The sequence below is a fragment of the Chanodichthys erythropterus genome, chromosome 21, assembly GCF_024489055.1.
Source record: "Chanodichthys erythropterus isolate Z2021 chromosome 21, ASM2448905v1, whole genome shotgun sequence".
Lineage (NCBI taxonomy): Eukaryota > Metazoa > Chordata > Actinopteri > Cypriniformes > Xenocyprididae > Chanodichthys > Chanodichthys erythropterus.
Genome location: NC_090241.1, coordinates 3,490,977 through 3,612,872, shown reverse-complemented (window position 1 = coordinate 3,612,872; position 121,896 = coordinate 3,490,977). Strand labels below are relative to the sequence as shown.

Genomic DNA, 121,896 nt, shown 5'->3' with positions numbered 1-121,896 from the left:
TGATGACAAGAGTGCAATTCACATTTCTTCCACAAGATGGCAAATGTCTGATAAATAGGGCCCTATAATACACCCGGCGCAATGCGACGCAAGGCGCAGCGCAAGTGTGTTTGCTAGTTTGCGTCCGGCGCAGTTCGCGTATTCCCATTCAGCGCCATGTCCTTAAATTAGTAAATGCATTTGTGCCAGTTAGTGCGCCCATGGGCGTGCTGGTCTAAAAAAAGAGGTGTGTTCAATTGCTATTTTAAAGAGCTGAAAATAGACTGCGCCATAGACCAACTCAAACCTGGTCTAAAGTCTAAAGTCAGTGGCGCAATATTTTTTTGTTAGAGCGCGTTGGTAGAAACTGCGCCTCTGGGCGCATCCACAGTGCGCGTTGACTTTGCTTATTACTCACAGGGATGCACATCACACAAACATGCCAAATATTAAAAACAAAAGGATTTTTGTTTTTAATATCTAGTCTATTTTCAGCTCCTTAAAATAGCAATGTGCCGGCAATGCGTCTGAACACACCTCTTTTTTAGATCAGCACACCCATGGGCGCACTAACTGGCGCAAATGCATTTACTAATTTAAGGACGTGGCGCTGAACGGGAAAACGCGCTAGACGCAAACTAGCAAACACACTTGCGCTGCACCTTGCGTCGCATTGCGCCGGGTGTATTATAGGGCCCATAAAGTCAGAATTGCGTGATGTAAAGTCAGAAATGCGAGTTATAAAGTCAGATTTGTGAGATATAAAGTCAGAATAAAGTCAGAATTGCGTGATTTGAAAGTCACAATTGCAAGTTATAAAGTCAGAATTTTGAGATATAAAGTCAGAATTTTGAGATGTAAAGTCAGAATTGCTTGATATAAAGTCAGAATTGCTTGATATAAAGTCAGAATTGCATGATAAAAAGTCAGAATAAAGTCAGATTTGCGTGACATAAAGTCAAAATTGTGAGATATAAAGCCAGAATTGCAAGTTATAAGGTCAGAAATGTGAGTCATAAAGCCAGAATTGCATGATATAAAGTCAGAATTGTGTGATAAACTCTCAATTCTGAGAAAAAAGTCAGAATTACAACTTTATCCCCCAGTTTCACAGACAAGGCTTAAGCTAGTTCTAGACTAAAATGCATGTTTGAGCTGTTGTAACTGAAAGCAACTTGCACTGACATATCTTAAAATATGTCAGTGTCATTGTTTTGTCTCAAGATGCACACCAGCAATGTGTTTTTCTAATGGAAGTTTACTTAAATAAATGCCTTAAAAGGCCTAATCCTGGCTTAGGCTAAGCCTATATCTCGCAATTCTGACTTAATAATATGAAATTCTGACTTTATAACATGCAATTGCAAGTTTAAATCTCACAGATATGACAAAAAAGTTAGAATTGTGAGATAAAGAGGTCGCAATTACCTTTTTATTCTTTTCTTTAGTGACAGAAACGAAAAGATTACATAGAAAACAAAAAAATAGGAAATATATCATCTACCCTTCCAAGCTCCAAAAGGTAACAAAATATGCTTTATTTTATTCTTCTGTAATTGTTACTCTAATATCTGGAGAGATTTATATTATTGCGGCAGGAAGAGATCAATTCATGTTAGATATACTGTAGATCCGGGTCGCTAAAGACCCAAATATGTAATAATAGTTGGCGAAACATTCATGCAGTTAAGGGTTAAAACATCAACAACTATTGAGACACAAGTGAAGCCCATTGTGATTTAACAAAGCTGTGCAGTTTGCTAACACCTACATGCATTTTTCAAAGACATGAAAGTTTCACCTTTCAGATATAAGTCTGTTCTGAAATGTACTTGAAGTACAAAACGGACCATGAATGAGCTTAGTTTATTCTGGTCAATATAACGCAACAGCTTAATGACATCTTCCATACATATATCTTTATGCTTTGCACTCTTCCTCCTTCCAATCTGTCCCTCACTCCTTCTTTTTTTTATCTTAATAATAGGTCAAGACTAGAGCTGCATTTTTCTGAAAAATGATTTTAGGGTCTAACAGAGACATGTTTGAGTAGACGTTTTACAGTGACAGATATATTGTTGCTCAAGAGCGTTTGAAAACACAGCACTCCGTGTGCTTGATTTAGCATTTGTTTGATTTTTCTTGCTTCTGTAACCACTGTAGAACTAGTGGACCAGCACTATACGGTTTATTGTCTGGGTTTCACAACTGCTGTGATTGGTTTGGCTTCATAGGTGTTTGACGGAGATGAAGTGCTTGGGCTCGTGTTATGTAATGTCTGCTTTGTGTCTTTGAACCCAGTGTCAAAGCCATTACCAGAGAGGACGCTGGGAGTATCTGGGGGCTTGCAGACAGAATCTCTCCCTTAGAGGTTACAGATCTGGAAACAGTCTCTCTGTGCAAATGCTTTCCTCATCATGACCATAGACTGACTTCATGTCAGCAGGCAGATGACTCACTTAATAACTTACAATTTACAGCACAAGGTGCCTGCAGAAGTGCAGATGGGCTGCAAGTGGGCATAGATTGTCAGAAGATGTAAGAAGTTGCACCTGGGTGCCTGTTAGTGTGCAGGTGTGTGTCATTATGTTCTCTATTGCTTGTCTTGAGTCATGGTAGTGCTAAGAACAACTTTATTTGAGAAGCGAATCTATTTGTTATTCATGCCAATGCCACAGATATAGAGAAACTTATTTCCATTATTTGATATTTAGTTAGAGCAGAAAGTTACCTGATTAACTACACAAATGGATGTTTCAACAACAGACACTTTAAGGTTCCAGAGGTTGATTTTTATTAAAACTAACATCCAGTATTTTCCCACATTGTTTTTGTTATATGAATTTGTTTCATTTTGTTAAAATGAACTTTTTTACGAAGGTCATGTTAAAAAAAAATGTCTTCATTTAATTTTCAATACACTTTTCAAGGGCCTTTTATGTATATATTTTATTGTTTTACCCTTGACATTTAATTTTAAAAGATGAAAATCCAACATAAAAATGTTAATTATCACATTTTAAAACTATGTTTTAAACAAAGAGTAAAATAAGCGTGAAACATTTAAATATTTAAAGTGTGAAAATTATTTTTACACAAATCACGGCTGTCCTTCGGGCCTCATTTCCATCATGGCCACTAGTAGAGTTTTATCAGAAGTTAGTGTTGGCTATCAAGGACAAAAAGTGTTAGTACAGAGCATGCTTGAGATGAAATGTGCTGTCACACACAAAACAGTTTAAAATGTTGTGATAAAATGTTTATGACAGAGCTCTTCTGTATAGCGATGCAGACATTGTAACTGAGTAGACACAGTATTGGATTTGGATCGGTCCTGTCAGATCCAGAAAAAAATTGCAGTATCTGAGCCGATAATGATACTGAATATTGAATCGGTGCATCCCTAATTGTTTGAATAGAATGTGAGAATGTGAAAGTGTTATATGAAAAATGTATTTTCTAAAAGTCTACAAAAGTGGCCATAGTTGAAACAGCCAAATACATGCAAACACAATGAGGTAAAACCGCAGAAATACATTGTTCTGAAGGAAATATAGTGGTGACATTTCTCCAAAATGATATTATGTCGCTTCTTGCACGTTTTGCGATACTTTCAAAGCGAAATGTCTAGTGAGTCCTGCTAAAAGTGTGTTCAGTTTTATCTGAAACAGATGAACATGAATCTGGCAACATTTTGTGGCAGTGAAATAAAAGGGCTAGAAGGTTCATGCTTTATCACATTTGAAAACTAGATAAGCAAAGTTTGATGATAAACTTTGAAGTTGGCTAGAAAAAAGCCAGGCCTGAATGTTTGAAAAGGTTTGAAAAGCTTGAAGTTGAATGTTTCCAGTTTGAAGACGTCTGAAGTTTAAAGTAGTTTTAAAGTTTGAATGTGTTGAAGGCAATAAAGTCTATCAGGAAAACGGATAGCCCTTTTATCATGACTCGTGTTTTATGGGACTCGTACACGAGCGTAGCCTACCAGGTGAGCTATAGTTTACTACATTAGAAAATGGTGATGCAAACATCAAATGTGTTACTTTACAAAAATCATGCGTTATGTCAAAAGCGTTTTGAAGTCACAGAAATAAAAGTTGTTGATGTTTTACTACCTCAAGTGTTCACTTCAGTTGGAAATAGCAGTGAATTGTATGTATATGTTTTTGAAGGTGCAGGTTTTTTTTCTTTTTTCTTTTCATGTACAAGCACATATTTCCAATGAGCCTAGGTTGCAAATATTATTAATATATGGATTATTAACTTTTCAACAGTATATTTATCTTGTTCATGGTATTCCTGAGATAACCATATTTTTAAATTAATTTGATTTTATTCACTTAAGGCTATAAGTGAATAAAATCAAATATCTTAAAAGTGCAGATTATTATTATCAGATATTTCTGTACTATTAAAGGTACATTATAGAAAAGAAGCAAACGTTTTCTGCAAATGCACAGAACATAAATTATGCAGCAGACTGTGTATTGTTGTTATCTGTCTCAAAGGTCATTGCTTGAGTTAATTACATTTTATTTATTTGTTTTGCATCAACATGACACACACTGCTATTTTCTCAAAACGACTACATTCTCAACATTGTTAGATATGGGAGACAAACAATAAGATTGTTGAACAGATGATTTAAAATGATTTCTTGCATTATTAGGGTAGGCCAGAAATATTGCAGTTCAACAGACTAATGCAAAATATCATTTCATCATCAACTTCGTCCAGAGTCAAGTATCCTCTCTATGCCTGTTGTGTCCACACAAATTAAGTTTGGAGTGACTATGCGCAGGCTGAAAGAGGAGATAGACAGATATGGGTAGATAGATGGAGAGGGGAATACATTTTAACTGACAGAATACCCCAGGGAAAAGCTTCAGGCCAGCCCTGCACAGGCTTGTATAAATCAAAATGGTTCTGTGTGGCCAAATAATCGTACTCATCTTCTTCTGTAACCTAAAAGATGATGTGATGGTCCCCCCCAAGGTGCAGAAAGATGCAAGCTACAAAAAAAAAAAAACAGACCTATTTTGATGAGTGTGAGCAAACATTGCACAATATACCATGGCATGTTCAGTCAACTGTCCTCCTGCTTTCTCTCTATCAGGGAATTACTACTGTATTTTCAAATGAAAGCAGGCAGGAACATAAATTCTGGTTTTAACAATGCTAATAATCTCAATTACAGACTGAGAAATGATGATCATAAGATCATGAACAAGATGAACACTAATCACAATAGCTATTGTCATAGAATCACAAACTTCTCATCATATTCCAGAGCACCCTCTCACGCTGACAGGAAAAGGCTAGAAGTGTGTTTAGAGCTAAATTGTCCACAAAGATTCTCCTAGTTAATATATTCATGTGTTTTCGGCACCTCTTTATTTTTTCCTGCATTGCGAGCATCAATAATGGCATTCATCTTCTCATTTAGACATGGTGCCTGAGGCAGTCCGATAAACAGAAATCATTTGCATAAATATGAAACACCTCAGTTTTGGAGTGGCATGGGGTGATCTAATGAACCCTCTTTCTCCTGTGTGAGGAAAGAAGGAGATTGATTCCTAAATTAAACAGACAGGTTGTTTTCCATGGCTCTGACTGAGGCAGTCGTATAGAATGATTCTTAAGTGTGTGTAATATATTGTTGCATCTTTATCATTTATTTAATCTGGAAGCATTCCAAACCTGTGGTCAGACTAGAAAATGCCTTCGAAATCAAACATGCAATGCATTACCAAGTATACTTGAATGCACTTAAAACTTATACTTAAATACAAGCAAGTACATTCTTATCATTTGTGCTAAATAAAATTGCAAAAGTTACACACTATATAAATACACTAATTAAATTTATATTTCTACTTCAGTAGTACTTCAGTGCACATACTTAAATTGATTTTTAGAGCATTGAAATAAGGTATACTACAGCAATTTTTTTTTTAACAGTGTATTTCTTAAAAGTGTGCTTTGAATGCTTTAAAAATTACTTCAATCTTTTTTATAGTAATCCTAACTTTTAAAGGGGACCTATAATGCCCCTTTCACAAGATGTATCAGTAAGTCGCTGGTGTCCCCAGAATGTGTCTGTAAAGTTTCAGCTCAAAATCCCCCACATATCATTTTTTATAGCTTGTCAAATTCGTCCCTATTTGGGTGTGAGCAAAAACACACCGTTTTTGTGTGTGTCCCTTTAAATGCAAATGAGCTGCTGCTCCCGCCCCCTTTCCAGAAGAGGGCGGAGCTTTAACAGCTCAACAACAAAAAAAGCTAGAGAATCTCACACAGCTAAAATGAGGATTGTCAGTAACGGTGTTCAGCCTTACATTGTTCAAACCGGAGTCGACACTGATGGAGAGACTCAGGAAGAAGTTACAACTTTTAGAATGAAACGTCTCGGTTACGTATGTAACCCTCGTTCCCTGAAGGAGGGAACGGAGACGTACGTCAGTAGTGACCGACGAATTGGGATATCGCTTAGAGAGCCCTATCATCTTCGTGTAAACTAAAACAAGCCAATGGAATTGGCGTGCGATATTTGCATAATGCGCACCGCCCCCGACAGGTGTATATAAATAGGAAGCAGATGCAATCGCACTCTGTTTTTCGCTGAGGAGACAACTGGTGTCCGCACTACAGCGAGGGTACAGAAACTGTGGCGACGGAGGGAACGAGGGTTACATACGTAACCGAGACGTTCCCTTTCAGTCGGTCACGTTCGACGTACGTCAGTAGTGACCGACGAATTGGGATCCCAACTAAAGCGCCACAGTTACGAAACCCCTTCCAGTGCCCAGCGCAAGCTCAGCCGCCCATAGCACCGGCTGGCGGTGAAGGGGGCGAGCTTACACCGAGAGAGTCTACTGCTGTCTAACCACTACCCACTAAGTAAACTAGACACACTGGGGAAGCGAACCCGTAAGGGACGCTGCGGAAACCACTACCTACCCAATGGGGGAGGAGTTTACGTGGGAATGCACATATGGACTGGCCCGGAGGGGTAGTACGCATATGGAGTCCCTGGGATGGCTCCACCTGGTTAGGGGGAGACTCATCTGACAGGTGACAGCAGAGCTGGCTCTGCTAAGGGAAAGACACGGACTCGGCCCGTAGGGAGTTTTAAACCGTGGAAAATACACATATGGGACCGCTCACGTAGAGGGGTCACGACATATGGGCCCCAGCCAACAGACAGCGTCAGCGACGGATGTAGGCCTGGCATCAGACACTCCGCAATGTCCGAGCCGAAGGGGGAGGCGGAGGAACTCGACAGGGTTCGCCAAGCGGGGAACGCGACTGGAGTGAAAGTATGCACGTATCCGGCCAGAGGCGGGAATGGCATTGCAAGCCGACACTTAGAGTGGGTACAACACGTCTACCGACTAGTGGATGCGAGTACACGCGAGGATACCGGCTCTACACGTAGGCTATAAAACCTAGCGAACGTGTTAGGTGTCGCCCAGCCCGCAGCTCTACAGATATCTGTCAGCGAGGCGCCATGAGCCAGCGCCCAGGAAGAGGCCACCCCTCTGGTGGAGTGGGCTCTCAACCCGAGCGGGCAAGGCACGCCCTGGGATTCGTACGCCAAGGCGATGGCATCCACTATCCAGTGGGCCATCCTCTGCTTGGAGACAGCCTTTCCCTTCTGCTGGCCTCCGTAACAGATGAAGAGCTGATCTGAGGTCCTAAAGCTTCGCGTTCTGTCCACGTAAACGCGCAGAGCGCGGACGGGACAGAGCAAAGCTAGGGCTGGGTCTGCCTCCTCCGAGGGCAGCGCTTGCAGGTTCACTACCTGATCTCTGAAGGAGTGGTAGGAACCTTGGGCACGTATCCAGGCCGGGGTCTCAGGATGACGTGAGAAGCACCGGGCCCGAATTCTAGGCACGTTTCGTCGACCGAAAATGCATGCAGATCCCCTACCCTCTTTCAGGGAAGCCAATGCAAATCCAGAAGAACCGTCTTAAGAGACATTAGTTTCAGGTCGACTGATTGCAAAGGTTCGAAGGGATGACCCCGGAGAGCTGTGAGAACCAGGGTCAAATCCCAAGAGGGTACGGAGGAAGGGCGAGGAGGATTCAGTCTCCTGGCCCCCTCAGGAATCTGACGATCAGTTCGTGTTTCCCCAGGGACTTACCCTCAACTGCATGGTGATGTGCGGCAATGGCGGCAACATACACCTTGAGGGTGGAGGGAGACAGCCTTCGCTCCAACCCATCTTGCAGAAAGGAAAGCACGGATCCGACCGAACATGATCGGGGGTCCTCTCGGCGAGAGGCGCACCATTCGACGAACAGGTTCCACTTCAGCGCGTAGAGATTCCTAGTAGAAGGAGCTCTAGCGGAAGTGATGGTGTCTACGACCGCTTGCGGGAGATCACTCAGAACCTCCGCATCCCGTCCAGGGACCACACGTGGAGGTTCCACAGATCGGGAGGCGGGTGCCACAGGGTGCCCCCGTCTCTGAGTCAGGGTGTCCTTCCTCAGAGGAATCGGCCAGGAGGTGCTGTCACGAGGAGAATGAGGTCTGAGAATCAGGTCCGAGTGGGCCAGTACGGAGCCACTAACAGAACCTGCTCCCCGTCCTCCCTGACCTTGCACATGAATAGTGCGAGAAGGCTCACTGGGGGAAGCGCATGTTTGCGCAGACCCGGGGGCCAGCTGTGTGCCAGGGCATCTGTGCCGAGCGTGCCGCCGGTCAGGGAATAAAACCACTGGCGGAGGGCAGTTTCCGGGGAGGCAAACAGGACTACCTGGGCCTCGCCGAACCGCTGCCAAATCAGCTGGACCGCCTGGGGTGGAGCCGCCACTCGCCCGCAAGTAGATGCTGCCGTGACAGCTCGTCGGCTGCACGGTTGAGCACACCTGAGACACGAGTGGCCCGAAGGGACCTCAGATCCTTCTGACTCCACAACAAGAGATGGCGGGCGAAAGGTAACATGCGACGGAAGCGTAGACCACCTTGACGGTAGGTGTACGCAACGGCCGCAATGCTTAGTGAGCGGACTAGAACGTGCTTGCCTGACAACAGCTCCTTGAAGCGGGCCAGCGCAAGACGAACCGCTAGCAACTCGAGGCAATTGGTATGCCAATGCAGCTGAGGCCCCGTCCAAAGACCTGTCACTGCATGCCCGTTGTACGTGGCCCCCCATCCCGTGGCAGAGACATCTGTGGAGACCACAGCGTGCCTGGACACTCGTTTGAGGGGTACTCCGGCCCACAGAAACGAAGGGTCCAACCACCGGATAAGGGTGCGACGGCAGCTCGGTGTCACGGGGACACGGAGCGTGCCGCACTGCCACGCCCACCTCGGGACCCGGCCGCGGAGCCAGTGTTGAAGCGGTCTCATATGAAGCAATCCGAGCGGCGTTACCGCGGCTGCAGATGCCATATGCCCCAGGAGCCTCTGAAAATCTTTCAGTGGAGCCGCTGTCCTGCACTTGAGCGAGCTCAGGCAGTTCAACACCGACTGGACGCGCACCTCGGTGAGACGCGCAGTCCGTGCGACCGAGTCTAGCTCGAGACCGAAACAAGAGATCCTCTACCCGGGGGCGAGTTTGCTCTTGTCCCAGTTGACCTGAAGACCCAACCGGTTGGGAGCTACAACCATGTCGGGTAGGACTTTGTACTGACATGCCCGACCCTCGAACGCAGACCAACCTAGGAAGGGTCTGCGTCGAGGCAGAATCGAGACATGAAAGTATGCGTCCTTCAGGTCTATTGCTGCAAACCAATCCTGGGGACGGTCCAGGATTGGCCGTAGCCCACCGCCCTCTTATGGTACAATGAAGTAGGGGCTGTGAAACCCCGACTTCATATCGGCTGGAGGGACCGGCTTGATTGTACCCTTCGCCAGGAGGACAGCAATCTCCACCCGGAGAACAGGAGCACTGTCCAACGACACCGGAGTGAAGTGGACAGCCCTGAAGACCGGGGGACGCCGGGCGAACTGAATCGCATAGCCGAGTCTGATAGTACGAATGAGCCAACTGGACAGGCTGGGGAGCGTGCTCCACGCTTCCAGACACTGAGCCAGCAGGACCAAAGGCACCACAGACGCACCGGGGGTGGGGCAGCAAGGCAGAGAGGGGACCCGACCCGGACAGCTTGGGGGCGGCCCGGAGTGGGGTCAGACTCTGCGAGGCAGCAGTGTGCATGGGAGACGGCGCACGGGACGCGGTCTGCACCATCACACTGCCACCTGCTGGCGAATGGGGAGGGAGCTGACAGCAGCGAGGCGGAGCCTGGCACACTGGCAGACACCCCTGTTGTGACCTGGAGTTTGAGGAAACTGCTCCTTTTGTGGCAAAGTGGGTACCGCTGGACTCCGGAGAGCCAGCGGCGGTAGATGGACAGCCGCCACAAAATCCCCCGCGGCCCTCCTCCGGGGGTGGGAGAGCAGATGGAATACTCTCCCAAAGGGCAGGAACCTTCCGCTCCAGGTCGCCCGTCTCAGGGCCGAGTTTTCCCCGACCGCTTGCCACCTGGCTGGCAGAGACGGGCTGGGCACCACGTCCGCGCCCGGCACCCTGCTGTTTGGCTGGTGTAGGCTGCTGCTTTGCCAACTTAGCAGGGGCGGAGGAAGACGCAGGCGGGCGCCTCGGCGACGAGCGGGCTGAGGCTGAGCCACGGGCGGCTGGGTGGAGGCAGCAGCGGACCGCCGTGGCATGACATGTCTGATAGCCTCAGCCTGCTTCTGTGCAGCGGAGGACTGTTGGGCACAGCTCTCCACCGCGTCGCCGAAAAGGCCGACCGGAGACACGGGGGAATCCAGGAACCGATGTTTGTCGGTCTCCCTCATGTCTGCCAAGGTCAGCCAGAGGTGGCGTTGCTGGGCTACCAGAGTAGACATCGCCTGGCCAACAGAACGCGCTGTCACTTTCGTTGCCCGGAGGGCAAGGTCAGTGGCAGCGCGCAGCTCCCCAAGCAGCTGTTGGTCAGGACCTTCCTGGGGCATCTGCGACAGCGCTTTTGCCTGATAGACCTGCAAAAGGGCCACCGCGTGCAGGGCAGAGGCAGCCTGCCCACAGGCACTGTAAGCTTTCTCAGTCAGACCGGCTGAGAATTCACAGGCCTGGGACGGGAGACGCGGCTCACCGCACCAGCCAGCGGCCGTTGGACACAACTGCGTCGCAACAGACCGCTCGACTGGCGGGATCTTCGCGTACCCCCTGGCTAGCCCGCCGTCCAGGGAGGTGAAGGCGGACGAGGGACCAGGCCCTGTACGAGCCCCAAGCGGAGCTTGCCAAGACCTGGTCACCTCATCGTGTACTTCCGGGAAGAAAGGCATTGGGGGGGGACGCTGGATTTGACCAGCGTGACCCCCCGCCAAGTACCACCGTCCAACCGAGATGGGCCGGGACAGGGTGGAGGGTTCCACTCAAGCCCGACGCACAAGGCGGCCCGGGAGAGCACAGCCGTAAGCTCGGGATCCGACTCGGGCAACGCTACCGTCCCGGGCGGCAGCGCGTCCGAATCCTCCCCCGAGGACTCAGGCTCACCTTCCGATGCAGCGATCGACATCTGATCCGCCGCCGGCACACCAAAGGTAACGGCTGGACAGTCCGTAGAGGGCCCAGCGGAAACCAACGGTGGCACGATGGGTTGCGGTGCTGATGAGGCGGCAGGGGCCCGAGGAGCGTTTCCGCTCGGCGGGGAAGCCCTGACCGTAATCCTCCGGTCACCCTTCCTATACAGCGCCGTACCGTCATTCCGGTTCCCGGGGCCGGAAAAAACGGTCGTACGCGGCATAGGAGAGGGGGCCCCGGCTTCCTGAGACTTCAGGAAGGAGAGTCTCGATCTCAGCATCGCGATAGTCATGTTCCCGCAATGGGAACATGAACCATCCACAAAAGCTGCTTCAGCGTGCAGAATGCCCAAACACGAGATGCAACGATTGTGCCCATCAGCAGGGACCAGGGAACGACCGCACCCATTAACGCACAGACGAAATGACATACTGTCAGGGTTCGTCTGTAAAGCTCTTTTAGAAGGGGAAGTCAACTCACTCGTGCTGAAGCACCCAGGGAGCGACGCGATGTGTCAGGTACACCACTCCCTGACACACCGAGGAACCGGCCCAAATCGCTGCCTCACACACACTCTTTTTTGTGTTGCTGTGAAAACAGCAGTTTAGAGCTTATAGCTCGGCTCCTCAGACACTCGCGACCTCGCTGCACGTGCCCTCTTCACCAGCACCAAAGCTCGCTGCAGATCCTCTTCTGAGGCAGTGTTTTAGTAAGAAAAACACACGAAGAAAGGAGTCTTCTAAATAGGACACCAGTGAATGGCTCCGAAGCGAAAGACAGAGTGCGATTGCATCTGCTTCCTATTTATATACACCTGTCGGGGGCGGTGCGCATTATGCAAATATCGCACGCCAATTCCATTGGCTTGTTTTAGTTTACACGAAGATGATAGGGCTCTCTAAGCGATATCCCAATTCGTCGGTCACTACTGACGTACGTCGAACGTGACCGACTGAAAGGGAACTCAACGTTTCTGAATGGTTAGTGGATAAATTTATGTAGTTGCTGTGGAGTTGATTCAACTCATCCACTAGCATGTGCCGTCATGTTCATCTTATGTGCAAATCTAGTGTTAAATTGATCCTCGTTTGTGAAGCAGTCCGGCGTAAAATGACGGCATGACAACAACACTCTACTACAACAACTCTTCCTCTTCTCTAAAGCAGACCAACATGACCCCGCCCCCTTTGTTGTGTGTTCTCGGGGGCGGGGTTTATGTAAATTTTAGGGTTAGTGATGTCACTAACCGGGGAAGAAGCTCATTGTAGTCCCTACCAGCAGAGAATTCTTTAAAAGAAAATATCTCCCTTTGCGTTGAACTTTGAGCGTTGTTACTTTGCAGATGTTGTTTATGATCAAACAGCAACATTACACACTAACTAAAGTTAAAAAAGTGAAATCATAATAAACCACACCTTTAATTAAATTGATTTTATTAAAAATGTATTACTAATGTACTAGTTATAAGTACATTTTACCAACTGTAGTACTTAAGTACACTTAATATAAATGCACTAAATAGCACTAACTCTTAAATTGATTTTAAGTGTATTCAGAAAAAGTAAACCAAATATATAGAAGTGTTTTATAAGTGCATTATATTAAACTTTCACTTACCTAAAGATGAATGAACTCTTCTTGGTGAAGATAAATGTTTGTTAAGTGCTCATGTTGCACACCCTGTACTTCAGTTCCCTATTCTGGTATTCAGGGAGACCAACATGCACTAGACATCCTTCAGCTCACTGCATCTGATGTATTCGATCTCACACCTAGACACCTGGAAATGAGCAGTGAGCAGTTACAGATAACAGGTACATATAAATCCAGACTTTCAAAAGTATCTCTCACTATAGCTGCTTTGTAGTACGTCTCAGGTGTGATTGATAGTAACTGAAATTCTCTCCCAGGAGACATGAGAATCTTTTTAGTCTAGAATTGCACGTTCCCTGATCAAAGAATAGGCCAAAGCCTGATGCATTTATGTGAGCCATCTCAGTTGATCAAAGTGATTACAACGTTTCCAAAATACCCAGATGATGCCAAAAGGAAGTCAGGTTCTTTCATGGAGCAAAGACATCTGCATAACTGCACCGTATATTTATGTGTTTTGTTTAATATATAGGGCCACAATCCACTCAAGCACTCAGCAGGACACATCATTCTGCTTTTCCCAACACTCATTCATTCCTTTCATAATCCTTTCCTTTAGTTCCTCTGCCACTCATCTCTTTCCTGTTGCTACTTCCCTCTGAGTCATTTCGCTGTTCTTCATGACGGAAAAAGCAAAGAAAAAAAAGAGAGCAATGATTGAGATCACATGTCATCCAGATTATCGATAATGATAGGTTGTGGGCATGATGGTTTCAGATATGCACCTCTTTAGAAAATAGCTGGGAAAAGTGCTCTGAATTTCTATTTCATTTTGAATTTTATTTTTGGTTCAACACAAATTCATAAGTTTACAGTCCACAAATACATGAACGGTGTATGTGTAATCTAATGTACAAATAAATTCTGAGCCACTTCTATTCTTATTCAAGAGTGACTTTTCTTAACTTCTGACTTACACCTGTGCAATGACCAATTCGTCATTTGCTGGGGGTGTGGTTTAGCATGGCTGACAGCAAATGCTGAAAATATGGAAAATATAAAGGTATTCTGAATTTTTATTTCAGTGCATATTGAGACATTATTTAACTGTAGTTATTTTTACTATAGGCTGTTATAAGCATAGGCCCTATTATTTAGAGGCGACAGGAAACTAAGTGTAATGTGGTTATAGATTATAGTATGTGCATGTAGCCTAAGTGCATGAATTTCTCAACCCATCAATTTTCATGGAAAGCATGCTGTGAACAACAAATCCCCTGCCCAGTTTCAGTTAATGCCAACAAAATGATTCATGTAGTTTCAGCACAAATGGTTAAAATAAATCTTTTATTATTATTATTATTATTATTTTAAAATTATATAAATTATGAAGCTGATTACTCAACATGCAATGAAGTTGTGACAAAATGATCAAGAATATTGCTTATTTTAATAAAGTAATTTGAGAATTTTATTTGATGTAAACACCTTATTCAGAATAATCACCATTACTAAACATTCATTCATATTTGTGCATGTCCACACACCGAGATAACTCGTGATTTTAGATACAGACAGTTGTGAAAAGTAGTCTCATGACTACATTTTGCAATTCGCCACACTTTACTTTTGTGTGTTATTGTTAGACTTGATTTGAATGCGAATTAATCAGCTGTTTAAATTACTGCAATACTTATTTCATATAAAGATGTTATGTTAAACATGCAGCTCATGACCCAGAAAAATCAGAATTTTTCTATGTTTAAGTGTTCAAATCGGGTCTACCAACCCAGAAAACATGAAAAAGGACAACCCAGTAACTTTGTTTTGGTTAGCCTTTCTTTGCAAGCATGTGAAAAAATGAGCTGCTCAGATTTTGCTCCACTTGTGACATAGGAAGGGGATCTTATTATAATATTACCGCCCCCTGAATCTGTATGTTTCCACCCACAGTGCCACCATTTTGTTGTCGCAAGTCATTTATACCAGAATACTTTGCACACGAGGGTCAGTAAAACAAAAGATTTGCACAGAAGTTGATTCTCAAAGATGGATCGATACCATCTGTTCATGATCGAATTTTATATATATTTCGCTATGTTTACAAACCGTCTTTCTGAATGTGTTTTGTTAGCACGTTGCTAATGTACTGTTAAATGTGGCTAAAGTTACCATTGTTTCATACTGTATTCATGGAGACCAGAGCCATGTCTTTATTTTTATTTTTAAACCGAAAACACTTGCAGTCTGTATAATTCATAAACGCATCTTCATTTTTATCGAGTCTCTCCAACAGTGTGTAGCTTTAGCCACGTTAGCCGAATTATCAAAATAATTCAGAATCGAATGTTAGCAAACATCCACAAAATACATGCCACCTACGTGATCTGATATGCAGCTTCATGAAAAGTTTGTAATGATCCATTTTGAGAGTTATATTTGCTGTGTGAGCTTCTCCTGTATTGTTTATGCCTCAGTGTATTGGAATCCTAGCTTGAGGCGGGGAGCACGAGCTCATTTGCATTTAAAGGTACACACACCAATTTTTTCTCCCACCCAAAAATAGGCAGTTAAAACATGGTATAATAAAAAATCCATGGGGTATTTTGAGCTGAAACTTCACACACATTCTGGGGACACCTGAGACTTACATTACATCTTGTAAAAAGGGGCATAATAGGTCACCTTTAATTAGAAAATTATGTGCATGTCAAAAGAGGCCACTGTATATGTCAGTCGGTTGTTTCAACCCATGTTTGTGTCAAATATGGACAAACCCAACAGTTGGTTTCCATTTTTAAATAAAATTTTAAACCCAACGGTTGGGTTTGTCCTTATATGACCCAAACGTGGGTTGAAACATCCCAGCAGCATTCTTTAGTTTGGCACTTTGGCATCTTAACTAATTTCAAACAAATATAAATCAATAGAAAGAAAAGTTTTTGTTTTGTTGATGGGACAGGAAGTCCAGGTACAGTACAAGGGCAAAGCACACTCCAAAACTGATGTTCTCACTCCGTATTTACCAAATAGATTTGAGAAAAGCCGTTCAGGGAGAGTCATCGCAGAGTAAATCAAGTGTTAGAGGCATTAAAAACTTCTCCTCTGTCACTCTGAGTGGCTTAGAGTGGTTGATGCGTGGAAAGAAGCCAGAAGTGGGGCGCTATCAGAGCAGCTCGAAGAAGAAGTGAAGCAGCACTTACTTTCACCTTAAATCTTTCTCAAGCTGAGTGTGTGTATGATTGCGTGTTTGTTGGGGGAGAGGGTGTGGATCACTGTCAGTGATTCTACCTGGGGGGAAATTAATAATTCATGAGACGGTTGGTGAGACTCAAAGATTCGCCTGGTGTGTCAAGACTTTGTTACATGTCTTTGAATGTTTCAATGCTGCAGTGCAACACGTAACATTCCCCTCACAGCGAGGATAAATGATAGACCACTTCTCTTTTGCTCTCAGATGTCTTCATAAATATGAGATGGACTTTCTGTCTTCAGGTCTATCACCACTGAAGCTTTGGAACGTCTCAAGTGTTTTAGTGGTAGAGCAGACAGGCTGCTACTCAGTTTTTATTTTTTTTTAAATAAAACTTGACAAGAGTTGTTTTTTTTTATGTTCAAACGAAACAAAATTGGGACAAGGTCAAAATGTCCTCAGAAATTGACCTCCAAGACCCACCTCAATGTTTTTCTCTGAATGAAATTCTGTCAGACCAAATTACTTTATGATTCACAGGACTATTTCTGTTCAAAACTCATACCTGCTTTTGAAAGGCCGGTCATCAGAAAGCAGACCCCAGTGCCCTCTGATTTTATAATGCTTCCTCTATTGAGATTTGTTCAAAAGAAAAGTCAGGTAGGAACTGTAGTTAATACATATTAGACATTTTCCAAAGTATTTTCTTTTAGATGACAGACGATGAGTTTGAAAGCACTTTTCTAAGCAGTATCATATTGCACTACATACACAGAAAGCATCCTCAACTCGTTATTGCTCCTTTTTCTCTCTCACACATCATTTCTGTTTCTGTTAGGCATTTTTGACTTTAAGGGCATGTTCACACTTGGCAGGTTTGGTTAAGTTAAAACCAACTCTGGTGTGATTGCTCTGTTAGGGTGCTTTTGTTTCAATTGCCTGGTCCGAACCTGAGTATGATTGCTTCCCCCTCCCCCTCACATAATTTGTCAAAAATAAATCAGCTACAGTGCAGAACACACACAGAAATTATACATCCACGATGGAGAACAAATGCACACATGCACAAACACAGTATACACACATGTAACACAATGTTCAGGTTTGAGTGTAATAATGTCATTATTGCAAAAAATGATACTTTAGTACAAAAAAAGGTAAACTTTTTTGGTCATTTTTTATTGTTATAATAATTATTTTATAATGTCTAAACATAAATCTAAATAAAAAAAAAAATATAAAAAAAACTTGAAAAAGATGTATACCCATGAGGAAATGGCAGATGAGCCATTAAATAATGCTTTGAAGCCATCTACTGGTAGTAGTTGAAATTTCATGTTATTTTAATTTTAAAAGTGTTTGTTTTCCAGTTGATGGCAGCAATCAAAGGGTTAGTTCACCCAAAATTTAAAATTCTGTCATTTATTACTCACCCTCATGTCGTTCCACACCCGTAAGACCTTCGTTCATCTTTTGAACACAGTGAGGCATTGACAGCAAGATAATTAACACTTTCAAATATTGAAATTTTCAGTCACATGGTAAAGGAAGGGATAAAAGAAGATTGTTCTCTTTTATTCTCTGATTCTTGGCTTTTCTTGGGCACTCTCTGGCCCTCTCTCTCTCTATTTCTCTTTCTCTCTCAGGTAACTTTTTCACACATGCTGTGTATGATTAATGCTATATGATTATCATCTCATACATCTATTTTCTAATTATTTTAAGTGTAACCATAATCAGATATTGTCATTAAACCCTTTCAATCACAAATTATGTGCTAACTACTTTTGATTTAGTATTAACAATATTGTGCTCCCTATTGCAGTACAATATTGTCACACTATAGCAATGCTCTCCCACATTTTGTTATTATAACTGCGCTTATTTCCGTCATTGGTATAAGTTGCAGTGGGTGGTAATAGATAAGAAATGTACAGTTTTCTTATAGATCTTGCTGATAAAGTTTCTTTAGTCGCTCGGCAAACCTTTCAGCCTGAACCTAGGAGTTCCACCCTTACAGTATCAAACTGCCAAAAATATCTTAATTTGTGTTCCGAAGATGAACTTAAAAAAAAAAAAAAAAATTAAATAATCCTCCCAACAGTTCACAAATTGTAAAGTAAAAACATTGGTAAAGTAATTGATATTACATTTCTTTAAAAAACTACATTATTATATTACAAAATCACATTTTATGTAAACATCCTTTGTGTACATCCCAAATGAATAGCTTAGGACACAGACTGTAAAAGATATGGAAGATGCACCGCCACTCTCTTCCATTGTAGAAAAGTGAAGCCGGCAACGTTCCAATATGGCGCTGACATCTTGTGCTGATTCGGGACCCGATTCTGTGCAGTAGTGAGTGTTAAGTGGAGCCATGTGTTATCAAGGTTATCACACTCCTGCAGAATCGGTTAGTACAGTTTACTGCAGAACAACTCATTATGTCAGTGTGAAATAAACAGTTATGGAAATTTAGAAATGAAAGTTAAAGCTCCAATCTCCTCCCTAAAATCCCCAAAAAAGCCCATTGGTGCCTCAGAGAAGCTGTCAATCACAGCTGTCCATCATGACGTCACACCCACTTTCTAAAACTAAAACCAAACTTATTTTAAAAAACGAACACTTCAACTTACATCACCATGATAAAAACTACATAAAATGACAGAAATCATCTTTGGAAAAAAATTATTTGAAGTTTAATATAATTTGTCATTTTCGATGCTTCAAAATGTCGCGGATGTCCTAATCGCCAAAAATAACTACGGTGACGCAAAAGTGCATTACCATCGCCGACAGATGAAAGGATTCAATGGAATCAATTCAATGGAAAGGATTCCGGAAGAGAATACAATAGTGAATAAAGTCATAGTTTTTGTTATTTTTGGACCAAAATGTATTTTCGATGCTTCAAAAACTTCTAACTAACCCACTGATGTCACATGGACTACTTTGATGATGTTTTTATTACCTTTCTGGACATGGACAGTATACCGTACATACATTTTCAATGGAGGGACAGAAAGCTCTCGGACTAAATCTAAATTATCTTAAACTATGTTCCGAAGATTACGGGTTTGGAAAGACATGAGGGTGAGTCATTAATGACAGAATTTTCATTTTTGGGTGAACTTACCATTTAAATTACCTGGAGAGGGCGGGGTTTATGACCTGTTAAGCATAGCGTTCCTCACCTCACTTTTATATTTTGGTTTTTGAACCTTTGGTTTTATTTTCAAAGAGTCAGCACATAATGTCACGTTGCATCTATCTGCCGCGAATGTACTGCAAGTGTTCTACAGAACACAGGAGTCCATTTCTGCTGAAGGTGAGTTGAAATTACTATACATTCTCTCTCACGCTTGTCAGGAAAGTGAGTGAGAACACACACAAACATACAGTTTTATCGAATCATACCTCATCAGCGGTTCACTTCCGCAATTTAGTATGATTGTGTTCATATCAGCAGCGAGCCGTATCCCAGACCACCCTTTTTATGCGAAACCATTCGGGTATGGATTACGGGTGCGCACAAGTTCGGAAAACATCGTTCACATCATCCAGACAAACTGAACTCTGAACCAATTGATGGAATCCAGATGCACACCAAAAATGCTAGTGTGAAAGCACTCTTTGTGCAGTTCATTCGAAAAAGTGTGAATGCTGCCATCCGAACCTTGGTGCGCATCAAACAAACTCTGGTGTGGTTCGAATGCAACACTGACCATAGAGCACACCCTAAAAGACTTTGTATTTAAAGGGATAGTTCACCCAAAAATGAAAATTTGATGTTTATCAGCTTACCCCCAGTGCATCCAAGATGTAGGTGACATTTTTTCTTCAGTCGAACGCAAATGATGATTTTTAACTGCAACCGCTGCCCTCTGTCATTCAAATAATAGCAGTAGATGGGAACTTCATCTATAAGAGTGAATAAACCTTGCTTAGACAAATCCAAATGAAACCCTGCGGCTCGTGACGACACATTAATGTCCTAAGACACGAAACGATCGGTTTGTGAGAGAAACCGAAAAGTATTTATATCATTTTTTACCTCTAATACACCACTATGTCTGATCGCGCTCTGTCAACGGCAGTGATGTCTGACACTCATTGAAGTATATGCGCGAGACATCACTGCCGTTGACAGAGCGCGATCAGACCTCACTAACCGGAAGCTGTACGGAGTTGGACATAGTGGTGTATTAGAGGTAAAAAATGATATAAATACTTTTCGGTTTCTCTCACAAACCGATCGTTTCGTGTCTTAGGACATTAATGTGTCGTCACGAGCCGCAGGGTTTCATTTGGATTTGTCTAAGCAAGGTTTATTCACTCTTATAGATGAAGTTCCCATCTACTGCAATTATTTGAATGACAGAGGGCAGTGGTTGCTGTTAAAAATCATCATTTGTGATCGACTGAAGAAAAAATGTCGACTACATCTTGGATGCACTGGAGGTAAGCAGATAAACATCAAATTTTCATTTTTGGGTGAACCATCCTTTTAATGTGTTTATATATATATATTGCATTAACCTTGTATTAGGGATGGTATCTAATGTGCTTCAGTTCAAAGAGTGATGAAAAACATATTACACTAACTGCTTATGAACACTTTTTCCGAAGGGACCAAGTGTGTGCAGCTGAGTTTTAGTAGGTGTGTGCGCATGTGTTTGTTTGTGTGTGGTCACACTACTCCTTAATCACTTGTTCTTGCATCTATCTGATCAATGGTCTGTCAGTCTCTTTTCCGGCAGGGAGGGAGATTGATCTTCAGGAGTCGCCCCACACTCGTTACAGTGTTCTCAGTCTTCATTAATACCACCATTAGTCTCACATTGTTACTCTTTAACACAACACAAACAACACTTCGGTTGTATCACGTATGGAGAGAGTGGAATAGACTTTATTATGTCACTTGGGAAAACTGACTTACACATGCATACTTAAACAAAATATATAAAAACAGATGGAAAACACAGTCAGCATACTGTTTCATTTGATACATTTATTTACATTTTTCATTTAGCAAACTTACAAATAAGGAACATGAATCAGTGTATCGAATCATGATTCGGATCGCGTGTCAAACTGCCAAAGGCGGAAATCTGGTGACTTTGGGGCTCTGAACCGCAGATTCATTTGTGCTCCGAAGCTTCCTGAAGCAGTGTTTTGAAATCGGCCATCACTATATAAGTCGTTATTTGTTTTTTTCGCGCACCAAAAATATTCTCGTCGCTTTATAATATTAATATTGAACCACTGTACTCACATGAACTGATTTAAATATGTTTTTAGTGCATTAATGGATCTTGAGAGAGGAAATGTCATTGCTCCCTATGCAGGCCTCACTGAGCCATCGGATTTCAACTAAAATATCTTAATTTGCGTTCCGAAGATTAATGAAGGTTTTACGGGTGTAAAACGACATGAGGGTGAGTAATAAATGACAGAATTTTCATTTTTGGGTGAACTAACCCTTTAAAGGACCTATTAGCCTGCGCCATCTAGAGTTTTATGACAGAAATTTGTATATATATACTTAATATACTATTGTAAAAATAAGAAAAGTTATGACCTATAATGCTCTATTTTACTGTGATCTCATTAATAATCATACACTCTAAAAAATTGTTGGGTTGAAAATGGGACAAACACAGCGATTGGGTTGTTTTAACTCAGCGGTTGGGTTAAATGTTTTCCCAAACCACTGGAACTCAACTATTGTTTAAAAATTACTGTATTGCTTGCTTAAAATGAACCCAAATTATGTTGGAAATTAACTTAATATTAACTTAATTTGGAAATTAACTTAATACGTTTAATAAATGAACATTTATCAATGTTTAATGCATAATAATATAACAATAAACATTTATTAAATTGCTCACCTTTTGATCATTATCGTTGCCTCTAGTAACTATGTGTCTGATTTTTAATTTCCAAGCCAGTAATTTTTAAACAATAGTTGAGTTAAATAAAGCTATCCAGCAGGTTGAGCAAACATTTAACCCAACCGCTGTGTTTGTCCATTTTCAACTCAACTTGGTTTGTTTTTAACCCAGCATTTTAGAGTATAGGTAGTCACGTGTAAAGTGTGCAAATCACTTAAGGTTCATAATTCATGCAATTAATAGGTTATGTATTTGTGCAACAAACTTGCGGAGTTTGCTTACTCTAAACCATACCAACTACAAAGCAATTTCTCTAGTGATTCTCCTGGATCCTACTTTACCTAGAGTATAGTCACGTTCACACCTGCTGAGTAGAGGAAAGATGAAGTAAGAACAAAGAGAGAGCTAGAAAGAGAGTGTTGGTGGTGGAGACACTGTAAGTGGATGTAACAACCTGCTGCTGTGAGAGAAATAAAAGCTCTAGTGTGGTTTGGGACGGCTTTTCTCCACTGAAGGGGAAATAACCCCTGCCTACTGCGCTCATATAATATTAAATATCTCTCCTTCCACTTCTCTCTCTTCCCCTCCTCTTTCTTGTAGGGCATATAGAGAGGGCAGCATTCATACACCCTGTCTTTCATATCAGCTCTCTCTCCGGTTCCCTTACTCTCTCCATCGCTCTCTCGCTCTCTTTCCCTGAGTGTGCGAGAGGAGTTCAGGCAGCAGCTACGTCAGCCGTCAGCGAGCAGCTGAGGAGAGCTGTGGAACTCACATGTATGTGTGTGTGTGTCTCATCCTTCTCTCATAGTCTCCAGCTCATGCCTCCACTCTCTCTGGAGTCTACGGCTGTGGCACATCCTGGGGCACTGACACGCCGAACGAAGCACCTCCTCTCACCATCTGCACTCTGCTCCTCAAACAGCAGCACAAACCAAGGAGAAAAGAAGGAGAGAGTGGAAGCAAAGGATGGAAGAGAAGAAGAGAGAGATGAGAATCTGAGGAAAAAGTGCGGAGGTAGGAGAGACTGACTGAGAGTAGATGGACAGAGTAGAAAAAGTGTGTGAAGAAATAGTATTGGAAGCATGAAACCGAGATGAAGTGAGGAAAGCAGAAAGCAGAGGTGAAACTGATCAGAGTAATATTTGTTATAAACAGGACGCAGTTGGGTACGGGAGAGAACAACAACCTTAGAGAAAGAAGATTTAGGAAAAAACTGTACTAACATAGCTGGCGAAACGGAAAAGAGCAAAGGCTCAGGGAGAGATCAGATTCATTTGCAAAGGGCTCTTCACACGCCGCCCTGGCCAACCACATGCCCATCGAATTTGTTTGTAAAATCAAGTTTGCTGAGGGCGACGAAGCCAAGGGGGCCTCGACAGACGGAGGCGGAACCGGCATGCTAGATGAAGGCCTTCAGCGGCGAAAAGGAGGCATGGCTGACCTGTCGTCCTTTGCTAGCTCCTCTTCGCTACACGGTCTGGCTCGGGTATTGGGGACGTCAGGACGCTTGGGCTTCAGACAGACCCTCTGGGGACTGGCACTGTTGGTCTCGCTCAGTCTCTTCCTGTACCAGGCGACATGGAGCACGGCAACTTATCTAGAGCATCCCCACCTCGCATCTCTGAGGGAAGAAACCCACCGTGAACTCACCTTCCCGGCAATCACGCTCTGTAACGTCAACCGATTCCGCTTCTCTGCCCTCACAGATGCGGACATCTACCACCTGGCTAACCTCACCGGCCTGCCGCCCAAGAGCCGTAAAGGACACCGGCCAAGCGAGCTCCAGTACCCTCCCCCTGACATGCTAGACATTTTCCAACGGACTGGCCACCAGTTGGAGGACATGCTAAAGAGCTGCAACTTCAGCGGGCAGAACTGCTCAAGCGAAGACTTCAGTGTGGTGAGTAGCGCGAGCTACGATTGGCTACCAAACGGTAAAGAGATATAATTGTGATGGGATGAGGTCATTTGTTTGGCTTGAAAATCGTCTCTTTGTTTGGTGACTCTGAGCAATCTTTTACAATTCCTCCTTCAGTCTTTTCAGTATGAGAGACAGTTAACAGCAATGATTTGTGTGGAAAGAGGAAATGAATCCCCATCCATCTGTGTCTAACCTCCACGCTGGGGCAACAGACAGTAGAACAATGCAGTTATTTGCCATCTCAATTTGAGATCTGCCACATTTCTCTCCTGCTTTCTCCATCCATTTCTTTTCCTGTTACATCATAGTCTGTCCCATCTGATGCTGAGTCTTATTTTGGCCAGAGAATGGATGAAAAATTCAGGAGAGGGACAAGCGACATGATTCCTGCATTAGCCCAATCAGCCTTGAGGAGACACGCTCTCAACTCTCCAAAGAAAGTTCCATTGCTAACATTGACTTTTTTTTTGGCTTGTCATGATGGTGTGATTCTTTTTAGTTTTGCTGTTGCTGTAATTTCCTCTTATAGGGCTCTTTCTCTCACTCTAAACGGGATTAGATAAGAGAGATGTGTCGTGATATAGACAATGAGACTTCTGTCGAGGAAATCAGCTCTCCTTGAGTTCGAGCCCTCCTCAAATAACTAATTTACTCCTCTTCTCTCTTAACTCCTTCACTTTTTTTTAGTCTTGGTTTCTTATGCATATATAGTTTTCTTATGCATCAGATTTTGTGGAATTCAGTAGTGAAGGCTTAGGTTATTTACTGCATTGTCGTGTTCACAAATTTGTTTGCCAGTATGTATGCATTTTCATTGTGCCCCATGACCCGGGGTTTTGTTTAGCATATGGTTATCTGCATTCAAATTGCTGCATTTTTGTGCATATTGATGACAGTCTGTTTGTCAGTGATTGACATTGTAACCTGCCCTTATGAAAGTGTCTTCCCATATGCACTTAAGAGAGCTATAGTCAATATCCCAGCATCCTATACTCTCCAAAATCTATAGTATTTCACATTAGTGCACCTTTAGTGAAACCTAAAACCTTCTAATCTAAAAGTTTATTAATTTTTATATGGTTATTTTATATTGGCTTTATGTTTTATTTTTATTATCTGTAGTATTACTAGTAAACATTTTTTTCTATATTAATATTGTCACAAGGATAATGGAAAAAAGTTTTTTTCTTTTCTTTCTTTTTTCTTTGGCTTGATTTGCTCATGTAGATTACATCAGAAAATTTTCAACTTCCCAATTTTGAAGTCATAATTTTGAGATTGCCGCTTTCAAGTGCTTTGTTGTTGGAAAGAATATAGAGATCATGGAGGACGGCAGGTTTGTTATTACCTATTTTTTTTGGGAAAAATAATTAAAGCCAAACTGTATTGAAGATATTTAATTTTGAGTAAAATAGCGTCCCATTCCTTGACAAAATAAACATTCACTATGCTATCTAGATAGTCAGCTTTTTGACAATTCTGGAATTTTGGTCAAATACATGCTATTTTCGCTGTGTATAAAAATGATGATATTCTTCATATGGTCATTCATATTGTAAATATGCAGTATTTTAATGACAAGACAAGGCAATGTAGCTGTTGTGAAAAAAGAGAATAGAGAATACCAGTCACAGCAGCAATTGTTCTCCCCTCCACCAAGTTTATGGCATGCTCAACCCAAAAACTTGAGTATCAAAATTAGTTTCCCAGTAGTAAATATGACTTGAGAGGGCATTCATGTCCAATTTCCGAGCAGACTACTTGTATTTACAATGATTCCGAAAGCATGTGAAAGCAATATTAGTACATTGGGATTTAACCCCATTATTATGTTGCAATTGCTAAAACTGCTGCCCAGTTGTAGATTTATTCCCTTGCCAAAGCCAGTTTTTACTTGCATTTGGTGCTTGTTTGTTAGTTTTCAATTCTGTATGTTTGTTCTGTTGACATTCTATTTAGTTAAACGTTTCATGCTCTTTGATCTAAGAAGTCACTAGCGGCTGTGATCTCTCTGATGTCTTCAGATCTTGAACCATCCTTATTTGGCTCCTTTGTTGCTCAGTTATGATTTCCTGTTTTGTCAACAGGTCATGTAGCAGTGCCAAAACACATTTAGTACAGTACCTGTGAGCTTAACACATCATAGTTTTGACATAAAGCCCTTGTTAGGTACTGACATTACAGCAGGATGTTATAGAAGTCTTAAAGCCTGTGGAATTTGAGGTTGTTGCAATAATGCACCTGTAGACATCTTGTGACATAGAAATTAATAGTGCTTCTGTAATATATGTTATTTAAAAATTAGGGCATAAATACATTCTGTCAAAATGAATTCTAGTGTCTGTAAATTAGTGCTTTAAAATGGAAGGAAGCCTGAACATAAGAACATTGTTGTCATTTGCTTACATTGTTGTGCCATTATTGTAACGAGTTATGCCAGCCAGTCTATTTTAAAATGTACCTGCCTGTCATGTAAATCATTAACAGTGACTAATGGTTTTGATACAGTATTGGATCAGTCTTTTCCTGATGAGTTCTTGGTGAGAATAATACTTTTGTTGGTTACACTTTGGTCCCTATGTTAACAATCTAAGCATGTGGTCTGAAGCGCATGACACAGGTGCACTTAGGGTGTGTCCGAATCCACTTTTGGCGCAAGGTCCAAAAGGGTTGTACTAGTTTTTAATGAGTCATGGGTGTGGCGTAACGCGCAATAAGCTAAACAGAGCGTCACCTCCTATTCCCTTTAAAAGCCAGTTGCACCATGGTGGATTGCTGTTTACATGGTGAAATACACCCTCAACCTGACAAGTCAGTTTAAATACATGTGTGTATTGCCACGATTGGTCAAATGATTAGCCAATTTCATTCGTCATTTTTTGCAAATAGGTAATTCTAATATATGCAGTGACTATGCATTATGACACATAGGAATTTGTATGTTTATGTACACAATAATAATCTTTTACATTGTAATCCTTTTATTTGTAATATTTGGCATGTTTGTGTGCTGCTGCACATCCCTGAGTGTGTAACAAGCAGAGTGTACGAGCGTTGTGCACCCGCCATTGGCACATATTACTAACGCACCCTTTAAATAATAATAATAATAAAAAAAAACAACAACTGAGGGCTATAAATACACTGGTTAAGGGAGGAAACAAGAGACAGGTGGTGCAAATCAATCAATGAATCACCATGGGAACAAAAGAGAAACATAGAGATACTAACTAATGGACTGGAGGGCCAAGGTGGAACTGCAGACTTGTGGGGCCGAGGTGGAGATGGAGGCTTGGTAGACTACGGCGCAGCCTATAGGAGTGAGAACAATGGTGGAGCCGGAGGGAAGAAAGAGTCCGGTCGAGCGAAAGGGGTGGAGGGTGTAGCCAGAGGACTAGAAGTCCATGGTGCAACCTGGGTGATGACTGACCAAGACAGAGCTGGATGGATGAGGGACCCTGCGGAGCCTGAGGGATGTCGGACAACGGTGTAACAGAGGGAGTGTGAAGCCAAGGTGGAGTCAATTGGTCTCATTCATGAAACACGAGCAGAACGAATTTTTGTGTAAATCGTGTGTAAAGTGGTTCTGGCGTAAATTTTCGGATTCATTAAAATGTTCATATTTTCCAAATGTTAGTTGGTACGAAAGAAATCTACACCTGCTCCCAGTCACACGTAAATAGTGCGTTTAACATCCGAACGTTTTGCTCATTAATAAGGCTGCATTTTAATTCACCTTAATAAGGTACATATTTACAGCATTTTGAAAAAAAAATTATATATAGTAATTACATAAGTTTTTTCTTTTTACTTTTGTTGTGAGAGCCAGTAATAAGCTGCGTTCACGTCACCTTGTATTTACCGCTATCTTGAAATGACGTTATATTCGGAGCTGTTCACGTCCTTTTGGTCCTTGGACTGGAAATAATGCGTTTCCATGGCACCACTATCAACGCCTAATAAATCAATCTACAGCGGTCAGGTGGTATAGTGGCCACATGTTACATGGTAACTGGTATGGTCCTCGAGGGACTGCCCATCATGGGTGAGGAGGAGGATGCATATCCATCTTTTCTAGGTCCATTCTTCTTTCAGAAAACTCCCAGCTTACAAACTGTAATTACGAAATCTACGAGGACGTGAACGCTTTTTACAAGCTAGAATCTTGTAACTACAGGAATTACGAGGCCGCGTGAACGCACCTATAGCATCTGCAAACGGAGCACTTTAATCAAATGATGAATTGATTTCAATAGGGCTGGGCAAACTATGGAACTTGTTTCCTATAAAATGGCCAAAATCCTTCATTTGGTGTCATAAAATGATGCCCATATATAGTTGTCAGTCGGATTTAATGGGCGGGATTTATGGTAATTGAGAATGAACATGCACGCGCGTCCCATTTACGACTGATTGGAATTCATTAACACACACACACATTTCACTATCACTTCTGACGTTTACGAAGTATTTGTGAATCAGGAGGAGAGTTTTCGGGAAAGTCTGTTTACGCGCAAATCACTCACATATTTACTAGTGTATTTACGAATGTTTCATGAATGAGACCCATTGAGTTGAGAGGCCTGAGGTGGAGCCTGGGGATCAACGCACCAGGGCTGAGCTGGAAACCTGGAAGCCCAAGGTAGATCCGAGCAGCTGGGTGGAGCTAGTGGAGGAGGAGCCAAGGGGCTGAAGGGAGCCAATGTATATGGGGCAGAGGAACTGACTGAAGTCAATAGAGGAGGAGGTAGTGGGTGGCTGGGTGGGTCCTCTGGCTATGCCGCATCCCTCAACCCCTTTGGCTCCACCGGGTTCTGGCCGACGAAGGAGACATGGAACTGGCCAACCAAGGAGACCTAGGGCGGAGCCATCAGTAATGAAGGAGACGTGGAGCTGGTCTTGACCAGCGGTGAAGATGAAGATTTGGAGCTGGGCAGAACCAGCGACGATGAAGGTGACAAGGGACTGGAGAGATTGTAGGCATTGTAAACTGGAGACATCCATTTCATCATATATTCCCATAGCGGTTGGGTCCAGTAATCCCTCCTCAATGGTTGGCGTGAGTGCAGGAGTATACCTTCAAACTCCCCTAACATACACATCTCACACATGGTCAGACTCAGCTACTGGCTCGGACTCAGGCGGGCATGGGCTCGTGCGCTGTGTCTGTGGTGGGCTCTGGCTTATAGTCCGTAGTGGCCGTGGTATGAGGCTGAATGAGCTCTGGGATTGTCAAGTAGCTGGTGATTTCCTCCTGCACCTTCACCCATGGTGAATGAGGAGCCACTTCATAAACGAGAGAACCAGTTAAACAAAGTCCTTAAATTCCCCTTGAGGACCATTAACAGGGGAACAAGTTGTTTAATGTGAGCATTAAATCCATTCCAGTAAAAGGAAATCAGTGCGCTGTCAGGGTAGTGGTTATGGAAAGCAAGGTTCAGAAGCACACTGGTATGGTCCTCGAGGGACTGCCCATCATGGGTGAGGAGGAGGATGCATATCCATCTTTTCTAGGTCCATTCTTCTGTCACAGATGGGTTGTAAAAAAGGAGAGTTGAAGCAGGATCTAAATGTAGCAGCGAACATTAAAAAACAATAAATCAAAATAACAAACACTCAGGAGATCAAAATAATGCACAGGAGAAACACAACCACTATACAAAGACATGAACGGACAACTAATAACACAAACTGAGGGCTAAAAACTGGTTAACTAAAGAAGGAAACAAGAGACTATCATACTTTTTATTTTTATTTATAGTTCTCTAACAATACATTATTTTACAGGATGATCTAGAGCTGAATAAATGTGCCTTCATTCTTTCAACCATCTAAACCATTTTTAGATCAATATTTAGCAGACATGTGAGATGGACCTCTCTTTACATGCCAAACACTCTATAAGTTATATGTTGATCTATCTGTTCTCCTGTCTCCAGAGATCATAATGATCCTTTTATGGATCTTACACAAAAATTGTGCCTGTCTAGGATGAAGCTATTAGAGAGCCTTAAAAATCATTATTTTGTTTCAGTTAAAAAAGAGGCTGTTACATAGGCTTAAGGGCCACAAGCTGTGTATGGACACACTCACCAACCATTAAAAGATTGTGTTTAATCACTCCTTCTGCAATCCAGCCGGCACAGCTAAAGCACAACCATCATGTCAAGCTAATAACTATGTCAGTTTAAACAGGATTAGTTCTGATCGTTTCACTTTATCGACATTCATTTTAAAATGCATCTTAAATACATCTACACCAACACAACAAGCAGAAATCTATAGTATATCCCTTATTGTAGCCCAGTCAGAATAAAAAAGTTGCATGTAACCACGTCAATCAGAATGAATTGGTCTAATCTGATTGAAATTTAATTTGGATTATGGGGGGGTGGGGGTTAAACCTTTTTTTAATAAATTCGAAAGGACATGCAGACACTTGATTGATTTAAAAACTGAAACCGGAACGTTCTGCACATGTGCAATGGTATAGAAATGGCAAAATGATGTATGACACACGGAATGAGCTGTTGTTGTTAAACATACGAAATTGTCCGAATACTCTATAGTAGGTAGGTATGTTCTACAAAGTATAAATGTGTGTAGTATGAATGAAATTCGGACTACATCCGCCATGTTGTCACTGTCACGTGACCTATGGCGTCAGTTGCGTCACTGCACCGCTATTTGACTCCACTCCTATAGCCTCGTGGAATAGTAGCATGTCCATTGCATGCACACATAAGATTCTCGGTAGAATATACTATGTCATCCAGGTACTTTTTACACTGCTTTTCGAATACTGTGTATTGGGACATACTACTCTGTTGGTGTACTGTTTTTTGCATGCTATATAGTAGGAAAGTATTCAATTTCAGATGCAGTATTAGTGTCATAAATGTCTGTCATGTCATTCTAAAATGTAATTCTAAAATGAAGTCCTTGCTTTGGACTCTCGTTCACAGATGCTTTGTTTTGGGTGGGGGAAGAGGTATTTTTACTGCTTGATAAATAAAAGCAGTATGTCACAAACTTCATGTGCTTGTTGTCTCCTAATTAGGATCTCAAATAGATAAATATTTGGTCTGCTTTTTTTTAAAAGCAAAAAAAAAAAAAAAAAAAAAAAAGCAGGATAGCTAGTGTGTACATCTTAAAGGGACAGTATGTAGCCTGACGTGGTCATACTCAATTCTAGTCAGAATATGAGTCTGATACTGCTCCATTGGGCTTTGATTATGGGGGCGTATTTCAACCGATCCAGGAAAGACCTCAATTGGATAGACCTACAACCAATCAGAGCTACAGAGTAAGTGACGTATGTTGAGCGACGCATAGTTGTTAACAGAACTCTTCTTAGCGACCATCGGGGCCAGCTGATAAATCAAACTTTTGCCGAATCCCGTAGGAAGGACGGCAAAGATATCTTTCCTATCGACAAATGCCTTGATCGCGGTCCTCTGTTCCTCTTTTAAAATTAATGCGCTGTCGATATCTTCTATAACGGACGTGATGGCTGAATCTACACATCTCAGTTCTTCAACAGCCATCATTGTTGTAAACTAATTGACCTTTTGCAAAGACTCGTCCCCCTTAGTTACTGTTGCTTTGTCCGACAAGCCGTGGCGCTGTCACGCCACACAGAGTGGAAAATACATCGCGGAGCAAAGAAGAAACTGACAACACATCGACAGACGAGACAGAGCAGGTTACTTATGATATTAAACAAAGTCCCAGCTTTCAAACTGTGTAGTTATTAAAAAAATTCAAACAATAAAAACCGTTTTGTGGCTCTTTAATGTGTTGTGACCATGATCGTGACAGATTGCTGTAGCGCCTCAGCTCAAGAGGCTCGTGAACCGATCATCTCTTCCTACTAGTCCATTTATAGCATCAAATAAACATGAATGAACATGAGAATGAATTTTGTTTCAAACGCGGAAAGACGTCAATATGCACAATTTTTCAAGTTTAACTCCACCGATGTTAATCTTCTAACTCCTGACTGCTTTGTTGGACAAAATGGCGGATGCGGCGTTCTGATTGGTTAGATCGCTTGTCAATCAAACTCCCCAAGCGCTCTTTGATGACGTGGGTGGTTACGTAACCACAGATAGCCTGTCCATCATCGATTAAAGCCCGCCCTGGCAATTTGATTGGCTCGGCCTTCTAGGAGCCGAGCATAATTACTCCACAATGGATCGAGTCCAGACCGAACTTCCCGTCCAAAAAATGTTGTGGGCGGGGTTCGGGCTGGCACCCAGGCTAGACAGTATGACAATTCTGACTTCATTTACTCACCCTCATGTCGTTCCAAACCTGTAAGACTTTTGTTCATCTTTTGGAACACAAATGAAGATATTCTTAATGAAATCTGACAACTCAACTACCACTTTGGTGCTTCAAAAGGTTCATAAAGAGATCATAAAACTAATCCATATGAATTGAGTGGTTTAGTCCAAATTTTCTGAAGAAACAGGATCACCATATGATTGAATTTAGGCTTTTATTCACATTCACAAAACAGCGGGAAACTGACAAATGACAAATTACAAATGTGACCCATGCTGGCAGAATGAGTCGCAATGAGCAAATATTTTTAAAAATGAGTTGACACTTTATTTATATTATTAAAACCCTTCAAGATGATGTATGATTTGTTGGAATTGGACAAAATATGACTGAGCTGCACTTATTTGTATTCAATAGAGTCAGCAAAGTCAATTTTGAGAAAAATCGAGTTAAAATTTTCTGAAGGTTCCAAAAAAATATCATCTAGCAACCATATCTTAAAGGATTAGTTCACTTCAGAATTAAAAATTCCTGATAATATACTCACCCCCATGTCTTTTTTTCTTCAGTCAAAAAGAAATTAAGGTTTTTGAGGAAAACATTCCAGGATTTTGAAGGTCGAAATTTCAGTTTCAGTGTAGCTTCAAAGGGCTCTACACGATCCCAGATGAGGAATAAGAGTTTTATTTAACAAAACGATCGGTCATTTTCTAAAAAATAAATAAAATTATATACTTTTTAACCACAAATGCTCGTCTTGCACTGCTCTGTGATGCACCACGCGTTATGTAATCATGTTGGAAAGGTCACGTGTGTCATAGTTAAAAGTACTGATTCAGTGTCTACAAAACGAACATGCAAAGACTGTCAAACAACGATGTCGGACAATTTTGAGAAAATGAGATGGAGTTTTTCGCCCTATTGCGGTACTACATCATGCATGACCTTTTCAACGTGATTACATAATGCGTGGCGCATCACAGAGGAATGCAAGATGAGCATTTGTGGTTAAAAAGTTTTTTTTTTTTGTTTTTTTTTGTTTTTAGAAAATCACCTTTTGTTTTGCTAGATAAGACCCTTATTCCTCGTCTGGGATCATGTAGAGCTCTTTGAAGCTGCACTGAAACTGACATTTGGACCTTCAACCCGTTGAACTATGTGGAGAAAAATCCTGGAACGTTTTCCTCAAAAACCTTCTTTTCTTTGACTGAAGAAAGAAAGACATGAACATGTTGGATGACATGGGGGTGAGTCAATTATCAGGAAATTTTCATTCTGAAGTGAACTAATCCTTTAAAATCCCTGGTAATACCACCAAATTTGACACATTCAAAGTCGATATCTATAGGAAAAATATATGTTCAACTTTTTTCCCCATGATACCACAGTGCGCCACTCGGGGTGTTATGACCAATCATCAAAGGCATTATTGAATTGGGAAGCACCGGCCGTCAAGAAGCGAGCAGAGAAAAATGGCCATTTTTAAATCAAAGGAAAGATTAAGGAAGGTACACCTCTCGGAAAACATAGATGAGGGCTTCAGTTTTGGGAAAACCTCAAATTTGACCAACATTTCTTGTTTTGCCTGTAGCTGGTAATTAACCTATGGGCATTATGACTCATTCTCACATCAATCCCACCACTTTATTCAGATATAATCCTGACTGATGAATCTGAACATAGTGTTTACATGAACAAAATGTGTCCATGTCAATAATGAAACACTCCTATATCACTAAATGTCACCTTTGTATTTTTATGTAGCTCTTTACATCTACCTTTTACTAGGTGAGAGGTGAAAATGTATTTCATAATTTCCCCATACAGATACAAATCTTATTTTCATGCATTCAACAATAATTAGATGCTTTTATAATGATATGATATTATTCATCCAATAGTCAAAATGCATTATATGTAAATCATTTTGCTACAGTGTCACTCAGAAAACACTTCCAATTTGCATTTCCATTCTATTTCCATTCAAATCAGACTGGTGACATTTTTTAAGCAGCCAGTGGTTCAGGTGCGAAGGTTGCAACATCCAGGTTGTCAGAGATAAATGTAATTACTATTTTTGGCATACAAGAAAGTCAGCAGTAATCATTTCTGTAAATAATGACCACACAACGACCTTGGGGGGGAAGAGGAATAAACAAGCTCAGTGGAGGTCAATGGATCAGTTCTCCCTTTTCCCTCCATCCTTTAGCTCGGTAATGATTTTGCATGCTTGATTTTCCACAATAGAGAGGCATAGATTAGTGAAACTCACATGAAACATTCATCAGAGCCCCCTGCCAATGAGATGGCAATGGATGAGTCCTTCCTGCCACTCACTGTATTTGGCTTATCACTCACACATACCTGACACTGAAACAATTCTGCTCACCATACATTTTAAATCTCAATGCATACATGCACAAAAATGTACACACAAAAACAAATAACTTATAGATCTCAGATTTGATATACCACAAACAGTTGCTTCACACAACACACTCTTTGCGTTTTCTCCTAAATATATTACTTTATCTCTAATGTAGTTTTAAGAAAAAAAAACGAAAAGAAAACAACAAAATCTCCCAGCAGCAGATATGTCAGCTGTAGTCTCAGACAGCGGATGACTAATGTGCACGCAGTGGGTGATGTTAACAAACTCTTTGGCTTTCACTGAGTTTTTACAGTTCAGTTAGTTCAAACATGAGACATCAAACTGAGATAATGTTTTATTTTCTTCATTTTCCCACCCAAGAAACAGATTTGACTTAAATTAATTTGTTTTATTTCTCATCTCAGGAACAGGTTTTACATGGAGGAGTATTTGAGGGCTTCTGGTCTAAGTCCAGGGAATGTGAATCATTTCTTCCGATTAATGTGACGAAAGTGAACTGTGTTGGACTGCTTATTTTCTCTGACTTTAATTTTTTTTGTTTGTTTTGGCAGAGGAGGTTTATCAAAATGTTATGTGATGTTTTGATTTTGAATATTTATGAGTTTCACATAGCAAGGTTACCAAACACTCTGTTTCAAAATCAGGGGCAGTCTTGATCATTTTTACACCACATATGCAATTTGAGATTTTTATTGTAAACAAAATAAAATGGTGTAGTATGCCGGCAATAAAACAATTCATTTGGTTAAGTTAAATGCAATTTTATTACATGATTTTGGATTATTGACATATGACTTCATTGCATTAATTTTTTGTTAGACAATTAAATTAATTTACTTTTACTACTAAAGTGTGACCACCATACATGCATGTCAATTTTCTACCTGTAGGCGAATGGTAACATCAAATAGTAACTATTTTAAGATAAACAGATGAAATATTGAAAAGTTTACATAGCACCATTAATCTAGTGAAAATGTGAGCCAAATAAATGCACAAGAAACTGAAAGAAAAGGACTGATTGTCTTTACAGGTCACTGTATACAACAATTAATTTTGGACCTCCAACAGCACTGGCTTTTTACTGTTTCAGGTTACATCATTACGCCAGTAGGTGGCAGCAAAGGAATTTGTTGAATGAAGCATACATTCAATAAATTCATTCAAAATATTGATTCATTAAAGGGGACCTATAATGCCCCTTTCACAAGATGTAAGCCTCTGTAAGACACACAATGTAAGTCTCTGGTGTCTCCAGAATGTGTCTGTGAAGTTTCAGCTCAAAATCCCCCACAGATCATTTATTATAGCTTGTCAAATTTGCCCCTAATTGGGTGTGAGGAAAAACACAGTTTTTGTGTGTGTCCCTTTAAATGCAAATGAGCTGCTGCTCCCGCCCCCTTTTCCAGAAGAGGGCGGAGCTTTAACAGCTCAACAACAAAAAAAGCTAGAGAATCTCACGCAACCAAAATGAGGATTGTCAGTAACGGTGTTCAGCCTTATATTGTTCAACCCGAGTCGACACTGATGGAGTTGCAACTTTTAGAATGAAACTGGACATTTCTGAATGGTTAGTGGATAAATTTAGGCGAACTCATCGACTAGCATGTGCTGTCAATTTAATCTTTTGAGCAAAACCCATAACGACGCCCACTATACATATAGCGTACCTGTTTGCCAAACAGAGCCATACACACCAGGTTAACGTTTATGATTGATATCAAATGCTGTGAATGGTCTAATATTTTTTTTTTCTAAAATATCGCTCAGACAGAAAAGCTCCTTTTTGTAGCAGTCAAGCTTGCCAGGGTCAACTTGCAGGAAATCGAGGCTAACGAGACTCTAAATAGTGTTCAGTGCTCGTCTGTGCAGTCAACGACGGAACACTTAGCATGCTTTGCTCCAACTTTTGCCATGGCGTTAGAACTATTACACCGTTGTCCTTTGTGAAAACAAAATGGCGGTGCCGTGTGTGAAAACTTGCAGATTAAAGGGCGGTAATATTATAATAAGATCCCCTTCCTACGTCACAAGGGGAGCGAAATCTTATCGGCTCTTTTCTTCACATGCTTGCAGAGAAAGGCTTACCAAAATAAAGATACTGGTTTGGCCTTTTTTAATGTTTTCAGGGTTGGTAGATGCACCGGGAACCTGATTCTAGCACTTAAACACGGAATCCATTTTACACAATTTTCACTGCACATTAAGTGTAAACAGCTTGAGGGTTTCATTCAACTAATTTTTATTTTACAAAACTTGTTGCATGTGTTCTGAAGTGAGAATGAGTTTGCACGCCTTTGAATTTCATATTGTTTTCAGAATGTAATCACTGATGTGGTAGATGATTGGTGTTTTGACTCATTGTGTCTCTGATTGGCTCAGCAGGATCTGTGATAGCATTAGTGACTAGGTAAGTCCCTGAGACAGGCTTATTGCATTACCAGGTTATATTTGCATTACACCTGTGAGGGAGACACTGATCTTACCTGGTTTTCAGACCCACTTCTTTCTTTTCTCACTTGAGGATTGTGGCATAATTTTGTGTGTCCTACAACCTTAATATAGTTCTGCATGCAGTGGGTTCTTCATAAAAAGTGATTTAAATTTGAGATAGAGATGATAACTGATCTAGAGAGATGGAGCAATAAAGCACAAGCTGTCAAGAGGTTAAACACAGGTCAGTTTTGCAAAATGCATGCCGTATGACTTTAATAACATCATTGAGATCACATATCGGTCATTGTCATTTCATCTCACGATAGTTGTGGAAATATATCATGGCAAAAACACAGAGTACTAATGATAATAGCTCTAGGGCTGAATTCACTAAATGTGTTTGTTTGGCTTTTTGACTCGCTGTACGAGTCTCGGTTGCAGTAAGAGTGACAGGGTAGCAGTGAATCCCCAATCCAATCTTGGACTCAGGAATTAAGATGATTTCTGCTAGATGGTTTTCTTCATTCGTGACAACTTCAAAGGCAAACTTAGTATAGCAACAGGATTTAGAGATTACATTCTGGGCTTGCACTAAAATCAATTGCGTGTTTGAAGTCGCTTTAGTATGAATGCAACGTTTCCCATTACTCAGCAACATGCAGATTGGGGGGCATCAAGAGGATGAGAGAGAAAGAGATGGATAGATAGATACTAGTGTGTGTGTGTGAGATCTGATGAACTCTACCTCTGCCTTTAGATGATTTAAAACACTAATCACATCTCCATCAAAGACTGCTTGAGATAAAAGGAAATCACTTCACTTCTATTAATACAATCACTTTCAAATGGCATCTCATTATTATTATTATGTGAGGTGTCCAGAGATTTTATTCTGTAATGCAATGTGCAAGACCTTTTCTGGCACTTTGATATTTTTATGGAATATTTACAAAAAGGAACATGTGATGTTGTATTTTTTCCAAGACTCATCAATGGATTGTTTTTGTGTGTCATCTAAAGTGGTTTATTGACATTCTCTGTATAAACAGTCTGAATGCGCAAACTAACTGCCTGAACAAATTTTCTGCTCCTCAATTCTGATTGCTTGTTTGATGAAGCATGTGCAAGCATTTAAACCACACACTCGAAAATAAATGTAATGACGGCAAGATGCATCAGACTCATTAGATAAATATCACACAAACACGCGCATCTGTTTGTGCACCAAAGCTGCCAACATCACAATATCAGAGAAGATATGTAACCACCCAGAACAAAGCAGCAAATATAATTTGCTTAAACATTAACTTGTTTATTGTAGAGCATGTTGATTTATTAACATGCAATAATTACATCCTTTCATTTAATGAAATTGATGATTACAGATTAAAGACTGTCCTTCAAATTCCAACAAGCCCAACAAAACATTTTAATTTATGCTCTATCCATATTTGTTGAGTGTGATGAGCTTGACAGGACCACTACATTTTATTACTGATGATTTTATTACTTTATTACTGATATTCATGCAGTTTTTTTTATTGAGATATAGAATAATTTTACTCAACAGGCTTAGTAGGATAGTTGGAGTCTCTTTTGTCCTTTTAATTACCTTTAAAAGTTTGAAAGAAATGAACACTTTTATTCAGTAAGGGTGCATTAAATTAATCGTTACATGTTACTAATAACAGTAAATTATGCATAATTAACCCTAACTGTAACTCTATAGTAAGTACATGTTGTTAATTAATAGTACTTAGTACTTATTTGAGTAATTACAATGTAACTATGGCACTTAATCAAAAGTAACAGTAAAGACATTTTTAGGCCTAATGTTACAAAATATTTTGGTAACATTAACATTTTAAGGAGATGTAATTACATGTTACTGCATGTACTTACCATAGTAATAACTGTAAATTATGCATAATTATTTTTATTAATCAAAGAAAATTGTATCACACTTTCCACATACACAAAAGTGTTAAGCAACACAACTGTTGCTCAACATTGAAAATAATAATAAATGTTTCTTCAGCAGCAAATCAGCATATTACAATGATTTCTGAAGGATCATGTGACACAGAAGACGGAAATAATGATGCTGAAAATTCAGCTTTGAACACAGGAATAAATGACATTATAACATTAATGTCATGGACTACATTTACCATCATCCTCCCTGGCACCCAAACGTGCACACCTGGGACTCATATAACCCTCAGTCATTGGCTGTGTCCAAAAACTTAGTCAGCTGACTTGTTGCCTTGCTGCCTTATCAGGCAATGACTTTGTAGGCAGCATTTGAGCTCGACAGCACCTCACAAAACTGATTTCAGACAGACTTCTGAGACAGCATAACAGTTTAATGATCTACAGCAAAACAAGTGAATATTTAATTACTACAATAGTAATTTCTCACAAGAAATGACATCAAAAGTGATAAACATTGATCAAAAATGTACATTTACACACAAACTGACCACCAACCGCAACTTTCCGACACCACGCATCTTTATTTTTTAGCTGAATTGTCACGGAATGGAAAGCACAGGATTGTGGGATATCAAAAACAGCGAAGGATACATCTATACATCTTGCTTTTGTAGAGGAAACGCTCATGTCGAATGTGTTTTAACCAGACTGTCCTCCAAAAAAAACAACCCTATAGGTCGTTTTTCAAGCACCTTATTACGACCTATATTTACGTTTTGAAGTCATGCGCCCTCTAGTGGGTGTAAAAATAATGACAGTGTCGTGTTACATCTGTCGTCATGAAATGACGTATGACTGTCATTACCAATCAAAACGCGTGTTCATTTTAATGCAATATGTGGACTTTGTACACCTTTTCTCCTACTTCCATTTAGCAAAACTAATTTTTTATTAATGACTACACCCACCCCATCCCTAAACCTACCCTTAGTGATTTATAGTGCATACACACTTTATAAGCACATGCTTTCCCTGGGATCGAACCCACGCTTGCATGATCGCATGATTGCATATTGTTATTGCAATGCTCTACCAAATGAGCTACGCGCAACCCAAAATATGACGCAGATAAACGGGAACAATGCATTAAAATGAAAGTGTCCTGTTGTCGAACGGGGCACAATTTTAGCAAACGCTCCTATGGGTGGTCGTATTTCATGAATTAAAATGAAAGTGTCCTGTTGTTGATGGGGCGCCACTTTAGTAAACGCTCCTATGGGTCGTATTTCAGGGAAGTGACAAACGACCTATATGGTCGTATTGGTTGGAGAACATGTTGTTTTAACAGTGCAAAAGACCGAGACCCTCTGCCTACTGAACGCGTAAACATTATGGGAAGTGCGCTATCGAGACGGGATTTAAACTTTGTCGGCTGCAGTGGAGACCAGAGTTTGGTTTGAAGATGAAAAACATACCAAGCACAATGTTCTCTCACCATTCCTGATTTCTAACACACACTCACAGCGTTCAGACGGTCTTTGCGGCTGTCAGAGCAGAAACGAAAGCTAATGCTCTCAGTATGTTTTTCCGTTGTCTCCAGGTGTGTTCATATGTAAATTGTGCAAACTTATTTTGTTCGATCGAAAGACCTGAAAAAAAAAAAAAACATACATTTACTCGTCCTTAGACACTCCCCTTGAAGAAATAGGGACAGAAATGGTTGAAAATGGACAAAAGAGACGGATTAAAATACCTGGTGTAAATGCGTCTCAGCCCGAGCGTGACAATTAAAAAAGAATGACTGTTTTTACTGTATTTTTTATCAAATAACTGCACCCTTGGTAAGCAGAAGAGACTTTTTTTGAAAACATCGCAATGAGCTCAAAGTTTTGAATGGTAGTGAGTGAACAAAGGGATCTTTTTTTTCTTTTCTTTTAAATAATTAATGGTTGATGAAGTAAAATCAACTAAAAATCCAGTTCCACCATCTCGTCTTTTAAAATGTTCTGTTAAAGTGTGCTTTCTTTTCATGTACTTTGTTTTATCTGTTTCTTCTTGCTCTGTTTCTCATCGTCTTTTTTTATATTCTTTGCCCCTAAGATATCAGTGTAAATAACCCATTATATCACAGATATGACAGTTCGGGTGCTACGGTATGCCGACACCCTCTGTCACCCAAATGGCCGTAACCAACCACAGCTGTCATAATTACACAGAAATGACCTGTCACCAAGCAGACGCATTATGCACGACACAAACACAAAAGATTCCACACTGTCATTGGGTGCTTTGATCTGTTTCCTGATATGTGGTGGAAAACACTCTTGTTCAGACAGGTTTTAAATTGCTGAAGGAAATCATTTTTAGATCGAAACAAATTCCGACAGTTATAATGTTTCGGAGCTCTGCAACACAAGACATCGGATGTGAGAATGCGATTGGGGTTGGAAGCAATACAGAGCTCTCTTTTTGGTTATCTTCTACACATACAGTTGTAAATATGTAAAAGTCCCTGATGTGATGCATGTGCTCAGTCCATATCAGATTCCCTCTTCTCTCAGCAACAGGACAGAAATGCTGACATTTCTTTTGACTCTAGGCTGTGATGTCAGTGCAGTGTCCCGAATGGTTGCTCCCAAGAGACAGGACAATTCATGTGCAGATTTTTTATTTTTTTGCTGTTTCTGGTCTGCAGTATAGCATTCTGTGGGTGTAGTTAACAGTGAGATGTAACTGACACAATGTTAGGTCTAACATTTACGTCAATCGATAGACATTATCTCTTTAATAAAAGGTTTGAGGGCTAAGACTGACAGATGAGATGCCTGCTGATCTTTGTGGATAGGAAAACATGACCAAAAAAGCAAATACACAAAAAGATAGAGATGGATAAATGTGTAATAGCAAGCTGTCCCAGTGAGAGGTCATTATAAGGACAGGCAGAGAGAGAGAGAGAGAGAGAGAGAGAAAGAGAGAATGAGATCCAGGTGGTTTCAAAGTGGGACGCTGAGGTGTTTTTGTACATCCCGTCACCTTTCAAATTGAAGATTAACAAATTTCGTTTTATACTGAAAGTAAAGATTTCTAGATAAAGCCTACTGTAAATACAACAAAAGAGGACAAACATTGTATCCAAACCTCTGATTTTATACAATCTAAAAGGCACTTCTGTCAGTGCCTGTTTCTGAGTGGTAAAAATGAGCTGAAGACAAGCCCTCCAGCTCTGATGCAACATCTGCCTCTGAGTTCCAGGATGTCTTACACTGCCCAAGGCAAGATGAGAACACACTTTCAAAACATCCAGCTCTAGGACAGGAGCATGCAGAGAGATTCAGACCCGCCATGAGATGAAGAACCTACACACACACACACACACACACACACATGCACGCATGCTTGACACACTCATTGACAATCAGACAAGTATAATCACATGTTGATTATTAGGTGTTTAGGCTCAGTTTGAGACATTTGTTGTTATTATTATTATGATAATCCACCAGCATAGTCTCATTATGATTTTTCTATGGGAGTTCATGATTGTCAATAAACACAAAAGCACATGCTGTTTGTGTTGTCCAGATGACAAGATGAAATGAAAGTGATCTTTATCTTAGTATTACAGCAGTGTTCTACACTTGTAGTCCTTTTTAATACATTTATTCATCTTTTTGTACTTCAAAAGGGGGGTCAGTAATATTTTAGTAATTAATACATTTATTGTCATGATCACCAGTGAGAGTGCCCTTTCAGCCACTAGAGGGCACTCCATTCCGGACTCTCGTTTCCACCCATTGCATTCATTTCATTACCCATAACGCACTCCCCGGACTCATTATCCCATGTTCATTGCACCAGCTGTTTTGTATCACATCATTAGTGTCTGTCTATTTATACCTGGTTTGTTTCTGCCTTTGTTTGTGGTTCTTTGTTTAATGTGACATGTACTTCTGGTTCTCTTGTTTGGTTTTCTTTGTGTTATTTTTGTACCTGTTTGTGTTGGTCTGATTTGATGGACTTTGACCCTTGCCTGTTTGGATTACGTTCTGGATTACCCTAATAAATTGCTGCATTTGGATCTGTCTTCGTCTTCGTGTGTACCGTGACAGAAAGAACCACCATTTAGAGATCCAGCAGCAGGAGACTCCGGTCATCAGTGCGGGCTGAGGAGGCTCAGGCGCTTTTGGCAACTCTTCGCCAGGGGAGAATGGGAGTGCGGACATTCGTCCAAAAGTTCTGGTCATGGGCGGAGGGGTATGGTCTCTCTGATATGGTCCTCAAGGACACAATTAATAACTGTCTGAATGATCCTCTGCCGCAGTGGGAGATGGAGCTGGTGGGGAAGTTAAATTTTTGGAATTTTGCCAGTTACCTGTATCTGCATAGGGATGGGCAGATTCAGAGACCTCCAACACCCGCTCCAGCCCATGACTCCGCTCCAGATGCAACAAAGGAGGTGGGCACTGAGTCTCCGCTTCCCACATCTAAAAGGAGGAAGAGGAGAAGGAAGGCTTCCATCCCCCAAGACCCGGAGGCCTCTCCAGAGCCCACTCCAGCCAGTGAGCCCACTCCAGAGGCCGCTCCAGCCAGTGAGCCCGCTCCAGAGGCCGCTCCAGCCAGTGAGCCCATTCCAGAGGCCGCTCCAGCCAGGGAGCCCGCTCCAGAGGCCGCTCCAGCCAGGGAGCCCGCTCCAGAGGCCGCTCCAGCCAGGGAGCCCATTCCAGAGGCCGCTCCAGCCAGGGAGCCCGCTCCAGAGGCCGCTCCAGCCAGGGAGCCCGCTCCAGAGGCCGCTCCAGCCAGGGAGCCCGCTTCAGAGGCCGCTCCAGCCAGGGAGCCCGCTTCAGAGGCCGCTCCAGCCAGGGAGCCCGCTCCAGAGGCCGCTCCAGCCAGGGAGCCCACTCCAGAGGCCACTCCAGCCAGTGAGTCCGCTTCTTTGGTCAGTCCTGCCATGGCCCAGAAGGCTGTCTTCACCTTCTACGCCTTGATTGTCCTACGCGCCTGGAAGATTTATTCAAGGTCTGTCGACCATAGTCCATTCTGCCAGCCCGAGCCCGCTGTCGTCCCGAAGCAGCCTGAGCCCGCTGCAGTCCCAGAGCAGATCCAGCCTGAGCCCGCTGCTGTCCCAGAGCAGCTCCAGCCTGAGCCCGCTGCTGTCCGAGAGCAGCTCCAGCCTGAGCCCGCTGCTGTCCCAGAGCAGCTCCAGCCTGAGCCCGCTGCTGTCCCAGAGCAGCTCCAGCCTGAGCCCGCTGCTGTCCCAGAGCAGCTCCAGCCTGAGCCCGCTGCTGTCCCAGAGCAGCTCCAGCCTGAGGCCGCTGCCGTCCCAGAGCAGCCCCAGCTTGAACTCGCTGCCGTCCCAGAGCAGCCTGCTCTCCCTGATACCGCCACGGAGGCCGTCACCGAGCTATCTGCACTCCCTGATATGACCACGGAGGTCGTCACCGAGCTGTCTGCTCTCCCTGATACGACCACGGAGGTCGTCCCCGAGCTGCCCGCTCTCCCTGATACAGCCACGGAGCAACCTTGGTCTGCCCTGCTGCCGCCGCCCAAGCCTTCTGCCCTGCCGCCACCACCCAGATCTTCTGTCCTGCCGCCGTCATCCAAGCCTTCTGCCCTGCCACTGCCGCCCAGGCTTTCTGCCCTGCCGCCACTGCCCAGGCCGTCTGAACCGTTGGAATCTGCCTGGTCAGTTCCTCCATCACCACCCTGGCATTCAGCCAGGATTCCAGACCCGCTGGAACCAGCCTGGTCAGTTCCTCCAGCACCACCCTGGCTTTCAGTGGGGCGCCCTGGATCTGGCCCGCCATCCCTCCCCCTGATCCTCCTCCGGTCCACCTCCCTCCTGAGTTTTTGTGTTTTGTCTGGTGGAGCGTCTGGTAGCCGCTCCTTTGAGGGGGGGTAATGTCATGATCACCAGTGAGAGTGCCCTTTCAGCCACTAGAGGGCACTCCATTCCGGACTCTCGTTTCCACCCATTGCATTCACTACATTACCCATAACGCACTCCCCGGACTCATTATCCCATGTTCATTGCACCAGCTGTTTTGTATCACATCATTAGTGTCTGTCTATTTATACCTGGTTTGTTTCTGCCTTTGTTTGTGGTTCTTTGTTTAATGTGACATGTACTTCTGGTTCTGTTGTTTGGTTTTCTTTGTGTTATTTTTGTACCTGTTTGTGTTGGACTGATTTGATGGACTTTGACCCTTGCCTGTTTGGATTACGTTCTGGATTACCCTAATAAATTGCTGCATTTGGATCTGTCTTCATCTTCGTGTGTACCGTGACAGAAAGAACCACCATTTAGAGATCCAGCAGCAGGAGACTCCGGTCATCAGTGGGGGCTGAGGAGGCTCAGGCGCTTTTGGCAACTCTTCGCCAGGGGAGAATGGGAGTGCGGACATTCGTCCAAAAGTTCTGGTCACGGGCGGAGGGGTATGGTCTCTCTGATATGGTCCTCAAGGACACAATTAATAACTGTCTGAATGATCCTCTGCCGCAGTGGGAGATGGAGCTGGTGGGGAAGTTAAATTTTTGGAATTTTGCCAGTTACCTGTATCTGCATAAGGATGGGCAGATTCAGAGACCTCCAACACCCGCTCCAGTCCGTGAGCCCGCTCCAGCCCATGACTCCGCTCCAGATGCAACAAAGGAGGTGGGCACTGAGTCTCCGCTTCCCACATCTAAAAGGAGGAAGAGGAGAAGGAAGGCTTCCATTCCCCAAGACCCGGAGGCCTCTCCAGAGCCCACTCCAGCCAGTGAGCCCACTCCAGAGGCCACTCCAGCCAGGGAGCCCACTCCAGAGGCCGCTCCAGCCTGGGAGCCCACTCCAGAGGCCGCTCCAGCCAGGGAACCCACTCCAGAGGCCGCTCCAGCCAGTGAGCCCACTCCAGAGGCCACTCCAGCCAGGGAGCCCACTCCAGAGGCCGCTCCAGCCTGGGAGCCCACTCCAGAGGCCGCTCCAGCCAGGGAACCCACTCCAGAGGCCGCTCCAGCCAGGGAGCCCGCTCCAGAGGCCGCTCCAGCCAGGGAGCCCGCTCCAGAGGCTGCTCCAGCCAGGGAGCCCGCTCCAGAGCCCGCTCCAGCCAGGGAGCCCGCTCCAGAGGCCGCTCCAGCCAGGGAGCCCGCTCCAGAGGCCGCTCCAGCCAGGGAGCCCGCTCCAGAGGTCGCTCCAGCCAGGGAGCCCGCTCCAGAGGCCGCTCCAGCCAGGGAGCCCTCTCTAGAAGCCGCTCCAGCCAGGGAGCCCGCTCCAGAGGCCGCTCCAGCAAGGGAGCCCGCTCCAGAGGCCGCTCCAGCCAGGGAGCCCGCTCCAGAGGCCGCTCCAGCCAGGGAGCCCGCTCCAGAGGCCGCTCCAGCCAGGGAGCCCGCTCCAGAGGCCGCTCCAGCCAGGGAGCCCGCTCCAGAGGCCGCTCCAGCCAGGGAGCTGCTCCAGAGGCCGCTCCAGCCAGGGAGCCCGCTCCAGCCAGGGAGCCCGCTCCAGAGGCCGCTCCAGCCAGTTAGCCCGCTCCAGAGGCCGCTCCAGCCAGGGTGCCCGCTCCAGCCAGGGAGCCCGCTCCAGAGCCCGCTCCAGCCAGTGAGTCCGCTTCTTTGGTCAGTCCTGCCATGGCCCAGAAGGCTGTCTTCACCTTCTACGCCTTGATTGTCCTACGCACCTGGAAGATTTATTCAAGGTCTGTCGACCATAGTCCAGTCTGCCAGCCCGAGCCCGTTGTTGTCTCGAAGCAGACTGAGGCCGCTGCTTTCCCGGAGCAGTTCGAGCCCGCTGCAGTCCCAGAGCAGATCCAGCCTGAGCCCGCTGCTGTCCCAGAGCAGCTCCAGCCTGAGCCCGCTGCTGACCCAGAGCAGCTCCAGCCTGAGCCCGCTGCTGTCCCAGAGCAGCTCCAGCCTGAGCCCGCTGCTGTCCCAGAGCAGCTCCAGCCTGAGCCCGCTGCTGTCCCAGAGCAGCTCCAGCCTGAGCCCGCTGCTGTCCCAGAGCAGCTCCAGCCTGAGCCCGCTGCTGTCCCAGAGCAGCTCCAGCCTGAGCCCGCTGCTGTCCCAGAGCAGTTCCAGCCTGAGCCCGCTGCTGTCCCAGAGCAGCTCCAGCCTGAGGCCGCTGCCGTCCCAGAGCAGCCTGCTCTCCCTGATACCGCCACGGAGGCCGTCATCGAGCTATCTGCACTCCCTAATATGACCACGGAGGTCGTCACCGAGCTGTCTGCTCTCCCTGATACTACCACGGAGGTCGTCCCCGAGCTGCCCGCTCTCCCTGATACAGCCACGGAGCAACCTTGGTCTGCCCTGCTACCGCCGCCCAAGCCTTCTGCCCTGCCGCCACCACCCAGATCTTCTGTCCTGCCGCCGTCATCCAAGCCTTCTGCCCTGCCACTGCCGCCCAGGCTTTCTGCCCTGCCGCCACTGCCCAGGCCGTCTGAACCGTTGGAATCTGCCTGGTCAGTTCCTCCAGCGCCACCCTGGCATTCAGCCAGGATTCCAGACCCGCTGGAACCAGCCTGGTCAGTTCCTCCAGCACCACCCTGGCTTTCAGTGGGGCGCCCTGGATCTGGCCCGCCATCCCTCCCCCTGATCCTCCTCCGGTCCACCTCCCTCCTGAGTTTTTGTGTTTTGTCTGGTGGAGCGTCTGGTAGCCGCTCCTTTGAGGGGGGGTAATGTCATGATCACCAGTGAGAGTGCCCTTTCAGCCACTAGAGGGCACTCCATTCCGGACTCTCGTTTCCACCCATTGCATTCATTTCATTACCCATAACGCACTCCCCGGACTCATTATCCCATGTTCATTGCACCAGCTGTTTTGTATCACATCATTAGTGTCTGTCTATTTATACCTGGTTTGTTTCTGCCTTTGTTTGTGGTTCTTTGTTTAATGTGACATGTACTTCTGGTTCTCTTGTTTGGTTTTCTTTGTGTTATTTTTGTACCTGTTTGTGTTGGACTAATTTGATGGACTTTGACCCTTGCCTGTTTGGATTACGTTCTGGATTACCCTAATAAATTGCTGCATTTGGATCTGTCTTCGTGTGTACCGTGACATTTTATTAGGCAAAGATGCATTAAATTCATCAAAAGTAACAGTAAAGACATTTATAATGTTACAAAAAATATATTTTTTTTTACAAAAAAAAAATAATTGTTTTGCAAAATATTAATCAGCACATTGATAATGATATGAAATGTTATCTGAGCACCAAATTAGCATATTAGAATGATTTCTGAAGGATCATGTGACATGAGGGGCGATTCTATTTCAATATTAGGGCTCAGCTCCCTATGAGGGTATGATTAAAGAAATAATTTAATATATTGTTTTTTGGTACACATGAACAACACAGTAGGTTCTACACTAACTATCATGTCAATACCTGAATATTGAATTAATTTCGAATCATTTTAAATAACCAGCTAAGGCTACATTCACACTGGCTACGTTTACATGCACCCAAATAATCCATCTGTAATCGGATTGACGGCTCAATCAGACTGAAAAACGTTAGAAACGTAGAATTAAAAATTGAATTTATCTTGGCATAGTTGAATAACACGAGTTCAGTACATGGAAATGACATACAGTGAGTCTCAAACTCCATTGTTTCCTCCTTATTTAAATCTCATTTGTTTAAAAGACCTCCGAAGAACAGGCGATTCTCACCATAACACCGACTGTTACGTAACAATCGGGATCATTAATATGTACACCCCCAATATTTGCATATGCCAGCTCATGTTCAAGGCATTACACAAGGGCAGAACGTCTGGATCTGTGCACAGCCGAATCATCAGACTAGGTAAGCAAGCAAGAACAATAGCGAAAAATGGCAGATGGAGCGATAATATCTGACATGATCCATGATAACATGATATTTTTAGTGATATTTGTAAATTGTCTTTATAAATGTTTCGTTAGCATGTTGCTAATGTACTGATAAATGTGGTTAAATTTACCATTGTTTCTTACTGTATTCACGGAGACAAGAGCCGTCGTTATTTTCATTATTAAACACTTGCAGTCTGTATAATTCATAAACACAACTTCATTCTTTATAAATCTCTCCAACAGTGTGTAATGTTAGCTTTAGCCACGGAGCAAAACCTCAAACTCATTCAGAATCAATGTAAACATCCAAATAAATACTATACTCACATAATACGACGCATGCATGCAGTATGCATGACAAACACTTTGTAAAGATCCATTTTGAGGGTTATATTAGCTGTGTGAACTTTGTTTATGCACTGTTTAAGGCAAGCGCAAGCTCCGGGGGCGGAGAGCGTGAACATTTAAAGGGGCCGCAGCATGAATTGGCGCATTTCTAATTATGCCCCAAAATAGGCAGTTGAAAAAAATAATTTAAAAAAATCTATGGGGTATTTTGAGCTGAAACTTCACAGACACATTCAGGGGACACCTTAAGACTTATATTACATCTTGTAAAAAAAACGTTCGATGGCACCTTTAATTGATCCGATCCGAATTAAATTTTGATTTATTCCTTTTCTAATCCGATCCAACAGCAAAAAATGAACATGTAAACGCTTGAATCCGACTACTTTCTCAATCGTATTCAGAAGTCTCTGGGGCACATGCGCAGTGCAATGTTGACATGCATGACGCAGTGTACAAGTTCACGTTCACATCTTTAGTCGTAAAGATTTATGATTGTGTATGCCAACAGGGCAAAAATAACGATGAGCTCTGTTGGTGTCACGTCCATGGTTGTCTCCACAAGTGTGATTGATATGATGTCACACGCAGAGCACGTGCGCAAAAGTTTTAATCGGAATGTAAATAAAACACATACAGTATAAACGGATATTTGAATCAGATCAGATTTAATTCATATTGCCTGCGCAAAAGTTCACTGGTTTCTGCGGCAGATCACACTATAAATAAACGCGTAATCGCTTACTTTAATGCCCTCCGTGTTTACTTGCGCATGACAGCACGCTGTTTGTGTTGCCAAGTGTTTGTTTGTGTTGTTCTTTTGCACATGCAGGTCAGTTCAGAACCATGATCTGTTCACAGTGGAAATCTGATATTGGCCACATTTAAAACAACAATGTGAACAGCTAGGCCAATACAAAAAATCTGATCTGAGCCAAAATCAGAAAAATCAGAATCATGTAAAATTTATGTTTTAAACACTATTATTTTTTAATTCTACATTTGTGCAGTAAAATTAACTTTAAAAAAGATCTACATTTATTATTTTCATTCATGGAGATAACATGGAAAATGTGCAATACTTTAGTGAAGGATGTCTGTCACCTGGTGGAAAACAAACACTTTTAACATGAAAATGACATGAAATTACCACTATAACCAGTAGATGGCTGCAGAGGACCACACATTAGCTCACTTGTCATTTCCGCTCCGTTTTATAGTTCTTTTCGGCATGTTTTGCTTTTGGAGATATTATAAAAATAAGAAATTATACCAGATGTTAGCAATTTTATTGCACTTAAGAATGCAGTATAGCAAAAGTAGGAAAAGTCACAAAGTCTCATGCCATTTAGATTAAAGGAATTTAATAAATAAAAAAATAATCCCAGACTTTTCAGTGGATGGGAAACCGTCTTGAATTGCTCCTGCATTATGTAAATTGCATTCATGACAAAGAACTACACAGATGCAGATATCATAACAGTCTATCATTATGTTGCACACACGTTGTCCTCTGCTTTTGACCCTGGCGCTGCGCTGCTATGGATTGAAGAACACGCTGAATAATGCAGACTAAAATACGGGGATGAGCCGGTTTCATACTGTATGAGTTTTAAAGGGGACTGAGGCTAAAACTCTCTTAAAATGGGCTTAGTGATGCTGAAGACTGAAGTAATGGCTGCTGAAAATTCTGCTTTTTTTCATCACAGGAATAAATTAGATTTTAAAATATATTAAAATAGAAAACAGTCTTAAACTTTTGAATGGTAGTGTAATTATAAAAATGCTAAATACTATAAACTGTGTATATAACTTATAACAAAACAACCTCCAGCATCATGGAAATTTATTGTTAAAGATAAAATTTGCAACTAATAATATTCTGTTGTGTTATAATGCATAAAGTGCATACTAAGGCAAGTAGATGCGGTGCTAAACACAGCGTGATGTGTGAGTCAGGATGGCAGAGAGACAGAGAGGTTCTAACCTCAGCAGGGGATCAATCAAGCGATCATTAAGTGTGATGTTGTGCATTGATTAACCCCAGCATGAGGTCGAGAGAGCGATGGAACAGATTCCGTATAACCTTCAGTTTTAAACCAACACACTGGTGGAAAATGAAACGGGTCAATGTTAGCTAACCTGAAGCAATGCAAACACACATATTCATAAACAGATTCTCAGGCACATACATACTTTACAGATGGTGTGTGTGATGGACAGACATGATTGACAGCTAGCCCACTCAAGCAGAATGAGGTCATGCAGAAGGCTTGTGCTGCAGTTGTGTGTTGCGATTGATTGCTGGTTTGCTTTGAAGAATTAGCTTCAAATAAAAAAAGATCTAATGAATTGTACAAAGAAAAGAAATGTGTGTGTTCACTTTCCTGAAAAAGTTGATTCTTCAACTCTGCCTGACTCTAGCACAGGAATAATCTCTTGTTGTTGCTGCGTCTGAAATCACTTACTTGTTTGCTCATTCTCTAATCCCTATACAGAGCATTGCAGCGGAGTGCACTATATCAGTAAGAAGTGAACACTGCGTCATTATCATGCGTCAGAGAGCTGGAGCAGAACTTTGTCATGAGCGATTAGCACCACCACTATGTTTCGACCACAGCTGTTTCTTCTTGATATTTACATCTGTATTAGGTATTGTCAACAACTAGGTAACAAAGTTGATAGTTACTCATCATTTCAAAGTTATGTCATTGCTAAATTTGACTAATTTGGATATATAACACTAATGCTGCGTTCGTGAAAGATCGGATTTTGGATTGTTCCCAACTCCTTCTAGGAAATAATGCCTGGAACGCCTGGGAATGCCACTCAAAGTCGCAGATTTGGCGCGTGGACTCGGAATACATCGATCATTCCCAACCTCAGCGAGATGACAAGCTACGCAATATCGCGTTCATATCGCAGATGAATCGCCTTTGATAATGAACGCGCGATATTACTTGGCTTGTCAGTGATCTACAGCTCTGTCTATTAAACGGCGCTCCATTTGAAAGCAGGTGATGGCGATTTAGCGGTAATCAGGGAACCGGCTTTACTGACGAAATGTGCGTGATAATCTCATGCAATATATCGCCCAGCCCTACTACAAAGTATGCCAATGATAATCTCAGTTATGTGCTTTATTTATTTGTTAAAAGGGTCTAATGCAAATTTGAATGGGCTATCATTTTTTGTGTGTTTTATAGCCGTACTGAAAGCAACAATGGAAAATTCACCTCAGATCTTCAAAATAAATCAAATGAAACAAGAACATTTAAACTCATTGTGAACAGTCAACTGAGTTACTGAAACAACAGATTGTTTCAGTAACGCAGTATATATTTTAATAATGTTAAAATGGTGTAATATTCATGAATATGTACTTATCCATTTCGTTGCGAAAGCTGGGAGCTTGCAAAGAGAGCCTGCCCACACGCTCTTCTGATTGGCTGTGATTTTTGATTGATTTTATTGCGTCATGTCTGGTGTGGAAAAATTGTTTGTTGTTGGAATCTTATCGCATCACGTCTAGTTAGGACACACGCAAACCCTATTTTGATGTTAAAAAACTACTGTCAGGATTTACTAAAGAAACGCAGTGAAAAATTGGTGCTGTAAAGGCGTGGACAGTTATTTTTGCGGCTGACTTTATTGCATATACATTTGTAGGAGTTTCCCTATCAGACACAAAATTTATGGGAGGAGAGTATTTAAATGAATCACGCAACACAATTTACTAAGGTTTGTGCTAGTCAATTTACTGGTACTTCCAAAAAATTTTTACGTCTTAAAGGTGGTAAAGAGGATGTTTTGTTTTATACATTTTTGCAATATTACTTGAAACTGTCTTTACTAAGTGATAAAAGATAATTAATTAGGTGCACTGAAAGGAATATTATTAATATACATCATCTGTGTACGAGGTAGGGCCTTAAAAACATCAGCCAATCGTTTACGCGATCATCGCGTAAACGATTGGCCCTCTGGCTTGTCAATCACTGCCATGACGTTCCTTGTGAGAGACGCGCGGCTGCGCGCTCCAGTAACTTTCCACACTCTACATGCGCTGCATGCAATGTTTTTGTCAGGAGACAGGAGTAACAAGTGCAGATTATGAGTTACCTGCGGTGAGTCCGACATAATGAATCCACATAATGAATCGCGCTCAAACGCGTCCAGTCAGAGCCAGTTGCGTTCAGTCTGCGATTACAGTCGGTGTTTAAAAATCCATGTGAAAGTATATAAATTAGCTTCAGGAGCAGGAAACTATCGCTGTATGTTGAGCACAGTCAGAATGTTTTAGCTAGTCGTAAAATGTGTGCCCGGCTTAATAACACAGCGAATGCCGGTGGTAAACAAACACTTGTGCATGAGTTTTGGGAGGCGTTCACTTGAAATGAGCTGTGAAGGAGGGGGATTGTTCTTCCGCATGCGCTCATTTCAAAAACTCAGTCGACAAAAACATCCTCTGTACCACCTTGACGTTAATTTGCGCTGCTCTTGGTAGATTGCGTTAGTCATTATGGACATGATCCAGCTGTGTCAGTGTTCTTTAATGTGTGCACTGTCAGTAAATCACCTGCACAATTTTTCACTCCCTTCTGCGCTTTTATGGGATTGCGCTCTCTTGCTAATTTGCCGTGTTTAGTAAATCTGGCCCTGTAAGTGGATTTAAAGTGTCATGAAACCCCAAAACACATTTTTTTTTGAGATGTGAACATATATGCACTGGCTGAACATTACTGAAAACACTACAAGCACTCATAAATTCAATCAACAGGTGGAAATTTTTTTTTTGTGTTTGTGTGTGTTTTTCTGAGCAATTCCGTTCTTCCGGCTTGAAAAGCAAAGTCAAAGCAATGTCACGGAATCTGACATAGAAGCGTGCCTCTGGAGTGTGTGATTGGCTGCTGGAGCTGGAAAGGCACGATTCTATGTCATCCGGTTCCACACGGAACGCCGTGATGAGTTCCACCCTCGCAACGCGGATCAAAGTTCATACACATATTTCACATACTCTAGTGCTCTAAACATCAACCTAAACATAAACATGTACGTGCATATTTTTAATCACGTGTTCTTCAAATGAAATATATGTGCAAATAGGGACACTGATACAACCTGATCATAAACAAACACCGGGTGACATAACCTATTGTATGTTGGTCTCCTCAGCTTTTCCATCACAGAGACATTCAAGCTTTTAGCCTAATTGTGTTCATAAATTAAAATAGTATTTTATTAATCAGATACGCCTAGTCAGACGTACATAGACATTTCCTCGCACATTTCTCCCGTGACTCTCAATCTCAAATGATGTGAATGTACAAACCCGACTCTGCTTACGCTACAAAACTACTGCATGGCCGTGAACATTCACAAATCTAAACTTTAATTGCACATCCACATTCATTTTCATCATGGAAAATTGGGTCTGTACCTGGATCCAATTGAGGCTGTAAATGGTGATGAATGCTTTTGTTTGGCTGCTTTCTGGCATCCTCGTGACTCGTATACATTAGCAGGGGAAAGAGAGAAAGATAGAAGTTCTTTTAGAGTCACAGGGCTCAATAACGTGTCTCTCTCCACAAATTTGTGGGCAGTCAAGCAGATGGTGAACATATCTCTGTCTGTTGAGGGTTTCAGAGAACATGGAACGGAACTACCATTTCATTACAGTTGTTCAGATCACTGGAGCAGAAAACCTGAGGCAAGACCTCATGGCTGTGGATGTGTGTACATCCCCGTGTGTGTGTGTTTTTATCTGTTTTAGGAGGATGTGTGGACCAATGCTATATGAAATCGGCATTTAGATTTCTGTCCTTCCTTTGAAAGTCCATTCCACTAAAACTTTGACTCTTCAAAAAGTTTATAAAGACATTGTAAAAGCAATCCACATGAATTAAGCTGTTTAATTCAAGTTTTCTGAGGAGACACAGTCACATTATATGATGAACATTTAATTTATGCTTTTATTCACAAAAACACTGACCAATGCAGATATATTGTGCTTGGCAAATGGAAGCTCAACCATACTTGCTTGAACAAACATTATTATTTTTCATATGGATTTTTTACAATATTTTATGCATCAAATGTTTGGACTTTCAATGGAGGATGAATCACTGAGGGTTCATTAAAAATATCATCATTTGTGTTTCAAAGATGAACAAAAGTCTAATGGTTTGGGAACATCATGAGGATGAGTAAATTATTGCTAAGAATGTTCATTTTTGCATGAACTCATGCCCTGCATAATGTGAAAAGAAAATACTAAAATTAATTAATGTGACCACAATTTATGAAAAGGTTTGGATTTGAAAATTTTAATAAGTCTGAGTGTATCAATCTTTTAAAAGAATTCATCAGCATATTTTAGAAAAGAGTGTAAAACAAATTATTCTCCAAAAATGTAGTTGATGAACTGCACTGAATTGAAAGATGTAAACAACAGCTTGTAACAAAGAGCCTAAATGTGATGCCAATTAAACAAAAAGTTAATTAAAAATGGGAAAATCACAAACGCAAGAGAATGCCTGAAGCAGACCTACTGGCAGTGTTAGTGCTCTGTGAATTCATATGTCTCCTGTGTTCACTTTTGCATGTATTTAGAAATTACATTTAGCCAATTGGGTAACACTTTTGAACACTTTTCCAAATAATTAGTAATTCCTTTAAAATGCTGTAGTAACACTTGAGTCATTACTATTCAAAACCTTACAAAAGCTTACAATGACTTCATTCATTACTAGGGAGTTAACATGTTTTTCACTTTAAAAATAACTACAATTCTTTCTGAATTATGTGAGTCATTACTATAGTGGGTCACCATGATCTTCACATTAAAATTATGCATTATTTGTATTAATTATGAACCTCTATACTGTATATTAGTTCTCAGCAGTCCTCTGAGGTATGAAAAATCTAGTTACTGATTAGCTAATAGTGAACTACGTTATTCAACTGAGTGCTATTACTTATACAGTAATTCATTAATCAGTGTTTTTTTATACTAGAATGTTAATATTGTGTTACTCATTTGTTTCTGTGTAGTTATTAATTAATAATGGAGCAGTATTCTAAAGTGTTACTGCCATGTCATGAAATCATTACATAAAAATGATCTACGTTGTATTACAGTAAATAAAGCATGGTAAATAAATAGTATGGTTATGTTTATGTTGTGCTTTGGTTGTGTTAAATGTTTCTAAAGAAACAGCACAACGTGAAGAATCATTCACTCAAAGAAGTATTTGGGTGTAAATTTAAGATTTATATATTTGAATTGCATATAAAATTTCCATCCATTTGGAACATGAACTAATAAACTTAATGTGATAAACTGTTTTATTTTATATATATTTAAATAATCATATTTGTAAAATGCATTTATTCAAATTGCTTAGAATCAGCATCAATCTGCTCATAGTGAAATCAGATAAATTTATACAGTTAAAAAGTATGAACATAGTTAGCCGGAAGTTCGGAACAACCAATATTCAATTAGTTAAAATGAATGAAATTGAAAGAAATTGATTATTCATGATACGTAAATAACCTAGATATTGTGTATTTAAAGGGGACCTATGATGTCCCTTTTACAAGATGTATCAGTAAGTCTCTGGTGTCCCCAGAATGTGTCTGTGACGTTTCAGCTCAAAATCCCCCACAGATCATTTATTATAGCTTGTCAAATATTTGGGTGTGAGCAAAAACACGTCGTTTTTGTGTGTGTCTCTTTAAATGCAAATGAGTTCCGCTTTCCAGAAGAGGGCGGAGCTTTAACAGCTCAACAACAACAAAGCTGGAGAATCTCACGCAGCCAAAATGAGGATTGTCAGTAACGGTGTTCATTGTTCAAACCGGAGTCGACACTGATGGAGAGACTCAGGAAGAAGTTACAACTTTTAGAATGAAACTGGACGTTTCTGAATGGTTAGTGGATAAATTTATGTAGTTGCTGTGGAGTTGATTCAACTCATCCACTAGCATGTGCCGTCATGTTCATCTTTTGTTCAAATCCAGTGTTGAATTGACCCTCGTTTGTGAAGCAGTCCGGCGTAAAATGACGGCATGACAACAACACTCTACTACAACAACTCTTCCTCTTGTCTAAAGCAGACCAATATGACCTCACACCCTTTTTTGCCTGTTCTCAGGGGCGGGGTTTATGTAAATTTTAGGTTTAGTGATGTCACTAACTGGGGAAGAAGCTCATTGTAGTCCTTACCAGCCATTTGTTGTAGTCCTTAAACAGCGATTTATGCAAAAGAAAATATCTCCCTTTGCATTGAACTTTGAGCGTCATAACTTTGCAGATGTTGTTTATGCTCAAATAGCAACATTACACGCTAACTAAAGTTAAAATAGTGAAGTCATAATCAACCACCCATTCAGTTTATTAGTACTATTACACACTCTTATTTCATTTACGTATGACTGACAATACTGTATGCATAAATTCAAGTTTAATATAGTGGATGGAATGGATGGAACATGCGATTCAAATACATAAATATTAAATTTAGGCCTAAATATTTTAAAGTGTTGTTAGGACTCAAAAATCAAGGCTGTTGTGCAGTTTGAGATGTGTAGTGATACATTTATGTTGTGATATGTAGTATTTATCATCCACAGCACCTTCACAAACACCCTAAAGGAAAACCGCTCAGTAACAATAACATGCGTTGCCAAAGGCACAATTAAAGACTACACGCTAGTCTGCTGTCAGAAATAATTAATGAAAGAACATACGCTCTCTTTCTTAACCTTCTCTCTCTAGTTTTATTTCGCTTTTTTTCTTTGAACTTGCACTTTTTCTCACTGGAATACATTCACATGTTAGCAGATCACTCATGAAATATGCATCTCACATTCATCTGTGCGTAACTTACATGAAACATCAGCAATGTTGTTTTCTATACCCACACTTCTGCAGCTACGCATAACCGGATTCAACCTGATTCTGATGTTTGTTTGTTTTCGTGAGGTTAGTTAGGCTACTAGGGTTAGGTTAACATTTTGTTTAATAACACAGAGAGGATAACATTTATATGAGGTGGGGGTTTTTTTATAGTACAGAGACTCTTTTCCTGACCTTTAGAATAAACCTTAGGTTAAGCTTCTCTTTCCTGTCCTTTAAATGATCCAGAAGAACAACTGTGTATAATGACAATCAGCTGCAGTTTGAATGAAACATGTTTCAGAGAATTGGGAGATGACAGGTACATATCAAAACTGATGGACAGATAAAACTGTAAATACATATCACATACTCAACTATAGATGTCGGACAGCAGAATAAGCATATTATATATCTTTGTCAGTCAAAGATAAGTGTGATGCAAGGGTACAAGATTATAGGTTCCCAGTGAACATTCTCAGAACTTTAGCTAACGTTGTGACAAGGTTCTCTTAAAGTTGTGAGCAAACATGGTGTTTAATAATGTTATCAAAACATTCGACAAAAACATCATTTATCATTCATCGACTGTTTTTATCTGAAAGGTTTATTTGGATGTCTTTTTTTTATTTATTTTTTATGTTATTACTTGTTTCCCATAATGGACAACATTAGCAAAACATTCTAAGAGAACATCTTTGTATTTAGCTGGGTCAATATTCTGTCTTCCTCCAGGATCTGGGCTTTAATCCTCACTGTCTCACTCTGGATTACCGCAGATGGCCATAATTATCTGCCGAGACACATGCAGGTCACACACAAACATATGTTACACACACATATGTTACACAAAAATGAGTCACACACGAGAGACTATTACCTACACAGAGCAGAAGTATAAATACTTTTTTGTACACATTTCACTTGTACTGACCAAAGAAGTCTCTAATGCCTGAGGAAAGCTTTACATTAATAGTCCCATTCATCTTAATGGCAGTTGCCCAGCAATCGCAGGGCCCCTCAGAGGTGTGTGACCCGGATTCTGCCATCTTGGCTCCTGGGCACTTTGTTCCTGGTAACATTAGTCATGTGGCTGATTACTCGTCAAAGGCAGTGGTTAGAGAAAAAAAAATCAATACATTTTTTTTTTTTATATAATTTCCAATGGTCCCCGCAGGCCCTTAATAAGTCGTAAAATGTCATCTGTCACAAATTTAAGGTCATAAAAAGTCTTGATATCTTAAATGGTATAACAACAAATATAATCTAATCATAAGGGGTTCTCATTTCACAAGACAAAAAATGTTGCATGTCATACTTGCAATATCTTACTGGTCTGTTAGTCATGTTCTCTACACAAAGTTTGTGTACATTTACATAATAGTGTCTCCTCTATCCACAACATCTGTTCTGTGAACATCCTCTGGTCATTTCAGGCTTTTACACCTCTGTGTCTGTTATTAGGATGACTTGTAGGAAGGCTTCTGATTAACATGAGTATTTTATTTTCTCCTGGAGAGGCTTCATGCACTGAAATAAATAAATGAATGAATAAACCATAACCAGCATGACATTGGCAAAATTGCTGTTTTACTGGGTAGATATAACATAATTGATGTCTTACGTGTTTGTGTTTATCTGAAAATCTGTGTTTGAGTTACAGTTTTGTACAACGTACAAGCTATTTCAAGAGACTAAATTGGTCTTTTGAAGAAGGAAAAGTGTTCTCTTACATTTACATTCAAGGCATTTAGCAGATGCTGTTATCAAGGGCAACTTACAAAATTGCTTTAACATCGCGTACTAGAACATTGTTATCAACAAATGGCATGCATCAAATTTGGAAAGCTACCTGCAGGAAAATAAGTGCTTCCCATACAAATACAAAGAAAAACAAAATAATATAATAGAAGATAAAAATTGAGTTGCAGATCTGCATGGATTGGATGAACGGAGGAGCCTGACCTTTATTCTAGGTTGTGTACAGACTTTTACAAAAGTGTTTTGAACTTGATTTAGCAGTTATGGGGAGCCAGTGAAGGGAGTGTAGCAGTGGTGTGATGTGGGAGTACACAATATTATTTTTATCATCAAGAGAGAGAGAGAGGAAGGCGTAGGTGGAGGGTTGTAAAGTAGGGAGTAAAAAGAGCAGAAGAGTTTCCTTGGGGCAGCAGCGTCAAGCTTTGCTTCATAGCGCTTCTGCAAGTTTGGAATATGAGGCAAAGTAATCTGGAGTTTTCGCATTAGAGTGTGGAGTGTGGAAAAAGTCATGTGACACATATTGTACTGAGATTTATAGTGGTGTGTGCCTGCTATTTGCCATTTACTTTCACAGTGTTGCCAAAGTTACTTTGTAAAATCTTCATATTACATTTCTTCAAAGATGACAAAACTGACTCACAATTGCTGTCCTGCAGCAAAACATGAGGGAAATTGAGTTTTAGACCACACATAGAATAGCTATTGAGTGCAAACTTGTCTTGTTAAGCAGTGCTTGACATTAACACCGCCAACCTGCCAAATGCGGGTATATTTCAGCAGTGGCGTGTAACACAGTGACTCCTACTAGCCACTCTGGCGGGTTGAATTTTATATAGGCTATAATATATACATTTTTCAATTGTAGTCTTTTAAAACGGCTTCTGAAATAATAAACGAAGTGCAATGTAGTGTTTAGGGATGCACGCTATATCGGGCAACATATCGGTATCGGCTGATATATGTTCATCATTATCGACCTGATAAGAAAATTTGGCCGATATATTAAAGCTATTTAATATATAAAGCGATATATATTAACTATCAGATCCGCCGTTATGGTTTTGAATTGCTTGAAATATGATTGAAATCACTTCAGAAAGGAATATACAGTTAAGTGCAAGTTGCAAGTTTGTTATATAGGCTACGTAATTTTATAATGAGAACATTATAATTGTGTGCATGTGACATGGCTTTTAATGGTGCGACTTTTGCTTTTATAATCAGGCTTGCAAATATAAAAGTTTTGATTTAGATTTATCGGCCAATATATCGGTTATCTGCTTTAAAATATAAAGAATTGTCGGGTTAAGTATTGGCCAAAATGTTCATATCGGTGCATCCCTATTAGTGTTGTCAAAATATCGAGTTTTTTTTGTACATATCGATACTGAAATACCTGAAATGCTTCCAATACTAATTTTCTGCAGAATAGATACACAATACCAGCTGCTCTTTCTCTCTCTCTCATCTCTCCGACAGCAAGTTGACACCGGGTGTGTCTCATACGTTCTGAAAAGTGAAGCCACGGGCTCTTTGATCGCCCCCTGGAGGCTGGATGCAGTACAGGTCATAAACCCCGCCCTCTCAATGCAGTCGAATGAGACTTCAGTGAAAACTTAAAAATAAATTCTGCTTCAAATAAAACTTTCTGAAAGATGGTTTTGGTCATTTAAGGTAGTTGTTATCACACTCATATATATTCAATTGTTCGTTTTTGTGATGATTTAGATTTTAGCTAGCAATTTGATGCTATAAAAACGGGGCACGTCGTCATGACTCGAACTTGATTGACAGGTTGTCTGAGGACTGTCGGAGCTTCGAGGGGAGATTGAAGGTGTATTAACTAACTGTTAATTTTCGATTTCTTTGTTATTTAACAACAAAATGAGTTGTTCAGCAGTAAACTGTACTAACCGACCTACAGGATCTGACGGATCACTGAACCTTTTTCTGTAACATCAAATGTGGCCGTTATAAGATAATTAATAAATGTTATTAGTTAAGATAACACACCTAATGTTAACCATGTCGGGAAAAAGCAGGTGATCGTTATCTGGCAGTTACTTATTATTTTTATGGGTATAAAATAATAATTAGCAGGACAAAACTAATGATAGCTTACTCTAATTACAGCAATCGATCTCCTGTAACGTTAGTTGAACTTGATTTAAAATGGCAGGACCGTTTCTGACGATTTAGAGTTGTTTCTAGTGGCATATTATATTGATTTTATCTACTGAATTTGCTGTTTCAAAAATATTATTGCTCTAGAAACAGAATAGCCTATTATTTTATAGGTAGACTTTTAAATTGTGTATAATTTTTTATAGTCTATTTAAAATACATGAATGATGACGCAGTCGTCTGGGCGGAAGTTTGATATCGCGACTCCGCCTCCGGCTAAACTGACGATTCCTTCTGCGCATGCCCAGGCTCCAAACCTTTTTTTTTTTTACGTATTGCGTAACGTGTCAGCGCCCCTTCGTCTGCCCATTTGGCTTCAGTTCAATACAATGGAAGGAAGCGGCGTCCATCTTTTTTTACAGTCTATGGTTGACACACAAACCCGCCTTCCCTCACTCACTTGTTTCATTTGCTCTGGATGAATATTGTTACTGTTACTGCTTTTTCTCCTTCCCGCAGATTTTGTGCTCACACTCAAAGTGCGTGCAGATAAAGCCGCCTCTCGGTACTAAATTGAGTTATTTTTTGCTGCTAATTGCACTTAAACGGTCAAATACACACAAAATAATGCCAAAATGCCGGTCTTGGTGAGTATTCAGGTAAACACAGTCAGTATGTTTTAAGTGAACGTAAACTGTTGAGAAAGAAAATGCATGTGTAACATTATAATAGATCCGTGCGTTAGGTCTTAAAGTGACAGCAGTCAAATTATGAGATATTATTAAAAATATCTATATGGCAGTTTTTCCCCATGGTATCGATGTCAAAATTTTGGCCAGTAACCATCAGTCACAGTGGCTGGTGAGCAAAAAGTTCATGTCAAGCCTTGGTGTTAAGATATTTTACTAATGAAATGATTGTGCCAAAAGAATAGCTAGTCTCATCTCAGTGAGCTTTTATTACTTTTTACACATGCACAGTATATTTATTTTAGCGTTTGACATTTCAGTGTGGATGAGAAACTTTAGGAAAACACTTGAAAATGCTAGTGTGGCTGGAAAGCACTTTGAAAGGAAAGTGGTGTTTTCAAATGTATCAGGATTAATGTAGACATGGCCTTTATTGTGACGGAGGTGTGGACCAGGCCAGCTTGGTGGAAGCAGGACAGAGAGTCAAAACAAGAGAAAAATGCAACAGTTGATGCAGCTGCTTTGATAATGGATACATCATAAGGTGTTGGTATGGTTAGGAAATCTGAGAGGAAAGAAGTGCTCTTTGGTAGCACCTCCGAATGAAGATCTTGGTGTGTGTAAAAAGGGCTAGGCTGAAGACTGCAGGTGTTGAAATGTTTTCAGTTGTGCAAACGTGTCTAATACATGTTTGTGTTTTGTGGTCTACAGGTTTATACACGGTATGGGAAATGTTACACGTTTAATGGAAACAAGACGTCACCCAAGCGGGTGAGACAAGGCGGCACAGGAAACGGCCTGGAGCTGATGCTGGATATCCAGCAGGACGAGTATCTGCCCATCTGGAGAGAAACCAGTGAGTGATGAACGCAGCTGCTGCCATTTTGCACCTCAGTTATAGACTGTAATGAAAATGACCTTGAATAACTTCAGTGTTTATGTTACTGTAATATTGCTGTAAAGGTAATTGTTTTATATGATGTATAATTCTTCATACAGTTTGGTTTTTATGATTTTTAAAAGAAGTTTCTTGTGCTCAAGGCTGCATTTATTTGATTAAATATACAGTAAATACAGTAATATTGTGAAATATTATTACAATTTAAAAAAAATGTAATTTATTCCTGTGATGACAACATTGAATTTCCAGCATCATTCTAATCAAATCATTCTAATATTATGATTTGATACTCAAGAAACTTTTCTTATTAGCCTACTATGGAAGCTTGTTTCCGCCACTAAATTAAATCTCACAATTCTGACTTTTTTTCCTCGTAGTTGCGAGTTTACAACTGTATAAACTCGCAATTGCGAGAAAAAATGTGAGAGTAAAAGGTCGCAGTTATCTTTTAAATCGTTTCATTCCGTGGTGGAAACAAGCTTCCATATATTACCCACAGTTGAAAACAGTTGTGCTGCCTAATATTTTTTTGTGGAAGCTGTGTTTTTCCAGGATTCTTTAATGAATGGAAAGTTCATAAGAACAGCAATTTTTTTGTAACATTATAAATGCTTTTACTGTCACGTTTGATCAATTTAATGCATCCTTGTTAATTTCTTTTTAAAAAATTACTGACCCCAAGCTTTTGAATGGTAGGTAAAATTTAGAAGTAAAATAAGTACTATTTATTTACTTATTGCATGACTAGCGGTCATTATTGCAAAATAAACTCCAACAGGGTGAATGGGACCTAGGGCCCTATCATAAACCTGGCGCAATGTAGCATCAGGCGCGATGCAAGTGTTATTTGCTAGTTTCAGCCCGACGCAGGTATCATTTTCACGTCCTGTACCATGTTGTTTAAATAGCAAATGCACTGGCGCCCATATGTTCGCCCATGGGTGCATTGTTGGCGTGTTGCTATTTTGTTATTTTTAACTAAACTGCACCATTAACCAACAAAAACCTGGTCTGAAGTCAATGGCGCAATATTTTTTTTTGTTATTTAAAGGGTGCATGATATGCACCTAAGTGGGTATTACATGCCAAACATGCCAAATATTAAAAATAAAAGGATTACAATGTACAATGCTTTGGAGGAATCTGGCTTGTCACGTAGATGGTCTGTCCGTGCACTTTAACCTCGCACAAGAGCAGATCTGTTTCCTTGCTAGAGAAGCATTCAGTTTTACCGCATGCAAATTTCACCATGTAAATTGCGAATCCACCATGACGCGAGCGCAACTGGCTTTTAAAGGGAATGGGAGATGAGACTCTGATTGGTTTATTGCATGCTACACCCAAAACACACCCATTAGAATAGCGACAACCCTTTTGGTCCATGCACCTGATGCGGCGACCATTTTTCCCATTGTTAAACTAGCAAAAGTGGATTCGGACACGTCCTAAGTGCACCTGCGCCATGTGCTTCAGACCATGTGCTTAGATTGTTAAAATAGGGTCCCTGGACACAGAGTGGATTTGCAAAAATTCACTTTCAAAAGTACAAACAAATACAGTGTCTGTCAGATTTTTTACCAATACAATCTGTCCATCTTCAGATGAGACGACGCTGGAAGCAGGTATTCGGGTTCAGATTCATAGTCAGAATGAACCCCCTTACATCCACCAGCTGGGCTTTGGGGTCTCTCCAGGATTCCAGACATTTGTTTCCTGTCAGGAACAGAGGGTAGGTTTAACTGGGGGTAAAAACCACACTCCTGGCAAATAAATAAATAAATAAATAAATATATATATATATATATATATATATATATATATATATATATATATATATATATATATATATATATATATAAATAAATAAATATATATATATATATATATATATATATATATAAATAAATAAATATATATATATATATATATATATATATATTAGGTCTAAATTCAATACCAGGCTGTTCTAAACTCTTGAATTTCAGAGATTTTAAATTAGCAGCTAATTTACAAAAAGTCAAAAAGATTTCAAGGCTGACTGGGATATTTTCTAATTGAGACTGCATGTGCTAAGTATTTCACAACTATAGGGTGCACTCAAGCAGAAAAAGAAGCAGAGACACAGACTTTTTCTCGAAATGTCTGCTGTTTTTCTAGCTAACGTACCTGCCACAGCCGTGGGGAAACTGTCGGGCTTCATCTGAGCCTGTGATCCCAGGATACGACACCTACAGCGTCAGCGCCTGCAGACTGCACTGCGAGAGCACACAGGTGCAGAGAGAGTGCAACTGCAGGATGGTGCATATGCCAGGTGCGTGCTGGATGTGAGTGGGAGAGTTGTCATAAAAACTGTATCAGTAAGAACAAATGTGCCGTGTTGGTACTCATCACGCCTTCACACAGCTCATCTGTAAAATTGTTCTTAATGCTACTGACAGATTGGCAGCTGCATCCCAACTGTTGAGACAGTGGTGTTCTTGGAAATGAGCATTTGAAACCTTTATAAAGCAGACTTCTGTAAATGATAAACAAGCCCTCTTGCTGATGTGTTGGTTATGGAAGCTTGTTTCTTCTACAGAAAAAAAAAAAAAAAAAGTAATTGCAACTTTTTATCTCACAATTCTGACTTTTCTCGCAATTTTATGAGTTTATATCTCAAAATTTTTTTATCTCACAATTCCGAGAAAAAAGTGAGAATTGCAAAGTCTTAAACTTGTAATTCTGAGAAAAAGTCAACATTATGAGTTATAATCTCATAAAACTCATACAATTGCGAGGAAAGTCAGAATCGGGAGATAAAAAGTCACAATTACCTTTTATATTCACAAATCTCACTTTTTCTCAGAATTGTGGGGTAAAAACTCGGAATTGCGAGATATAATGTCTGAATTTTGAGATCGCAAACTCTCAATTTTAAGAATAGTCAGAATTGTGAGATAAAAAGTCGCAATTACTTGTTATATTCGCAATTGTCACTTTTTTTCTCAGTTGCAAGTTTAGGCTATGTCTCACAATTCTGACTTATTTTTTTGCAGTTCCGGGTTTAGATAAACTTGCAGTTGTGAGAAAGTCCGAATTGTAAGTTATAAACGTCACAATTGTGTGTCACACTTGGTTGTAGTAAAACTAAAGATGACAAGATAAAATGCAATTGAACCAAGGGATATACATGGACCAAACAAAGCAAACTAATTAGTCAACAGCGGAACAAAATGACTAATCAAATGAGTAACCTTAGTAACAAATGAGTGGCGGGAAACTAGCAGTGTTGCAAATTTAGGGATTTTGTCACTAGATTTAATGACTTCCCCGCCCCTTTTGAGACTTTTTTTCAAAAAGTTTAGGGACAACTCTAGCAACTTCTTGGACAAACCTTATCTAGATTCTTATTTTGCCCACTGATCTCTATTCATATTTATATAGATAAATGAATTTGCCATTATGATTTCTTCTAGTGACATTTAACTACCAGTTTTAGCTACTTGAAAGCAGTTAGCAACACTGGAAACTAGAACAAAGGAAACGTTACTAGAAAGAAACAAACTAAAGGTCGCATTGCAATTACCTTTTTCCTTTTTTATTCCATGGCTGAAACAAGCTGTCATAGTTGTTTCAATTTTTCACACATCAACTATCTCTCTACAGGTGATGCTGATATCTGCACACCGAGTAAAATCAAGTGTGTTGACAAGGCGTTAGGTAAGGTCATCATAGACACGAATACAAACTGATGCTGATCAACTTAATTAATATGCCTTTTTTAAGTTTAAGAGGAATAGGCCCCCCCCCCCCCCCCCAAAAAAAATGTAATGCTTTACTAACACTCATGTTCTTAAAAACCTGTAAAAAAAAAAAATGTTCGTCTGCAGAAGATATTTTGAAGACAACACTGGACCCCACTGCTTTCTTTTATTGTATGGACAAAAAAAAACAAAAAAAACAAAAAAAAAATCTATTCAAAATTGTAACACGGGAAGAAGGAGGCGGGAACCGGCGAACATTCAATGTAACTTTAATGTAAAATAAACAAAGAACAAAACGAAAGTAATGCCGGCAGACCCTCGCGGACATCTGCCGGCCACACAAACATAATAAACCATAAAATAAAGTCCAGGCCTGATCCTCTCTCGTCCTCCACGGTCGTCGCTCCTCCTTTTATGCTCCCGGAGCTCCTCCGTGAGAGACTCAAGGCCGGTGCGCCTCCCAGGTGAAGCTTGTTATCACTTGCGTCACCGGCCTCGCGCCGTTCCCTCACGGCTCTTGCCCGCCCTGGTCGCCACAAAAATATCTTATTGCATTACAGGTTTGAAGCGATATGAGACTGAGTGAATAATGAGTGCATTTAAATGCACATTCTGTCACCGATTATGCTAAATATACTGACAATGCCGATAAAAGAAAACAGTTTACATGACCCCAAGGTCAAAAACAGCTTAAGAATAAACTGATCGACACAGCTAGATTTTTTGCCCATTACCCTCGATTTCACCTGGCATGAAAACACCCTAAAGCCACGTTTCTACCACAGGCACGAGGGACATTGGGGTGGTACCCTTTGTGTTTCGACCGCAGGAACCAGGGCCTACATGAAGTTCTGGGTAAAAATGCCCCCCTCAGAAAGTGCCTGCTCACGAGGTAGTACTTTTTCAAAGTTTCAAAGGAACTTTCGGGGGTGGGACTTGGGTGCTGAACATGCTGATTGGTTGAGTAAACACAGCATTCTGATTGTCTGACTCCACGCAGCATTTTATTTCAACTGCCATTTTTAAAAGTTGAGGTGCATGCAGTAAGAGTTGTTTGCTATTCGAATCAACAATGGAGTTTAAAATATATGACTGATGGACTGACAACGAGGTTCAGGCTTTGTTACATTTTTATATAGCCTCATTTCCACCGAAATTACCCAGAACAATTTGTCCCAGGAACAAAAATGCTGCATGGAGTCAACCAATCAAAATGCTGCATGAACTCAACCATTCAGCATGTTTAGCACACAAGTCCCACCCCCAAAATTCCTGAACTTTGAAAAAATGCTACCTCATGAGCAGGGACTTTCTGAGGGAAGAGTTTTTACACAGAACTTCATTTAGACCCTGGTTTCTGCTGTCGAAACACTCAGTACCACCCAAAGTCCCTAGTGCCTCGGGAAAGTTGCTGCAGTGGAAACGGGGCTTATGTTGACTAATTTGCACAATCGTCACGGTACTTTAGACGACGATGGAAATGCAGACAGCAACAGGTCTGGGTGAAAAATGTTCCTGGGACAAACTGTTCCGGGTAATTTCAGTGGAAACGTGGCTTAACTTGCATTCTTTGAACTTATAGTGAAGTGTGCATGTGTATCAGGAAAGCATCCTTACTGCAGATTTAAGTGCATGCAACCAGAGCAAGTGTTTCACTATAAAGGATGAGGAAAAATATCATGCACTCCGACTCTTTCTTGACCAAGAAATTATAAAAATGTGATCTCATCCAGTGCAGCCGAAGGACAAGTATAGTCGTACTGTAAACATGAGAGGAAAATATTCAGTACACGTTTCCCACTGACATTTTGGAATACTATGGGGTTTTTAATGTTTTACTTAACATCACAACTTACATAATAAATAAAATATTCTGAGCGGAATACATACATGTATGCTTACATTTTGAGTCACCACTGGGAAATAACATGATTTTTTTAAAAGTCTTGTAAATGCACTTGTCTTGTTTTGCCATTGTTATCATTGGTGTGATTGTAAAAAATTTGATTTTGGTAATCATGCTCAATGACATTTTCTTAAACAGTGATCATTGACGACTCCATTGATTTGACTTAATTAAGGGTTTAAAAATAATGCATTTAAAACTTTTGAACAACACAGAGAGCTTGATTATTGATGACATCTGCACTGTTCATTGCACTACTTGTCTTCACCAAGTATATTTCATCATTTCCTGTACACTTCTCCAGCTTTACTCCAGAAGAGCACAGGTGACTCATGTCCCTGTGAGACACCCTGTAATTTGACTCGGTATGGAAAAGAGCTCTCTATGGTTAAAATCCCCAGCAGGGGCTCTGCTCGCTACCTTTCTCGCAAATACCAGAAATCAGAGGAATACATTAGGTAAGTCCACTGGATAAATGGCCACACATACGCACAATCTCAGGGGTATCTGGGTTTTTTATTCTGCTGCTGAACATATTTCAACATTATAGTTTAAACCCAAAGAGGACACATACCCAGCATTTCTTGCAAGGATACCTGCTCAGCATTTTTGAAAAATTTATTTATTTGCAAAACATGCTTCTCTCACGAATACGATCAGCCTGTTCTAATAACTATAGCAGGATTCCTATTGTCCAAAACTGCAGGCTTGTTTCTGTCAGTTATATAATGGGATGAAAAATGTAATTGTGGTCCTCCATTCACTGACTCAATAATAGAAAAAAAAACGATTTAATAGACTGCTCTAAAATGACATTCCACTAATTATTTTTTAACCATTTTTGTTGCTAATCCTTTTCTTTCCATAATACAAATAATAATGAGCTCATTTCCATACTGCTTTCCTGCAGGGAATTAAACATTTTTATTAAACTTTTCATTGTGCAGAGACAACTTTCTCATCTTGGATATTTTCTTTGAGGCCCTTAACTATGAGACAATAGAACAGAAGAGAGCATACGACATTGCTGGTCTGCTTGGTAGGTTTTGCAATCCCTACACATTACAACCATCTACTACTGGCTTTTTAAAAGAGTATTAAAAGGGATAATTCACCCAAAAATTGTCATTTCAAACCTGTTTGACTTACTTTCTTCTGCAGAACAAAATATATATATATTTTTCACACTAATGTCGCAAGTTTTTGTTCAAATAATGGAAGTCTAGGGTTGTTGACAGTGTTGTTGACATCCTTTTAAGCTATTTTTAAGCTTTCATAATATGTAGATATGAATGCAACTGGAAAAATCTATGAAAAGATTTCTTTCAATTAGTCAAATAGCTTATAGCAATAGCAAATAGTGGAGCTCTGCAGCTATCTACTGGTTAAAGTGATAATTTTTTACCTTTAAAACTATGGGCCCTATCATACATCAGGCGCATTTTCACGTCCTGCACCACGTTGTTTAAATAGCAAATGCACTCGTGCCCATTTGTGCACCCATTGGCGTGCTGGTCTGAAAACTGGTCTGATCAGGTGCATTGTTGGCGTGTTGCTATTTTGAGGCAACTGAAAACAACTGCACTATTGACCAACAAAAACCTGCTCTAAAGTCAATGGTGCAGTAATCTGTTATTTTGTTATTTAAAGAGAGAGTTAGTAATACGCACCTAAAGGCGGGTGCACAACGCACATACACTCTGCTTGATACACACACAGGGATGCGCAGCAGCAAACAAACTAATGATTACATTCTAAAAGATTATTATTATTGCGTGCATAAAGATAAAATGCTTTGGTGGAATCCAGCTTGTCCTGTAGATGGTCTGCTCGCTGCTTTAACCTCGCACAAGAGCAGATTCGTTTCCTCGCTAGAGAAGCGGTCAGTCTTTCCGTTTGCAAATTCCGCCATGTAAATAGTGAATCCACCATGGCACGATCGCAACTGGCTTTTAAATGGAATGGGAGATGAGATTGATTGGTTTATTGCACGTTACGCCCAAAACACACCCATTACTCATTAAGAGACTAGGGACAACCCTTTTAGACCATGCACCGGGTGTGCCGTCCATTTTTCCCATCGTTAAACTAGCAAAAGTGGATTCGGCCCTAAGTGCACCTGCGCCATGCGATTTAGACCATGTGCTTGGATCGTTAAAATAGGGCCCATAATGGCAAATATCTTAACACTAAACCATGGCAAATTATCCATGTTATCTCCATGGATGAAAGTTAGAAATGTGGATCTTTTTTAAAGTGAATTTTACATAAATCGTTATTTAAAAAAAGAAATATATATATATATATATATATATATATAAATTTAAAACATGCCATAAATCCTCCCAAAACTATACAAATGTAGAGTAAAAACATTAATAAAGTAAGTAAAATTATATATGTTTAAAAAAAACAACATTATTTTGTTACAAAATCACATTTTATTGTCTGGAGACCCCAACGACCTGAGTGTTCATCCCAAACTAATAGCATACCAGGGTTAAGAAAGAAAGTCATACAGGATTGGAAGAACATAAGAATAAGTAAATGATGACAGAATTTTCCCTTTGAGTATTACAAATGAATAGATTTTTTTTTCTTTTACAATCGCAAGGACCCATTTCTCAATACTTGAGCACAACAGCAGTCTATTCCCAGCTAATGGGGAATGTTCTCAGAATTATGGCTAACTTTCTGGTATAGTACTGTATAGTAAAGGTATATTAGCCATTATTGATGCAGTATAAGCATGAACACACCAGAAATCGTCTTTATTAGTACTTTATTACGGGTAACTTTACCAAATTTATTCTGGTGAATAAACTCAAACATTACTCAATAAGTGCCTTACAAATCAATAATTAATATGGATAAACATTTTACTTTAGAAAAGGGTTTTTTTTAGGGGGAATTGTCTTTATAACAATTTTAGCAATTTATTACTCAACCTGTAAAACTAACACTAATTAAACATAATGATACATATTGTTCAGTTTACTTAATAGATCACATAAATATAACATTATGTAAATCACAAAAAAGTTTAGACATTCTGCTGACTATAAGTAACTTTGCAACATGTCAACTAGCAGTCATAAGAGTATTAGTACTGTCTGCTTAATATCTGCTAACACTTTATTTTGATGCTCTCCAACAGACTTTCTGACTGTAAGTAGCTTTGCAACATGTAAACTTATTCTACTAACCCAAACCTTAACCTAACCTGACAGTCTACTAATACTTTAATTAGTTGACATGTAGTGACAAAGTTACTTATAGTTAGTAGAATGTCTAAAGTGGACTATAAATGAAGTGTAACCCTAAAAAGCATTTACTGTACATTCAGTTAATTAGTAATTATTGGCTTATTTCTGCTTATTTATCCTTCAAACGTTTACCCTTGTAAAATAAACCTATACCAAAATATATTTAAAATACATTTATTTCATACTAAGTACTTTAAATCCATTATCATATTTATTAACATCTCACTTAAGACTTACTGATGATGACTTGACTTTATTTTGAGTATTTTTTTTTTATTGCACAATGCACATTTCTTAATATTATGCGTAAAAAGTGTTTTAATATGACTATGAATAAGGATTGTATGATCTTTTTATAATATCAGTCTTTAAATGCTTTAAAGTATACTTGCAATAGTTCCACTTAAGCACATTCAAATATACTTCAGTATATCTTTAGTTGGATCTCAGCACTATTTCTGCACAATTAAAGTGCATTAAGAACAAAATTAGTTGCTTCAATTTAGCAGACTTTAACTATACCCGTTTATATACCAAAAGCAGGGAATTTTTATTAGGCACATAATTATACTATACTTAGCACAAAATAAATTTATTCCAAATACATTTTAGTATACTTTTTTCACTAGGGTAATCCTTCAAATGTTTGATAAGTTAGATAATAATTCAGATAAATGGATAGTTCACCCTAAAATGAATATGCACAGAACAACACCAGGGTGAGTAAATGATATAGGGTGAACTACCCCTTTAATTATTAATTACTGGTTTGTTAAAGCTCAGAAATAATTGCTAATATCCCTTTACTATTTAGATATAATTATGAACCCTTAAAATAAAGTGTTACCAAAAAAAAAAAAAAAGGAAGAAATGGGTCCTAGCAAATGAAAATAAAAATAAAAATAAATTTATGTCGCTGTTTGTTTTTCAATTCCAGGAGACATTGGTGGACAGATGGGGCTCTTCATCGGGGCCAGTATTCTTACTATCCTGGAAATACTTGACTATGTCTATGAGGTATCTTCACTTCAATGTGAAAGGACAATCCCCTGACATTCACAAACACACAAACATCTCTTGTCCTTTCAGTCCGCTTTTAATCTTTATCTCCATAGGTGGTCAAATATAAAATCAAGAAACTCCTGAAACCAAAGAAGAGTCAGAAACAACAGAACCAGCAGAACTTAATCCAAGAGCAGATCCAGAGAACAAAGAACCTGCGAGAACAGAACCTGCGAGCTCAGCTGGCTGCAGGAACTATAGCTACAGTCAGATTTGAAGAAGTCAAAGTCAAGGTGAGTCACAAAAACAGAGATTTTTTTTTTAAAATGCCTTCTACACATAATAACTAAAGATCTGCATCCTGTGATTTGTTCATCAACAGACAGCTAATGACGTGGCTCAACCGCACAGCGCACATCCCACTTCAATATTACCAAATCATCACAATGCACAACCGGTCGTACAGCAGGACTTTGCTTGTTGAGGGATGCTTCTTCTTCTCTCTATTTATTTATTTATTTATTTTTTCATATCACTGAACTTGAAATTGGGATCCTGAATGGATCCTGTACACTGAAATATACATTTCATTTTTTTTCCACTTATAAAAGCTACAGCCAAAGCCTAATCTGGGACCTCATCATGTGAAATCGGCTCAGACCTGTCACACCGTATCAGCGCTCACACTTTTCAAAGTCAATGAAGAAACCACATGTGCTTTTGTTGATTTGTGGGGGTTTTCCCTTCTGGATGGACCTATCATGGACCTAAAAGAAGAAAGACTGTTGCATTCACATATAAATTACCTATTTGACCGGACAATTTTACTGAAAGTTATGAGGAAAACAGAAAGTTGAAGCAAACATGCAACTGTTGCCAAGTGCAGAAAAAGTTGGTTTCTGCGTGGTTCTTCTTATAGTAATGTACAGTGCTTGTGCCATTTCACTTTTTCCACATTTCTTAATAACATAATGAGACTTCTCAGTAGGAGAACAGCTAAAATATAGCACTCGTTTCTCTGTGAGTAGGTGTTATGTTCTTTTTCAGTCTTATGTAACTTTTTCATTGTGCTATAGTCCTTATAATGAAACGATCTCTAGGTTTGAAAGATGGAAAACACCACACTAGAGCACGCTGTTTGCTGTCTAAATGTAAACACTATTAAATAATATCCTTTGTATGAAAATAAAAAGGTAAAGGTGATAGAGATTTTATTTTGTATTCAAATACAAATAGATATATTTAAAATTGTAGTAACATTTTGCTGAATGTTCATCATTTCCATCTGGGGTGAAAAGGACTAGAACACAGTAATACTCACTCCAGCTGAAACAAAACTGTCAGAGTAGAAGATTTAAAACCACCAGGGGTTCTTCTTTTGTTTATTTATATTTTAGTTTTATGTCTCGAATAATGCATTGAAGACTGGTCATAAACCAGAGCCTTTTGATTGAATATGCATAATATATTTCCACAGATTAACCTTATACATGGTGACAGCATTTCAAGGAGGGAAAAAACTGCTTTTACTGCCATCTAGTGGGCTTAATACTAAAACACCAACACCTATCATGTTTCACTTTGAATGAACTTTGTAACAACAACTCAAGTCTGGTGGCTCCATAATGGGGGGCATTCAAGGGTAGAGATGTTATATGGAATCATGCAATTCTACAAATTACTGCGTAGATATTTGGTGAATAAAAATTGTTTTAACAGAATTTCACATTGGATACACTTATGATTTTGACAAGTTGAGAGCAAATGGGTTGTGATTACACAATATAATAATACTAATAATAATAATAATGATTTACCCTTACCTACATTGACACACTTTCTCCAAATAGAATTAGAGCCTCTTAAGCTCTTCATCTGTAACCATTTCTGTTAGCAGCAGCACGACACACACAGTAAACATCTGCAGTGTGATGCACTAACTCTATAATCTCATTATAGCATGTCAGCTCTACAGAGAACAACACCTGGTGCTCTGCTCACAAACATCTCTTTGCAAATATGGAAAGAAAAAACAAACAAACAAACCACCAAAACATCATTTTGACATTATAAATATTCTTAAATATCAGGTTTATGTGCAAAACAAAACAAAAAAAATTGTTGCATAGTTGAGAAGCATTCCACTGTGAAGGAACACATTTAAAGGCACAGATTTTTACATGGACAATATAGTTAGCTGTGGCCGTCTAAGGCAACCTAACGGGAAAAGGAAGTGTGGGTGGAATACTGGAATGCATTTTCTAACATGGGTGGATTTAGAAGTCTGGAATAATGCAAAATACATTGCGGAAATAGCTTTATACATTCGGCCTTTCTGAACTGTCCAGTATTATGTGAACATACTTTATCCTCTCTTCCCTCAGCTGGAGACACAATAAAAAAATACACTATATGTAATCACTGAAAAATTCTATTCACATTCTCTTTCCCAGCTCTGTCACTATAGCCCAAAGTATACTTCGGTTTTTACATGTACGCTAGTTATATGATTTTTTCCTAAACCAGTCTGATCGCAACAAACAAACAAAGCTATTTATCAGGATTTGTTAATAACGCTGAGGCTATGTTTAGGTGTTAGTGCATTAAAGGGTTAGTTCACCCAAAAATAAAAATTATCCCATGATTTACTCACCCTCAAGCCATCCTAGGTTTATAAGACTTTCTTCTTTTCGTCAAACACAATCTGAGTTATTTTAAAAAACATTCTGGCTGTTCCAAGCTTTATAATGGTAGTGAATGGCACTCACGATTTTGAAGCCCAAAAAAGTGCATCCATTCATCATAAAAGTAATCCATATGGTTCCAGGCGGTTAATAAAGACCTTCTGAAGTGAAACGATGCATTTTTGTAAGAAAAATATCCATATTTATAACTTTATAGACTATAATCACTGGCTTCCGTTAACATTCGTTGTCCTGGTTTATAAAGTTATAAATATGGATATTTTACAAAAACCCATCGCTTTACTTCAGAAGGCCTTTATTAACCGCCTGGAGTCGTTTGGATTACTTTTATGATGTATGGATGTGCTTTTTTGGGCTTCAAAAACTCAGTTACCATTCATTCCCATTATAAAGCTTGGATTGTGTTCGCCTCAAAGAGGATAGTAGTAATAGAAGTAATATACACCTAGGATGGCTTGAGGGTGAGTAAATCATGGGATAATTAAAATTTTTGTGTGAACTATCCCTTTAAGGTTTGGTCACACTACACTTTTCATTCCATGCTTGTGAATCCAGGAGAGGGGAGTGTGATGTCATATCACAGCTGCAGCAGTGTCCAAAATATGTAAAAGTCTAGTGTGGCCATGGCTTTATGTAGGCTATCAGCACTGTGATCGACATGACCAATGAAAACTTTAAAAGTGGGACAGAGTTTTACAAATTTCATCATCAGCATAGTATGCATACACTGTATATACAGTGAATAGCCAGATTTTTTTTAGTTGTGCATACTCTGCATGCTTGTGAATTTTGTTGCAGTAATTAGTTTGTCCACAAGGTGGCAACACTGCCCTGACCTGTCGTTTCACAATCATTAAATAAACAGATGAAGTGTGCTTTAAAAGGCTATAGCTGCATCTGAAATCGCATAAAAACAGTATGAGTAGTATGAATTCACAGTACTCATAAAAGACTAGTCAAAATGTACAAAGATGATACAATGAACACTACTATCCCATGAGGCCATGGGAGAGGATTTGTGAATGGCAGTGGAAGTGACGTGGCCAAGTATGGTGTCCCATACTCGTAATCACCCATCCAAGTGCACACACAGCAGTGAGTATTGAACACACACCTGGAGCATTGGGCAGCTGTTTTTCCTGCGGCACCTGGGGAGCAATTGGTGGTTAGATGCCTTGCTCAAGGGCACCCCAATTGTGGGTAATGAGAGTGGACCTCACCCCACCTACATTTCCTACAGATACAAAGACTCGAACCTGCAAATTTTGGGTTACAAGTCAGAAGGTGCGTCCCAATTCGCACACTTATGCACTATTCTATGACGTTTTTAAGTGTAAATAGTGCGATTAGTGCATTCACACTGAAAGTTCCAAAAAGAAAAAGTGCACTTTAAATACCCGGATGATGCACTAAATTAACGGGAAAAACAAAGTGTGGAATGTTGGACACTTCGTGCACTCAACTGTCGCAGCTTTAATCACGTAGCGGAGGGGAAGGGACGATCGGACTCCATTGTTAAATGACAAAATAACCTTATACAATTCACACACTACACGGATGAGTGCATAGTGCACAAGTACATAGTGTATAAGTGCATAGTGTATAGTGCGTCATTTGGGACGCAACTAGACTCTCTAACCATTAGGCCACAAAGGAAGTGATGCAACTGATGCTGGTAAGTCACATGACAATGACAACTTGGCGAATGTATATCCAGATTACATTCATATTAAACACATACTATTATTCAAAATAAGTACCTGTAAGTTCGGCTGTACGTATATATGCTAGCATTTGTGTCAAAACTGAAGTATACATTGGGCTTAACTACACCAATCTGTAAGGTAAATAACATTTACAGCATTAAAAGCAATCCATCCTAACGAGGCAGCAACACGAGATGTGCCGCAATACAAAATTCTAAAATTGTTCATTCTAAAATTGTTTTTAGTGCATTAACAGTTGTGAATCAAGTGCTCACTGAAAAGATGTCTAGACATTTCTTGTTAAACGTCTTAAAAGATTCCTTTCAGAACACTTCAGTAAGATAATCAAACAGCTTTACTAGAGAACTGGTTGAAAGATGTTAAGGAGTGCTAACGGTAAGCCAGTCTACAGTTACCCCACTGTTGCTTCTTTGGAAGCTCCTCAGGTGCTGTTTCCCTGCTCTTGTTCAAATATTAGCATAGCGAGCTGGGAACGTGACCCATGGCTCTCCAGAGAGCTCTGGAGACACCGGTGGAACACGTCCTCACTTAGCCGAGGATCGCAGGTCCGATTGCGGTACGCCTGGCGCAAAGCAGGCTCGACGGCACGGAACACGTGCAGTCCCGAGTACTGCACAAACATGTCATAAAGATCCAGGCTCTCCAGCAGCTCCTCGTTCTCCTGCAAATCCCCAGACATCCGTGTGCGCGAGGACATGTAGTCAGAGTTGTAGAAACACGCCTCCTCAAAGGTGTAGCGGTCAAAGTGGCCCGCTTCCCGGACCAGGTCTTGTGAGGAAGGGGGAACCTGGTCTGGATAAGCCACACTGGGGTCAAAGTCTTGGAAATGGATGGGAAAGAACGCCTGCCAGCCACTGATGGTGTTCATACGGCAGCGATTCAAGAACTCTGAGTTGAGTACTGTGTCAGCTGTGACCAGGAGGAAGAGCGTTTCCACTGGGTGCTTCCTAGAAACAATGTCCAGGATCCGCAGGACACCGGGACTTTCTGTCTTTATGCTGATCCAAGACACCTTCACGCTAGGATATCTGCGCTCAATGGCGGTGATCTTAGCCTTGACCTCTGCGAAGACATCATTTGTACTCACTTTTTGGGCCTCAGCGGGTTCGTAGGTGAACAGAAAATTAAGAACCGCATTCTCACCAGTCTCAAACAAATTGGTGGAACAGTGATCCAAGAAGTGCAGTGCTACATGGGACTCATAACTAGTGAGGGGCAGGAAGATGTGAACTCGTGTAGCCTCGGTGACATAAGGCATGGGGATAATCTCTACCTGGCTGAGGGGTCGCACAAGGTGTACCCGGCGTGCGATAGATTTCTGATGACCAGACTCAGTCGTGGCCTGGACCTGCAGGTCCAAGGTGTACTCCATCCCTCGTGTCTGGTCCAAGCGCCTGTAACCGTTCACCAGTCGTGGAGCACTCAACTGTACAAAAGGGTTGTATTTTTTATTGAGCTCTTCGACAGCAACCTTGATGACATCAGTCACGTCATCGCGATCTGCACCACTGAGCTGGCATTTAGGGGCACCGTCTACGCAGGAGAAAAGGTTGTCTTCGGTAAAGTAGTCCCAGCGCAGTACCTCAAAGCGGTTTTTGGGCTCAAAGGGAGGTGTGATGCCGATAGGCCATAGAGCACTCTTGTTTCCATCCGCTGCTACTTCACTGACATTCTTTATTTCAGACTGAGGGTGAAAAGTGCACGAAAAGCCATTACAATAAAAAAAAAAAAAATACAATACACTGTATCTTTTGGGGAGAAAAAGCTTGCCACTGGGCGAGTACACCCTTATGTGTACCATAAATCATCTTGAAGAGCTCATATTATCACCCTAAATGAAATTTCTGTCATAGATTACTCACCCGTAAGACCTTCGTTCATCTTCGGAACACAAATTAAGATATTTTTGATGAAATCCAAGGGTTTCTGAACCACATATAGGCAGCAATGTCATTGCACCTTTTGAGGTCCAGAAAGGTAGTTAAGACATAGTTAAAATAGCCCATGTGACTACAGTGGTTCAACCTTAATGTTATGAAATGACGAGTATACTTTTTTGTGCACAAAAAGGCATTCTGACGTAGAACACGGAAGCGCTGCACTGTGTTTACTACGTCAATAGCATAGGAGACTATCAGGGCAGAGAAAAAATTGTTATTGTTGAATAAACTCGTTATTTTTGCACACAAAAATATTCTCGTCGCTTCATAACACTAAGTTTGAACAACTGTAGTCACATGGACTATTTTAACGATGTCTTTAATACCTTTCTGGACCTTAAAAGGTGGTCACATGGACACATTCAGACTATGCTTGGTTCAAAAACCTCATCAAAAAATATCTTAATTTGTGTTCTGAAGATGAACTAAGGTCTTACGGGTTTGGGATGACATGAGGGTGAGTAATTAATGACAGAAATTTCATTTTTGGGTGAGCTAACCCTTTAAGGGTACATATTAGTGTTATAAGGTATCCCTGCTGAAGAATACAGCATAAACCAGCATGAATTGCATGTTGGTCCAGGCAGGTTTATGCTGGTTAGAGCTGGTATAATGCTTGTCTAGCTGGTGGACCAGCATTGTCATGCTGTTCCTAAACAAAATTGAGTTGTTGTAGTTGGTCCACCAACACTCCCACTTCCCATGCTTGGGGATCAGCAAAACAGCTTCCCAGGCTGGTCCCAGCATGCAAAACACACCTTATGCTGGTGACAACATCTTTGGATTTTTCAGCAGGGATAGTACCTTATACCTACGGTGGCCCAGTAGTGCACAACACAACGAAATTAAAAAAGCAAACATAAGTTCACAACACAACGAAATCGAGCCACAACACAACGGAAATGCTCCCGACCACTACTCTCAGAACTCGTTAATATTAGTATTCCTTGCCAATGTTCTATAAAGTCCATAGTCTTACAAAGATATCAATACCATGATTAGTTTTAAGTATGTAAACGTTGTATATCGACATGAAATATTAATTCAAAATCACTTGAGTGCACAATAGCTTCATATTTATACCTGTTAATGATTTGACGCGCTACCAAGGATGAAGGGAACGTCCGACAATTCCACCAAGTGGTTAAAACGTATAATTTGTATTCATTACAATGACTTTGTTTAACATTTAAAAACAGACATGTTCAAATTCCAAAGCTTGTTACTTCCTGTTGGTAAGACTGACAAGCTTTGTAATTTGAACATGTCTGTTTTTAAATCTTAAAAGTAATCTTAATGAATACAAATTATACGTTTTAACCACTTGGTGGAATTTTCAGATGTTCCCTTCATCATTCGCCTTGGTAGCATGTCAAATCATTCACAGGTATAAATATGAAGCTATTGTGCACTCAAGTGATTTTGAATTAATATTTCATGTCGATATACAGTGGTTATATACTGCTGAAACTAATCGTGGTATTCATATCACTGCCGACTCTATAAAACATTGGCAAGGAATACCAACAATACCGAGCTCTGAGAGCCCCCTAGTGGTCGGGAGAATTTACATTGTGTTATGGCTTTATTCTTATGTTTGTTTGTTTTTCATTTCTTTGTGTTGTGCACTACTGGGCCACCGTATATACCAGGTTCAGACTGCACAATATTTTTGTCCGATATGTCAAATTACATGTTACGAGATGTCATCGAGAAGGCGGAACTTGCGACTGACTTCAGGAAACAAGAGAGTAAACAAACTGTTCGAAAAACTGTGTTCGAAATTGCCCCCTATACTCTCATTCACTATTCCCTACATTAGTCCTCTAATATAGTCCACTTGAAGGAGTGAATGAAAACGAGTGAGTGAATTCGAACGCTAAGTAGTACATAGTTTATGCTTGCTGTTTAATAATCATCTGAAATTTATCTCGATATTTATCTCGAACTCTTAACCTTAATTAAACAATTTAATAATCTTAAAAAAATAGTTTAATTAAACCTAATATTACGCTGTAGCCACATTGGACCAGCGCAGTTTGGAAAATGGATGGATGAATGATTCGGCTGTGTGTGCCTTCTAGCGAGACGAGGAAGTTCATTCGGCACACGACTTTCAAAGTGCATTATGGGTATTCTCTAGCTGTTGAGCGTACATCAGTTGTACACTCGTTATTGCGGTGCATTGTGTGATTGAATGAGTGCACTCGATGTCGTCCTCTATGGTTTCGGACACCACTACAAATGGCTGTCCCCCCATTGACGTTTATGCATCACCACACTCTATGTCGAACCAATATCATTCATCTGAACCAAGCATTAGGGTACTAATATGCACTCCAGTCTTGGCGACCCACCTACCAAAATGTATTAGATGTCTCTCTAATTAAACACCTGATTAAACTCATCAGCTTTTCATATTGTTGAATAAGGAAACATCTAAAACATTCTGGTAAGTGGGTCCTGTGTAAAGGAGTTGAGAAACATTGCTTTAGGGCAAAAATACATATACAACTTAAAAAAATTCATGCACACACACACACACACACACACACACACACACACATACACACACACATTATATATATATATATATATAATTAAAAATACAGCACAATCTAACCTGCAGTTTTTCAATCTCCTCATAGGTCCTCTGCAGTTCTATTTCTGTGAAATGTTTGTGCAGACGATACATAAGTTCTGCACTGGTCACTGGATGAACAGTGAGAGCATCCTGGAATCCATCATTCCCCACTCTGGGAAGGTCCATATTGTTTTCCAATTTAAAATAATTATAATTCAGCCCCTAAGGTAAAGCAAGATTGAAATTAGATCAGAATATTACATTGTATATAAATGTATTAACCATGTCTCAGCATTTGGCACAATAACAAGAATGTGGTCGTAGTTGCATAGATGGCACCTTTAGGTTAATTCTGGTCAGCTCTAGTCAGCAGACCCTTGCAATTTGCAGTAAATCTGTTTAATGTCTTGTTGTAACCATGCTAATTAACTGCACACATCTCAGCAGGTCTGCAGCTGGCCTGCCGAGAACAGGAAGTCATTTATTTTGTGGATCAGCAGCAGAAGTACATCATTCCATTCAAGTAATCCTCGTGTCTGGACACTCACTCGTTTTATGTTGGATCCAAAACAGCATGTTCAGGTCTGTGTGGATTACTGATGCTTGATGGTCAGGTCACTGCTTTTACATGATTGTTCAAGAGGTCCAAACTTGAACAACTAGACTGTCCTAAACCCAGTATAATGATATGTTGCCCCTGAATGAGACCATTTCCAGTTTCCAGTTGCAACAGAAATTATAATTTGATTTTAATGTTCATACACAGTTTTACAGTGATAATCATTTAGCTTCATCTAGCTTTATCTGAAAATTTCTTGACAGGTGACTGTGTGGTTGAGTTGACCAATGAAATGCTGTTGGGGTGGGGTTTGGGCCTAACTGTTTTTTATTGGGGGCAGGGCGGGGATCATGCGATCATGTGCTTCCAACAATGAAATTCAAACCACTAATTGATTTGCAACTTAGTCTACAAATATGAAATATTTATATATTTGTTATGAAATTATATGATTCCATTCTCTCAATTAGTCTGAATCTACATTGATTTTTATTTTACTTTTTCTTGAAATAACAAATTCATATGTATAGAAATAGCTATTCAAATTCTTTTTTTAAATTAAATAAACCCCTTTTAGTCATTTATGACTGATTATGCAGTAGAATTTAAACATGGTCATATATTTGTGTCCCTGTAACACACATGTATCGGTTACAGATCTATTTTACATGAGATGTGGTTCAGAGTATCTACACTACACTGTAAAAAAATGCTGGGCTAAAAACAACCCAAGTTGGGTTAAATGTTTGCCCAAGGTGCTGGCCAGTTTTATTTAATCCAACTATTGTTTAAAAATTACTATAAATGAACCCAAAATAGGTTGAAAATTACATTTAACAAACATTTAACCCAACTGCTGGGTTAAAACAACCCAATCTGAAACTGGGTTTGTCCATTTTCAGCCCAACTTGGGTTGTTTTTAACCCAGCATTTTTTAGAGTGTAGCATTCAAAAGTATTAATGTTTTTAAAAGAAGCCCCTTATGCTGACTAAAAACAGTAATATCATTAAACATTATTACAATTTAAAATAACTTTCTATTTTAATGTTTTAAAAAGTAATGTATTCCTGTGATGGCAGTTACTCCAGTCTTCAATGTCACATGACCCTTAAGGATTTATTTTAATATGTTTATTTTGGTGCTCAAGAAACATTTCTTATTATCAGTGTTGAAAACAATTGTGTGTGTTTTTTCAGGATTGTTTTTTATATAAATATAAAGTATTTATATGAAATATTAATCCATTTTATTTATAAATATAATACTTTTCTGTCACTTTTGATCAATTTAATGCATCTTTGCCAAATTAAAGCATTAATTTCTTTAAAAAAAAACTTTTGAACTTTAGTGTAAGTCATGCAGAAACCTGAATCCAATCAGATCAGGGTATTAAGAGTGCGAAAGTCTTCCTTCACCTCCATGCCAAAGCATTGAAATGGGCATAATCCACTAAGGAGCCAGCTGCCAGCACCCATGTCCAATCCCATTTTACACACCAACTCACAAACCATTGCTTATCACACTTATGACGTTTTACCAAATATATATAATGTTCTATACTGGTTTGAACATATGCAGAACATTTTCACATGACTGTGTGCTTGTTTGAGCATATCAATGTACCTGCCTCAGAATTTGAAAAATACTGTGAACTATTGAATATTTGGCCTCCCTGTTGCATTGAGCCTCTCAATATATAACAGCGCACCCTCTCAATAAAGCATGGGCCCTTGGGTAATGTGGTTTCCTGTCGAAACTAGAGACCCTAGGTGAAAAATGTAGTCATTTGTGACCAGCATAAACATTGCCAACTAAGGGAAACCAGCTACATGAAAAGTCTACTTTATCAACACAGGCCTGTTTTTAGAATTTGCCAGGATGATCTGTACATAGTTCAGGCTCTGAGCCTCCCTTCCTCCAGCTCATTTTGGCACACAGCTCTCTCAGCCACATTTGCCCTGGGATAGATACTATTTTAGCTTGAGACTAATTGGAATCTCATGATGTGAGAAATGTAACTGCCTTAGTGATTACAGAGAAGGAGCAGATACTGCTGTGAGATTTAGTGCATTTTGTTTAAAACAGAAACAAAGCTTAAGAAATTGAAAGTTGATGGAACATAAACAATGAAAAGAGAATTAAATTCTGATTGTTTTGCTCTGGATAGCATTTTTGTACTTAAAGTCATGGTTCATCCAAAAAATAAAATTCTGTCATCATTTACTCACCCTCATGTTGTTACAAGGGTTATTATAGTTCACTTAAACTAAAACCATAAAAAAAACATTTTGGTACTTGAAATAAAATAAACAATAAAGGGTTGGTTGATTATGATTTCACTTTTTTAACTTTAGTTAGTGTGTAATGTTGCTGTTTGAGCATAAACAACACCTGCAAAGTTACGACGCTCAAAGTTCAACGCAAAGAGATATTTTCTATGGAGTCAAATTAATGCCTTAAAGTTTTGCAAAAAAATAAAGTTTTGCGAAACAAAAAAAAAGAATTGAGCAATAAAAAAATGTTTTGCAAAGAAAAATAAAGAATTCCAAAGGAAAAATAAAGTATTGAGCGGAAAAAAATAGTTTTGCAAAGAAAAATAATAAATTGCAAAATAAAATAAAGTATTGCAAAAATAAAAATATAATCAATTACAAAAATCAATGACAGCTGTAATCCTATTTTATCTTTGCCACATATTTTTCATGCTCAAAACTACTAAATCATTTGCAACGCTCATTTTATTCTGCGTTTCAGTCAAGCGTGCGCTCACGATACCGCTTTTCTTTGCGCTGCACTTTTCTGTGCGGATCTCTTTATGGCACTGGTTTGACGTGGGGCTGGAGTCAAGAAACGGGGGCACGCCTCCGCGAAACACGTCATCGGCAGGAGACGCAGATCGCAAAAAAACAGAAATAAGTTTTTAAGCCGTCGACCCCAAAAACTGAATGTTTAAGGACACAAAAGTGGATACAGGCAGTGAGACAGAGCGCAATGGGTCATATTACTATAAGAAATGCATTGGAGGGGGTCATAATCAGCGACAACATATGCTAAACAAACCAACAAAAACAAACCATGTATTATTTTTAACCATGTCAAAGAATAATTTCACCTGTCGCCGATTACGACCCCCTCCAATGCATTTCTTATAGTACTGTAATATTACCCGTTGCGCTCTGTCTCACTGCCTGTATCCACTTTTGTGTCCTTAAACATTTGTTTTTTTGGGCAGCTTATAAAAACTTATTTCTGGGTTTTTTAGCTTGTTAGCTGTACACCTTGTCACACAGCAGCTTTTAGGCATTGTTCTGTTTTTTGTAATGAGTCAGAAAAGACAAGAAGGCAGCCTCACGCAATACAAAGTCAATGGAGACGGTTGGATTGTTTTCCCCCCGGTGGGCGTGGTTTTCAGATTATAATAAATGCGCTCTGTCTCTATGCTTGATCTGTTCTGTTGCGATCTGCGTCTCCTGCCGATGACGTGTTTCGCGGAGGCGTGCCTCCGTTTCTTGACTCCACCCCCACGTCAAACCAGTGCCATAAAGAGATCCGCACAGAAAAGTGCAGCGCAAAGAAAAGCCGTATCGTGAGCGCACGCTTGACTGAAACGCAGAATAAAATGAGCGTTGCAAATTATTTAGTAGGTTTGAGCATGAAAAATATGTGGCAAAGATAAAATATGATTACAGCTGTCACTGATTTTTGTAATTGATTATATTTTTCGGCTGGTAGGAACTACAACGAGCTTCTTCCCCGGTTAGTGACATCACTAACCACAACATTTACATAAACCCCACCCCTGAGAACACACAACAAAGGGGGCGGGGTCATGTTGGGCTGCTTTAGAGAAGAGGAAGAGTTGTTGTAGTAGAGTGTTGTTGTCATGCCGTCATTTTACGCCGGACTGCTTCACAAACGAGGGTCAATTCAACGCTGGATTTGCACAAAACATTAACATGACAGCACATGCTAGTGGATGAGATTAATCAACTCCACAGCAACTACATAAATTTATCCACTAACCATTCAGAAACTCCCAGTTTCATTCTAAAAGTTGTAACTTCTTCCTGAGTCTCTCCATCAGTGTCGACTCCCGTTTGAACAATGTAAGGCTGAACACCGTTACTGACAATCCTCATTTTGGCTGCGTGAGATTCTCCAGCTTTTGTTGTTGTTGAGCTGTTAAAGCTCCGCCCTCTTCTGGAAAGGGGGCGGGAGCAGCAGCTTATTTGCATTTAAAGGGACACACACAAAAATTGAGTGTTTTTGCTCACACCCAAATAGGGGCAAATTTTACAAGCTATAATAAATGATCTGTGGCGTATTTTGAGCTGAAACTTCACAGATGCATTCTGGGGACACCAGAGACTTATATTACATTTTGTGAAAGGGGCATTATAGGTCCCCTTTAACTGAAATTAAATACATTTTTCCCAAGTTCCCAAGGCAACATTCCTCATCTTAATTCAGTTTAACTTGACGTACTGAAGTAATTAAAACTAAAACTTAAATAAAAATTAATAAAAGCTATATAGACATGTTTTTAAAAAAACTAACAAAAATGACAAAACAACAAAATTACAAACACTTTAAAATTAAAATATAAGAATATAATTAAAATATAAGAAATATGAGAAAAAATTTCAAGTAATTCAAAAATTAGCATCTCAATCTGATACTAAAATAATGCTGGTGGTTACAACCTTGTTTGGCTTTCTTTCTTCTGCGGAATGAAACTTCACACTGTCCACAATATGGATAAAAACTAAATAAATATAATACATAATATTAAATATAATATTATTAAAAAATCTGCTTAAAATACATTTATTTCATACTAAGTATACTTCAAATCAATTAACATATTTATTGACATATCACTTATTGATAAAAAATTATAATGAAACTTTATTTGGAATATTTCTTTATTGCACAATGCACACTTTCTTAATATCATGCCTAAAAAGTGTTTTAATATCACTATTAATAAGGATTGTATGATCTTTGTATAACATCAGTCTGCAAGATATTTAAAGTGTACCTAAATATAGCTGCTATAGTTAAACTTTAGCACAATCAAATACTTCAGTATATCTTTAGTTGATCTCAGCAGTATTTCTGCACAATTAAAGTGCATAAGAACAAAATTAGATGTTCCAATTTAGCAGACTTTAAGTATACCATTTTACATACCAAAAGTACAATTGCAGGGTGTTTTGTTTAGCACATAAGTATGTAAATGTATTTGTAGTATACTTAGCACAAAATAAATGTATTTCAAATACATTTTTAGTATTTTCACTAGGGAAGCCATTCGAGTTTGGAAAGACACGAGGGTGAGTAAATGATGACAGATTTTCATTTTAAATGCTACAGTTAATCATTAGCTCTTACCTCATATTCCTCCACACAGTTCATGCCTACATAATCAATGATGCAGCGACCGAGCCACTCATCAGGTCTGACACTTATTATGTCAGTCCTGCATTGCTCCAAGAAAGGCTGGAGCTTCAGAAGTAGTGCACGGGATAGTAGAAATCCTGGTCCACTGTGACAGTACCTCCCCTGGGTTTCACCCCCAATGAACTCTCCTGGACGGCCCATGTAAAGCTGAAGGCCCATGCTCAGGTGGCTTACTAAAGACTTCAGCCTTTCAGGCTGGGTATAGGTATCATCCTGGACAAGGTAGAACCAATCATACTCAGCAATGTGATGCTTTAGAAGGTATCGGACAGACTGGTACATGTTTGGGACTGGACGCTCGTCACCGTGGGCGACCACAAACATTCCATTAGGGAGTTTACGATTGCGAGTGCCTGTAAAAAAGATGAGCCGCCCATCCAGGTGGTGGTTGAGGGTCCGGTTGATGGCCACGGCTAACGTGTTCATGGTGGCTTTGGAGGTAAATACTGAAACAAAGAGGTGTTCACGAATTCCAAGCTCTGTGCTGGCATACTTGGATCTAAAAAGAAGAAGACGCAGGATAAATTACTAACATGAAGAGTAAAGAAATATGAATCAGAGCATGGTTACATTAGGAACTCACAAGCACAGCTGGGTTTGCTGTGTCAGTTGGTCAAATAAACCAACCCAACCATTTATAACATAAAAATAGGCAGCAGATGGGTCATTATTTACGTCAATCCAAACTCGTCTGCTGCCATTTTTTTTCCCCCATGAAACACAAAATAACTTTCTGAATAATACTCATGCAACTCTTTCCATATATAATGACAGTTAATAAAAAAAAAAAAGACCATCCAAAATTTGAAAACATATGATGTATAGCTTTGTGTGAGGAAAATTTAGTTATTCAAAGAATATTCTTAACTAGCACATCACGTTCAGTTAAGACACACATGGGAAATGAAGATGTTTTGCCATCAATGAATCTGAATGTGAGTGCATATGAGATTTCAGAACTTTGGTGGAGGGAAAGATTATAAGTCGAGAACGACTGAATTTTAATGGTTCCTCTTATGCAAAGATATTGTGTGACTTCATTGTAAGCTTAAAAAACATGGAGACGTGCTCATTATGCACCGCTGATTTACAGAAAAGAAAGACAACAACAACTAAATATCAGGTTTGGGGTGACATATGGGTAAGTTAAGTACAGTAAATAATGACAGAATTTATATTTTAGGTGAACTATTCCTTTCTGGTTCTTGTGGTGCAGTACACACACAAATTTGTATGGTTCAAAAACACGCTTTGATTATTATTTTGAATGTCAGACCATATTATCTTATGTCATACCACAAGATTATATCAACTAGGGGTGTAACGGTACATGTATTCATCCTGAAACATACGGTAGAGACGCCACGGTTCGGTTCATGCAGTTAGACGACGAATATAGTCAGTCACAGACAATCCACACTCCAATCCAGAAGGGGGCGTGTGCCGTAATGCAACGCTGTTTGCTAACTGCCACAACAGGAAAAGGAGCAGAAGAAGAACAGTATACGTGAATGACTTGAGCGCTTGAAAATAAAGTCCACTAGATAGTGCACACGTGTCAAATACATCTTTCTGCGCTCATGGACAAAGGATTATACACTTACTCAACTGTGTGCAAAATGGAGTGCGACGCAGAAAATTAAGTGTAGAAGGGTTTGAAATGTGAAATGTTTAAACATAGTTTATATATAGCAAACTTTAACACTCCTAATGCACAAGTTTTATTTTTCATTATTCTATTTATTTTGTACTTTTATAACACAAGATGCTTTTCAGTTTTGTAGCTGATTGTGACAAAATACCTTTTGTTTTTTATCCGCCCTGCAAAAAGCCCTGCTTAGTGCTTAATACACTATAGGAGGCTGTACTGGACTAACTAGGGGACTAAATGGCGCTAGGTGGAACAAACTGTGATTTGCACTTCTGTCTGTTTAAAATAAATGAAAAGAAACATAGAATTGTGGATTTGTTCCTTTGTCCGGAAACACTTTAGGGTCCAATTCGCACTATTAACTAGTTGTTTATAAGAATGCGTATTACTAAGATATTGGCTGTTTATTAGCACTTATAAAGCAGATACTAATGCTTTTCTACATTCTACATCTCAAATAATCCTTCCCAATACCTAAACTTAACAACTACCTTACTAACTATTAATAAGCAGTAATTATGGGTTTATTGAGGCAGAAGTTAATAGTTAGAAATGGACCCTGAACTAAAGTGTGACCATTTTTCCTATTGTACTGAAATCGTAGTGAACCGTGAACCCAAAACTGAGGTCCATACCGAACCGTGACTTCTACACCCCTAATATCAACAGAATTTTATTTTAAAACGTTCAAATGTTTTGATAGCTAATAGAAATAAAACATGCAGAATGTGACAAATGAATAAGGAAAATATAACAATGGTTAGTGTTGAAATATTATTTCAAAAAAGGTGTTTAAATAATGAATTATTATATTACAGATTGTTTAAACTCTCTTAAGATAAATCATTTGACAACAAATGTTGATAGTGAAATGGGTGAAAAAAATTCCTTTCGAGAATGTTGCCACACAAAAAGTATTTTATCTGAATTCTCATGTCCCTGTGATGGACAGGCCATCCGTCTAGTCTGTTTCCTTGCCTATGCTCCGAGATTCTGGGAAAAACTCCAGCATTCCCACGACCCTACATAGAACAGGCAGTTTGGAAAAAGGACAGATGGATATAGATGCCATCCTACCCGATATACTCAGGCTCAAGCACTTTGTACATCTATCAGAGTTAAATGTTATCCCGAATTGTTTGTTTAAACTATATACAGTACTTAACTGTGTATAATACTAAATATTAACCGGAAAATCCCTTAAAGGATTAGTTCACTTCTGAATTAAAATTTCCCCCATGCCATTCAAGATGTTCATGTCTTTCTTTCTTCAGTAGAAATGAAGGTTTTTGAGGAAAACATTCCAGGATTTTTCTCCATATGGTGGACTTCACTGGGGTTCAACAGGTTGAAGGTCCAAATGTCAGTTTCAGTGCAGCTTCAAAGAGCTCTACAGACGAGGAATAAGAGTCTTATCTAGAGAAACGATCAGTCATTTTCTAAAAAAATAAATAAATAAAATGTAGTAAACTTTTTAACCACAAATGCTCATCTTGCCATGCTCTGGGATAGAGCACGCATTACTTAATCACGTTGGGGGACAAAATGAGATGGAGTTTTTCGCCCCACCGTGGTATTCCCGCCTACATCACGTGTTAACTTTCCAACATGATTACGTAATGCGTGGAGCATCACAGAGCAGTGCAAGACGAGCATTTGTGGTTAAAAAGTATATAAATCTGTATTTAAAAAAAAAAGACCAATCATTTTTTGATCTGCACTGAAACTGACATTTGGACCTTCAACCTGTTGAACCCCAGTGAAGTCCACTATATGGAGAAAAATCCTGAAATGTTTTCCTCAAAAACTTAATTTCTTTTCAACTAAAGAAAGAAAGACATGAACATCTTGAATGACATGAGGGTGAGTAAATTATCAGGAAATTTTAATTCTGAAGTGAACTAATCCTTTAAATAAAATGTTACTCTTGAAGTTACTTTATTAGCAACCACTTTAAATACAACAATACATACTATTAAAGCTTCTTAACTATTTACTAATAACACTTTATTGTGTTTTAACAGTATTAGTCATTTTAGCAGAAACTAGTTACCATATTAAACTGGTAAAAAAGAAAAGAAAAGGTGTTCAATAAAGACCTCATTATGGATGTTATGTTTACGTGTGTCTTTAAAGACACTAATGTTGAGGCTGTCATTGTAGTTCAGATTATCCGTGACTGACAGCACGCTTTATGTGACCTGATGACACCATTTGGCCGCATCGGCTTCCAGAGGTCAAGGGGCAAGATCAGGAGCCTTTGCTCTATAAATAGTCAGCGTCCTAGTCCAGTTTCCCTTCACAAACGTGCATAAAAGAGGTATCTTTAGTTTAGCAGTAAACTCTTTGCAGAAAATTCTCACAATGAGAATATATGCTCTTTTATTTGAATAGGCCTAATAAAAAAAAGTGTTTCTATCAGAATTATAAGTTCTTCTTTTCATTTTTTAAAATTACTTGCTAACTTTCATGCATGCTTTAATTAGAGCGAACAGAATGCATTCAGGATGGGCACTTCACTGGTGGAGCTGCTACACCTACCTGAAAACTTTTTTTGGAGGACCTTCCTGAGCAGGCTTGTTATAAGGCACTATTCTGGGCTCAAAATCCTCCTCGACATTTCCGTTGTCAGTTGTCCCACTGGATATCGAACTAGGTTTACGGGCCCCTTTCGAGCTCCCAGGCTGCCCTATGAGCATCTCGTCGGCGGCTCCCATCCAGTCAGAGTCGCAGGACTCATTCACCCAGGTGACGCTCAGGAGGCTCAGTGTGAATCCCAGAGAGATGCCCACAATAATCGGCCCGGTCGGCCTGATGAGAGAAACCAGCATTGAGATCCTCATGCTTTCAGTCGGCGGCAGTAAACAGTGGACTATCCGCTCCTCTGCGAAACGAGGAGATGCTTTCAGCGGAGCGAGGCTGAGGAATTGCGTCGCTCTCTCTTCACACCTATAAAGAGAGACGTGACTGTCTCTGCTGCCTTCTGACGTGTCATCGCTCCGGACTCCGCCCTTCACTAACCAGACGTCAGTCAATGCAAATGCTGAAGCGCTGATTACTGCCATTCGACAGAGGCAGGGACGGAGGAGGCGCCATCTGCGAGACCGCAGCAACCCTATCATTAACTCCAGCTATAATTTGGGAGTAAAAGCGAATTTGGTCGTTTGCCCTGGGATATTGCGAGGAAACCGCTTTTGACCTGGAAAGTTTATGATCTCTCTTTGTCTCACTAGAGGGCGGTCATTCTGTTTCAGACTATGTGACTATAGTGAACATTAATAAAAATAATAAATAAATACTTCTTAGACTTTATTTTAAACATTTTCATGTTAAAGAGAAGGAAAACATGTTCTAAAAGAGAAAACAAATTTAAAAGCATTGAACAAATGATAAATACATAAAACATATATATACAGTACAGTCCAAAAGTTTGGAACCACTAAGATTTTTAATGCTTTTAAAAGAAGTTTCGTCTGCTCACCAAGGCTACATTTATTTAATTAAAATACAGTAAAAAACAGTAATATTGTGAAATATTATTACAATTTTAAATAACTGTGTACTATTTAAATATATTTGACAAAGTAATTTATTCCTGTGATGCAAAGCTGAATTTTACTCCAGTCTTCAGTGTCACATGATCCTTCAGAAATCATTCTAATATGCTGATCTGCTGCTCAAGAAACATTTATGATTATTTTCAATGTTGAAAACAGTTGTGTACTTTTTTTTTTTCCAGGATTCCTTGATGAATAGAAATTTCAAAAGAACAGCATTTATCTGAAATACAAAGCTTCTGTAGCATTATACACTACCGTTCAAAAGTTTGGGGTCAGTAAGAATTTTTATTTTTATTTTTTTAAAAAGAAATTAAAGAAATTAATACTTTTATTCAGCAAGGATGCATTAAATCAATCAAAAGTGGCAGTAAAGACATTTATAATGTTACAAAAGATTAGATTTCAGATAAACACTGTTCTTTTGAACTTTCTATTCATCAAATAATCCTGAAAAAAAATATTGTACACATTAAATGTTTCTTGAGCAGCAAATCAGCATATTAGAATGTTTTCTGAAGGATCATGTGACACTGAAGACTGGAGTAATGATGCTGGAAATTCAGCTTTGAGCACAGGAATAAATTACTTTGTGAAATATATTCAAATAGAAAACAGTTATTTTAAATTGTAATAATATTTCACAATATTACTGTTTTTACTATATTTTTAATTAAATAAATGTAGCCTTGGTGAGCAGACGAAACTTCTTTTAAAAACATTAAAAATCTAAGTGGTTCCAAACTTTTGGACTGTATATATATATATATATATATATATATATATATATATATATATATATATATATATATATATATATATATATATATATATATATATATATATATGTATATCACCACCTTGGAATTATAAGGTTGTATCTGCATTCTGAGCAGTTTTGAGATATTGAGCTTCAAATTGTTTGCATTCCATTTGACTTTGTAGAAAAAAACTTTTTGATTTAAAAAAAAAAAGTCCCAAAATGTACACCACTTAAAAAACAACATGATGTAAATAAGTTGTTACAGAATAAGATGAATATGGTGTATATCGGCTATATGAATATATATATATATGAAGACTTCAGATGCAAAAGTCTGCCATCTGAAAATTTCTTCTAAATAAGTTCAGTATTTAATGGCAACGCATAAACATTAAAGTGAAATAATTGAACATAAACATACGAGCCTGATAAAAATGATCATTTCAGAAGAAAGTTTCAGATGGCTTTTGCATCTGAAGTTTTCATATATATGCCCCTGGACCACAAAACCAGTCATAAAGGTCAATGTTGAAATTGAGATTTTTATACATCATCGGAATAAATAATCTTTCCATTGATGTATGGTTTGTTTGGACAATATTTAGCAAAGATACAACTATTTGAAAATCTGGAATCTAAGGGTGCAAAAAAATCAAAATATTGAGAAAATCGCCTTTAAAGTTGTCCAAATGAAGTCCTTAGCAATGCATATCTACTCACAAAAATACATATATTTACAGTAGGAAATTTACAAAATATCTTAATGGAACATGATCTTTACTTAATATCCTAATGATTTTTGGCATAAATAAAAATGAATAATTTTGACCAATACAATGTATTGTTTGCTACAAATATACCCATGTGACTTATGACTGGTTTTGTGGTCCAGGGTCACATATATATAGTATTTGTAACAGGAGCAGCTATCAAAAAATGATACAAGGTATCTTCTTTGGACACACACACACACACACACACACACACACACACACACACACACACACACACACACACAATCACAATCATGCTATACTTTGCACACAGACCAGTTGTTCCCATAAATCAGCTATATAGGCAAATAACTATACTCTCAAACTTAAAATGTGCACAGACATGGTGCAATATACACAAAACACAGCTCAGATCTTGTTTCTCTGTCATTCTCTCCTCCCCTGGAGCATCACATCTGTTCCTTACACTGATGCCTGCAGCTACAGCTGAAGAACACAGTGACTCTCCAGAGCGGTGAAAAAACATTTCTTTCTTTGTATGTGGTTGTTAAAACACAGTGAATATTCAGACAATGGGCTGGGTTTGTTACGGTTTTACTTTCTGCAGATGAAGCAGAGCATGAAGTGTTCTCCCAGAGCTAAGCATTACTTTGGGAGTGTAATAAAGTGCCTTTAGTAAGGAAAAACTTAAAGGGATAGTTTACCCAAAAATGAAAGTTATCCCATGATTTACTCCTCTTCATTCAGACAAACACAATCAGAGATATATTTAAAATATCTTAAGTCCTCCAAGGTTTATAATTGCTGTGAATGAGGGGCTGCGTTTTGAAGCCAAAAATAATGCATCCATCCATAAAAAAGTAATCCATATGACTACAGGGGGTTAATATAGGCCTTCTGAAGCAAATAAATGCTTTTTTGAAGAAAAATATCCATATTTAAAACTTTATAAATTCAAATCTAGGTGCTTCTACATCAGTGTTATTCACTTACCTGATTTTAGGGATAACTCTTGGGTAGGGTTAGGTTTAGGTGTAAAGATATGGTTCGAAGTACGTTTTCAGACAGGAATGTTGCTCCAGAATCAACAAAATATGTAGATCCAGGAGCATGACTCGCTTTGCAAAATCACAGTGACCATGCAGTAGTCTATTTCTTCCACTAGGTGGCAGTAATTCATTAAAATGAGTGCCTTCAAATGCCTCAGAAATTACTTTTAGGACTAAGATGTGCTCTTTGAGTGCCATTTGTAAACAAGCATTTATGTTTTGCAATATAGTTTAAAACGTGACCACAGATACATGCTGTAATTTAGCATACAAAAATATATTCTAAGAGCATTTTGCTAACATTCCTATTCAGTTATGAAAACATTGTTTCTGGCAGTTCCCTGAACATTAGAACAGTTCTATTACATTTTATTTCGATAGTCCACTTTGAATATTCTACTAACTATAAGTAACTTTGCAACTACATGTGAACTCTCTTATTAGATTATATTAGCTATAGATCCTTAGGTTAGTAGAATAAGTTAACATGTAATTGCAAAGTAGAATGTCTGTTGGGGAGCATCAAAATAAAGTGTTATCAGATATTAAGCAGAGAGTTGACTGGGTGACATGCAGTCGCAGTTAGTAGAATGTCTAAAGGCGACTATCAGAATAAAATGTTACCCATTTTCTTGGTTATGTGAACATTCCATAACATGAACATTCCATTTTATCATTTTGCAAGCATTATGGGAATGTTACTTTTGAAAATATTCAAAATGAACGTTCCATTCATGTTTGCAAAATGATAATGGAACGTTGAAATGTTGAAATAAATGTGAAGATCTAGTGGATGAACAAGTGGATACTTGACTGAATAAAATTTTCATAAATGAGTTATATTGCTTTTCAGTCGGTGGACCGACTGAAAAGCAATATAACTCATTTATGAAAATTTTATTCAGTCAAGTATCCACTTGTTCATCCAAAAAAGTACAATGAATAAAGCCATAAGGGTTGATTTGAAGGTCAAAGACCTTTCAGAGTGGATGCAGATGATTGTCCAGACCCACAGTTGTGTTATTCACAGTAAGCCATCGTAGTGTATGAGGCCCTGAGCCAGGCATTGTTCATTCACAGCTCCAGTTTTCATCTGAACACTGAGGCTGTTTACTGTCTAACGCAAGGAATGTATGGCAGAGTTTACTAAATAATGTCGCTATGCCACCGCCTCCCTCGGAAAGCCCAGATCACATGATCGCAGAGGCTTCGGCCTCTTCAACGCACCCAGTGTTATTCGCAGGAAAAGCCATATTGACAGAGCCTTTTATTATGGGTTTCCTTCCTGATACCAAGAGCAAGCTGTGTCCATATGTATAGAAGATTATAGGTTAGGGATTTTACGTAAATGCAATGGAATATCATAAACAATAAATGTACAATAAAGTTGGTTATTGTAAGTGAACATAGTATTTTTTAATGTGTCTTTTCTGTTTTTTTTTTTTTTTTTTTTTTTTCAACATTGTATAATATTGTATCAAATTTCATAATTAAATATTTTTTGAAAAGTCATGTGTGCAATTTTAGAAATCGTAAGTATGGATTGGTGCAATGTCCATAAATGGCTTCTCAATCCATCCCAATGTTGCCCTCAGATTTGAAGTCTCATAAAAGGAGTTTTATCTGAGTTTGATATTATAAACAAGATGATAAAGCAATGAAAGTCAATTTTAGTTTTTCTCTGCTCCTCAAATTTGATGGGAAGATTTGGCATGGACGTTTAAAATCCATTCTGTTTGGCCTGGAAATGTTCTAACAGACAAATTCTGGCTGATAACACAAGATACTGATATAGCTGTAGGGCCAAGATGACTGCCAAGGTCAACACAGGCGAGAGAACACTTTATGAAAAACATATCAAAAACGACAGCTGGACATCATAACACTAATTTAAATTTAAAGCCTGATGAAAACGAGAAATAGAAGGAAAACAAAACGAGACGAGTTTTTCTGCTTGACATAAATCCATGTGAATCATTTCTGTTTCCAAAACAAATAAGGGCTGTGCGGGTTTACATCAACCAAATGAGTGTCATGTAGGGTTTCTGCACCGTTTGTTTACAAACTCTTGAACTTCTTGACTTGACAGGGATTTTTCTGACGCTACGTCAACAGAGGTGGAATGCGCGCGTGCCAATAGATGTTAATAAGATTCGATAGACGCGCTGCTCAGAAGAGAGAACTACTCGGTGAACGCGCACTGAAAACTTGCTTATGCGATGCCCCACTAAAGAAGAGGAATATTTTTTTTTTTACTGGGTTAAAAGCAGCGATGATTTATTTTATCCTCGTGCCCCTACTTTTTAGCGCATCACAGGGTCTTCGCTTAGTTTTAATCGTGCACGAGCATTGCTGGATATGATGCCAGTTCAAAGATTCGCCGACAAACCAAGGACACATCGTTGGGACAGTTTCAGGTAGATTTGACCCGTTTGTGGATTTAAATCCCTGGATGATGCTCCCAATGCAAAAACACGTCCTCTTGTTCCTTATTATCCTCAATACGACTCTGCAACGAAGGTAAGATTTCTGCATGTTAATATTCTTGATCTCATTGAACTGCATAAATAAGTTCTCTGGAAACTAATGCAACATGAATTTTTTTTTTTTTTTTTTTTTTTTTTTTTTGAGGCAGTTTGATAAAGTTGATTTGGCTACGCCAACAAACGGAAGAATTTATGACTTTGCATTCAGGTTCAACAGGCCTTTTTAAATAACAAGAGGCAATAAAAACTGGTTTGTTAATGGCTAACTTTGGGTGGGTGGGTCATGACTTGAAGGATGAAAGGATGGAAGAGAGAAAAAGTATATCAGGAAAAATAAAACAAAACTTTAGTTGGAGAAAACACAGTGTCTTTTTTGTGGATGTGTGTCTTTGTGTGGAAATTGATGTATTTATGATTTCTTTTGCACACAGGGTGGATGGCAACCCTTTAGTGATGGATCCCAATAGTATCTGCCGTAGGACTAGAACGCTGGGAAGCAGACATACCGACCTGTGCCAATCTCAGCCTGAGATCATTCAAGAAGTGGCAAAAGGTGCCCGGATGGGCATTCGTGAATGCCAACATCAGTTCCACAACCGTCGCTGGAACTGCACCAGCCAGAGCAGGAACCTGGCCAAGATCCTGCAACAAGGTGAGGAACGAATAAAAAATCTCCTCATGATATATATTTATGCATTTAGAACTCAAAAACGACGATGCAGTCAGACCTCTTAAAGGGTTAGTTCACATAAAAATTAAAATTCTGTCATTAATTACTCACCCTCATGTCGTTCCACACCTGTAAGACCTTCATTCAGCTTCGGAACACAAATTAAGGTATTTTTGATGAAATTTGAGAGCTCTCTGTCTCCTCCATAGACAGAAATATAATCAACACTTTCAAGGTCCTGAAAGGTACTAAAGACATTGTTAAAACCTAAATAACGACTTTATTCAACAATATCTTCTCTTCTGTGTCATTCTCATATGTTGTTTACGTCCAACGCTCCCAGGTTCTACGTCAGAACGCCGACTCAATATTGGCTGGCTCCTGCATCAGCATCACACGCGTGCATCGTGCTGATCACGTGACCAGCTTTGGCCAATACTGAGCCAGCATTCGGAAGCCTTCACTGTGCTTACTGTGTCACCTGCGTAAGGATAATGACAGGGAAGAGAAGAGATTGTTGAATAAAGTTGTTGTTTTTGTTTTGTTTTTTGTGTGCAAAAAGTATTCTCGTTGCTTCATAACATTAAGGTTGAACCGCTGCAGTCACATCCACTGTTTTAACCACGTCTTTAGTACCTTTCTGGACATTGAAATTGTGTTGATTATATTGCTGTCTATGGACAGTCAGAGAGCTCTCTGATTTTATCAAAAATATCTTAATTTGTGTTCTGAAGATGAAAGAAGGTCTTACGGGTGTGGAACGACATGATGGTAAGTAATTTTCATTTTTGGGTGAACTAACCCTTTAACTGATTAGCAATGACCTTGTTCAGCAAAGCATGTTCCATATCTAGTGCATCTGTTTGTGTTTATCAGTTGCATAATAGGAATTCCTTTTTTTTTTTTCCCTAAGTTGAATTCCAATGCCTCATAATTCCCCAGAACATAATTTCAAATCCCCATTGGGTTGAAAATGTAGTTTTGAGCAAAAAGCACAGTAATTTCCCAGTAATCAAATATTTTTTTCCCCAGAAAGACAGAAAGATATTTTGACATGTCAAACGATGCTTGTGCAGAGTTGATTGATTACTTAGTCTTTGCTGAGTTCTATATGGCATGTTTGTACATTTGAAAGGAATTTTAATTTCTTTCAGATTGTAAAATTGTGGTTGGGATTCTGGCAGTGATGGCTCTCTTCATTAACACCATGCAGTTAGCCACATGGCCATTAGAGGGCATGATTGTACTATGTTAATTTGACCATGAAAATGGTTACCTGACACAGAACAGAGCTAATGCTTTTATTAGTATCTTGGACCTTGTAGTGCATATTTCTAATGAGACTGAGATGAAGATTACACTTTTTTAAATCCAAACATTACATACCGATTGCCAAACCTCATCAGTTTTTAAGTTTGACTTGTTTACATGTAAATTTGATACCAAGAAGTGAGTGCGTCTCCTTTACACTAAGGGGAAAAATGCTTTTTTGGCAGTTGAAGGTGTATTGAGGCAGGTCTAGACAACAGAGATGTGTGAGGAATGTGAATCTGCTAAATGAGTTATTGTTAATGTGGCATTTCCTTAGATTTTTAAGTGATCTTAGAAGTGGGATGGGCTGTTACTCTAAAACGGGAGTTTAGATAGAGATCAAAATCAAGCGCATACCATGATCAGACACATTTCAGATGGTCACGTAAGAATTTGTGTTTAGACAAACTGTAGATTCTTCCTTATTGAGTTAAGGCTCTATGAACTGTTCTCTAGATATCCGGGAAACTGCATTTGTGTATGCTATCACAGCTGCTGGGGTGCTGCATGCGGTGACACAAGCCTGCAGCCAGGGGGCGCTGCCACAGTGCGGCTGTGTGACCCTTCAGAGCTCCTCTCAAACTCACCATGACTCCCCGGCGGAGGAGGTACCTATCCAGGCTTCACCTGTAGAGAATGGCCGCTGGGAATGGGGGGGCTGTGGAGATGATGTGGACTTTGGCAACGAGAAGTCTCGTCAGTTCATGGATATCAGGCAGAGAAAAGGCAAGAGTGACATCAGGACCCTTATCGACCTGCACAACAATGAGGCAGGAAGACTGGTACGGTCACATTTCTTGGTTTGGAATACGAAAGGATAGCATGGTACATGGGAGATCATAGTAAATGTAATTTTTGTATTCCCAATTTGCCTTAATAGAAAAATAAAAATACACTGTTGGGTTTCCATAACTTTCTAAAAAACTATAGATAGAGCACTCTGTAAAGAAATTCAGGGGACCTGTTTTCCCCAACTTAAATAAATGCATGGTTGCAAGTTAAAAATTCAAATTTATTGTTTTAATTCAATCTTTTAAGTTACAAACATTATTTTGTAGTGTTCTGTTGACATATTAATGTTGATCATTACATCAAATTAATATCGTCTGTAATTTAAACTCAAATTTCTGCATTAATTGGCTTTTTTTTTAAATTAAGTTATAGTAACTTAAAGGGTTAGTTCACCCAAAAAATTAAAATAATGTAATTTATTACTCACCCTCATGTCGTTCCACACCCGTAAGACCTATGTTCATCTTCAGAACACAAATTAAGATATTTTTGATGAAATCCAATGGCTCAGTGAGGCCTGCATAGCCAGCAATGACATTTCCTCTCTCAGCATCCATTAATGTACTAAAAACATACTTAAATCAGTTCATGTGAGTACAATGGTTCAATATTAATATTATAAAGCGACGAGAATATTTTTGGTGTGCCAAAAAACAAAATAACGACTTATTTAGTGATGGCCGATTTCAAAACACTGCTTCAGGAAGCTTCGGAGCATAATGAATCAGAGTATCGAATCATGATTCGGATCGCGTGTCAAACTGCCAAACTGCAGAAATCATGTGACTCTGGCGCTCCGAACCGCTGATTTGACATGCCGATTCATAACGCTCCGAAGCTTCCTGAAGCAGTGTTTTGAAATCGGCCATCACTATATAAGTCATTATTTTGTTTTTTTGGCGCACCAAAAATATTCTCGTGGCTTTATAATATTAATATTGAACCACTGTACTCACATGAACTGATTTAAATATGTTTTTAGTACATTAATGGAGCTTGAGAGAGGAAATGTCATTGCTCCCTATGCAGGCCTCACTGAGCCATCAGATTTCATCAAAAATATCTTAATTTGCGTTCAGAAGATTAACAAAGGTCTTACGGGTGTGGAACAGCATTAGGGTGAGTAATTAATGACAGAATTTTCATTTTTGGGTGAACTAACCCTTTAACGGAATTGTCTAGATAACTTCGGAAATTAGGCAGTGGATTACTTGTTCCCAGCATGCTTTACATAGGACTGGATAAGGAGAATAAATAAGTGTTAATTTATTTGTTTTTAGTGAAGGGAAAGACCTGTTAGTGTTTAATGCTGTTATGATTGACTTTCTGTAATGTTGAAGTTTTGGTGGTTACCATTGTGCTGAAGAGTAGATACAGCGCTAATGCCAGTGACGAGTAATATCTTACTTTACTTGTTCATTAAATATACATGTTAAATAAGTTATGTTAGCATGTGCTATGAGAGCTGTTGATTTGAACTGAAATAGATCAGATTAATTGGTTCCAGGACTACAACTTTGGTAGTTGGAGCGACTTAATTTTTTTTAGTAATCAACTTTAAAAAAATTGTGTTTATGCTACAAATTATTAAGTTCCTCTAACTCGATGTAGCTTGTTGGTTGAATGTAAATTCCCTCAAAGTTGTCATAACTCAAAAAAACTGATGCAAACTGTTGGGATAATTTTGTTGTTGAGCCAACACATTATTTTTTTAGAGTGAGATATGGACTACAGCAGAGAAATGTGTCATATTTACAGTCACTCTCTCAGCAACTGCAATGTTTACTCTGTCACCATGAAATCAATTATTATTTGTATGGAATATTGCAGTATTTATTATAAATGATTTATCCCTGGACATCATAGTTATTATTATTATTGTTTTTAATTCATGTGCCTCCATAATCTTTCATAAAAATATACATCTCTTCTTTTCTCCGTTGAATTGTTTACCAATTCTAATGCCATGGCAAAAGTTGGAGCAAAGCATGCTAACTGTTCTGTCGTTGACTGCACAGACGAGCACTGAACGCTATTTAGAGTCTTGTTAGCCTTGGCTCTGTTTGACAAACAGGTACGCTATATGTATAGTGGGCGTCCATACTGGTTTTGTACAAAAGATGAACATGACGGCACATGCTAGGAATCAACTCCACAGCAACTACATCAATTTATCCACTAACCATTCAGAAACGTCTAAAAGTTGTAACTTCTTCTTGAGTCTCTCCATCAGTGTCGGTTTGAACAATGTAAGGCTGAACACCGTTACTGACAATCCTCATTTTGTATGCGTGAGATTCTCCAGCTTTGTTGTTGTTGAGCTGTTAAAGCTCCGCCCTCTTCTGGAAAGGGGGTGGGAGCAGCAGCTCATTTGCATTTAAAGGGACACACACAAAAACGGCGTGTTTTTGCTCACACCCAAATAGGGGCAAATTTGACAAGCTATAATAAATGATCTGTGGGGGATTTTGAGCTGAAACTTCACAGACACATTCTGGGGACACCAGAGACTTATATTACATTGACCTCGATTTTCGATTAGACCAATATAAAAATACACGTTTCACTTTTTAACTAAATGAACTAAATTGAGTTGAATAAGGACACTATTGTCTTTTGCAGTGCTGCTTTACAGCTGAAATTGAATTTGTTTCATAATTGAGGAATTTTGCTATTTTTTTCTGTTTATTACTGTAAAGCTGCTTTGAAACAATCTGTATTGTATAAAGCGCTATATAAATAAATGTGACCATTAACTAAACATGTCTGATCATACTTTGGCATGAAACAGAAGTTGCCATATTCTTTTCTGCCCTATTGTGATGTATATCGGCTGCTCGGACAAGAAAAAAATGTAGGACACAACTTGATTTTGTCCATTGGGAATTGATAGGATCGTCTTTTACCATTGCTGTGATGTCATGTGAGTGACAGGTTGCCCCGCCCTCGCACCAGAAAACACATAATCAGAGAAGAGATGTCGCTGCAATCTTTTTTGATTAAAGATTATGAGGACACATGAATTTAAAAAACAAAGATGTCCATGGATAAATCAGTTATTATTAAAGGAACACTCCACTTTTTTTGAAAATAGGCTCATTTTCCAACTCCCCTAGAGTTAAACAGTTGAGTTTTACCGTTTTCAAATCCATTCAGCCGATCTCCGGTTCTGGCGGTAACACTTTTAGCATAGCTTAGCATAGTTCATTGAATCTGATTAGACCGTTAGCATCACGCTTAAAAATGACCAAAGAGTTTTGATATTTTTCCTATTTAAAACTTGACTCTTCTGTAGTTAAATCGTGTACTAAGATCGGCGGAAAATGAAAAGTTGCGATTTTCTAGGCTGATATGGCTAGGAACTATACTCTCATTCAGGCGTAATAATCAAGGAACTTTGCTGCCGTATCATGGCTGCAGCAGTGCAATGATATTACGCAGCGTCTCTCACAAACGTCTCCATGGTTGCAAGGCACGTTCCCTGTGCAAGCAGGGGCTCACGGGCGCTGCGTAATATCATTGCACTGCTGCAGCCATGGAACGGCAGCAAAGTTCCTTGATTATTACGCCTGAATGAGAGTATAGTTCCTAGCCATATCAGCCTAGAAAATCACAACTTTTCATTTTCTGTCAGTCTTAGTACACGATTTAACTACAGAAGAGTCAAGTTTTAAATAGGAAAAATATCAAAACTCTTTAGTCATTTTTAAGCGCGATGCTAACGGTCTAATCAGATTCAATGAACTATGCTAAGCTATGCTAAAAGTGGTACCGCCAGAACCGGAGATCGGCTGAATGGATTCGAAAACGGTAAAACTCAACTGTTTAACTCTAGGGGAGTTGGAAAATTAGCCTATTTTCAAAAAAAGTGGAGTGTTCCTTTAACACTGCAATATTCCATACAAAACAAATAATTGTCAGTTTTGATTTTATGGTGACTTTAACTTAAGAGAATGGATGAAATGCACATATGAAGAAAGAAAGCATATTGTTGTCTCATTCATCACTTTTCTGTCTGGTCTTATGTGTGTTCAGGCCATACGGATACAGATGCGAACAGAGTGTAAATGTCATGGCCTTTCTGGTTCCTGCACACTTCGCAGCTGCTGGAGGAAGATGCCTCTCTTCCGTCAGGTCGGTGACTATCTCATGCAGAGCTTCCATACGGCCGTTCGCGTGATGGGTGGGAATGATGGGAAATCGCTTGCCCCCATCGATCCGGATGCCCCTCCCCTGGATGCAAACGTCCTCATCTATTCAGCTGAGTCACCTGATTTCTGTCAGGCCAATCAAAGGACCGGTACAGAAGGCACACAGGGTCGTGTGTGTAACAGCACAGAGACGGGGCCGGGAGGCTGTGACAGCCTGTGCTGTGGGAAAGGATTTGCAGACTACACACTGGAACATGAGGAAAACTGTCTGTGTCGGTTTCACTGGTGCTGTGAGGTTCAGTGCCAGAGATGTTCTGTGAGAAAGGACGTCAGCCTCTGCTTGTGAAGTCGAGGAGCTATAAAACAGAATTGCATCTGTGATAGTTGTATTTGAGCTATTTTCTCTCCTATATGCAGAGGAGCATCTTCTGTGCAGAAGGACGCAGTGACTTGTGAAAGCAAGTGCTTTTTTTGATGGTCCACTGGTTATTGCAAACAAGACTGAGCAATATCTATAAGTCAGGTGGGAGTCTGGCTTGTGACATATAAACAAACATATGTTGCGCTGCCACCTGCTGGTACTTTATTAAGAGAAATGAGTGTATATAGAAATAAAGTGTTTTCAGAACACCACCTGGGAATAGACTGATGAGCTTGAAACTTGAGACAAAAACATCCTGTGATGCACTTTGGCCAAATCAAAGCTCTCATGTGGCCATTTTCTTTGGTATTTGAAAATGAACCAATATCAGTACTGTCCATGGTGCTGAATCCCTGACTGATGTGTTTGTCTGGCAAACCTAAAGATACAGTCAGTACCCAACTGATTTAGATTTTGTTGGTTATCATTTTACATTTTCCTTTGTACCTGTACATGCTTTTAATTACCTGCTTATGTTTGTGGCAAGACACTGAAAAAATTGTAACCTAAAAAAAAAAAAGTTCTTCATGTGGTAATATCTAAGTTAAAGGGTTAGTTCACCCAAAAATGAAAATTCTGTCATTAATTACTCACCCTCATGTTGTTCCACACCCGTAAGACCTTTTCAGAACACAAATTAAGATATTTTTGATAAAATCCGATGGCTCAGTGAGGCCTGCATTGCAGGCAAGATAATTAACACTTTCAGATGCCCAGAAAGCTACTAAAGACATATTTAAAACAGTTCATGTGACTACAGTGGTTCAACCTAAATGTTATTAAGTGAAGAGAATACTTTTTGTGTGCCAAAAACCCCCAAAATAATGACTTTATTCAACAATATCTTAATTTCAAAACACTGCTTCATGAAGCTTTATGAATCTTTTGTTTTGAATCAGTGGTTCGGAGCATGAATCAAACTGCCAAAGTCATGTGAACCAATGAAATTTCGAAACGTTTCGAAATATTTATGACGTAACGATGCCTCGTTTACTGAAATCACATGACTTTGGCAGTTTGATACATGCTTCGAACCCCTGATTCAAAACTAAAGATTCATAAAGCTTCATGAAGCAGTGTTTTGAAATTAAGATATTGTTGAATAAAGTCATTATTTTATGTACATTATTCAAAAAGTATTCTCTTCGCTTCATAACATTAAGGTTGAACCACTGTAGTCACATGAACTTTTTAAAATATGTCTTTAGTAGCTTTCTGGGCGTTTGAAAGTGTTAATTATCTTGCTGTCAATGCAGGCCTCACTGAGCCATCAGATTTTATCAAAAATATCTTAATTTGTGTTCTGAAGATGTGTTCTTATGGGTGTGGAACGACATGCGGGTGAGTAATTAACCATTTAATTGATTTTATTCCAATCAAAAATTTTATTTAACATAGTTTTATTTAATCCAACTATTGTTTAAAAATAACTATATGTCTGGCTTAAAATGAACCCAAAATAGGTTAGAAATTAAAAATCTGACACATAATTACTAGAGGCAACAATAATAATCAAAAGGTGAACATTTATTAATAAACAATGTAATAAATGTTAATTATTATTCATTAAACATATTAATAAATGTTAATTTCCAACATACTTTGGGTTCATTTTAAGCAAGAAATACAGTAATTTTTAAACAATAGTTGGGTTAAATAAAACTACCCAGCATGTTGGGCAAATGTTTAACCCAACTTGGGTTTTTTAACTCAGCATTTTTTAGAGTGTTGGGTAGCATTTGCAGGTTTACCATATTTTACAGTGCAACTCTAAACATAATAGTGGGCTAATGTTATAAGAATCTGTGTTTTACAAATGAATGTCCACAAGGTGGAGCATATAAGCTGCTAAAATGTCTGAGGCTACTGTAAGTAATGCACCTGTACCACTATAGGGGTTAAAATGCCCCTTTATTTGTGTTGTGGTATCTATACCTATTTAAAAAAGTATGAATGATATAAACCATTTCGAAGTGACAGTGTCAATCAAAAATACACAATTAAGAAAAACTACAACGTATTATTCTTCCATTTCTTCTTTTAGCTAGCTGTGAGACATATTTAGGGAATCGATTTGTGTGTCTGTGTTTGTCACCTGTAATCGTGAAGCATTGTTGGTAAAAATCCAGAAATACAGATCTGCACCCCCTTGTATAAAAATAGAAAAGACTGTCTAACCCACATACAGGCTCATATATAAGATGCGAGCATAGCTTCTCTGGTTGGTGAAACCAGACATCAGTCCTTTCACGTCGAATCAGGATTGGCAGATGAGGGAGGCTTATCCCGGTTTACAGGTCTGTACCTTTAGTTTTTTTGCCCGGCTACACATTACAAGTCCTGCCCATTGCTCCCGCTGTCTGAGGCTGCGCGCGCAGTGGGATGCAGAAGGAGTGGCGGAGCGCGCGCGCGTGTGTGACCGAAGCGAGCATCGATTATCACATAGGTACGCTAACCTAATCAACTCAACAGCTGCTTTCTCCCCACTGTATACCCAGTGGTCACGCGAAACATAAATGGACGTGAACCTGTGACTCTGAATCCGCACCTCCCCGAGGCAGTCAAGGCGAGACAGCGCATTCCGAAGGGCCGGTGGTGGGTGTTGGTCGTCAGTGGAAAAGATGGGCACGGTGCTCTCTATTTCTCCCACTTCCAGAAAAGGAGGGATTCTGGATGAGAAGACGGATGGAGCTAGCGGCAAGACGGAGAAGAGCCTCAAGCGCCATTCGGTGCTCATATCAGCTCTGACGTGGAAGCGGCTAGTCGCTGCCTCGGCCAAGAAGAAGAGTGCCAAGAAAGTGAACCCCAACCCACCCGTTTCTCACACCAGTAACCCGGTGGACCAGCTAAACACCGAGAATCTCAAAAAGTCCCAATCGGGCTCTGAGCGCAAGACGAAGTCTGGACCTCTGGCAGTGCCAGTCCCTACAGTACCGGACAAAAGCCTTCGATCCAATCAAACCCAGAATGCGTCCCAGAATGGAAAGCAGCTGCTCTCGGTCCAGCGGCAGCCGAGCAGCCGCTCCATCATCTCCCCGAGACGGGTCATCGTGCAAGCCTCCACAGGGGAGCTCCTTCGCTGCCTGAGCGAGTTCATGTGCAGGAGGTGCTACAAACTCAAAGAGCTGAGCCCGAACGAGATCATCCTGTGGTTCCGAAACGTCGACCGCTCGCTGCTCATCCAAGGCTGGCAAGACCAGGGTTTCATCACTCCTGCCAACCTGGTGTTCGTCTACCTGCTCTGCCGCGAGGCGGTGACCGAGGATATCTCCAGCGAGTACGAGCTGCAGGCCACCTTTCTCACCTGCCTGTACCTGGCCTACTCTTACATGGGCAACGAGATCTCGTACCCGCTCAAGCCCTTCCTGGTGGAGACCAACAAGGAGGTGTTCTGGGAGCGCTCCCTGCGGATCATTGATAAAATGAGTGCCAAAATGCTGCAGATCAACTCCGACCCGCACTTCTTCACCGAGGTCTTCCAGGACCTCAAGAACGAGGGGGGCTCAAACGACACGAACGGAAGATGGAGTAATAATACTAATAATCTGGACCGCTAAGTGTTGAAAGGAGAGAGAAGCTCTCTGATACCTCTCCACACCCTTCCTTCGAGGGTGCAATGAATGTAAGGCCCGACTGCTGAAGGTGGAAGAGTGTTGCGCTCTGCTACTGCTGGTTTATGGAAACGGATTTCGCCTCACCTCAGTGAGAGGGGGTTTACGTTATCACATGTGTAAAATACAACCTTCATGACCCAGTGAATGTCACGAGCGCGACCTGGGGTTTCTTCATAGTTTACTACTTAATGCATGCTTAAAGAATTCTACTCGTATCATCATTGTGGTTTTTGAAGAAGAAGAAAATTATAATAATATTACCAACAACAACAACAACGAGGTGTTGGTGCCGAGAGATGTAAATTATTAGCTTCAGTGCTGGGGTCTTATTTTTCTATTAGTTTCAGAAACGGTGTTGTCACGGGGTGCTGGCCTGCAACAGACACTCTCCTCCTGTCTCCTGTGGCGCCTGATGCTGTCTATCTGAATGTACTGTTTTACAACAAAACGATTCTCTACAGTCATATGTGCCAATTGTCATAGTATAAAACGTAATGTTTTATATTGTATATTTGAAAATATATGAATACAAATACCCCCCAGACTCTCTGCCCGCTTCTTTATTGTTTTGATGGTGAAAAGGGGACGTGATTGAAGTCGTGCGTTTTTAATGCGAGCATAAATGATCAAGGTTTTGCTGACATTGACAAGATCGCGTGGAGATGAAAGAGTGATTTCAGCATTTTCAACGAAACTCGACCACTGGTTGAATTTTAATCATGCATAGAAGCGAGCAACAGTGTTTAGGGTTTACGTCATTCCTGTGCAGGAGAATCACTGCATGTGCTTGATGAAGATAATCAGTCGGATAAAGAGCGCGTGCTGTAACAGCAGAAAACCAGTCCCTGAATTCACCTTTTCAGCTGCTAAATCGCTTTATTTTGAGTCTGGACAACAAACGCATGCATTTAATCAGGTGTTCGTGATTAAGTTCTGTGTATGTATCGGGCCCTTTTTTTATTCATGAGGGGTTGCTATCCGTGGTGCTGAAACTGGCCTTGAGTTTCGCTTCTAGGTTAAATGTGTCTACTATTAAACATAGGGGGACCTTGAACTTGGTCGATTATCTTACAAACCTCGACACGACTCTCACATATCATGTTTCAGAGGTTACAGTAAATTAAAAATCAATATTCTACTTGCTCTTGCGGTACAAACCATTGGCTGTCAGTGAAAACATCCGACTTCCAGACGTCATGCATGATTTGATTACCTCAGTAATCAAATTATTAGTTTAAAATGCATTCATTTCATTGATTTGAATTAGAATCGGGATTATATATAATAGTATTAAATCAGGGTTATATAAATATTAAACTAAAGGTTAAAAAACGCTTATTTATTTCGGTTTGATGTTCCTCACCTCCTCTCTAAAAAATGCTTGGTTAAAAACAACCCAAGTTGGGTTAAAAATGGAGATTTGGTTGTTTTAACCCAGGGGTTGGGTTAAATGTTAAAAACCCAACTATTGTTTAAAGATTACTGTAATGCTCACTTAAAATTAACCCCAAATAGGTTGGAAATGAACATTTATTAATAAGTTTAATGAATAATAATGAAACAATTAACATTTTTTAAATTGCTTATTAATAAATGTTCACCTTTGAATTTGACCTATTAATTATGTAGCCTATCTGATTTTTAATTTCCAACTTATTTTGGGTTATTTTAAGTCACCCATATAGTAATTTTTAAACAATAGGGTTAAATAAAACAACCCAGCATGTTGAGCAAACATTTATTGGATAAATAACAACCCAATCGCTGAGTTTGTCCATTTTCAACCCAATTTGGGTTGTTTTTAACCCAGCATTTTTTAAAGTGGCAACATTCAGCAAATTAAAGCACATTAACTGGTAAATTGGTACACACATATATATATATATATATCAAAATGCATATATTATACACCAAAATTTATTTAGAAACCTTGATCATTTCATTCATTATTACAGTTTATTCACTATAGTTTCACAAAAGCTTACTTTATTTTGCTATCCTCACTATCCTCACTTCCATAAATGAACTATAGTGTCCTGCATGCACCCATACAAATATAAAACAACTTATCTAGTGTCTGAATAATTTTTGGTTTAACTGTGTGTGTGTGTATATATATATATATATATATATATATATATCTATATATATATATATATATATATATATATATATATATATAATGCTGACACCGTTGACTTCCTCCTATAGGTACAGGTAGTCCTCAAGAAAAACGTCTTCGGTGTGAAAATGGCCTCAGGGATGCATGAGTCATTGAGCGAGTAAGAAGCAGCTGGTTTGAAATGAGAGAACCCCAGAATTTGTGAATAAAACACGTGGTTCGGGAGTTCGAACATTTGATTGGCTGGATTTTGGTGCAGTCTGATAGAAGTGTCATTGTGACGGAAGGCTGCAGAACCGGCCACAGGAATTCAGCGGGCGCATTCCGCTCCGTCTCTATGGCAACGGCTATATTAGTAAAGGGTCTGATGCAGATCAAACGCGTGGGATGAGAAAAGCTGTATCTCGTACAATAGCTGTCCCTAAATATGAAACCGGACGGCCAGAGTCAATTTATTAGGCTAGATACAATATAGTGTCCGTAAACGTGTAATATACCTATATATGTACAGATGCCTCTATATTCAATCAATGTTCCTGAGAGTGGAGCAGGAGAGGCTGCAGAGTCAGACATGAATGTTAATGAGCCCTTAAAGCGATATACAATGCAGCAGCAAGCATGAATTAGGCGTTATTCTTGAATGAACCTTTAGGGTGAAGATGATTCCTGTTAAATAAGGGGTTTATGTAAGTGTCTGATGGAGCCGCAGCCACAGATGGATGCAGCTGCAGGAATGCGGTTGCCGTGGAAACGCCAGCAGCAGGAAGCAAGATGTAGGGACCACAGAAAGGATGAAGCAGGCAATTAATAATTTACAATATTTCTTTCGGCTTTCTATTTTTACTAGAGATGACTGTCAAACCTTTCGTGGGAATGTGGGATTATTTCCGTAGGTTATATGTAAAGCAGCCTGATTAATATAGTGAATTCAGAGAGAGACAACAAGTGACAGATATATTCTTCAGGCATTCATGATTCCACTGAAACACAAAATAAGTAGTTTTACTTACCTGCAAGTTTTCAAACTTATGTCAGAGAGACAATTTATTAAACTAAAGGTTAAAAAAAGCTTATTTGTTTTGGTTTAATGTTCCTCGCAAAAAAAAAAAAAAAAAAAATGTTAGGTTGAAAATGGACAAAGCAGTGATTGGGTTGTTTTAACCCAGCGGTTGGGTTAAATCTTTGACACAACTTGCTGGGCATTTTTATTTAACTCAACTATTGTTTTAAAATGACTGTACTGCTTGCTTAAAATGAACCCAAAATGTTGGAAAGTAACATTTATTAATATGCTCAATGAATAATAATTAAACAACAAACATTTATTACATTTCTTATTAATAAATGTTCACCTTTTGATTATTATTGTTGCCTCTAGTAATTATGCATTATTTATTAATTATGCATTATTAATTATACATATTTTGGGTTATTTTAAGTCAGCCATATAGTCATTTACTGAATAGTTGAGTTAAATAAAACTATCCAGCAGGTTGGGCGAACATTTAACACAACCGTTTGGTTAAAACAACCCAATCACTGCGTTTGTCCATTTTCAACCCATCTTGTGTTGTTTTTAACACAGTATTTTTTAGAGTGGCAACATTCAACGAATTAAAGCACATTAAATGGTAAATTGGTACATTAGTAGTCGAAGTATGCAATGATAACTTCTGAAGCATAACAACTCATTTCAAATATAAGCAACTTCACACTGAATTTTTCTGGACCTACAACGTTGTTTTCATTTTGTAAAGAGGTCAGGATGATTTTCTCTTTCTATCAAGACAGGTAAACATGAAAAACACACAGACAGAATGAATTCATATAAAACATTGATTGATAAGAATCATATCCATCATATCTGTTTATTTCATTTTGTCATCAGCATGAGCAATAGTTTGTTTATCTCTGTACTTTACTCACGTGGGGCTTATGTCTTTCTACAGACTATATTGGTATGGGCTAATCTTGGTTATAAGATTATTGTATTGTCCCTGTACAGTTACAGTTACAGCCCCTCTGAGACACTCAGCTGAATTCAGAAGACATAATCCACAGCAAGTATGGATGAAAATAACTAATGGGTCAAGACATAAACAGTTTCACTCCTATGCAATTCAATTGTATGAAATAAAATAATATGTGTGTGTATATATATATATATATATATATATATATATATATATATATATATATATATATATATATATATATATATATATAAAGCCTCTAAGTTCAGCAAATTAATGTTAAGAACTTTAATGTCAATGAAAATGACCTATTAATTGCCATTAAAGTGAAATTACTGAACATAAACATACGAGCTTGATAACAATGCTCATTTTAGAAGAAAATTTCAGAATGTGTGTGTGTGTGTGTGTGTGTGTGTGTGTGTGTGTGTGTGTGTGTGTGTGTGTGTGTGTGTGTGTGTGTGTGTGTGTGTGTGTGTGTGTGTGAAGGAGTGAGGAGAGGTTTGAGTTTTAGACCATCAGAGCGAGGACAAACAGAGTCAAGTGAGGACATTTTAGCCTGTCCACACTTTCTGAGAGCCGTTTAAAGTCCTGTTTGAGGGTCAAGACTTTGTTTTAGGGATCAGGTTATAGTTAGGTAAAGAGTCAGTTTAGGATAAGGGCTCAGGTTAGGCACTTAGTTGTGATGGGTATGATTAGGGTAAGGAGCTGGAGATTGTCAATGAATATCCTCACAAAGATAGATGTACAAGTGTGTGTGTGTGTGTGTGTGTGTGTGTGTGTGTGTGTGTGTGTGTGTGTGTGTGTGTGTGTGTGTGTGTGTGTGTGTGTGTGTGTGTGTGTGTGTGTGTCCAGAAGACCCCACAAAGTATGGGATATATGGAATGTTTGACTTTGTGGGTCCTTTAATTGGAAATAAATTTCAACCAGAGATTTTTTTGATGTTTTGGAAGACTGCATTAATGTGATCAAAATTCAGAAACAATTAAAAAAAAACAAACAAACAAACAAAAAAAAAACAGTAATATTGTGAAATATTATTGCAACTTTTATGTATTATAATATATTTTAAAATTTATTATTGATAGCAAATCTGAATTTTCAGCAGCCAGTACTCTAGTCTTGTTAAGAACAATTGTTCTGCTTAATAGTTTTGTGTAAACCATGATAGTTTTTTTTTGTTTTTCAGATTTATTCGATGAATATAAAGTTCAAGAGGATTTTTATTTGATATTTATAACCCTGGACCACAAAGCCAGTCATACAATATTTGAAAATCTGGAAACTGAGGGTGCAAAAAAATCTAAATATTGAGCAAATCACCTTTAAAGTTGTCCAAATGAAGTCCTTAGCCATGCATATCCATTCACAAAAATACATGTTTTTGATATATTTACAGTAGGAAATTTATCATTTTAACCCATACAATGTATTGTTGGCTATCGCTACAAATATACCCGTGCGACTTATGACTGGTTTTGTGGTCCAGGGTCACATGCACCTCTCCTGCTCTAATTTATGGAAGCCCGTTTCCGCCACAGTTGAGTAAAAAAATATAATTCTGTAAGTCATAATAATGAGAAACTTTCTCATAATTATGACTTAGTATCTCATTATATTGAGAAAGTTTCTCATAATAATGTTACTGTAATAATGACTTAGTATCTCATAATAATGAGAAAAATTATCGTAATTATGACTTAGTTTCTCATAATAATGAGAAACTTTACCGTAATAATGAGAAAGAGCAGCGGAGCAGAAGGGCATGGCACGCTAGCGACATCCGCTGGTCAAAGTCTCGTAAATGCGAGAACAGCAAACATGGCACATTCTGCCTTCGTGCACTTCTATTTTCGTTACATTCAAGGTAATCTACAAAGTGCAGTCTATAGTATCATTAAATAACATCAGTTATAAATTATCAGTATATCTTCAATACTTTTGGTCCGTGTACGTTTTGATAGTTTGTTTTCCAATTTGAAATGAAATACGCAGAAACGAGAAAACGGTCGTTTCCCGTTTTTTCGTTTGTTAAAAAAAACGGAAAAACGAGATTTTGACTCGATTTTCGTTTTTTCGGGTCACGGATAGAAAACGGAAACACGACTTCAAAACTCGTTTTCCACATGTGGGCGGTCATTACACGCCCCTTTCAGCCGATTGGTCAATCAAATCTGAGCCAGTGACGTCATCTTCAGTTCGTTCAACAAAATAACAGTCCTCTGCCGCTATATCAGTAGATGTCATAAATCGGCTTTCTTCTGTGCAACCTAATGTATTTCACAGAAAAACAAAATAAAAAAACTACAGTTTTTATTTTATTCTATTTTGAATAAATAGAATAAATCACAATAAATAAGTAGTGTAAGCAATTTTGAAAAACAAACAATAGCTCATCTCTCTTTATTTATTTATTTTATACATTGCCTGCTGAATATAGGCTAATGTTAATAACCCTTTGGTTAAAAGATTGAGGGAATATGTAAAGATCAAACATTAAAGATCAAAATTACAGCTACATAGCTATTTTAGTTATGACAAAAATAATATATAAATGTTAAGCCAAAACGAATTCATTTAAAGCTGAATTGAAACAGAATCCGGCGTTATAACTACCTCTCTAATTTGACACAAATCCAAATGTTTCAATATTCACGATTCACTATATTTATTATTTAAACGCTTTTATTGTAGCCTACACAGACTACTTAAAATGAGCAGTATAACTTTTTATATATTTGGTTGAATGTATGTTATTTTGACAGTTAACAGGCTGTGATGTCAAGTTACTAAAACTGATGTTGTGTGTGCGTGAGGCGCCGACGCGTTCACTTGAATTTTCTTATCCTAAAAGCGGAAACAACTTAAAATACTCAGACATTTATGGTCAAATATATGTAACACCATTCGAATCTGTGAAGGGTTAAATAGGCCTATTATTTTTGTACACTCACAATAAAAAAAAAAACATTGCTCGTAAAATAAACAAAGAAATGTTCTGCTGTCTCGGTTTCCTTTCTATGAACTTCTCAAAAATGAACCGACACTCATATTGTCGCATTTTTTCCCCTTTCATTTTGGTAATATGTTAATTACTTAAGTGAAATAAATTTCGCGCATAGACATAGGCTATTTATTCCTTTTATATAATTGAATCCTTTGTTCTCCATTCACAGAAGCGCTGCAGGTGCGTGATGATGATGGATCCTCATGTTCTGTTGTTTATTCTGCTATTTGTTCATGTAGGCTAAAACTAAACCCCTGGGATTTTTTAATGATTCACAGACATTTATCAAATTTCATTTAATTCTAATTTAATATAATCTTGTCGGTTAATGAAACGATGATCGCATCAGTTGAAAGTCAGGGGGGGAAACAGAAATTATATTGACAAAGCAACAATAATTTTCGTTTAGTTTAAGTTTTTCAAAACATCCACAGAACTGCATACATTTTCCCGCTGTTTAAGCCACGAATATTTACAAAATAAAATAATTACAAAGATGATAAAAGATAGTAAAATAATTACAAAGATAATAAAAGTTCTATGTTTAATATACGAGAGTTTTTGTTTTGCTGTTGTCCACTAAAGCAATTGACGCAGAATCGCCAATAGCCGTTAAATCGAAATTGAAAGTAAAATGTTCAGGGCCATTAATAGCTAATTCATTCAAAAGCGAAGGAAAGACAGAAAAAGTGAGGATAGCAAGTAAACCGTGACATATAATAATGTTCACTGTGTTCATAAAAGTGTTTAATTTAAGAGATAAAATCTGTATGGTATGGTCATTTATAAGCTAAGGAAAACTAAAAAGCCCCCGATGGTGATAACGTTATTAGGTGTTGCCACCTAGTGCCTATTTTCTAATATGACTGCATAGTCTACTGCAAGGAATGCGTCTGCTAAATGATTGAATTTAAATTTATAAAATGTAAACAAAACATTAAAATAAGAAAAATGAGTGCAGTAGCCACTGATCTATAATAGAGAATAGTCTATCATTATGTATAGCCTATTGATCGGTGGTAGTAGCCCAAAGGATGTCATGCGCTTGGTAACAGATGTAGAGGCATTTACATTTTACATTTTAAAAGCACAAACAGCTTAAAAACAGACTTAATTAAATTTACTGTAGGTTTTTTAAACTTTTTTTTTATCTGTGCAAACATATTTCTGTGAAATACACGTTAGGTTGCACAGAAGAAAGCCGATTTATGACATCTACTGAGGACTGTTATTTTGTTGAACGAACTGAAGATGACGTCATTGGCTCAGATCTGATAGACCAATCGGCTGAAAGGGGCGTGTAATGACCGCGCACATGTGGAAAACGAGTTTTGAAGTCGTGTTTCCGTTTTCTATCCGTGACCCGAAAAAAAAGAAAATCGAGTCAAAATCTCGTTTTTCTGTTTTTTTTAACAAACGAAAAAACGGGAAACGACCGTTTTCTCGTTTCTGCGTATTTCATTTCAAATTGGAAAACAAACTATCAAAACGTACACGGACCACTTTTCAATGCACATGAACGCAAAGTGGTTTCTGTGGTAACGGTGGAAACTGTTGCATGAACGCGCATCAGATTAACGAAGGAATATGACATTTATTCGTTAAGTTTAAAGGTGCTAAAGAGGATCTTTTCGTCGACTGAGACACCAAAGACTGTTACTGAGTTTTTGAAATGAGCGCATGTGTTAGAACAACCCCCCTCCTTCGAAGGAATGCCTCCCAAAACTCGTAAACAATCGTATTGGAACACGAGTGTTTACCACCGGCATTCGCTGTGTCGTGTTAGTGGATTCATTATGTCGGACTCACTGCAGGTAACTCATAATCTTGATCAGGTTACTCCTGTCTCTGGACAAAAAACATTGCATGTGGTGCCTGTGGAGTGTGGAAAGTTACTGGAGCGCGCAGCTGCGCTCGTCTCTCACAAGGAATGTCATGGCAGTGATTGACAAGCCAGAGGGCCAATCATTTACGTGATGATCGTGTAAACGATTGGCTGATGTTTTTAAGGCCCTACCTCGTGCACAGATGATGTATATTAATATTATTCCTTTCAGTGCACCTAATAAATAGTCTTTTATCAGTTAGTGAAGACAGTTTCAAGTAATATTACAAAAATGTATAAAACAAAACATCCTCTTTAGCACCTTTAAGTGCAACGTCTTCATGTGGGTTTATGCATTAACTGTATCACGTATTTCACGGATGAGTCTCGGCTATTTCATGTACAGGTTTGCCTAGACATAGGCACTGGAAAGCTTTTCTAATATAAACCGAATCCTAAAGCACTTGGCCAGTCATAAACCTTCATTCCTGTGATATTCCTACAGAAAACACCTTTTAAGATGTTTATGACTCATTAGAATGTATTTAAAAGACAGCTTTCCAGGTGAAGCAATCTTTAACAGAGTTGGATATGTAGGTGTGTGCTGTCTTATCATTCCTCTATCTGTTTGAAATCCATGGATCAATGAATGTTACAAATGACACAAAAATACAAATGAATAAACGATTATATCCCATCTCATATAGGCTACTGATAATTTATCAATAATGTTATTTATTTAATGACATTATAGATTACACTATTGCAGAACGTGCCATGGTTGAGGAGTTCTCGCATTTGACCAGCGGATGTCGCTAGCGTGTCACTGCTCCACTGCTTTGCGTATGCGTAGATGTTTCTCATTATTACGGTAAAGTTTCTCGTTATTACGAGAAAGTTTCTAGTTATTATGAGATGTTAAGTCATTATTACGAGAAAGTTTCTCATTATTATGAGATGTTAAGTCATTATTACGGTAAAGTTTCTCATTATTATGAGATGTTAAGTCATTATTACGGTAAAGTTTCTCACTATTATGAGAAACTAAGTCATTATTATGAGAAAGTTTCTCATTATTAAGAGAAAGTTTCTCATTATTATGAGATGTTAAGTCATTACGATAAAGTTTCTCATTATTATGAGATACTAAGTCATTATTACGATAAAGTTTCACATTATGAGATACTAAGTCATTATTACGGTAAAGTTTCTCATTATTATGAGATGTTAAGTCATTATTACGATAAAGTTTCTCATTATTATGAGATGTTAAGTCATTATTACGATAAAGTTTCTCATTATTATGAGATGTTAAGTCATTATTATGAGAAACTTTCTCATTATTATGAGATACTAAGTCATTATTATGGTAAAGTTTTTCATTATTATGAGATGTTAAGTCATTATTACGGTAAAGTTTCTCATTATTATAAGATGTTAAGTCATTATTACGGTAAAGTTTCTCATTATTATGAGATGTTAAGTCATTATTACGGTAAAGTTTCTCATTATTATGAGATGTTAAGTCATTATTACGGTAAAGTTTTTCATTATTATGAGATACTAAGTCATTATTACGAGAAAATAAGTCATAATTATGAGAAATTTTTTCATTATTCTGACATACTAAGTCATTATTATGAGAAACTTTCTCAATATAATGAGATACTAAGTCATAATTATGAGAAAGTTTCTCATTATTATGACTTACAGAATTATATTTTTTTACTTAACTGTGGCGGAAAAGGGCTTCCATACTAATTTGATTTAATATTTAATATTTTTTAAAAATGTGGTAGATGTATGTAGCAAATGATTTATGAAGAGAATTGATAAAATCATTGACTATATATATTTTGAGATAAAGGGCTTGTTAATGATTTTCAGTTTTGTTCAAGGTAATTAAAGCAACATATTTTCAATAACAAAAGATTATGTAAAAGTAAAAGTATGATATTTGGGGTAAAAAGCGCTCCTACTTTTGGGGCAAAAGGCACAATAATTAACAAGATAATAAACAGCTGGCTGACTTCTCCATCATATATTAATTTGGATATCCACCTTAATCACCACATAATCACAATATTTATAACTATGGGTTATTCAATGCTTACAGGATATTTACTTTTTAAAATATGCTTGTTTCTGCATTTTTAACATAAATCTATTTTAATGACAGTATATTTATTGAACAAAAATAAATTCTTATTTTTATTTTTGTCTATATCAAAATAAACAAAAAATAGTACAAACTTGGCTAAAGTGATTGTTTTGAATAAGTATTAACTCAGACATTATGCAAAACATATTACTTTAGCTAAAGTATTTGTATCCTATAAATACTTTGTGCCTTATATATAATAAACCCTTTTATTAATATATTATTAATATATATATATATATATATATATATATATATATATATATATATATATATATATATAGATGAGTTCAATTGTTCTGAGATCTATTCCTCTGTTTGACAGCGATTTATTTGCAAGCTTTTATTAACAACATATTGTTATGATACAATGGTTCATGTAAATAAACACTGTGATGTATTCTAAAACTCTTTTTCTTTGCAACAGTAATTTTCGTCCCTTGACAACATTCATGAAACTTTGCCAAGGACTTCAAACAAAAACAAGTCGCCCACACAATGATTAGATAATGTGAGGGGGGGGAGTCATCAATGAAGCTCTGATGATTTCATACAAACATGAATGATAATGAGAATCAGATCAGAAGACTGACTTCAATCAATAGTTATCATTACAGATCAGCTTTGGAAGCTTTTGGTAGGTGTAGTAACATTGATCATATCAGTGATACCGAACATTGCATATTTTTTCACTTCAAACCTGCAATGACAGTTTGTTGTCTCTCACCTGGCACATCTAAGTCTTATTTCTTGCACCAGTTTTAAACCATTACATCCCTTTAACCTCATGGCAAACGACAATATCCATGCATTTTGCTCTTCCTTGGCCTTTCAGAGCGCAGCATAACATTCCTGATCATCTCGCAGTGAGACTCAATGGGGATTAAGCTTGTTCCACCCACCTGGCACAATTATGAATAAAGTCTCAGAGCTGAGAGATATGATTATATAAGCCCTGAATATAAGCTCATTCAGCACCTTCAGGATTCAGCTTGTGTGTTCAGGGCAAGTC

General features: G+C 39.2%; 4 protein-coding genes across 5 annotated transcripts; 3 read left to right on the top strand and 1 right to left on the bottom strand.

The window, feature by feature from the left end:
• The first annotated feature begins 23,510 nt into the window (after positions 1–23,510).
• asic4b (acid-sensing (proton-gated) ion channel family member 4b) lies at positions 23,511–74,369 on the top strand. Its single transcript, XM_067373587.1, has 10 exons — positions 23,511–24,098; positions 63,512–63,656; positions 65,303–65,430; positions 65,859–66,012; positions 67,347–67,400; positions 69,655–69,808; positions 70,298–70,389; positions 73,554–73,633; positions 73,732–73,911; positions 74,001–74,369. The coding sequence occupies exons 1-10, from the start codon at positions 23,511–23,513 to the stop codon at positions 74,100–74,102; spliced, it is 1,677 nt and encodes a 558-aa protein (XP_067229688.1). The 3' UTR covers positions 74,103–74,369.
• A 4,102-nt stretch (positions 74,370–78,471) lies between these two features.
• Positions 78,472–93,091, bottom strand: chpfb (chondroitin polymerizing factor b). 2 transcript variants are annotated; one of them, XM_067374263.1, is made up of 4 exons: positions 92,790–93,091; positions 88,529–89,096; positions 82,614–82,796; positions 78,472–79,734 (listed from the first exon to the last, which is right to left on the bottom strand). In XM_067374263.1, exons 1-4 carry the CDS (start codon positions 93,089–93,091, stop codon positions 78,472–78,474), a joined length of 2,316 nt encoding a protein of 771 aa, XP_067230364.1. The 2 variants fall into 2 exon arrangements, with proteins under 2 accessions (XP_067230364.1, XP_067230365.1); XM_067374264.1 differs by lacking the exon at positions 82,614–82,796.
• A 5,712-nt stretch (positions 93,092–98,803) lies between these two features.
• Positions 98,804–106,107, top strand: wnt6a (wingless-type MMTV integration site family, member 6a). The gene is made up of 4 exons (XM_067373972.1): positions 98,804–98,871; positions 99,269–99,489; positions 101,275–101,600; positions 105,646–106,107. The coding sequence occupies exons 1-4, from the start codon at positions 98,804–98,806 to the stop codon at positions 106,105–106,107; spliced, it is 1,077 nt and encodes a 358-aa protein (XP_067230073.1).
• Positions 106,108–108,803: 2,696 nt separating this feature from the next.
• On the top strand, positions 108,804–109,739 carry cdk5r2a (cyclin dependent kinase 5, regulatory subunit 2a (p39)). Its single transcript, XM_067374404.1, has one exon. It carries the CDS (start codon positions 108,804–108,806, stop codon positions 109,737–109,739), a length of 936 nt encoding a protein of 311 aa, XP_067230505.1.
• Positions 109,740–121,896: the final 12,157 nt, after the last annotated feature.

Excerpts from the sequence above, each read along its gene's own strand:
- asic4b (XM_067373587.1), top strand. The coding sequence starts at position 23,511 with ATGCCCATCGAATTTGTTTGTAAAATCAAGTTTGCTGAGGGCGACGAA. Across the intron at positions 73,634-73,731 it reads TACTTGACTATGTCTATGAG|GTGGTCAAATATAAAATCAA; the intron begins GTATCTTCACTT and ends TTATCTCCATAG. Across the intron at positions 73,912-74,000 it reads TTGAAGAAGTCAAAGTCAAG|ACAGCTAATGACGTGGCTCA; the intron begins GTGAGTCACAAA and ends GTTCATCAACAG.
- chpfb (XM_067374263.1), bottom strand. The coding sequence starts at position 93,091 with ATGAGGATCTCAATGCTGGTTTCTCTCATCAGGCCGACCGGGCCGATT. Across the intron at positions 89,097-92,789 it reads CCTCCAAAAAAAGTTTTCAG|ATCCAAGTATGCCAGCACAG; the intron begins GTAGGTGTAGCA and ends TCTTCTTTTTAG. Across the intron at positions 79,735-82,613 it reads AGGAGATTGAAAAACTGCAG|TCTGAAATAAAGAATGTCAG; the intron begins GTTAGATTGTGC and ends TTTCACCCTCAG.
- wnt6a (XM_067373972.1), top strand. The coding sequence starts at position 98,804 with ATGATGCTCCCAATGCAAAAACACGTCCTCTTGTTCCTTATTATCCTC. Across the intron at positions 98,872-99,268 it reads AATACGACTCTGCAACGAAG|GGTGGATGGCAACCCTTTAG; the intron begins GTAAGATTTCTG and ends TTTTGCACACAG. Across the intron at positions 99,490-101,274 it reads GGCCAAGATCCTGCAACAAG|ATATCCGGGAAACTGCATTT; the intron begins GTGAGGAACGAA and ends ACTGTTCTCTAG.
- cdk5r2a (XM_067374404.1), top strand. The coding sequence starts at position 108,804 with ATGGGCACGGTGCTCTCTATTTCTCCCACTTCCAGAAAAGGAGGGATT.